Source organism: Beta vulgaris, chromosome 5 (genome assembly GCF_026745355.1).
Source record: "Beta vulgaris subsp. vulgaris cultivar EL10 chromosome 5, EL10.2, whole genome shotgun sequence".
Lineage (NCBI taxonomy): Eukaryota > Viridiplantae > Streptophyta > Magnoliopsida > Caryophyllales > Amaranthaceae > Beta > Beta vulgaris.
Window position 1 is genome coordinate 32,182,142 of NC_079206.1, and position 144,179 is coordinate 32,326,320.

The 144,179-nt window shown below is 37.0% G+C and overlaps 4 protein-coding genes, 2 long non-coding RNA genes and 1 other non-coding gene across 15 annotated transcripts; 5 read left to right on the forward strand and 2 right to left on the reverse strand.

Moving 5' to 3' along the window:
* The first annotated feature begins 3,454 nt into the window (after positions 1–3,454).
* Positions 3,455–3,558, forward strand: LOC125498054 (small nucleolar RNA R71). Its single transcript, XR_007274820.1, has one exon. It is a non-coding gene; the product is annotated as a small nucleolar RNA R71 (small nucleolar RNA).
* Positions 3,559–40,812: 37,254 nt separating this feature from the next.
* LOC104893754 (uncharacterized) lies at positions 40,813–70,266 on the reverse strand. Of its 3 annotated transcripts, none has more exons than XM_010679888.4 (8): positions 69,981–70,266; positions 66,896–67,027; positions 63,551–63,798; positions 58,341–58,505; positions 58,072–58,228; positions 44,918–45,057; positions 44,272–44,307; positions 40,813–41,972 (listed from the first exon to the last, which is right to left on the reverse strand). In XM_010679888.4, the coding sequence occupies exons 2-8, from the start codon at positions 66,972–66,974 to the stop codon at positions 41,076–41,078; spliced, it is 1,722 nt and encodes a 573-aa protein (XP_010678190.1). In that variant the 5' UTR covers positions 66,975–67,027; positions 69,981–70,266; the 3' UTR covers positions 40,813–41,075. The 3 variants fall into 3 exon arrangements, with proteins under 3 accessions (XP_010678190.1, XP_010678188.1, XP_010678191.1); XM_010679886.4 differs by having other exon boundaries at positions 70,005–70,265; XM_010679889.4 differs by lacking the exon at positions 44,272–44,307 and having other exon boundaries at positions 70,005–70,266.
* Positions 70,267–71,411: 1,145 nt separating this feature from the next.
* LOC125497509 (uncharacterized) lies at positions 71,412–74,375 on the forward strand. Of its 7 annotated transcripts, XM_048644614.2 has the most exons (4): positions 71,412–72,557; positions 73,174–73,238; positions 73,464–73,535; positions 73,876–74,375. In XM_048644614.2, exons 1-4 carry the CDS (start codon positions 72,521–72,523, stop codon positions 73,975–73,977), a joined length of 276 nt encoding a protein of 91 aa, XP_048500571.1. In that variant the 5' UTR covers positions 71,412–72,520; the 3' UTR covers positions 73,978–74,375. The 7 variants fall into 7 exon arrangements, 3 of the variants coding, with proteins under 3 accessions (XP_048500571.1, XP_048500570.1, XP_048500569.1); XR_008969434.1 differs by lacking the exon at positions 73,876–74,375 and having other exon boundaries at positions 71,412–71,878; positions 72,495–72,557; positions 73,174–73,835; XM_048644613.2 differs by lacking the exon at positions 73,876–74,375 and having other exon boundaries at positions 73,464–73,842.
* Positions 74,376–81,493: 7,118 nt separating this feature from the next.
* LOC104893789 (uncharacterized) lies at positions 81,494–82,321 on the reverse strand. Its single transcript, XM_010679926.1, has one exon. It carries the CDS (start codon positions 82,319–82,321, stop codon positions 81,494–81,496), a length of 828 nt encoding a protein of 275 aa, XP_010678228.1.
* A 5,481-nt stretch (positions 82,322–87,802) lies between these two features.
* Positions 87,803–88,891, forward strand: LOC125497783 (uncharacterized). The gene has a single exon (XM_048645468.1). The coding sequence runs from the start codon at positions 87,803–87,805 to the stop codon at positions 88,889–88,891; it is 1,089 nt and encodes a 362-aa protein (XP_048501425.1).
* A 3,647-nt stretch (positions 88,892–92,538) lies between these two features.
* On the forward strand, positions 92,539–95,069 carry LOC125497508 (uncharacterized). Its single transcript, XR_008969436.1, has 3 exons — positions 92,539–93,169; positions 94,023–94,089; positions 94,786–95,069. It is a non-coding gene; the product is annotated as an uncharacterized LOC125497508 (long non-coding RNA).
* A 4,893-nt stretch (positions 95,070–99,962) lies between these two features.
* On the forward strand, positions 99,963–102,600 carry LOC125497507 (uncharacterized). The gene is made up of 3 exons (XR_008969251.1): positions 99,963–100,730; positions 101,586–101,652; positions 102,350–102,600. It is a non-coding gene; the product is annotated as an uncharacterized LOC125497507 (long non-coding RNA).
* Positions 102,601–144,179: the final 41,579 nt, after the last annotated feature.

Consider the following 144,179-nt stretch of genomic DNA (forward strand, 5'->3'; position numbering starts at 1 on the left):
ATTGGATTGCACGCCTAAAGCTACTACTACACGATTTATGTAGTTAGTGGATTTAGTGGCTTAGTTAATTATCCTCCAAGTATTTAATTAAATTAAATGAGTTTAATTATTCTTCAAGTTTTGTAAAACCACGTAATGTGTTACTGCTTCTCTTATGAAGTGTACTAGTGGATTAGTGGATTATTTACTTGACATGGAATATTTAATTTATTTAATTAAATTAATTAACATCATGGAGATCATGGGATAATGGTCTAACTTAGTGGTGATAATGTCTTGTCTTAATGTCTATAAATAGGCGCCTAATTCATTTAAACAAAATGTGTGTGACTTAGCTAATTTGTCTTAAGTTATCTAAAAGAGTCAATGCCTTTTCCTTAAGAGAATTCATACTTACATTAATCGAGTTTATTACTCTTCCATTATTTTACAAAGTGTATTTTTGAGAAAAGGGTTTGAGTGAACTCTTATAAGTGTGAGAAGCTTTGAGTGAAGCAAGAGAAAGATAAAGAGAAAGGAACTTCGAGTGAAGTTTGAGAGGAACGTCAGTTGTGGGAACTGTCGTTGGGAACTTGAGTTGAGTGACTTAAGTTGAGAACGAGAGAAAAGTAATAGGTTGTAATCAGAGTTGTTTTGGCCTATTATAGTGGAAAGTTGTTTAAAATCCCTTGTGGTCGAGGTTGTTTCTTCCTACTAGGCCTAGGAAGTTTTTCCTCGCTAAATCTCTCGTTTCCCATTGTTTGTTCCCAAGTTTACTTTTAATTCCGCAAAAAGTATAGCTTATTCTCTCATTATAATTAACCCCCCCCTCTTATAGTGCTCATATTATACAACACACGCAAAGGGTCATGCCATCCATCATAAACCCAATCATGCTTATCTAAGTCTTGAGGATCGATCACCACTTCATGACTACATGCATCTAGGTGGTCCACTTAGTCATGAGTGGAGTCCTATTGGTTTTCTTGGATGCAAACTCCATTTTCTCTTTACAAGTGGGAGGAAGCTTAGTACTCTCCTTCTCCAACGGGACTTCGAATACCTTAAAATTTGCTTCTTTCAGATGATAGATGGAAACCTTGTTGACAACTTTCTTAAGGTTGCAAACTTCGCCTCCCCTTTCTTGTTTGTTCCTTGATAACACAATGTCAAAGGGGTCCCTTACTTCATTCAAAGCCTTAAGACTTGATAGATCTTTCTCAAGAGTGTCCATCTGATGCACTTCTTCCATGACGAGGGCTTCCATGCTTTTGTTGAATGTAGATTCCATTTTTTCATCTTCGACCCTCAAGGTCATGATATCTCTTTTCATATCTACAAACACCTCGGTCATTTTCAAAGATTGTCTTCCTAAGATGAGACACATTTGAGAGTTCTCTTTCATCTCCATCACAAGGGATAAAGACTATCACTACTTGCAAAAGTACACGTTCCAATTCTCCAACGAGGACCTTCACCAAACGATCCGCCAATTATATTACTCTTCTAGTAGGTTTAAGCTCAAAGTTGAGCTTTCTTGCAATTAAAAGCGGCATGAGGCTAAAACTCACCCCAGGTCGGCCAATGATCTTTTTGACTCTAAATCTCCAATTCTCACGGGTATAGAGAAAGAACCCGGATCTTCTAGTTTCTTCGGAAGCTTGTTTTGGAGAATCGCACTAACTTCGGCGGTGAGAGCAATAATAGAACTTTCCTCAAACTTAGAATTATTATTGGAGAGAAATTCTTTGAGAAATTTAGCATAGGTAGGAATTTGAGCCATAACTTGGAGAAATGGAATGTGCACTCGTAGACCCTCCATTAGTTCAAGGAATTTGACAAACTTGTCATTGAGTTGCCTCTTCATTAACCGTTGAGGATATGGAACCGGAGGAGCATAATTCTTTATTGGAAGAGACTCTTTGCTTGATTTTTTAGTTTCAACCACTACAGCAGTTCCATCCTCTTGAATATCTTCCATTATGACTTCTTCAACCTCTTTAACCACTCCACTATATCAACATTTTCACTCTCCATGGAAGGACTAACATCATCAAGTTCGGGAAGATTAGGACCCTCATAGTGAGCCCCGGATTTCAAAGTGATGGTTTTAACTTGGTCTCGAATGATTGGTTGGCTAGGAAGTTAGGTAGAAGAATTTGAGGAGTTGTTGTTTACTTGTTGCGCCACTTGGACAAGTTTTGTCTCAATTATCTTATTGTGAGCATTCAATTGTTGGAGGGAAGTGGATATCTCTCTAAACTTCCTATCATTATTGGCATTGATTTTTGTTTGTTGGGCTAGGAAGAATTGGAGAGTAGATTCTAGGGCAGATTGTTTTGGTTGATTTTGTTCAAAGGGAGATTTAGGGGATGGTTGTGTAAATGCTTATTGGGGGTTACGGAATCCGGGTGGCCTATTTGAGGCTTGGTAAGGTTAGGGTGGTTGAGGGTTCTTCCTAGAGGTGTTCATAGGTGACTAACCGTCCCGAAACAACATTGCGGTCGGTAACCGTAAGTTACGGTTCGCTCTTTTTTAGAACCGCAACCGTTTAGACCAGTTATCCATTAAGTGGTTAATTGTCATTTAATTTATACTATTATGTTTTACTTAATGTACTATATATTTTCAATTTTTTTGCGCATATATTTTAATATTATATATACTCTAATATAAAATATATTATAAAGTGGATAATAAGTACATTGAAAAATATACATATAATAATTTATTTATTTCCTAATTATAGTATTTATATTAGTACTAGAGTTTCCAATTAATTACATACTTTCTCTAATGTAATTGTTTGAAAATGTTTCACAAAATCAAATAAAGAAAATAATATTTGGGTATTTCGGTTAACCGTTCACTCAAAAATTGCAACTGTAACCGTACCGTTTAACCGTTAATTTTATCGGTTCGGTAACCGTACTGTTGAAACTTTTTTTATCGTTACAGTAACCACCCATTTAGACCGGTTTTTCGGTATTTCGGTACGATTTTTCAGTTTCGAACACCCTTAGTTCTTCCATCCACCACTTGCATTATTATTATTCCATCTTACATGGTTGTTGAAGTTAGGATTTCCCTCACCTCTAGAATTCACCCATGCAACATTGTCCATAGAGCCTCCACAATAAGAACTAGCATGGTCCGGTCCACCATAAATTTTACAAGAAAAATCTTTGGCTAGGAGATGTCAAGCTTACTTTTTCCAATTTCGTTGCAAGAGTATAAAGTTTTGCATTAATGTGGTCAATGACATCAAGATCATACTTTCCCTTGCTTGCATTTTTCTTGCTTGCAGTTCTAGTAGAATTCCCCCAAGAGTAGTGTCTTACTAGCTCTTCAATTGTAGGTTCAATATTGTCAACTAGAAGCTTTGTTAGTTGTCCTCTCGTACCTGAATCAAGGCTTGCACGAGTCATAGGAAGGAGACCATCATAGAAGTTTTGCATAAGCATCACTTTACTATAACCATGGTGAGGACAAGAACTTCGAAGGTCCTTAAACCTATCCCAAGATCCATAAAATGTCTCATCCTCCTCTTGAAAGAAATTAGCTATCTTCCTCCTAGCTTCGGAGGTTTTCTCTTGAGAATAGAATTCATCCACAAAAGTTCCGGTCACTTGTGTACCCAAGTTGTCAAACAGTCTTCCGGAATTGATTGCAACCAATTCTTAGCCTTGCTAACAAGGGAGAACTAAAGTAGGTTGAGTCTCACAAACACTTTACTCACATTGATTTGCTTCACTGTGGCACATTGATCCGAAAAATTAGTCAAATGCTCAAGAGGGAACTCATGAGTCATACCCCCCCCCCACATGGCTCTTGTTTTATCATGCGGATCAAATGTGGAGAAAATTCGAAGTTAGCGGTAGTAGTTGGGTGGCGAATACCACTTTTAAGTTAAAATGGCTCCTGATGCCCAAAATCATGTAATGCTATAGGAGCCTCATCCCCCATAGTGCTAGAAGTAGTGGATATAGACGACTCTTGTTTAGGACCCGATTGTTCAATGATTGATGGTTGAGGCGTGGGTTCCCTAAAGCTTCTCCTTAATTGCCTCAATGTATTTTCAAGGTTATGGTCAATGGGGATGGTTGGATCACCCCTCAATCGTCTTGACATGTAACCAACAAAGCTAAAGAGAATATTAGTAAAAACAACCAAGAGGTAAACACACCACGAGAAGGAAAAAGAAAAAGCCAATTTAGTCTCAAAACTAACAAATTAGCCAATGTTAACCGCTACTTCCCCAACAACGACACCAAAATTTGACGAGTCGCTGTATACTCGCCAAACATAACCTAAATTACCCAAGATAGTGTAAGTATAGCGTCGAATCTACAAGGAAGTAGGGTTAATCAAGGGTTAATTAGCCAATCACAACGAGCTAAATCGATTTTTGGGGGTTTTATGAAGGTTTAACAATGATTCTAATGTCCAAATAAACTAGGAAATCAACAAAGTAAGTAAAGGAGATAAAATAAGGGTAAAAAAACTATAGGATTAGGGGATTCACCAACATTATTCAATCCAAGAATCCAATTATGAAAACCAAGGGGAAACAAATGGGGGATCACAAGGGAAAAAATTACGCACATGGGAACTCTAATTACTCTCTCGAGCTAATTAGAGGAGCTTGATTAGTCACTCATGACCTATTCTCATGGCATGAGTAACCAATCTAGACGAATCAAGCACAAAATAATTGATCAAGCTTACCTAAACTAGAAAATGCCTATTTTCATGGAGATCATAGTCTAGTGACCAAACATAGTTTATTCCTAGCTTCATCTCTCAATCCTTCACTAGGAATTCCAAATATGCAAGTTAAGTGGTGATCAAGCACCCAACAAACCAAATCAAGCAAGTTTGATCAACAAGTTCAACCCCGAATGTAAACCCCCCAACTTAGATTTAAGATCCAAAGAGTAAATGAAGGTTACATCCCTTCCCCTAGTAATAAACTACTCATACGTTATCAATATAAAGCAAAATAAAGCTTGAAATAACTTCATCACCATAACCATGGAGTCAAGAGAGAAGGGGGAAATCAACAACTAATAAACAAGATTAAGGAAAGGAAAGGAGAAATAAATAAGAAATGACCAACTTTTAAGCTTGCATAAATGGTGAAATTGGAGTTCAATAGCTTCAAACCTCAACTTTCACTCTCCTAGGATTGTAAAGTTTTAATGCTAAAATAAGATTTAATCTCTCTCTAATCTCAAAATAAAATTGCTTAATCTAAAATAAGGAGTTTCTCTTATATAGTCCTAAAAATAAAACAGAGTTAATTACATAAAATCCCTCGTACAAAAGCATCAAAGTCGAAAACGCATTTTCTTAAAATAACCCGTTCCGGGCGCTCTGGTTGAGGTTGATCTGGGCGGGTCGGATCATCAGGACTAAAATTGCAGTTTTCCGCAGGCTGACCCGAGCTCTCGGGTCATTTTTTTCAATTTCGCCAGTTCATTTTCAAACGGCCATATCTCACTTGTTTTTCATCAAAATTGAGCTTATGACCACCTGTTGGAAAGATATTGAGCTAATATTTCATGTAAAACTTAAATAGATCAAAAAGATTTTGTGTGATTAAAGTTACGATCATTTGAAGTTGACCCTTGTGCACAAATCCTTCCAAAACAAACTTCTTGTATTTGGCCCATGAAATCGATTATGCTTCCTTGAGCTTTCTCTTCGATCTTAATATCTGGGGTTGTGCAAGTGTTTATAAATTATGCTCGTAAGTCCTGAGACGAAACAAAGCGTCCAAAAAAAGAGCACAAAGAAGGGAAAATGCACAAAAAGAAAGAAAAGAAATAAATTTAGCCTAAACTAGCCTAAAAGATATCATAAAAACTATTCAAATTAAATTAAAAGTCAAGTATATAAATTAATTACCAGGTACACCATGAAATCTTACTACCTCCTTGAAATCAATATCTTTTAATTGTTGCATTCACCATGTGTCCTTCATTGCCATAAATCTCGATGTGTTTATCAAACGATCTACTTTAACCCAAATGGCATTCTTTACTGACTTAGTGTTGGGCAATCCCATAACAGAGTCCATAGAGATCGATTCCCATTTTCATCCTGGAACCGTTGAAGGTTGTAGCTTTCCACCAGGTTGCATGTGCTGAATCTTCACATTTTGCCAAGTTAAGCATTTGGCTACAAATTCAGCCACTTCTCGCTTCATTCTAGGTCACCAAAATTGTTGTTTGAGATGTTTATAAAGTTTGTCTCCTCTTGGGTGAATGGAGTTATGGGAATTATCAGCCACTTTCAAGATCTTGTCCTTTAGGGTTTCATCATTAGGTACACGCCATCTCCACTTTTACTTTGATATTCCTTTAGCATCAACCTCAAATTCAGGTGCTTGACCATCCTTTTTCATTTTCCTTGAATTTCTTCGAAGAGATTAGGCTTAACAGTGATTGCATTTAATCTAGCTTCTACATAACCATGTTCAACAACTTCTAAGTTCAAAATTTGAAAGTCCTTGCATAAATCGTCGGCTAAGATCCATACACTCAATGTATGAAACCTCAACCTGCTTAAAGCATCCACGACTTTGTTTGCTTTGCCTTCATGGTATACAATGTTAAGATCATAGTCATTGATGACTTTAAGCCAACGCCTTTGTCTCTTATTCAACTCCTTTTGAGTGTATAGATATTTTAAACTCTGATGGTATGTGTACATTGTGCACTTGACTCCATACAAATAATGTCTTCATATTCTGAGTGCAAACATAATTGCTCCTAGCTCCAATCATGAGTAGGGTAATTTTTTTCATAAGGTTTCAGTTGCCTTGATGCATATGCTATGACTTTTCCATGTTGCATTAGCACACACCCTAACCCATGCTTTGAGGCGTCATTGTACACCTCGAAGCCTTATGTTCCAAAAGGTAAGGTTAACATCGGTGCTATTGTAAGTCGTTTCTTCAGTTCTTGGAATGTTGACTCACATTGGTCGTCCTAATGAAATTTAGTGGCCTTCTTCATCAGGTTAGTGAGAGGTTGAGCAATCTTAGAGAAATCTCGAGAAAGGGTCAACAACAACTTTGTCCGTTGAAATCACATGGCCCAAAAATGTGACTTTAACTAACCAAAATTCACACTTGGAGAATTTGGCATACATTTTCTCATGGCAAAGTCTCTCCTAAATTTTCCTCAAATGGGCCTCATGCTCCTCCTTATCTCTTGAGAATACCATAATGTCATCGATGAATATGACCACGCACGTATCCAAGTACTGCTTGAAGGTCCTATTCATGAGGTCTATGAATGCAGCAGGCACATTAGTGAGTCCAAATGGCATAACTGAAAACTCATAATGGCCATACCTTGTTCAGAAAGCTCTTTTTGGTATATCTTCATCCGCGATTCTCAACTGATGATATCTAGACCACAAGTTGATTTGAAGAATACTACAACACCCTTTAACTGATCGAATAAATCCTCGATTCTAGTAAGTGGGTATCTATTCTTGACAATGATGTTGTTCAACTCTCTATAGTCTATGCATAGTCTTAGAGACCCATCCTTCTTCCTAAAGAATAACACTGATGCTCCCCAGGGTGAGACACTTGGTATTATATATCCTTTCACCAGGGTTCCTCTAATTGCACTTTTAGTTCTCTTATTTCTTTTGGGCCATTAGATATGATGCTCCAGAAATAGGGCATGTGCCAGGAATTATATCGATCTTGAAATAAACTTTTCTCTCTGGTGACATTCCCGGAATCTCTTCTGGAAATACATCCAGGAATTCGCAAATAACAGGAATTTTGGGTATCTCTTCGTCCTCTTTACTTATATCTATCATGTGACATAGGTAGACTAGGTAGCCTTTCCTAATGTAGGTTTGAAGTTTCAAAGTTAAGATAATCTTGATTCCCGGTGTAAAGACAACCCCTTGGTAAGATATCCTATTCCCTTTTGGTCCTTTAAGACACACTTTTTGCTTACGACACTCAATCTTGGCCTTATATCTACCCAACCAGTCCATTCCTAAGATACCGTCAAAGTCTTTCAATGAAAATAAGATTAGGTTGGCGGGTAGATTAGTTCTGGCTATGTTAATAGGAATATCTTGAAAAAGGGTATTATATGGGAATGTAGTTCTGGTGGACATGACAATATTAGCTAGACACGATGATGAAGGTTCTAAGGAAATTTTTTCCACAAACGAATTACAAATAAAAGAATGAGATGCCACAGAGTCAAAGAGTAAGAAAGCAGAGTTAGAATTTACGAGAAAAGTACTTGTCACGACATTATTGTTAGTGTCTGCTTCAGTTCTGCTTATGACGTGAATTCTGACAAAAGTTAGATGTGCACCATTTCTATTGGTCTGGTTGTTAGTCGCGGTAGCATTTGGAGTGGCTTGGTTACCATTGTTGCTTGGACCTTGAGGATTGGCAGGGCGATTATTAATCTAGTATTGGTTTCGATTGCTATTTCCATTGTTGTTGTTTCCCCTATTTTGTCCACTTTGGTCATTTTGCCTATTGGACACTAATTGGTCGTGTGTCATGGTTCTCCACATTGAAAACACTTAATCTTTCACCCTGACATGTGAAACCTGGATGACTTTTATTGCACTTCTTACAAACAAACACCTTCTTATTATTGTCTCCATGTCTCCTTTAATTTGACCTTGATGGTTGTTATGATAACTATTGTTATTGGTATAACGATCTCCTTGATGGTTACCCCCGCCATTATTTCTTTCATAGCGAGCCTTTTTCTCATAACCTTGAGATAGGGAGTTCCCACTTTGGTCTTTCCGTTTGATTCTTTCTAATAATTCTTATTCTCGTTTCAAAATTCTCTCCGTATTGCAACCTTTACCGCAAGCCTCTATAAAATTGGTTGAGGTACTACCGCCTAGTCTCTTTTGGATTCTAAAGCTAAGTCCATCCTCAAATTTATGGGCTTTTGTGGCATCATCTGGAATCATAATGGGGCAAAAACCACTACTATAAAAATGGCCAAAGAGAATACTTATAGGAGACCGGTTGAGGTTACTAACCTATTTCTTAAATATAGGAAACCATTGATTATCTAAAACCAGTCTCTTAAGTTTAAATATTTGGCTAATTAAAAAAGTTGTTGTGAAATAAGTGATTGCTTCCAAGTAAAACTGGTTTCCTTGAAATATTTCAATTTTTTTCAACATAATACACTGTGATACATATATTTTCTTCTTCTTGTGATATAGGAGACTACTTCTAACTAGAACCGGTTTCCTTAATATATTTTAATTTTTAAATTTAATATATTTCAACCTAATACTAGTGTAGTTGTGTAGTATACGTTCTATATATAATTCTATTTACTTTTAAATTTATTTTTTCCTTTTTGAAGCACAAATAAAATAAAATAAAACCACAACTCCTAGTATTATGTATCTACTGCATCGTGGTTTAAAACAAGGGATATAAGTTTAGGATACACCTCTCTCAATCCCGCCATACCTGAAGCCAAACACCATCACTAAAACCACCCACTCCTATCACTAAAACCACCACTCCCCGTAATTCAAAGTCTCCCATCTTTCACCTAAATTCCCCTTAATTCTCGATTCAATTCGCAATTGAAAAACTCGAATTTGTCTTTCGCAATTAATTGCAGTTATTCACCACTCGCAAGTCGCAATTCCAGTAAATCCATCATCGGCGACGACATATCGTTCTTCCTCTTGCTTAGCCACTCGCGGCCTCCACACCTACTGCACAGCACTTGTCGCACCTCCCTCTCTTAGGTTTTGTTATCTTCTCTTCTTGAATAATACACTGTTCCATTGTAGTGTAAACTAAAAACTGAAGTTCGGTGTAATTTTAAGTTTTTTTTTTGGTGTGGATAATTGGTTTAGGTTTGGTTCATTTCGTGTAGTAGATTGTAACTAGAGTGAGAACCCAAGTGATGATTGACTCATTCTTTACTAGAATTAGTCTAAGGATGTCGTTTGATTACTCGGATTCGTGTTCCACAATGATATTCTATGATTAGAATAATATATTTCATTGTGAATTGTGACAAAGAGGGTTTCTAATTTTTTTTTATTATGAAGGGGGGAAGACAAGAATCAATAGTAGTGTCTCCTTAATTCAGTGAGAGCGGAGTTGGAAGAACACTCCTACAATTTGCTGGTTATGGAAGCAACTGGGATGCAAGAATCAATGGAGACAACCTCTATTTTCTCAGAGTCTGAGGTAAATTCCTCCATTTTCCTTATAAACCACTCTCTTTTAGTCTTTTCCAGTTTGCTTTGCAACTGGTTGCTGGAAGAAAGCTAATTTATATTTCTAAAGATTCTGATAATTTGAGTTGTGAAATGTAGCCTCTTATTATAGTATATGTTCTTTCTTGTTCTCTTGCGAGACATTTGATACAAAGATGAAAACTTTATATTGATTATGTGAAGATATTAGCATCTCGAGGAAATGTTATTTGTGGGTTCTTTTTTCCAAAAAAAAAATCTTAAAAATATATCAAGATTGGTGGATTGGTGATATGGGTAGAAAATACCATGTTTGATTGTCTATGAGAATGAAACACCATAACTGATTAAGGGTTTATCAAATTATAATGCTATATTTAGAGGGGGAGGGGTAATGCCTTTAAGAATGGGTGAAGAAGAGAATGTGTATGTCTACTTTCAGCACTTGGATACCACTTCTGTAAAAATGGGTATTTGCATGCAAGAGCTTATGCCATAAAATCATAGTACAGGAGCTATATATGAACCTTACCTTGCTGGATTGAATTTGAGCCGGCCTCGACTCTAATTATACATTTATCATTGTAAATCAGCTCATCATGTATATCATTATACGTACCATCCCTGACTCCCTATACTATGAGAAACTGAGAAAATGTGGAACTACCAAAAACTTAATTGCTTCTCATGATTTAGCACACAACTGTCAGAAACATAACAATCATGTTCTATTTATAAGCTAAAACTCACTTGGAAAATAAGAAACTTTCAAGTCATAATCTAAGTAATATTATTGGGAAATTCTATATCGTGGCCTCCAAGTTTCACTTTTTTTACATGGTGGCAAAGCAAAAAAATTATAATACAAAGTGAGTCCTAACTTGAGGAGATTCTGCATAGTGACCAATTTTTAGTAAATAATGGTTCAATAGCTAAACCCTATCCTTTCACACTTTGCCCAACACCTTATCACTACCAACCAACCACCAGCCATGACCACCACCGCCACCAATCTCTGCCGCCACCTTTTTCTTCCACAACCGCCACTACCACCACCTTTCTTTCTTCTCTCTCTTCGGATTCTCTCTGTTCGAATTCAGGTGGGTGGGTTTATGGGTTTTTGGCGAAACTAGATTTGTAGGCGGTGGGTTTTGAGAGGGTGGTGGGTTTCGTGGGTAAGGGGTTTCGGGGGTGGGTGTATAGGATTTGGTTTTTGAATTTGTGAGGGTGGGGTTTCAGGGGGGTGGTTTTGCGGGGTGGATTTCCGTATTGGTGAAGAAGCTGGATCTTTGGGTGATGGGCATCGGCAAGGTGGTAGGTTTCGTGGGTAGAGGGTTTGTGGGTGTGGGGTTTCATCGGCGCGGTTTGCTGGGGTGAATTTCGTGGGTGGTGGGGTTTCGTGGGGTTTGGTTGTGGCGGTGGCGTTTGGGTTATGGTGGTGGGGTTTGGGTCAAGGTGGTGGGGTTTGTGGGTGAAGCTTGGTCCTTGGGTTTCATGGGGGTTTTCGGGGAGCTGGGGTTTGGTTGTGCTGGTGGGGTTTGGGTGGGTAGGATAATGGTTGGGTGTTTGTGATGATGGTTTGGTTGTTTTGTGGTTGAGGTTAGGATAGGTTAGCCCACTAAAGTCACTGGGTATAATTTCTCAAAGTTGAGGGTTACTTGGTATAATATTTTTTTTTACTTGCCACCACATAGAAAACTTAAATATAGGAGGCTACCATATAGAATATCCCAATATTATTTTAGTAAGAATGGTATTGATGCATATGATAACTGCCACAATAAGAATGATATTATGAAATATGTCCTCACAACCACTTTGTATGAACAACATATTTTAGACTTGGAAGTATCTGGCAAGACAGGACATAAATATCTAATAGACTATAGAATTATTTAGCCTGCAACTGTATAGTATAGTCACTGTTATTGTGCTCCATCATCAGCTTGCCCTGTATCTTATTCCAATAATGTTGTTCAAGCCAAATTGCCAAATTTACTTTTGCAAATATCATATTAGCTTTGCTATTTCATTGGAGTCAAATAGTTTCTCATACGCTCCATTCTCAAACGATATCCCCGTAGGTTAACATTGTTGCCGTGTACCTCAGTTTAATTCACTGTTGTTGAGATTGCAAGGATATGGTGTCCTCTATTGCTTGACCTAAAGGAAGAACAAAAATGACATCATTGGGGTTCTGGTTGTAATGCATTGTTCATATATATTAGTTACTGATCACTATTCTTCTAGAAGTGTGTATAGTATTCTGTTTACAACATTTATGGTATCAGTTGCTCTATCACGTGGACTTAAATACTAAAATTTTACGCATATGCAAGTGTTAATTTGAGTGACCTAGACATCTGAATGGTTTGCATGTTTTTAGCCTCATTTGGGAAATTGGGAACAATTCCTTAATAACTGATCCAGAATTATGATTTTATGCTGAAACGAAGAGTCATACGACAATGCTTATGTTAATTAGGCGTATAAGGTATTAATCAGTTTGAGTTGTTAACACGCTTTATTCTAATTTTGAATATTTCATGTTTGTCTTAGTTTATGTATTCACTATGTGTTGCTACATTAAGGATTGAAATTAACTAACTAGAATCTTGAATCCATTTTACTCGATGTGTGTTGGGATTGATGAAATGTAGAGGGATTTGAATGTGTTATATATGGTTTTGTAGAAATAGATGGCTCATTTTTTTGTCTTACTTCTCTTTACGTTCACAGATATTGGAAATGAATCCAGAAGATGAAGCTGAAGAAGATGGTGCTAATATTGAATCTTGACTCTCAAAGAAAAGGGAAGGGTGTTGTGCTCAAAACATAAATCAGACAGGTGTGATATTGTAATTGATTTCCATTCTATTAGACTAGGTGGTTTGTTTGTCCCTTCAGATTGCTTTGTTCCTTAGGATTTTTGGACTTTTCATTGTCTATAAAAGAAGATACATTAGCAATGAAAACTATTATTTAGAAATTGCTCATACTTGTCTAGTTGATGTCATGTCGGACTGAACAAGTACTCCACTACTATATGCCCATATCTTTAACTTATGTTGATACTGAAGAAATGTTGGGCTTTGCTTTCCTTTTTTCTCTAATTCTCGAGCTTCTCAGCTTGTCTCACAAATTTTCATGAAGCCATTGCAATTGGAGGAGCCTCAATGTCCGACGCACATAATAATTTGCGTTGCACAACAACAATGTTCGACACCCATACCAACGTGCAACGGTAACAGCACATGCTATGTGATGTGCGTCGCAGCACCTAAGCACGCGACACAAATTTCTTAGAGCTAAGAGATATATGGGTGAATTATTTAAACAATCAAACACAAGACGATGGAGATTGAAGACGACGGTCAAGTTTGAATTGTACAATTATTTTGAATTTTAGAATTTTAGTTTTAGTAGCTAGCATTAGATTACAGAAACTTTATTTTAAGAAATTATTAGAAGAAATTGATGCTTTGAATAAAATTGGTTTAGTATATAAATTAAATGTAGCAAATATTTTTTTGACATGATGAATAAAGCAAGCAAAAATTTTTGTTTAATAACATTGTTGTGGCTATTTATAAATTGTTATACAAACCTGTCAAAAAAAATTAAAAAAATAAATTGTTTTATTAAAAAAACGTATATACAAGGAGCTGCAAATACAGGATAATGTATGTATATTGTAACATTTTACTAAAAAAAAACGTATAATAAACATAAGAAACCGGTAGTGGTCAATAAATGGTTTCAAAGGGTAACGTAAGGACACTAGTTTTAATGTTAAATGGTCTCCTAACCTCTTTACATATTATATATACACTTATCTAAGAGATTGGTTTTACCTGTCAATTGGTCTCCTAAATAAACAAAGAAATCAGGCATTATAACCGGTCTCTTAACCTAGGACACCTGTAAGATGGAGATGTGTTATAGTCCGGTTTCCTATGCCATTTTCAACCGGTTTCCTAGGCCTTTTTTGTAGTGGTGATTTAGCATATTCAAGAAAATTCTGAGAATACTCTTGTACACTTATAGTATAGATCCTTGATTCAACCTAGTAAATTCACTACATTTTTGCCTCCTAATGTGTTCGGGAAAGAATCGGGCCCTCACATTAGTCTTAAAACTAGACTAATCAAAATTAGGTTGCATACAAATGGTAGGGCCTTGAGTCTCCCACCAAAGATCAACATCTTCTCGAAGGTAAAAGATAGCATGTTCAACCTTATGGTTTTCACGTGTTCCACTAAAAGTGAATGTTTCTCTATATCATGCAACCAATTTTCCAACGTAAGAGGATCTTCTCGACCAACGAAGGTTGGTGGTTTCAAGTTGGCAATTTTCTTGTCCATTGTTGCTTGATATTCTTCACCGGTATGGTTGCTGAGTAGGTTTTGGAGATCAAGTATAAAACTTTGGGATAATTGTTGAAGAGTGCGCAAACGAGCAGCGATTTGTTCGGAAGTCTAGGCATGTTCTTGTTTCGGCGTGAATGTAAACGAGTATATACGTTAAATGGCATAAGCTACCAAGAAAAGATAAAAGAATGGAGTGAAAACCATTTATTATTCATGTAAAGTATAATGATGAGACATAGTTATTTAATTTGAGCTAAAAACACAATTTAAAAAATGTAAACAACTTTATTAAAATCATAATATCATAACATCATTGTTCAACATAGCAGCTACTGGTTCTAAACCTCATTACACATAATAAAATAAAAGAATAGATAAATTAAAAGTCATCATTCTCCATAGGCTCTTATTCCTCCATAATCTCTTCATCCTCCATATCAGATTGAGGGTTAGTAGGGGTAGGGCTTCTATCGGCCTCTCCTTCATCAGAACTATAACTATTTAAGTTGAGATTGTAATGATATTCTTCCATAGCATCAATGATAACCCTCCGTAAATACTCAATGGTCAGAAACCATGATCCTCTATGTGTGTACCTCTCAAAGTTAAGTGTCTCATTAACATAAACATCACTGTTTTTTTTTTTTAATTGCTCCTTGTGGTCCTCGCTCGGGTAGGGTTGTCAGCAAAACATAGGCTTTTTTTTCAGGTGTGCAAAAGTCAAAATCTCCATATAAATCATTGAAATGGTAGCTTTGAATAGCCAAGCCCAAACAATGGTCATAATCACAAACGTCTTCCCCGTATCTCTTGCGAATCAAGTAAGGTGATGCAGAGAGAGGGCCAGTGAGTTTCCTCTCGATCCTTTTTTTTTGCGGTTTGGTAGAGTCTTGCCATCTAAAACATAAAGGAACATTTATTAAGTACTTAAAAGTAGCAGTTTAAAACATTAATAAAATAAAATAATCTCTTTTCGAACCCACTCTCATAACTTTGTTTATTTAGTCCTAATTTTATTTATTTAATTTACTTACCTATTTTATTCTTTTAATTCAACTTTCCCTAGTTAATCTTAAACCTAAGCTCTTGGTACCACTTTGTAACACCCTCCAAATTTAAATAAATATATTATCAAATGAAAAAATATCTTTCAAAAATAATCATTTATTCAAACTTGTATGATATTACTGCCCATTTACTCCTTAAGAGTAAACGAAATGATAACAAAATTAAATTAACCCAAATATCTTAGCAAAGAGAAAATTGAAGTTAAGAAATACTATTACAACCAAATATTTCAACAATACTAAAATATATAAGTGATCTAGGTGAATTATCTAAGTTCCCTCACACGAGATCCCATCACTAAGTCCAACCTTCAAAGTAACTGAAAAGAAGACAACAAGACAGACAACTCCCAAAAATCAAAAAAACCAAGTAATTCGACTCCATCTCGTAAAATAATAATTTTTTAAATTAGGTTTTGAGTTTAGAAAGGATGGTGAACTAATAATAATAAAGTTTATGTTGGGTTCTAAAACGTTTGCATAAATAACTCCAGTCACAAGTTATATAATCAAATAACATTTAATCACACAATTAACAATAACAATATTTCATTAAGAGAGGGAATGTGAACAACAGTAGGCCGGGACTAATCCCTATTATCTGTATACGTCAACAAGAGGTCGTTGCCACAATATAACCATGGCTAATATCATAGGATCCCTAGTGTGCACACCCCTTCTACTTGGATCACAATAGATAGAAGGAAGACAATAGTTTTGTATTGTATATAATATTCAACCTATAGATAGATATATACTATCATATAGGGCAACCTTTTCAACACCCTTTCAGTATTCATTACCCTTTTTACTTTTATTTAAAAGGTCATAATATACACAAGTTCTCAAATTAATAACCATACAATTCCACAAGTCTTTTATTGTAGAACATATTTAGGTCATCAGTTCTTTAGTAATCTTTATAGTAGTACAACATTATAATACTTATTAGTAATCTTTGCTCCAATAATAACACTATAATACTTATTAGTAATCTTTGTTCCAAAATAAATACATGATATTAAAATGTTTATACTAGTATCAACATTATAGTAACGTAATCAACTTTATAGCACTACAAAATTATACTTTAATAATAATTATTATTAACTCATAATTTAGTAATCCTCATATACTAGTCCATAATTACTTATCACATAAATAATCACATAATCAAACAATCACATAGGTAAACCGTCTTACAATGGAAATTAGAGTACGATGGACATCGAAATTACCTCGAGTAGCGCAGATACGAATAATAAAATCAGCCCTACAAAGTTCCTTCTACAAAATTTCTGTCTAGAAAATAAGTAAATGAACTAAATTAGTCAACTATGTAATACCCGGAGTAATTAAAATTGTTGATTTGAAGGTGATATGTGGTTATAGGTTTTTTTAAGAAACAAAAGAAAAGATGAAATAAGTAACTAATTATAAGATGAAAAGAAAAATGAAAATAAAATAATTAAATAACTACACCTACTGATTCAAAAGAATTATTAACTTACGAGGTACTCCCTCTGTTTTTTTTTTATCATTCTCACTTTCCTGTGCACATCTCCCAATGCACTTCTCTGAACTTAAATATCTTTCATTATATATTAGCAAAAATTATAACGATTGAATATTAATAATGTACTAATTGAGACGAATCAAACAAGACCCCACATGACTATATTTTTTCTTATAAATTGAAAAAAATTGAGAAGATTCTCTCCAAGTATGAATAGTGTCAAGATTCCAAGTGAGAAAGATAAAAAAAACAGAGGGAGTACAAGATAGAAAAAGGTTTTAAGGAAAAAAAAAAGGAAAACAAAGAAAGGTAAAACAATGTTGTTAAAGCAATGTAAAAAGCGGCAAAGTGGTGATTAGGCCCCTTAGGTTTGATCAAAAGTGAGATTAAGCCCCTCGAGTTTCACTTGTGGTGATTAACCCCTATAACTTCACACAAATGTGAGATTACACACTTATTTGTATATTTAACCAATTTTCTTTTACTAAAGTATATTTTTAGGATAAATACATGGGATAAAATTCTGAAAATCATTTATGATAATTTAAAATATCTTAAATACATCATTATACATACTAAGTAAAAACATACATAAATAAAAAAAAATCAGTCTATTCTCTGTACGTGCGACATCTCTTCTCCAGTTCTCCCTCATAGCCTTTGCTGGATTCTGCTCTATTGCTCCTGGTTCTCATCCTCCATGGATTCTGACTCAACTCAAACAGGTATTCTAGTATTCTCTCTTCATATTCAAATTGTTATCAAACATCAAAGTTGTGATGTTGATGGCTCTTAGCAAACTTTTTCTTGATTCCCTTTTTTATATTTTATACAGCAAGAGTAATTTTACTAAATCCTCAATTGAATAGGATGTTGAACTCTTTGACAAAGGAGAAGATGACATATTCTCCACCTGGGCCAAAAATTAACATTAAAATACGACAAAGTGGTGACATATTTAACTTGTATTGAGTTCATCAATTATACATCCCAATTCCTAATCTGCAGTAATAGTTTTTGTGTGATACAACCTGTAAAAGGAAAGATTTAAGAAAAATATGTATTAAAAATTTTACACGATCTAACAAGTACCAATAATGAATTCATTAGGGTTTGATGACATATCTTAACATTTTAATGTTGTGACCAAAGGACTCAAAAGAGTATATCATGAAGACAAAATCCACTCGAGCACAAAGTATATGTAATTCATTGAAATTGAGCAATTGTAATTAAGTACAAAGTAACACCTAGAATCCATATAAGTATATGAATGATTTTTTATTGAAAAATTATCTTGCAGTTTTCCTGCATTTTTTGAGTGTGAATATGTTTGCATATTTATAATCATTGTTGATGTGTTTTTCCTTTTCTATCAAATTTTGTATCTCATATTGTCTATGTACTATAAGATGTTCTACCTGCGAATATCGTCACTTTCAAGTTTCATCATGGAGGTCAACTAAAGGTCAACAGTGATGAGTTAGAATATGTGGGTGGTTCCGCCTTAAAGGGTACAATAGATATATGTGCATTGATGCCGACAGAAATTTGCAACATCATGCAGAGGGTATCTAATCACCAACAACTGATTCCTAATTATCATGTTAAGGGAAAAGGTGTGCAAGTTTTGAATGATAAAACAGTGGAAGAGTTGATAATACAAGGAGTTACACACGGAAGCATCGAGCTCTACTTTGTTTGGGAGCCTATTCATCAAGTATATGTCAGTGAGGATTTCTCTGAAGAAGTTGTTGTAGAATCAAACTCAGAAGTCCCAGTTGAGATTGTTAGGTATGAGAGTGTGACTAGAGATCTACATGATGAACTTAATGAAGACATATATATTGGAGTGAGCCTGAAGAGGTTGTTGATAATCTGGAAGCAGGTAGTAGTGATGAAGAATTTATTGATGTGCAAGAGAAGAAAAGGGAGTGGCTGTTTAAGAGAAATAACTTAGGGAAAACACAAATCATAAAAGAAAAGGGTGGGAATGTACAAAATCAGAAGGCAAGAGGTGTAAGATATGATTATTGGGGTGAAGATGATAATGACTTTGAATCGTTCAACAAGAAGGCCAATTTTGTGAAAGGGACTCCGATGATGAGGGTCCTTCCAACCCTAGTGATGATGATGAGAACATCAAAGTTGATGAGAAATACAAGTGGCCATTTTATGATCCTGAAACACCATATGGATCGGTGCAGCTTGAACTGGGACAACTATTCGAGAAAGTTGAGGTGCTTAGAAAGGCACTAATCTACTAAAGTTGTCAAACAGAGAGAGCGTGGAATGAGCCAAAGAGGGTGCTTGTGAAGTGTAAACTCTATCCAAAATGTAGTTGGAAGCTCAGCGCAAGATATACAAAAGAATATGGATGTTTGCAGATTCGATTTTTCAAAGACATTCACAATTGCACACCTACTAAGGTTAATAAACGAGCAAATGCTAAGTTTCTTGCACAAGAGTACCAGGAAAAGCTCCTTAAACATCCAACATGGAAACTGAAGTTATTCATAAAGGATGTTCATGACACATATAATATAAATATTGATAGGTGGCAAGCTTCTACTGCAAAAAAAAACTCTCATTGTCTTCATGTGCAAAGGTAGTTGAGAAACAATATGAATCCTTAAAAGCTTATCAACATGAGCTAAAGAGATCCAATAAGGGGACAAGTGTGTTTCTAATTTTGAAGCCCCATATTTCTACTTCGATTCCTCAATTTCACATGATTTATATCAACTTTTCAGCTTTAAGGAAAGGGTTTTTGAACGGGTGTAGGAGGGTCCTTGGCTTAGATGGTGCATTCCTCAAAGGTGATTGTAAGGGTGAGTTACTTTGTGCAACTGCAAGAGATGCAAATAACGAAATGTTTCCAGTGGCATGGGTTGTTGTGGAGTCAGAATCTAAAGAAAGTTGGTCTTGGTTTCTTGAACATCTCATTGATGATTTAGAGATGCAAACTGGTAAGGGTTGGACGTTATTATCTGATCAACAAAAGGTATTACATTAAGTTTGTTTAAATATTATTTTGTCTTTTGTTTCTCTCTCGTATACATACATATACCACATAAACACAAGTCATGCTAACCATTTCCCCCAATTTCCAAATGAATTATGTTAGGGGTTGGTGCCTACAATACCCAAATTGCTTCCTGATGTTGAACATAGGCTATGTGCAAGGCATATATTCACAAATTGGATTAAAGTAATCAAGGGCGCTCCCTTACACAAGTTGTTTTGGAAGGCAGTAAAAGCATATACATTGAAAGGGTTCAACGATGCCATGACAGAGTTGAAAAACAAAGCCCAAAAGCTTACCAAGAAATGTGTGCAAGAGATGTGAAAAAGTTTTGTAGGTGCTTTTATAAGACTTGGGCAAATACAGGAGTCACTTGCAATAACATGGCCGAGACATTTAACTCATGGATCCTTGAAGCTAGAGAGAAACCAATTCTTACCATGTTAGAAGAAATTAGAAGGGAAGTTATGTCTAGGATGGTGGAGAAGAACGCACAAGCTGCTAAATGTATTGGCACTATTACACCTAGAGTTCGAACAACATTACATGACCACCGTCAAGCTACTAAGAACTGGAAGGCAATAGAAGCGAGCAAAAATGTATATGAAGTTCAGCATGTACATAACAACAAGTTGACATTTGTCGTGAGGTTAGATAAGAAGGTATGTACGTGTAGATACTGGGATGTGACTGGGATTCCATGTTGGCATGCAACAACAACCATATGCTCCAAAAATGAAGATGTAGAGGACTATGTGGTAGTGTGGTACCACAAGGAGACTTACGAGGCTTCATATTCATTCTCTTTAGAGCCTTTGAATGGACAAAGCATGTGGAAGCAAATAGATAGCAGCCCCATTATACCAAGTGATCCTAGGGTTAAGTACGGGAGGCCTCCAAATAAAAGAAAGAGGGCATATGGGGATGGTAAGTGTTAAACATATAAATGCAGAGTTCTAAAAATTGGGAAACAGATGTGCTCTAATTGCAAAGAGCCTGGTCACAAAGTTCGCACGTGCAAATATAGAGTACCTGTGGGTGAGCCACTTAACAGTCAAAATTCAGAAGTGTAGCAATTTTACAATCTTTTTATAGAGAAGACAATATTATGAGTGTTTAGATGGATTTTCTATTAGATGCTGATTTTTTAATTAAACTAAATTTAATTGTTTTGCTCCTCATAATTTCCACACAATTATGTGTGCTTATATGGTTTTTCATTGATTAGTATTTGGTTTATTTTTTCTTCCTTCCAAGTTACAACAATTGTGTCGCAAAAGTAGAAAAAAAGATTCAATTATTAGACTTTTTTTATACATGAAAGATACTTTCCACTAAACATTGTAAAAACAAGCTCTTTATACCTTTACATAATCATGGTCATTTAAAACGAACTCTACAGTTGAAGATGATTAAATATCTAGCGGATTATAATGCTTTCATGCTTAGCAATAGAATTTGTGTTTCACTTCAAGATGATAATTATATCCAGTAGATTCTGGTGCTTCATACTTCGCTTATGACAGGTTATATTCTTCTTTTTTCATTTTTTTTTTCTGTATGTGTGTTTTCATTATTGTGTCTAATGATCATACTTTAATATTACAATTTGCAAGTAAAATCTACAGTTTCCAACATTGCAATTAGAAATATAGCTTATGACTAGCATTGACCAAATTTAGAGTACCCATCTTGAAGCATTTAAAAATTAAACTGAATCACCTTCGTATTCTTCACCAAAGAACTTCATTACTCCAGTAAATTCCAATTGCAATTAACAAAAAAAAACTTGTATAATTACAATAATTCTTTCTCATCTTTAAATATAGCACAAATTTCAACGCAATTTCGAAAAATCTAGCAACCCCATCAAAATTAAAGATCGAATTTTACCTGCTTGTGGAACGTGGGATGATCCAATCTTCGCACCGGCATCAAAATGAAAGCCTGATATCCAAAATTATAGCTTCAGTAGATCTGAATTTCCAAGAAGAAAGACAAGGAGAGGGAGTGGTGGAACAAAAGCTTGAGCAGACATAGAAAGAGAAAAAGAAGATGAGCTTCACAAAAAAAAATGAGAGTTGGGGTCCTAAAAAGGCAAAGACAAGACAACAAATTCAGGAAGAACACGTTGTACAAGAATACTGTATAATATGATATATTAGTATTTTTTTAAAAAAAATACATACTTCCCTCTAAAAAAATATTTCCTCCGTTTCAAAATAAGTGCAACATTTGCATAGTGTTTACTATTCACACTTTAAACTTTAATTAGCTTTGGTGATTTACATTTTAGGATAAACATAGTCATGTGGGATCTTGTTAGATTCGTCTGAATGTGAATTTTTTTAATATCCACTTTTTATAATTTTTACTTATTGATAATTGAAGATATTAACGGTTAAAATAATGCATTGGCAAACGTGAAAACAAGAAGTGTTGCACTTATTTAGAAACAGAGGAAGTACTTACTAAAAAGAAAATAGCTAAATATACTAAAAAGCGTGTAATCTCACATTTGAGTAAAGTTATGGGGGATAATCACCACAAGTGAAACTTAAGGCGTCTAATTTCACTTTTAAATGAACTTAGGGGGGTTATTCACCACTTTCGCGATGTAAAAAGTGTTGAAGAAGAACTGAAAGTCCATTTTGTACGAAGTTAAAAAAGAACAAAAGGCTTTAGAAGACAGAGAAAGAGAATGAAGAAAAAAGAAGATCAGGAAAGAGAATGAAGAAGAAGATCGACGGTACAACGCAGATGACTCTTTTTTTTCTTTTTTCTTTTTTCAGATTTCGTTTAACAAGAATATTGTGATGCGAGATTGGTTTCTTACCTACTGAATTTTGAAGCGAAAATCGTGCTTGAAAGGGGTGTAGAAGTCTGGTATTTATACTCCTAGTAGAGGGAGAGATGAACAATTCAAGAAGAAAGGAGGAGGATCTTATTGAAACAAAAGAGATAAGTTAAAATTTGATTGAGAAGATTTTGGGGGTGATAATTGATTGTGCAATCAGTTTGACAGATTTTTGATTTAACTGACAAAATTGTTTCTGGAAACAAAATCTCTTCAGTTGATGTTTACTTAAAAATATATTATTTTTTTTCGAAATTCAGATTCCCAAAAATAATAATTAAGTAATAATATGAAATACCAAAAATAATAATTGTAAATTGGTACTTATAAAATCATGAATTTCATAAGTTGGAAAATAATTATTTAGGAATTATCAAAAATTTCGGGATATTACAGCTTGTAGTTAGAGCATAACGTGGAATACTCTTGTTCTTCCTGTTGGTGTGAAAAGCGCTCAAGTATATAGATAGGGCGCTACTTGAATTTCAAGGTTAAACTCTTTTAACTCATCAACGGTGGCTTGCCCCCATCTTCAAGAGTTTAAGGAGTCTTATTTGTTTCTATCTCCTCGTCACTTTTAAGAATCTTGTGTCCAGTAATATTATTTGAAGAAACAAATTCGACATCTTTCACTTTATTTTGACTAGACGAACTCTAATGGTTTGTTGACACTATATACGGCATGACTTTTGGTTTTCAAGGGTGCGTGTTCTATGATGTCTATCACCTGTGTACGCCTCATGCGAGATAGGGTAAGACTTTGAGGTGCGTCCTCGCCTTTAATTTCATTTTTCCCTCTTGTGATGCAACTTAGTACTTACCATCTTAATGTTTAAAGACAGATGCTTTCTTCTTAAAGGATCGAATTTCTCAAGGGTGTTTGTGTTTTTAACTTTGTACCCTTATTTAGTTCGTGCCACCAAGTCTGTCAAAAACCAATGTGTGGTTCCTTCTGGCAGGCGACTATAGTCGATTGAAGACAAATATTTTTGCTTGAGTCACATTATTTTCACTTTCTCCAAATTCATTCGCAGTAATATACTGTGAAGAAGAGGTTGTCCCTTTACGCCGTGTAGAAATTTTGATGTGTTTCGGGGTTTCAACTCATAAGCCTACTTTAGTCAGACGTACCTCAACTTCATATTCATGTAACTTATTTTGTTTGTCGTTTAGTCCATGCGGATCAAGTTCAATGACACTTTCTATTACCATTGGATTTTAAAAGTCATAATCAGATTTTGCCATGAGCTTATAAGTTTTGGATCAAACCTGCTATTGTTAAACCATTTTCTACTAGATTGATGTACAATTGCTGAGGTTGGCGGCTTAGAAATTTGACCGTGGTTGACGATAGATAAAGGAACGACCAGTTCCTGCTTTAAAAATTGAAGAGTAGTCTTATCTACCCCTATTTCTTTCTTTGGCTCGACTTACGCAACCTGACACCCTGCAAATGGTGATTCTTCTTCCTTACGACGTGATTGAGGAATGTGTTGCAAGACTGGAGCCATTATTGCCTTCTGCATTACTTTGATTGGCTGAGCAACAACTTCTTCTTTAACTTCTTCTATAAATTTTTGTTATTGAGTCTCATTGTTGGTTGACTTGCCAGAGCTTGAAGACGAGGGGTATCATCATTTTTATATGTACCACTTTTTTTATTGAAGGAATCTAGATGGCAACATTTAACTCAATGATTCCTCATCTTCAAATAACATGGGGTTGACAAAGTATATGTAACACCCCGATAATTCTCTTTTTTCAAAAATACTTTTCAAATATTAAACTAGAGATTCATCAAAGCATTATCGCCCGTGTGATAATGTGTCGGCTTATTCAGAATTTTGCAGCGGAAAACATATAACTAGCTTTAGAATTGAAATTTAATAACTAACAAAGTCAACTTTAAAACCAACCAACAACATTAACTTTAACTTCAAACCAAACTTAAATGTATATGTATAACTAAAGTACGATAAATTAATCAACATGCTACACAATATTTCCATTCTTGAGCCCCGTGATGCATCATCTTCACACCTGTAAATGAAAATGCAGTATAAATCCTGCTCACTAAGAATGTATCATCACAGGATCAATAAGGCAAAGCCATTATCAACACATACAAACAAAGCACAAAATCAGCAAAGCTGAGTACTACAAAATAAATAAATATTCCTAACATGATACTAATAAATAGTAAGCAGAGATAAATAACGACATAATAACTTGCCGATAACTTTTACTGAACTAAACTTTAATAATAGTTTTATTACTTTAAATAGAATAGTCACTGGACCGAGTTGTCTAACTAAAAACCAACCTTTCCTTTGGAAGACGAAATACGGGTGCAACCCTGTATTTCCAGGAACCTTTTAAATAAGGAAAAATTGACAATAAAGGTCTGAACTTTGGGTGATAATTTTTAAAAGGTCTGAACAATTGATTAACCTGTGTAGGTCCCAACTTTAGGGGGTCTTAACTTTTAGCGGGCCTTAGTGACTTAAAACTGGCTTAATAGGTCATCACTTGTAAAACTTGGGTCACATCAAAAGGGTTAATTGAGGAAGAGATGTAGGAACTAGGTGAGATTTTAAAAATAATCTTCAGTTTTAAGTCGTCGAGGCCCGCTAAAAGTTAAGACCCCCTAAAGTTGGGACCTACACAGATTAATCAATAGTTCAGACCTTTTAAAAATTATCACCCAAAGTTTAGACCTCTATTGTCAATTTTTCCTTTAAATAAAAATAGGAACGGTGATCAATCTGAACCCAGAAAAAGTCATGGCCCGCTCACCATGTACCCCAACTCCTGATTGTCCAACTTCATACGACGTGCAACAGTCTAAAATTTATTACTATCCAAGTTTCACTTTACATGATTTACCATTTATTACTTGTTATGACACACAAGCAACACAGATAACATACAATCAAACATTCACAACCTTATTTTTATCTTAGAATTAAATAAGTGTCACACAAATTACAACCCAACATTAATTCCTTCTTTAATCCAATCTTTCTTTTTGTTGAATTAATATATTAATTCCCCCATGTGAATTAAGAAAATAAAGTTCTCAACCAACATGCTTTCATCAATCTCCCATACAACCATGACATAAATTTCATAATTAACATGTTCACACACATGCATATATAAAACATGCAAAATCCAACATAATAGCAGTCATATATGAACTCACAAAGTTCCTATACATGATATTACATAAATTTTCTTCCTAAAATCATGATAATACATCAATCAACACATAGGTATATACGTACCTTGTGTAGACAAATTGTGTAAATAACTTGCCGGTTTTATGAGAGGGAGGAGAGAGAAAGTTTTGTGTGGGAAAAATTGGGTTGGATGTAAATTTATATGTGTGTTTTCCTTTTGGACTTAGGAAAAGGCAATTGGGCTTTAAATACAGTTTAATGATGAATAGGATTGATGATTAAAACTCCTAACCTTATTGGAAGTCTTTTTCCTAATCTAATTAGTATTTGGATTCCTCAAGCCCATTTAAACCCTTTTTTCAAATTCAAATAGTATTTGAAATGTTTTTCAAAGCATGCCTTAACAAAATATTTTAACTTCTTTAAATCCTTAAAATAATTCCTTTGACTTTCAAATAGTGAATCTTTTAAATAAATAAATTATTTTAACTAAATTATTTTTGAATAAATAAATATATATATATATATATATATATATATATATATATATATATATATATATATATATATATATATATATATATATATATATATATATATATATATATATAATTCATAAATTTACGGGGGATTACAGCCTATCCCTCTTAAAAGAATTTTCATCCTGAAACATGACACAAAAACTCCCATATTTCAAAAAAAAATTAAAACTCAAGTTTCATTTGAGAAATAATTGTGCTACTCATGTGCACACTTTAACTTTAAAACTCACTTGTGTTACTCCTGAACACATTTTCCATGCGGGGAATCTATTTATTTTGCACCAACATGTGCAAAGCGCCAATATAAGCATAAAAAGCATAAAAACATCATAAAAATAGGTAAAAATCGTGACATTCTATCGCACTTTACCCCCCTTAGAGAAAACAAGTTACACCCTCGTAACTCACCTCAAAGAACAATTCTGGATACTTCTTCTTTATTTCATCTTCGTCCTCCCACGTTGCCTCTTCAGACTCGTGCTTAGGCTAAAGTACTTTCACGATATGGACATCCTTATTGCGTGTACTACGCACCTTTTATCAAGAATCTTCACATGCCTTTCCTCATATGTGAGGCTACTATCAATCTGGATCCTCTCAGGCTCCAGAACATGACGCTCATTAGGTATATAACGCTTGAGTTGGGAAATATGAAACACATCGTACATCTTCTCAAACTTCGTTGGCAACACCAACCTATAAGCCACCTTCCCAATTCTTTCCAACATTTCATATGGTCCTACATATTTGGCACTTAGCTTGCCCTTTTTTCCCAAATCTCATGACGCCCTTAGTTAGTGCTACTTTCAAAAACACTTTATCACCTACTGCGAACTCATCTTCTCGTCGTTTTAGATCGACATAACTCTTTTGCCTATCTGAAGCAGCTTGAATTTTAGCCTGAATTAGTTTGACATTTTTTACGGTCTCAATAAATTCTGTCCTCGATACTACATTCTCACTAAAGATATTCCAACAAATGGGACTTCTACACTTCCGTCCATACAATGCCTCAAAAAGTGACATCTTAATACTCGCATGATAGCTATTGTTATATGAAAATTCAATGAGGTCTAATTGGTCTTCCCAACTACCTTGGAGATCAATAGCATACGCTCTCAACATATCCTCCATGGTTTGTTTAGTCCTCTCAGTTTGACCATCAGTTACAGGGTGAAAGGTTGTACTCATCTTTAATGTTGTCCTAAGATTCAATTGGAACTTTTTCCAAAATTTTGAGAGGAATCTCGAATCGCGATCAGAAATAAAATCTTTTGGAACCCAATGCAATCTCACTGCATGCCTAATATACGTCTTAGCAAATTGCTTCTTTTTTTATGTCTCCTTAATAGGTATGAACGCGGCGGACATCGTTAATCGGTCCACAATAACCCAAGTAGTATCATTGCCACTCCTCGTCCTAGGCAAAGCAGTCACAAAATCCATTAAAATGGAATCCCACTTCCATCCAGGAACCTCTAAGGATTGAACCTTCCCCATGGGTCTCGCTCTTATGATCTATCTTCACTTTATAACAGGTTAGGCACTTAAACACATATTCAGCTACCTCACGCTTCATGTTTGGCCACCAATAAATACCCTTAAGGTCTTTGTACAACTTGTCACCCCCAGGCTGCACAAAATATGGAGTGTTATGCCCCTCATCCATAAGACGTATCTTAAGCTCATCACATTTTTGTGGTACAGACCACCTTTCCTTAAACCTCAAACTTACATCATCATGGATCTTAAAGCCGGCTTCTTTACCTTGCTTCATATTCTCCTTAATATTATCTAGGTGTTCATCTCCAACTTAATCCTCTTTGATCTCATCAAAAACTGACAACCCCAATGATAAGGCCCTTAGTGTTGCCTCACTTTCCCTAGGATTTAAATTTCTAGGCTAAGCCTTTGCATATCTCGACATAACTCCTCAGGGACTACCAAGGAAACTCACACTATGGCTCGACTTCCTAATCAAGGCATCAGCAACTATATTTGCTTTCCCCTCATGATATTGGATGTCTAAGTCATAGACCTTAATCAACTCCAACCACCTTCTCTAACTCATATTAAGGTCTTTCTGGGTGAAAATGTACTTCAAACTCTTATGGTCGGTAAATATCTTACAGGTTGCCTATAAAGGTAATGTCTCCAAATTTTCATGCAAACACTATGGCGGCTAACTTTAGATTGTGGGTAGGGTAATTAGCCTCATAAGGTTTCAACTGAAGCGACGCATACGCGATTACCTTCTCATTTTGTTGTAACACACATCCCAAATAATTCTTTGAAGCATCATTATACACCTCAAATCACTCATTCCCATTAGGTAGGGTTAAAACAGGTGCAGAGGTTAAATGTTCCTTCAAAATTTGAAAGGCTTCTTCACATTTTTCACTCCACTCAAACTTTGACTCTTTCTTCATCAAATTGGTCATGAGCCTCACTATTTTCGAGAAATCTCTCACAAATCTCCTATAATACTAGACCTATGAAACTTCTAATATCTGACACATTCTTTGGAGTTGGCCACTTACTCACAGCTTGGATCTTAGCAGGATCCAAAGAGACTCCTTCCTTAGACACATAGTGACCCAAAATGATACTTTAACGAAACTCGCACTTAGAGAACTTGGTGTATAATTGATTCTTCCTAAGCGTCTCCAATATAATCCTCAAGTGCTCATCATGCTCTACTTCATTCCTCGAATATATCAGAATATCATGAATGAAAACCACCATGAAGTTGTCTAAAAACTCATGGAAAATCCTATTCATCAAATCTATAAATATGGGAGGAGCATTAGTTAACCCAAATGGCATTACATTGAACTCATAATGACCATAACGTGTTCTAAATGCAATCTTAGGTACATCCTTATCAGCTACCCTCAACTAGTGATACCCCAAACGCAAATCAATCTTCGAGAACACACTCACTCCATTTAATTAGTCAAATACGTCATCTATTCTAGGCAAAGGATACTTGTTCTTGATGGTTAAAGTGTTCAGTTCCCTATAGTAAATACGTAACCTCATACTCCCATCCTTTTTCTTAACAAATAATACATGAGCTTCTCAAGGTGATGCACTAGGCCTAATATAAACCTTATCCAGCAATTCTTGCAATTGCATCTTCAACTAACTCATCTCAGGTGGTGCCATGATATAAGATGCCTTAGATATAGGTGCAGTTCTAGGATCTAAGTCTATGCTGATTTCAACAGCTCTAGCAGGTGGCATGCCCAAAATCTCACTCGGAAATAAATCCATAAACACTTTCACAATTGGAACATACTTATTATTCACCCCCAACTTCCTTACTCACATCCTGCACACTACAGAAAGATAGCTCACACCCCTTCTTCATTACAGAAATAACCCCAAAGTTCTTAGGCTTCCCAAAATGTCTATAGGAGGTCAATTTTCCCAAAGGGTTTCACAGTCTATATTGGTCTTATATAAACTTAACCAGTTCATCTCAAGAATAACATCTAGGTCTCCCAAATTGAACTCTATTAAATCAGACGAAAATACCTAGTCTCCTATCTTTAGAGGCAAATTTTTAAGCAATTTGGTAGACCTTATTATCTCCCCAATAGGTATACTAATAGGCAAGTCAATTACTTCAAAATCTACTAACCCCAGAATCTTAAGGACATATGACGACACAAAAGAATAAGTCACCCCCGAATCAAACAACGTTTTAACAAGAATGGAGTTAAAAAATACCAGAAACTACGTCGCGAATCTCTCAGCTTTATTGCAACACATCACGTGCAGTTTACTTGGAGCCTTATTCTGGTTGAGGTTCTCACTAGCAGGCTTATTGAAGTTCCCCTGATTGTTTTACGAACCTACAAGCTTAGAACCTTGGTTTCCCAATTGGTTGAACCCTGATCTGACCAAGTTACCACTCATATTGTCATTCTGCTTCTTCTTTTGCTTGACAAAGCACTCATACTCCCCATGGCCCTTCTTCTGGCAGTAGTTACATGTTACTGGTTCTCCCTTATAGTCTGTACCAGGGTGGTTATTGCTGCACTTCTTAAAGTGATATATTCTCTCAGCTCAACCCTTATTCTTGTTGTCCTTATTATTCCTTCCTTGAAAATTTCCATTCCCATTTCGGTTTCTCTTGAAGTTCCCTTGATTTCCCCAGCATTGAAATCTTTCCACTTTTCACCTACTACAACATTCATTTTTCCAGCCTCGACTAAAGTCCATAAATGTGGGTGGCTCTCCCATACACAATGTCTAAGAATGTCAAGGTCTCACCTCCTAACCCCAGTTGTATCTCATCAGTCAAACCTTGCTCAAATCTCTGAGCCTTTCACTCCTCAGTAGCTACAACCTCAGGTGCAAACCTTGACAATACTATAAACTTGTTATAGTATTCAGAGATGGTCATACACACATCCTAAGGTTAATGAACTCCTGGGCCTTCTGTTTTCTCATAAATGTAGGGTAAAACTTCCCTTTAAGGCAGTAACAAAAGCATCCCAAGTAAAACCCTCCACAGTACTCAGTCTAGCTCCATTTTCTCTCCACCACAAGTCAGCCTCATCCTTAAGGTACAACCACTCTCATGCCCTCAGGATAGTTCACAGCCCCAAAGATCTTCTCGAACTCTCTAATCCAGTTCTCTAGAAAGGTAGGATCAGCTTGCCCCTTAAAGTATGGTGGCTTAACCTTAGCTAACCTCTCAAACATGTCCCCAGCAGAATCAGGACGCTCAACTCTCTTCTGAGTTAGTTTTTCCGCCAAGAGGAGAATAGCACAGCTAGGTCGTTATTGTTGTTAGCCATTCTGCTGAGCGACCTGAAATTAATGTAAGTCCAGGTTTCAATATATAACTTACTTGCCATTCTAGGAAGACAACATCTGATTTGATCAAACAAGATCGCATCAACAAACAATTTCTCAAACAATCACAAATACACCACAGAATATTCCTTAGCAACCACATAATCATTCATGAGAAAATATTCACATCAAAATACACACATGGAAAATAACAAATTATAGGAATTTAATCACACAATAAAAAAAAAAAAGATTCTTAATCACGTGCCCAGAATAAATTCTTGCTCACTCGAATAAATAAATATTTGACTTTATTTCTCCAAAAAGGATATTTATAATAACTGTTTTGACTATAACATTATATTTTCCTAAAAAAACAAAAGTACTATAAAATAAATTTAATCACTGTTGGCCAACTATCTAACATTATTTTTAAACATAAATATATAAATAAATGAGCTAAGGTGAAACATTATCAGTCTTGTCCTTAGATTCCTTGTACAGCTCTGGCGTGAATATCTCATCTTCAAACTCATCTATGTCCTCAGTGTTATAATAGACATAAATTTTAGGTCTCGTGGATCTTCTTTTAGGTTGAGGCTCATTCTCCTCTGACTCTGGATCACTCTCAAATCTGAAGGCAACATGTTATATGTCAGTTATGGTTTGGCCTCTAGCACGGTCAAATTCCAGGCTCATCATCACTATGCATTCTTGCTCTTAGCACATTTACGCATAATATACTCTAGGCTGGTGTAGTTATTATTGGCAGGTTCATTAATTCCATCCCCTTCATCATCACTTATTACAACGGGGTTGTGATAGCTTTCTACTTTATTACCTTGTCTGGCAGACATGGTTAGTGACCTACAACAAATAAACATACTTTCAATAAATATTTGATACTCTCTCTTGACGTAATTTCCAACAATAAACAATAAGTAAACACCATCAACAATATAGGCACAAGAATATAAACAGTTAGCAGGGAAGAGAAATATAATCATGCTAAACTAACTATTAAATGCAGACATATAATATTTCTATCCTATAAGCCCTTCCTATATTACTCTTTTCTCACACAACAATAAAGTAAATAAAAAAACTAGAATTATTAAAATAATAGATAATTATATTTAAAATTTTCAAATAAATGAATAAATAAAAAACACGTCGAACATATATATATGTATATATATATATATATGTATATATATATATATATATATATATATATATATATATATATATATATATGTATATGTATATATATATGTATATGTATATATATATATGTATATATATGTATATATATATGTATATATATATATGTATATGTATATATATGTATATATATACATATATATATATATGTATATATACATATATATATATATATATATATTCGGAGAATTTCGAACAATAATAATAATAAAAAATTTCGAGTCAATTTGCGAATAACAACGTGCTTCAAAAATTAAATTAAACACAACAAAAAAGTAGGAGCTCAATTCTAAGAAATTTATTTTAAATAACTAGCTAGTTAGGCGCCTAAAATTTTAAAAACCTAAATCTCCCAGATACCACTTTGTAACACCCGATAATTCTCTCTTTTCCAAAAATACTTTTCAAATATAAAACTAGAGAATCATCTAAGCATTATCGCCCATGTGATAACATATCGTCCTATTCAGAATTTTGCAGCGGAAAGCATATAACTAACTTTTAGAATTGAAATGTAATAACTAACAAAGTCAACTTTAAAACCAACCAACAACGTTAACATTAACTTTAAACCAAGCTTAAATATAAATGTATCAACTAAAGTACGATAGAGTAATCAACATGCTACACAAGCTTTCCATTTCGGAACCACATGATGCACCGTCTTCACACATGTAAATGACAATGCACTATAGAATCTGCTCACCAAGAATGGATCATCACAAGATCAATAAGGCAAAGTCATGATCAACATATACAAACAAAGCACGTAATCAACAAAGTTGAGTACTACATAATAAATAAATATTTCTAATATGATACTAATGAATAGTAAGCAGTGATAAATAACAACATAATAACTTGCAGATAACTTTTACTAAACTAAACTTTAACAATATTTTTATTACTTTAAAGGGAATAGTCACTGGACTGAGTTGTCTAACTAAAAACCGACCTTCCCTTTGGAATACGAAATACGGGCGCAACCTCGTATTCCCATGACCTAAGATATCGAGGAACCTTTTAAATAAAAATAGGAATTGTAGGTGATCAATCCGAACCCAGAAAAAGCCATGGCAACCTCATCATGTACCCTAACTCCTGATTGTCCTACTTCAGACGACGTGTACCAATCTAAAGTTTATTACTACCCAAGTTTCATTTTACATGATTTACCATTTATTACTTGTTATGACACACAAGCAACACAGATAATATATAATCAAACATTCACAACCTTATTTTTATCTTAGGATTAAATAAGTGATCACGCAACTTATAATACAAGATTAATTCCTTCTTTAATCCAATCTTTCTTTATGTTGAACCTAGCCAACAACCAACGTATCTTTCAAATGTATAAAAACATCAACTTACCAAATAAGACCCTCGATCCTCATAGAGTAGTGAAATAATAATAAAAGGGAACAACATGATTCAATCATGATCCATACCTATAAATATATTAATTCCCCCATGTTAATTAATAACATAAAGTTCCCGACCAACATGCTTGCATCAATCTTCCATACAACCATGACATAAATCTCATAATTAAATCTCATAATTAGATCTCATACTTAACATGTTCGCACACAAGCATAAAACATGCAAAATCCAACACCATAGCAATCAGATATGAACTCACAAAGTTTTCATACATGATACTACATAACATTCCTTCCTAAAATTATGATACCACATCAATCAACACATAGGTATGTACGTACCTTGTGTAGACAATATGATAGGTCACTTTTAACAACTTTAGAAGTCGCCTAGAGAGAACTCTCCGCCTAAAACAACCAATAAAAATTTATAATCAATACCCAAATAAATTTCATCAACTTTAAAATACTTTAAACCTCCTTTAAAATATCTAAAAGTTATTTCCATCATTAAAACTTTAATTACTAATACTTCCTAGCATAGTACTACTATACTAGTCATTAAAATCCATAAAACTTCATTAATAACATCCTTTTTAAAATTCCAGTAACACATATAATTTATTAAAACTCCCTTTAAACGTACTTTAACACACTTAAACTTATAAGTATAATCCATTTCATAGTTTATAACATACTACTATGATTTTCCAATCTTTTTGACACCCTAAAAATCCATGCTTTGATAATTAAAAGGAAAAATTGACAAAAATAAGCCAACCTTTGGCTCGTATTCCACATTTAAGCCAACGTTCTGAAAATCCAGATATAAGCCAACCTTTGTATCATTTTTACCAATTTTAGGTCACATTACCTCCAACCTATTTTACAGGTTAAAAAATATGTTCATTTTTTTCTGAATTTATTTTGTTATTGTTTACCTCATTTTTTCCATTCAATCCTCTCCCATCTATTCTCTCCCTCATCTCTCTTCTCCCTCATCTCTCTTCTCCACCGTCACACCGCCATCTTCGCACCGCCGCCATCGCAGCCTCCGGATCTCCTCTCTCCTCTTTTTTCATTTTTATTTTTTAACTTTCCCCTTTTATGGTGGGGTTGCGGATTTTGGTTCTGGGGGTCTCAATTTGGTAGGGGTGGTTCAGTTCATGGGGTTTGGGCTGGTCATGGCTGGGTTGTGGAGGTTTTGGGTTGTGGCTTGGTGGGGTTAATTCGGTGGTGGGTGGGTTTCGGGTGTTGGGGTTGTTGCGTTTGGTGGGGTGGTTTGGTTATGGGGTTGGGTTTGGCTTGAATGGTTGAGTTGTGGTGGTAGGGGTTCGATTTTGGTGGCGGTGGAGGTTCGATTGTGGGTTAATGATGGGAGTTCAGTTGTGGGTTAATGTTGGGGTCCGATTTGGCTTTGTAGTGGGGATTCGGGTGGTGGAGGATCGTTATGATGGTCGTGGGTTTGGTTTTGGTGGGGGGTCGGTTCGAATGGGAGTTTGATTGGAGGGGTCTGGTTGTGGTGAGGGGTCGATTCGAGTTGGGGTTCGATTGGTGGGGTCTGGTTGTACGTGGTTGTGGGTTTGGTTCGAGTGGGGGTTTGATTGGTGGATTGGGCATTGGGTGTTTTCCGCCTCGGGGTGGACATCGGGTGTTTTCACGTGAGGGGTGGGGGTTGTCGGGGTAGGAAGTGGGTGTTTTCAGGTGTGGGGTGGGGGTTGTTGGGGTGGGTAATGGGTGGCTAGTGTTTGGCAGTGGTGATAGTGGTGGGTGGTTGATGTTTGGTGGTGATAATAATAATAATAATGATTAATGATTAATAACAATAACAATTAATATTTAATAATAATAATAAAATAATAATTAGTGATAATAGCATTATTAACCTAAAGCAATAGGTTACCAACAGGTTAACCTGGCAATTAACCTAAAATTGGTAAAAATGATATAAAGGTTGGCTTATATCTGGATTTTCAAAACGTTGGCTTAAATGTGGAATACGGGCCAAAGGTTGGCTTATTTTTGTCAATTTTTCCTAATTAAAAATCCAATTTAAACAGAATAATCAAATCTGAGTTTTTATTTATTCAATACATAAATTATATAATCATAGATTCATAATTGAATCATCAATTTAAAGCTTCTAACATAGTTAAACTAAAAACAAATCTTAAAACATAATCTTAAAATAAAACTTGAGGGGGAAGAAAGGTAATCAAACCAACACAAAGGAAAGAATGACAAAGTGGCGCCGGCTGGGTGATGTGGCAGCAACAGGCGATGCTCACGGTGGTCGACGGTGACTAAGGGAGGAAGGTTACTTGTTGAGGAAGAAATCGTTTCTTGGAAGAGAAGGAAGGAAAAAAGAGAAAAAAACGTGCGAGAGAGAGATAGGAAGGAGGACTGTCGGTTTTGTGAGAGGGAGGAGAGAGAAAGTTTTGAGTGGGAAAATTTGGATTTGATGTATTTATATATGTGTTTTCCTTTTGGGTTTAGGAAAAGGCAATTGGGCTTTAAATAGAAATTAATGAGGAATAGGATTGATGATTAAAACTCCTAACATCACTAGAAGTCCTTTTCCTAATCTAATTAGTATTTGGATTCCTCAAACCCATTTAAACACCTTTTTCAAATCCAAATAGTATTTTAAATGTTTTTTCAAAGCATGTCTTACCAAAATATTTTAACTTCCTTAAATCCTTAAAATAATTCATTTGACTTTGAAATAGTCAACCTTTTACATAAATAAGCTATTCTAACTAAATTATTTTTAAAAATAAATATATATATATATACTAAAATATATTTATAAAATTCATAAATTTACGAGGGACTACAGTATGAACCTACCATGCTAAAGGGTTTGACATCCCCATTTATTTTATGCTTACGTCCTGATAGGATTTTAGACATTAATGGAGGGTTGATGTGACCACGTTCATGCAACCAAGGTCGTCCTAGCAACATTTTATACGACATCTTTGTATCAAGACGTATCATGTCTATGGCATGCTGACTATTGGTGGACTTTGGCATGATGTTGACATTTGAACCACCATCCACTAAGATATGATTCACTCTCTGACCAAAAATATAACCAAAGACGAACAAGGGTTGATTATGAGGTTTTGAACCCAACAATAAGTCCTCGTCAGTGAAGGTTAAGACAAACTTACAAGATGGGCAATTAGCCAAACTTTCTAATATAAGTCCATCCACTAAGATATGTTTCACTCTCTTGCCAAATATATAACCAAAGACGAATAAGGGTTGATTATGAGGTTTTTAACCCAACAATAAGTCCTTATCAGTGAAGGTTTGGGCAATATTACAAGATGCGCATTTAGCTGAACTTTTTAATGGTTCTCCAGAATCCTTCACTTTATCAAGTTATAGTTTTGGGTGCTAAAGTGAAAGAGCCACTTGTCAACACATTTCTCGAGGCAAATAAAAGATTTGACTCCATCCCATGTGTTAGGAAGAGCTTCCAAGATAGTCAGTATCTTTAGATCAAGCTCTCAACACTCACCTTAATATAGATTTCATTTCTTTAACAGGCCCTTGGTCTTGCTCCTCTTCTTTTTCTTCTTCATTCTCAATAAATGGGGTAGTATTAACAGTAACCGTAGTGAATTAATCTTCATATAAGAATTCTTCTAAAGTTACAGGACTAAGTGTTCCTTGCTCGAGTAGGTCAATTGGGAGTACTTGTTGCTTGGTATTCTTTTTAGATTTTTTTTCTTTGCTTTTGAGCGCTAATGGCTCTTTTCTTTCGATGCTTCTTTTCACGACAAACATATTTTGGTTGGGGCATTGGCTTTCATCTAGGCCTTCTTCTAGTGATCAACGTCCAACCTTCGTCATCGTCTTCACAGTGGTTGTTAGTTTGGACACTGTGCTCAACAAATGGTAAATCACCAGCATGGAGGATCGCTCGTAGCACATGTACGATTACTGGCTCCAAACTCCAAAACTATGGAGTTTGAGCCTCTAAATAAGAATATAACACTGCGAGGCGAGTTTAGCCTCAGCAACTTCATCAAAATCAAGTACAATCTATCATCCTTTGCAAGTTGCATGATTCTCTCCTTGAGTGTTATGCACTTTTCTAAGGGATGGCTTATCAACATGTGATACCAAGAGTAGTTAATGTCGGAATTCTTGTCGACCTCTGCAGGGCGCTAAACTTCTGGAAACTCAATGATTTTGTTTTCAAGCAAATCATCTAACATCCTTGATGAATCAAAATCTGGAAATTGTTATTTCTTTGCTTGCAGTTTTTTCAAGGTGAGCCTATTTTTCTCAACTTCCTTAGAAGATGAACCCTTTTATTATTATTTGCAATGCCAACCGTGTTAGAAATATTGATATGAGATGAGGTAGTTGTCATGGACATTGACTCCTTATTCGAACTTTTAGAAGTCTTATCAGGTTTGTTGAAATCTTTCTTCTCTTTCTTATATTCTGAAGAAGTGTTGCTTTTATCTCGGTTGTTCGAAATAGTAAGCTCCATGGCATGAGCTCGCGTAGATAACTCCTGGAACGTCCTAGGCTTTATAACTTGCAAGATATACTACAAGTCTCAATCCATTCCTTGAATGCACATCTCACCCGCAGAGACTTCAGTTAGGCAATGTTTGCACTCTAGACTCAATGCACGCCAGCGGTTGATGTAATCAATGACTGGCTCATCCTTCTAGTGGTGAGTCTTATTCAGCTCAGTCATACTGACAATGCGTCGAGTACTAGGATTTTTGGTGCCAGCATTTTGCATCTTTTCTCAAAGTGAGCAATGTGTTGCTTAGGATTTTCTTTCCCATCAAATTGCTAAAACTTGAGGGGATTTACATAGAGATGACTACTTTGAGAACTTTCACCAACTTGATTATGACAGCGTGAGCTATCAGGAATTCTAGTTGTCGAGCTGTAGGTAGGCGGCAAGGGTCATCACCACTCTCGCCCTCTCTCAACTTTCGTGTTGAGAGCAGTGATTTGCTCATTTTGAAGCCGGATCTGAGCATCTTTTTCCTCTCATCCTTCCTTAATCTTTGGACATTTCAACGAGTTGTTCCTCAACGCTCTAGTTAAGGTAACCATAACTGCAGCAATGTTTGACTGTGAAGACAACACCGGTTTCTCTAAGTTGACAGTCTTTAGGGGTGATGGGGCAACAAGATCACCACTTGTTTCATTGTCACTATCTATATAGAGTGACTCAAAGAGGGCACTGTTGAATGGTCAACTTGCCTAACTTATCAGAAGAGAGTTGCTTCCATATACGAGAAGCAATGGATGGTGGCTCGTGTTCAGCCAAGACAGTTGAGCTAAAGACAAGGATCTCGCGCTTCTTATGTGAACCAGTCATGATGAATGATTGCAGTAGCAGGCTTGGAGAGTTTTCTCTGCCTATTAGGAACTGTTGTAGTTGGGAGCTTAGCACAGCAGTAGCGATAGCCGCCTTATTCATACCTCTGGTGCGAAAACCAAGCGTCATGTCATCCATAAAGTCACCCAACGTTATAGATTTTCGTGGGGGTGTTAGTAGATTTTTCAACATATTTAGAGATGTTCTTCCTTGAGGTCATTTATCAGATTTATTGTTGATGACGAAATAGATATGAGAGGCAGATGGTCCCACCGAGCATGCCAAAATTTGTATACACAAATTTCAAGTCAAAATATATAAGAGGGAAAAAAAAGAAATTTTATTTCAATAATGTATTGTGTACAATATCTGTAGATTTATAATTAAATAAACTAAGTCCTCTGATTTGGTTCCGTAGCTGGAAAATAACACGCGTTGATGTCGACTTGGATTTGAACGTAGGGTGACGATTTGTCAATGTCATCCTGGTTTGAGTGTGTCATGACGTTTGATCAACGCCAACCTAAGTTTGACTATTTGAATGAGGGCTGAGAAAGGTGGAATCTCAATTGCATGTATTTGGGTGTATATGAACAGTTCGCACAAATTTGATGTGCTTGTTGACTATTTGTAGAAGAAATTTCAAGAGAATTTTATGAGCTCTTGAAAATAATGAATTTTCAATTCCCTCAATTGAAGGAGGTGAGATCTATCTGTAGGAAATGGAGATCCCTTCATGTATTTAGTAATTTATGGGTTTGTACCTATTTATGACTTGGAAGTCTTTTGACCTCTGGTATTTGACCATTTTATTTGGACTAGTGATAGGAACTTGCCTAAATATTTTAGAACCCACATTATATGTATTTAATTTAGAGATCTTATTTAAATGCGCTAAATTAATTAAATTGGACTACTTATATTATTTTAGCTTAATAATATTTAATCTATATTAATATAAAACACTAATAAATTTTTACTATCTACAACATCAATTTGATCTTGATGAAAAAACATCAATTTGATCTTAATGACTAACGAAGTTAACGGCCATTAATATTCTGATGATTTATTCTGAACCTCAAAGCAACCTTGTGCATTTTTTAAACAGAGAGGACACATAGTAGATTTTTGTAAAACTTAGGACTAACTGGTGAAAAAACAGTAGTAAGACTTTTCCTTCATTATATAAACGTGCACCATATATGGGTCAATTGGGTTCCCGTTTGTTAGGAGGTAACTCTTAAAAAGAATGATCCTCGCCCATAATATAGTAAAATTTAGCTGTTATTTTTACCTAGGACAATTACAGATACATGTCTAAACTACAAATGTAAGTTGTGTTGCAACCAAAATAACCCCTTGATGCTACACAGCATCCATCAAAGTTGATAGACAGTATGGTGCAAAAGGTGTGTAGCCTAGAAGTGAACAAGAACCTAATAATGTACAGATGGTTGCATGGGATACAAATAAATTCCCCTCCTTCAAAAGTTCCATCATAGATTACTGCCGCTGCACAGGTGGTGTCGAAGGCTGACTGGTTGACCCGTAAAGACCAATACCAGGGGGGCGGTAGAATCCTCCACTTGCATTCTGCTGTTGAGCCAGTTGCTGAGGAGGCTGAAGTGGCTGCGGGCTTTGCGGGGCAACTGGTCGTGCAAGGCCCATGGCAACATGAGATGGTAAAGGAGGGGGTGGTGGTAGGTTGTTACCACCAAATCCATACGGCATCATATTCAACATCATACCAGCGGACTGAGTAAACTGATTAGGATTGGAAGGCAGCAAAGAAGGTGGAGGAGGTGGTGGAGGGGGAGGTGGACCTAATGAAGCCTGAATGCTGGACACTGACAATTGATTGCTAGATATTGGTTGCTGGAGAGGGGTAAAATAGGGTGAGCTCCCTGCATCAAGGTTTGAAACATCCGCTCCAGATGATGGCGGTTCTAGTTTCTGCCGTTTTTCAGGGGGGAAAGTTGGTATGCTAGCAGAAAGCCCTGCCTTTCTCAAACTATCATTCATGGAAGCAGCCTCTTCTGCCACAAGGGAAGAAAGGACTGAGGTAAGCATCTGCGCTGAGGATGTGGAGGCAGCAAGCTTAGCAGCAACAGCAGCTGCTGCAGCCCTTTTACTCTCTTCATCAGTTGCTGTCAGTGCAGCAAAAGAGGTTGCATGTTGACTTGGAGTATGAGACACTTGATGAGCAGGAATCTGTTGATTGCCAATTGGTTGACTTAAAGGAATCTGAAGACTGTTTGTTGCCTGCAAAACAGGGTTATTCACCTCTCCCATCATTGGTGGTTCAGTCAATGCATGAGCTGCTGTTGCTGATACACCATGATCACATGATGATACCCTTAGCCTCAGAGTTCCCACTTCATTAATTCGACTCCGAGCAATCTGCAATCCAGCACACATAGTCAACTTAACCGCAATAACTTTTGAAAGAAAGGACAATAGGCTTATTGCCAAATTGCACAATAGAAATGTATACACAATTTAGGCAAAACCTCCAAGATGTACCTTGCCCATTTCCTGCCCAAAGCAGTTAAAAGCTTGGCATAGTACAGGAAGTAAAATGATTTTTTTTTTCTAATGGTATAATCTGTAACCAAAACTTAGACCTACAGTTTGTGCAACAAATCTTACAACATCATGCATAAAAAGAACAAGGCTCCCATGCAGTGTTACCTAATTAACCCCTACCCCCCATGAATCATGTTTTAGTCCTTCTGTTCCAAAATGCAATTCGGTTGCGTACCAAATTGGTGGTCTAAACGAGCTGTATTGGCGAAATTGGAGCTCCAAATACACTTTTGGGTTGTGAATGATAAGATAAATGCAAAGTATGGGGACATTAATTTAAGGAATTGCGATATTTAGGGTTTGAGAATTAAACCTTAATTCTGCTAATTGAAGGGGAAATATTAAATATAACAGATTTAAGGTTCCAAGGTTAGAGCTTTTGATAGGAATAAATTGAGTGGAATGCAGTGTGTAAATCGCCGCTTAGGAGTGGTAAATCATCTTCTCCGTTGTTAGTCTTTGTTTTTGGAATTCTGGTTATAACTTTCTTTCTCTTTTTTTCAAAAATGTTTTCTCTAATGCAGTAGGAACTGTTTGCAGATGGGATGGGGTAGAAATGTATCGAAGTTTGATTTTCTTGGGCTGCCATCTTTCCCCTTAATCCCGTTACCAGATATGTTTGATTTGGTATGTTATGTCAGTACGTTATCTATTCTATTGGTATCCTTTTATCAACTTTCGTTTTTCTATGTATATTTTCCCCACTTAATCAATTTATAGAATCGGAATCGTTATAAAGGTTAAAACCCCAAAAAAGAAATAATATTTAAACAGATAATATAATTTTTATCATTGATCCAAGCTATATATTACCACGTATTAAGTTCTCAAAATCCATACCAAAAAAAAAACCCCTCCCATAATCCAAATTCTCCCAGCTACCGAATAGCATTCTCGTACCTATTCCTCGATCCAAGGTGTCTCGTGAATTAGGTACGACTTCACCTATCACACCTAAAGGGTCAGATGTAAGCCAAAAATGGCTTAACACTTTTCTCTAATCTCCCTTTTGATGCAGATATGAATTTCCTACCCTTATGCTCACTCGACATATAAGTAGACGGAAGTTCTTTTGCTGTCTGCATAATCTATTACATTATACGAAAACCAAAAGTGATACATCACTGACTCCCTCATTAAAAACTTTCCCGCCTAAATCTTTTTTAAGATATTTTGGGAAATAAAATATTAAAAAGAAGCTATCTTCTTTTTAACAAGAAATCTTAGATAATATTTTTGAATTATATTCTATAAACTGATTTAGTTAGGATGATGAATTGATTATGAAGCTTTTGTATAGAAATATTTAAATTAATCCATAAAGAAACATATAGTATACATCGAGCTAAGGTGGGCCAATTACTAGTTAACAATACAGTTGGTAATATCCCAGCATTGACTTTATGTGGTACACTATTGTTCTCTTGACCTCTCTTTGAACTCATATTTCTTGGCCTTTATAGGTTTACTAATCTTGTTCTGCTACCCAATGCAATTGGCATACTCTTTCGATGTCCTAGTTTTTTTTTTTGCAGAACTCCTGATCTAGCTTGTAAACAGGTCTTTCTAAATTAATAAGATTCCAATCCCCTCACCCCTGAAAAAGATAAAAAGATGTCGGATTGTGGTGGTAAGATAAAATGTTGAAACACCAAATTTATGTAGTAGTCCTTTCATCTTTACTTGCATCCCTTTGCAGGGCCTCCCTATTGGTGTAATCTCCCCCAGCATCGTGTCACACGGTTCTTGTCCAAGTGTAGAAATCCACATTCATGTGATAACTTAACTTCTTTTTTTCCACACAGGCCCCGGCCAGGCCCGTCTATCTGAGGCTAGAGAGCCCTCCCCATCTTGATCGCCCTTCTCGCTCCCCATTAGAATAGGACCCAGCCACCATGGGTGGAAGATGGACTTACCACGCCTTTCTTCCAAATTCTCCTTCACCTTTTTTACTTATTAGCTTAGTACTTTAGACACTGGTGCAAAAATGACAACAATCCCATTATTCATGCAGACGTCATTCATAGAGTCCCTTATAGGACATCAATCACACCATCATTCATATACATGGCTAAAATAACATATGCGCTCTTGCAAGAGGATGGAAATTTACCTGCATTTGACATCGTAAAGTCTCCAGCTGTGCTTCCTGAAAAATAACACTTATTAACAATGGATTTACCTGCATTTGACATCGTAAAGTCCCCACCATAGCATGCACAAAGAGATAAATGCTGGACATTCTACAGTCCTTTCAAATCCCATTACTGCCAAGATTTTAGTAGCAGGCTTTCCTACAAAGTTCACTTGCAATTTCTTATATGCTCTGCAACTATTACCTAATCACAACCTACTTCTTGCTTCTATTGTATCTGAAAGTTAAGGTCCCTCTTTAGAGTGAGAATCCAGGACAATGTTGATGACAAGATTTAAAACCATAGCAAAGGTGTGAGAAACTCTCAAGCTTTTGGAGGTATTTCGATATTCCTGAGTAATGCTAACTGCCAGGTCTATTAAACCAACATACTGAATTCCCTGCCAGGCTTTCACACTTAATTTACCAATTCCCCTTTGCAGAAAGATTATACGAGGGCTTCTTTCGGGTGCCATGATATTGATAATGTTAAAATTAGGTGTGATTGGAGATAGTAGACATTTTAAATTAAGAAAACAGAAATGGTACATAATTGAAGAGGGAGGATAACTACTTGTTGGGGAGAGATAAAAAGTGGATAGCAGGCGATTAAGCAAGAACATACTTGATCCTGAACTGCTTCTTTTAGCAAAGAAACCAATGTTAAGTGGCTCGCTTCTGCTCCTTCAAGTTGTCGGACACATTGCTGAAGTACATCTTCCTGCTCCTGCATCTGATCTGCTATTCCAGTCCCTGGTAGAATTCCTGATCAAAATTGGAAGATTGTCAGTGGAAGTACTCTGATTTTTCTCTCACAATATCATGAAACTAAAAGGAAAGTTTATATAAATAAATAAATATTCAGAAGTTAGAGAAAAAGGGAACCACACAGCATCCATTGTTTGGGGTTTTTCTTTTTATTTTTAGAGGGGACTGGGAGAATAAGGCCCTGTTCTTTTCGGATGAGCTGAACCGAACTCAACTGAACTGAAATGAGCTCAGCTAAACTAGGCTAGAACTGTGAGAGGAAACTAGTCAAGTGAAGTGAGCTGAGCTGAGCTGAGCTAAGCTGAAACTATACCCAGAAAGAACAGGGCCTAAAAGGTATAGTTTGATGAGCTTGGAGGGAATCCAAGCTTTCTTAAATTTGTGATCAATTAACTCTAATAAATATGCTGAAGATTCTCTTGAAATATGTGGTATCAGTGGAAATTTTAGGGTTTCACATTGGGAAGATTTGGAAATATGCTATCGAAAGCTAAAAACTTGATTTTTGAGGTTTTTGATTCATGCTTTGGTGGATACAAATGAAGTACTCAAGGATATCAATCCAACTTGCCAATTTGATCCAATTGATATATAATTCCTCTGCTCACTTACTTGTAACACTTCCCTTTTAGAGAGACTGTCAAATTACTTGCAACACTACTACTTTTGGCATTGAGTTCTCTCTATCTCTCTTCATCAAATACGTCCATTTTTGTAGTAAAAACATTCCTAAGAGAACAATCCTTGCATGAAAAGTGGAATAGTAATCCATTTTAGTAAAGAGGTCCATTTTTAAAGATAAAACATGATAATCGTTTTTCCTCAAATAATCAGTAATCATCCTGGGCCCATAAGAAAAAAAATGTTTACAAATTAGCCAAGATGGATCACATTGGTTTAAAAGTGTTCTCACATTCTCATATAAGGATTGTTATCATGGGAACCAAGCCTATATGTATAACTACTTGCCAAGCATTAAGAAATATCACCAGAAACTTCCTCTCCTGTACTAAAGAATAGAGGAACCACAAGACTATCTTCTAAACATTAACACAGTAAAACAGTCTTTAAAGGAGTTTGAATCACAAAATCTCAAGTAGACACGAATAAAACGATCAATCTCAGAACAAGCAGGGTTATCATCAAAATTCAATATCCTCAATAGCTTACTAAAATTCTAACCCCACATTGCAATCCCAAGGCTTAGAGTAACAGGCAAAAATTGTACTACAATATGCAGAACACTCTTTTTGACGGGATAAATATGCAGCACATTGGACAAGTGGAATTTGAAAAAAATGAAATTAAAGGCAGGTATAACCGCATGCACATCTAGCACCATGGCTGTGATCTCATCATGGCCAAGTCATGGTAATTAATTAATACTACCTCCATTTCATAATACATGCACCATTTCTACATTGCACAAAAACCAAGGGTGAGCAGAGAGAGGGTTGTGATTGCATTTCGAACCCACGTGATTACGTCTAAAGGAGCAGATGTATTATGAGTTGAACTTCCATTCGCAAGTGGATCTCATCCAAAAGATGAGAAGAGAATGAATCACATAAGTTCAACATTAAATTCTATGCAAGAAAATTTATCCTCACTTATGGGGTCAAAACAACACATCAAAGTCCTAAAAATACATGACTTATCCTGCCGTCATGTTTTTCGTTAACTATCATATTTAAAAAAAGATTGCAATTAACCTAATTAACCGATATAACCCCTAATTATCCTCACACTTATGTGGTCAAAACAACATCAAAGTCCTAATAACACATGGTACTTGGTTCGCGGTATGGTGCTCAGACCGGCGACTCAGTTCGGACGTTCCCAATCGCAGGACGAACGCGTTCCAAATCGCCGAGGATCACAAACCAGTTCATGCATCCAAGCGAACCCTTTTGGCCAGAGTGATTGAAGGCTAAGTCGAAAATTTAGGGGAAATTTTCAAAACCTAGATCTGCAATTAACCATATATTAAGCAATTGTTGAGCATAAAAATACGGGGCTATTGTTTGTATGAGTGTTTCGAGTATTTACTCATGCTTAATTTGCATTTTCTTTCGGTTTGAATTCTTTGGATGTTATTTAAATGGAGGAGCAGTGGAACAAAGCAGGGGAGAGGGATGAAGATGGAAGACACGGAGTGACAACTGAAGGCAACTCAAATTAATTTCTGGTTCATGGGCCCACTTCACAAAAAAAAATGTAAAACTTGAGTTTTGGGCTTTTGCCAATAGCGCGGTAGATGTAAGCTTGGGATCCTATTCCTCATTATCTTTAATTTATGATATTCTCATTTTGCCACATTAATTTCATTTTAAAAAATTATGATAAAAAATTTATCCATCATACCCGATACACCACCCATCGTACCCAATACACCCATAGGTAGCGTACCCTATACCGTTCTCGCTCCCCGAATCGAACCGAATTTCGTACGGGTATCATTGCGTTAGTGGCACTTTGTTTTTATAAAACTGCCAGGGCACTTGATGCATATTTGTAAAACTCAGGGTACCTGGTAGAAAAATCCGTATTTTTTAACCCAAAAAAATAATTTTTTCAACATTGCTGGTAAAAGTGAAAAAAAAGGGCAGAGACAAAGTCTGACTATATGATAAACATGTTTATAGGAACACCTCCTTGGACCATATTAGATCAAAAGATTGAAATGAGGAAAACCAACAGAACTTCAAAGCACTTTCCAGCAAAAGAAATGTTCCTAGAGACCATAATCCATAAACCCCCCCCCCCTCTCCCTTGTCTAGATCTGCAAGCCAAATCCCAGCATAGGACAACATCGTTGCTATTCCCCTTATCTATAACATAGAAAGTCTCTCATATGTCTCTCAAACTTGCACCCCTCACCAGAAACGATATCAAAGGAGAGACAAAAGTGAAAAAAATATCATTTAAACGAATCCCAGACAAATAAGAAAGAAGCAGATTTAAATGACACAAAATAAACAACTTCCACCTGTTTAAAGTCTTATATCTCTAGAGCATATAACCTATAAACATAATCCTTCTACAGTTATCCTGAAGGAAACCCAAGACAGCAAAGTGAAAAACTCAAAGCACAAAAACTATCAAAGACCAGAATATCAAAAATAGAGAGAAGGGGGGGGGGGGGAGGGGCATCAATTCCCATAATGCTAGTTTAAATAAAAGTGAGCAAAATCAGATGCCTCTGGGAGTGGACATTTAACACATTATTAAACTTATGCAGACATCTGAAAGGATCATATTCTAACAATTGATCCTTTCACTTGTCCCACTTCACAATGAGTTAATAAAACCACACTAAATATTGGCGACAACTATAATTGCAACATCTTGATCATAGAGTGCAACATTTCCCCAATTTCCTGGAAATAGAAAAAATATGCGCTGAGGAGATAAAAAAAACTTGCACAGAGAAATAGGCAAATTCTAATAATGATCAAGTAAGCTGACAATCCTAAAAGCACAGGTGGCTGCCATCAACATTCAAGTAACACTACTCTTCCTAATTCGCCGGTATCGCAAAGTGTGAGATTCAAGAAGCCACAAATCCACACACTAACATCTCCCAAGGAGAGATATTGCCCACATTTTGATCTATTCAGTGTTATAAATATCCCAAAGACCTTATCACCAAAAGAAGAAAAAACATGAAAAAGAGAAAGGCCAGAGAACGCACTGGAAATGTTTGAGCATAACGTATAGATTTATACATTATTCTTCTCCATCATAAATAACAGGTTATCCATAATATTTTAACCAAAAGTTCAGTCAAGTGATAGAGAATACAACAATGTGAATTTGGGAGAGAAGTCACAAGAGTCCTTAAACTGAGCAGATTTTCAATCGAGCTCAATGCCCTAAAGGGATCCCTCAAAGGCCATCAAAACATAACTTAGATGTACCCACAAAGGGGTTGATGACATCACATAATTTCATATGAGGTCACCAGACATGCTTGGATCTGTAAAGTCTAATTCAACATTCCGCTCTAAGCAAATATAGCAACTATCCACATTTCCCATGCTTCTTCATTCCACAAAAGTTTACTCTTTGAATTTTGAGTTCCAAAGGAGAACAAACCACATGCCTGGCCTATTTCTTGCAGATGAGATACAATCACCTTGAATCAAAATGTCAACTGTGCTCGCTAAGCAAGCTCCGGCCATATTACAGTAGTTGTATTAAGAAAGCTCCTTTGTGGCATTGGTGTGAAAACAAGTCACGCCATATTTTAGTAATTAAAAAAGCAGGAACCATGGACTTTGTTTCGAATGAGGATGGGAGAACGAAATGCAAGTATAACGTGCAGAACTTTTATGTTCTGCATGCCATCTATTGATTTTCATATCCCTTTCTATTGCTTCTCCCTCGTCTTTTTCATTTCACCTGGCCACTGTAATAGAAAGAATCAGATTTACTTTCCCTCTTTCAATTTCCACCATACCCAACCTTAATCTTTCCCCCTCAAAAACCTTTTTCCACCCTGTTATAAACTTGGTTGAGAATAGCAGCAACTCAAACTTTTTCCACCCTGTTATAAACTAGGTTGAGAGCAGCAGCAACTTAACTCACAATAGTGATAAGGGGGGGGGGGGGGGGGGGGGGAGGAAGAGGAGGAAGAGGAGGAGAAGGAGAAGATAGGGTCTCCCTTATAATGATGTAGATTCTCTCAATTTTCTGACTGCCTGCCTTTGACAAATGCTCCACCATTTATTTACTCCTGTTTTCTCTCTCTACTGCAGATTTTCTAATGATTCTAGATTCTTCCTTGCCAGATGTCAGGGCAACTTTTACCCAACTTCACTATCAATGACCATCTTGACCTTTGGTTGTCTTTCTAGCATAAGTAAACTTGATGGGAGGATTGAGTTGGTGTGGGTGCATAACAACCCCCCCCAACCGTTTCCCTAAATACCCAAGCATGCAAGTATTTCATTCTAGCATCATACTCTTAATTTCTCTCCCTCCATTGCACCCCCCACACCTATTATGTCTTCCTTCACAGCTATCTGTCATCTCACTTCAAGTATGGTTGATCAAGGGTTTTATTTTAAAACCAATTGTTTATAAAATAAAATTTAATAATTATTCAGCTAATTTATATTTTATAATTGTCTATTTATAATATATTAATAAAATTAAGGTATTTGTTAAAAAGAACAACTTAGCCATAGGCTAAGAGGAAAAATAATATTTTAAGAAAAGAAAGTAGAACAGAAGAAGGAAAGGAGAGAAAGATAATAAAAAAGAAAAAACAAAAGAAAAGGACAAGTCACGTGGACTAGTGACAAAAAGAAAGAGAAAAAGAAAAGAAAAAGAAAAAGAAAAGATGAAGAGATAGAACAAGATCTAAGAGAGAGAAGAAGAGAAGCGAAGACTAAAGAGACAAAACACAGACCGGCGAGTTCGAAGTTTCGGCGGCGAGTTTGAAGTTCCGGTCGGTGAGTCAAGGTGAGTTATCGCCTTTTCCTCTTCTCCTCCGAGTGAACTTTGCCTGATCCGACACGTATTTCGCACTGGTGTCGGTGTTGGTGTCATGTGGTACCGACTACGGTATATGGCAAAATTTGCAAAGTCCGGGTAACAGAGCTTAAGAGTCATTCTAATAATAATTATCAATGAGAGTTCAATTCTATGTTGCACTAGCCTTATATGCACGCGATGTGTGTGAAAGTATATAACGTCCTACACAAGAATATACTACCTCCGTTTCTTTTTAATTTACTCACCACCTTGGGGGAAAACCGAGGACTAAATCCAAAAGTGAGACTGAAAACTGAAAAGATGGAGAAAGAAACTGTAAAGTGAAAGAGAAAAACTAAAATATTAAAAAAACAAGTTGGACACAATTGCTGTGAGATGTGAGCTTTAGCAAAAAAAAAAGTAGGCATATACGAATCAAATCATACTATCAAGTATTACCCAGGAGGCCAGGACACAAAACCTCAGCCGTTTCATTGTGGAACGGCCGCTTTGTAACGGATTTTACAGACCCGTTGAATACCGTTATAGAACGGTAAATTGGATTTCACACCAAACTCAGTGCGACGGCGATTATGTAACGGCGTAACAACGTTTGAAAACCGTTACAATTACGAAACGTCGGTTATTTGAAACGACCAGTTCTTTTCATCGAGGAAGAAGAAGAAGACGACGTAAGATCAACTAGATCTAGTTGAATTTTGGAAAAAAAAATGTTTTTGTTCAAATTAAATCTTACCTGCACAACTCGAATTCAAGTAAAATCCTTCATTTAATTTCATTAGGTTACTTCGAACTGAACCATAAATTGAAAACCCTAATTTCGAAGAAAAACTAATATATGATTGGCAGGTCATGGCCGAGAATGCCGGCGAGTCAGGCGTTATATCTGCCACCGCCCTGCAATGGTTCTCTCTTTTTCTCTTACCGGCTGCTGCTCTTCTTTCGTTTTCTCTCTCTTCTTTTCTTTTTCACTTTTTCTGTTTTTTACTTCATATGCTTTTCTTCTTTTGAGGAAAACAGGGAAGGGTGGCGGTCAGTCAACAACTCTTTTTTTGTTTTAAAATAACTCATATTTTTTATTGCACTTTTTGTAAGAAAAGTTGCTACTGTTACGATTTATTTTCCATTTTACAATATTTTAATATAGTTTAATATCAAAAGTATCTCAAATAGATTATTTATAACAGTTTTAGACATAATAGTGTAAAAAACTTTTAAAATGGAAAAACAAGCTTGAAAATTCAGCCGTGATTTTTCAAAAAAAAAAAATCACCCCGCAACGGCGTAAAACATTCTATTTCACCGTTACAAGCCGTTTCCGCAACAATGCAACCGTGTTCTTTTTTTCCATAGTATTACCTCTTTCACGTATTTAAGTATCAAAGGACCTCAATTTCTTTTATATTTATCTAGAAATTTGGTCATAAAGCTTCAATAAGCAATCACCAATAATTTCTAGTAAGCTGCAAGTGAAAAACGATTGTTCCCAGCATATGCTGTGAATCAAACTTAATAACAAGGGGACACAGCAAGATTAGCACCAAAAGAGGAAAGATATATGTTGTATTGCTAACTCATAGAAAGATTAACAATTACAACCCTCACTTTCGAGAGGTGAGGTCTCTCCAAAAGGGGTAAATTACTCTACTTATTTCCTCCCTTCTAATTACATCCTCTGTGCTATATATAGAGTAATAATAACAGAAATATTCCCCACTCCCATCCTGCTCACACCCATAACAGAAAATAGCTAGGTGGCAACAATGTGTGAATTTCCTCTCTTGCCCCTTCTTACGTAAGAAATGAGTGGTCTACTGGATTGATTCTCAGCATTACTCGCCCCTCAAAGAGCCACCTTGTCCTCAAGGTGGAAGGAAGGAAATCTAGCATTGAGCAGAGTTAGATCTTCCCAGGTAGCTTCATATGCAGGTAAGTCTTTCCATTTAATGAGCACTTCATTAAGTAGAGGTGAATGTGCAGGAGTGTATCTGACGTCCAACAAGGCTTCAGGTTCAGCCTCTAGGGTGTGTTGGCTGTGAGTTGGGGAGGAATAGTGGGGGAAGCAGGTGAGGGTCCAATGGATGGCTTAAGTTGAAATACATGAAACACGGGATGGATTTTGGCCTCTGGTGGGAGGGCTAACTTGTAAGCTACTCGGCCAATTTTTTGGAGGATAGGGAAAGGTCCATAGTAGCGTGGGGAGAGCTTTTCATTGAAGGTTTTGGCAAGGGATTTTTGGCGGTAGGGCTGAAGTCTCAAGTAAACATGGTCACCCACTTCCATGGACAGTTCACGCCTTTTGCCATCTTCAAAAAGGTTTATCTTGATTTGGGAGTGCAGAAGGTGAGCTTTCAGATCATCTAGAATGGCATCTCGCTCCAATAGTTGCTCCTCCAAAGAAGAGACAGCAGTTTGCCCAGGTTGAAATTTGATGAGTGTCGGGGGATCACGACCATACAAGGCCTTGAAGGGAGTGCAATAAGCAGACGTGTGATAGCTGGTGTTATACCAAATCTCTGCCCAATGTAACCATTTCGCCCAAGTTTGACCATCTGATTGCGGATGGTAAGCGGTACTGTGATGTAAAGCCGTGCCCTGGAGACGGAAAATTTCTTTCCAAAAGAGGCTGAGAAAAACTTTGTCCCGATCCGATACAATAGAGGAGGGGGAACCATGAAGCCGAATTATTTCTTTTGAGAAAAGGGCAGCCACCATAGGAGTAGTATAAGGATGTTTGAGACCAATGAAGTGAGCAAATTTAGTGAGTCTATCCACTACGACCAGAATGCAATCATACCCGTGAGACTTGGGAAATCCTTCAACAAAATCCAGACTAATGTCTTCCCATACCTGTGAGGGAATGGGGAGAGGTTGCAGGAGGCCAGCTGGGCTGAGAGAAGAAGTTTTACTTTAATGACAAATATGACAAGCTTGCACATACTTACTGATGCCTCGTCGCATACCGGGCCAGAACCACTGGCTTGACAAGCTTTGGTAAGTCTTAAGTTCACCCGAATGTCCACCCAGGGGGAATCATGGAAATCATAGAGTAACGATCTTACCAAAGGTGATGATTTAGGCAACACAATCCTTCCTTTATACAATAAGTGCCCCTGCTCCACAGTATATCCTTTAGGATGTGATTGCCCCTGTTGTATGGCGTGAGTGAGGTGAGAGATGAAGATTTAGGCAACACAATCCTTCCTTTATACAATAAGTGCCCCTGCTCCACAGTATATCCTTTAGGATGCGATTGCCCCTGTTGTATGGCGTGAGTGAGGTGAGAGATGAAGGGATCCGCCGCCATCTGAGCATGGATCTTAGGCCATGGAATGTGGCAGGTAGTGACCAAGGCCCCCATTTCAGCAGAGAGGGATTGGCGAGAGAGAGCGTCGGCCATTGTGTTGGTGTTACCATCCCTATAAATGATATCGAACGTAAACCCCATGAGTTTACTAACCCATCTTTGATACTCCGGCCCTATTTCACGTTGCTCCATCAAAAATTTCAAGCTTTGCTGGTCGGTTTTAATTAAGAATTTCCGGCCAAGTAAATAGTGTTTCCATTTGAGAACAGCGAGCACTATAGCCATGAGCTCCTTTTCATAGATGGACTTCAATTTAGCACGAGGGCTAAGAGTTTGGCTAAAGTAGGCAATCGGGTGACCCTCTTGAGTAAGCACCGCACCCAAGCCAAAGCTAGAAGCGTCGGTTTCAACTGTGAACATTTGAGAAAAATCCGGAAGTGTGAGAGTGGGCACCGTTGTCATGGCATTTTTCAAGGCGACAAAGGCCGTATCAGCTTCCTCGTTCCATGAGAAGCTATCCTTGGGTTAAAGAGGATGCAATCTTAGCATAACCGGCAACAAATTTACGGTAATATCCCGTAAGGCCCAAGAAACCTCGGAGGGACTTGAGGTTAGCAGGTACAGGCCATTGGGTCATGGCCTTGATTTTTTCCTGGTCAACAGAGACCCCTGCAGCAGTGATTATGTGACCCAAATAAGCAACCTCGTGTTTCCCGAAATCACACTTTTGAAGATTAGCAAAGAGTTGGTATTTGTGGAGTTGGTTTAAGGCAAGGGTGAGGTGTCTAATGTGGTTCTTGGGTGAGGGACTATAGATAAGGATATCATCAAATAATACAAGGACAAATTTTCGGAGAAAAGATTTGAAGGCATCGTTCATGAGGGATTGAAAGGTGGCCGGAGCATTGGTGAGGCCGAAAGGCATCACCAGAAATTCATAATGACCTTGGTGGGTATGGAAGGCAGTTTTATGTTCATCCCCTCCTTCATTCAAATTTGATGATATCCGGATTTCAAGTCCAATTTGGTGAAAATAGTGGCCCCTTTGAGTTCATCCAATAATTCATCAATGACCGGTATCGGGTATTTATCTAGAATAGTGGCTTTGTTAAAGGCACGATAATCAACACAGAAACGCCATGAGTCGTCCTTCTTTTTCACTAGGAGGACCGGGCTAGAGAAAGGACTAGAAGAGGGGCATATAATTCCAGCTTGTAGCATGTCCTCAATGAGACGCTCGATCTCATCTTTTTGAATCTGTGGATATCTATATGGACGAACACTAATGGGATCCGTACCACTTTTGAGCAGAATGGAGAGTTTGTGGCTACGCACCGGGGGCAGGCCACGGGGAAGGGTAAAAACAAATTTATTAGCTTGTATGATGGGTAAGAGGAAGGAAGGGGCATTGAGTAAAGGGTCTGGTTTCGGGTTTTAGGTAGTGTGTAGGAAAGATTGGTGCTCAATCAAATTAAGTTCCACAAGGAACCCACCATCTTCCTTAATCAATGTTCTCATCATGGATTTAAGAGAAACTAAGGTTCGACCCAAAGAAGGATCACCCCTGAGAGTGACAAATTTATCTCCAATTTGGAATTTAAGAACCCGAGTCTTCCAGTTCGCTGTCATTGTGCCCAATTCTTCCAACCATTGTATGCCCAGTATAATATCAGAATTTCCCAAATTGAGAGGAAGGTAATTTTCAAAAATATCCATACCTTGCAATTGAATAGGAACAAACCTGCATTCTCCCTGCACGGCCTCTCCCGTGCCCAACGTTACTCCGAAATTCTGGGTTAGACTTATGGGAAGTGACAACTTCTTTACCGTAGCAAGTGAGATGAAATTATGTGTTGCACCTGGGTCCACCATTACCACCACATCTTGCCCATTAATCTGCCCCTTTATTTTAAGAGTTTTAGGTGCATTAATTCCTAAAACCGAATTGAGAGAAATCTCACTTTGTATGCTCGGTGGAGCTCCTTCTTCCATCACAGAGAGCTCATGGGCTTCTTCTTCGTCCAAATCTTGAGTGAGGACACTTAATTCGTGTCTCTTACAATGGTGCCCGACATTCCATTTTTCATCACAGCGAAAACAGAGTCCTTTGGCTCGTTTCTCTTGGTATTCTTGTTCGCTCAGCCGGCGAAGTTCGCCCACTGGCTGAGCCACCGGAATTGGGCTATTTCGCGGTGTTAGGGAGGAGGAGGAGGAGGTGGAAGATCTGGTTGGGTATAATAGTGGGGTTGGAGTGATGCGTGTTTGTGGGTAGTTTGAGGCGTGGTATTTTTCTGGTGGTAGGTGGGTGATGGGATAAAAGAGGGAAGGCTTTTTGTGGGGTTTGGGTTGTAAGTGGATTGTGGTGAGTATTGGGTTCGGTTTGGGCCGATCCATCCCTTTTTAGGTTGAGCCCATTTGGATTTCTCCTCAGCCCTTAAGGCTATCTCCATAGCACTTTCCAAGGTTCTAGGGTTTTGTAATATGACCTCAGCCCTCAAGCTTGGGTCCAGCCCGTTAAGAAATTGGCCCTTGGTCACTTCTTCTGGAATATCCCTGAGAGGAGCTAAGCTGAATAAACTTACGTTGATATTCTCTCACGTCCGCCTCTTGGTGGTTGCTCAGCCATTGTTCGTGCAAACTACCATTTCCCGTTGGCCTAAAATGCTTCAATATCAACCCCTTTAATTCCTCCCACCGAAAAATCGGCCGCCGACCATCCTCCCACTGGAACCAAAGCAGAGCATCACCCTCCAATGCGACCACCGCCGCTTCCACCTTCTCATTATCCTCCAAACGATATAATTTAAAGTACCTCTCCGCCCTCAAGATCCAACCATCTGGATTTTATTTAATTTCCGCGTGGGTTCGCACCTGCGTTTTCTGGTTGACCACCCAGAAACGGCTCTTCTTCATGAGTTCGCCTGAACGTCATGCTCGAAGTTTCAAGTTTGCTGTGAATCAAACTTAATAACAAGGGGACACAGCAAGATTAGCACCAAAAGAGGAAAGATATATGTTGTATTGCTAACTCATAGAAAGATTAACAATTACAACCCTCACTTTCGAGAGGTGAGGTCTCTCCAAAAGGGGTAAATTACTCTACTTTTTTCCTCCCTTCTAATTACATCCTCTGTGCTATATATAGAGTAATAATAACAGAAATATTCCCACTCCCATCCTGCTGACACCCATAACAGAAAATAGCTAGGTGGCAACAATGTGTGAATTTCCTCTCTTGCCCCTTCTTACGTAAGTAATGAGTGGTCTACTGGATTGATTCTCAGCACACTATTTTCATTCTTCCACAACCACAGTCCACAGCAGACAGAAAAAACAAGCATTAACTCCAAAACATCACCGTGCTTTTTTGCTAGCAAAAAAAACAATCCACTGATAGATTCTGTCGAAATGAATCAACAAGATTTGGGATCTATATCACTGCTACAGAATTCAACTTCCCTTCAAACTCATTCTCAAACAAGTTAACTAGATCTCTATTTACATGTAATCCAGTTCTCTGCAGTCTAGAATCTAGATGTGTAGTTGAACAAAGTGAACAGCAGATCACATTCCTGCACCACTTCCAAATACAGGGACACTGCCCAATCTAGTAATGCATACCTATCTTCATAGAATGTGAACAAATTATAGACTGTGTGAGTCAATCGGTATTCATGCTTTCTAATTAGCAGGATCAGTATAAAGCCAGTTGAGCGATTCTGAAACTATGTGAGAAGTACTCAAGGACAAGGACTGGGAACATATGTGAATATTACTCCTGGAGAATGATTTGCTAAGAATTATTTAAGTACAGGTGCCAGGTGGGTAGGGAAAGACCAACAGATATAGTTAGGATTCATGGACATTGGCTGCAGACAAACAGAAGAATATGCTTTAAGACGGGGACTTGACATTTGTTCTCCGTCAGCGAACAAGCTTTTATGGAGAGAGCCCATTCAAAGCAGAGACATTCAGCATGTTAAGAAAAGATAAATCATGTCAAATAATCACCATCAAAACTAACAGCCACCCATAATGCCAGTATTGAAGAATACCCTTCCCATGTATCAAGATAGACATAAGATAGTTAAAGCTGAGCCATTCACTGAAGAGTGAAAGTATTGAGGTGTGTAGAACTAGCCCCAATGGAAAGACTTGTGATATTTCTCATCTATCATCTTGAGTAAAGGTGTAAACCATACCTCGACTAATTGTATTTTCTACTTCCTTCAGAATTCTTTCTACAGAAAGGACGGCTGCATTGCATTTGGTCAGCATAGATTCTTCATTTAAGCTTTCATCGTGCAGACCATGAAATGCTGACACAATTCTTTCAGGAAATCCTCCCACAGCTAATTTCTGAAATAATGATGAATAAGTAGAACTTTTGATGCATAAAATATGTTATTAAACCAAGTTGGAATTGAAAGATACATAGTCTGAACCAAACAAATGAAACACAGAAACTGACAATTCTCAAAGACTGAGCATCCTTCTTCACAATTTTGATAGGATTGGAGCTCTTTCCGTTGCTGACCACTTGTGGAGCAGGACCTTTTATCTGCTTGGCTACCAGTTCATCTTTAAGACCCTGGATGCGAGATCCAAAAACCTTTCTTTCTTCCCAAATGTCAACCTAAAACATAGAAAAACGCGCATTATAACCCAGTTAAGGTACAAATACTTCTACGTGAACAGGTAAAACATGGATAGCATACTCCACACACAACTTCATAAAGCAAAGGATTTGACATACAATTCCAATGGATCAATGTACTTAAAGGTAATTTTGACCTGGTCTTGAGGTTTTTGTGGCTTGAGATTTAGGGAGCCTTGACCGCAAATTGGAAAGATCACACCCTGAAATATTTCTAATACGAAGATGAACCGATTGCTTTGAGAGGATATCCTTCACTTGACTAACACTCATCTCACTCAAGGCCATGATCCCTAATATTATCAACTATGATGCTCAGACTCGGATACGAGTGTAAGACAAAGGTACGTCCATTTCTAAAAGTCAAGGACTTGGGAACACGTTTGCAAAGGATCCAAATTTTAAATTTGGACCTGGACACGGATTTAAAAAATTCAGAGAAACAAAGATACATTTTTAGATAGGAGTTACTAGTTCATTTGTTAATGTAGGAACTTTTTTTTTGGTGAAAAAGGGAGATGCACGAACTTTAGGTATTTAAAGAATCAACACGTCAAAAGATTGGAAGTAATAAAGGGTTTCTTATCAGCATTAGTATTAGTTGTGGACTCTAACTCCTAGGAGAGAAATTAAAAAAAATAAACAGATAGTGATTACAGCTGTATAGGTTCAGTAAAATAAGACGGAAACAATAACTCCACGTGACCAAACTCCCTTCCGAATTTCCCACTCCCTCTTCCTCAACTCTTTTTTTTTCTTTTTTCTTTTAACCATGGGTCATTTATTGGAGAAAGAAAATAAAAGGAAACTCATCAACCCTAAGTCCAAACAAGAAGCCATCGTCGGGGCAGATGGCCAGAAGAGCACTGACACCTGAAAATTGTATCATTCATGTGACAAAAGAAAAGCTCTAGTCTTAATTGATATTATTGTATATCTCAACTCCAAATTTAGATCTAGGGTTAGAAACTGCCGAGTCTGCTTTCTATCTCTAGTGTCCGACCACATATTCCGTGTCCGCACCGAATTCCGTCGTGCCGAAACTGGTACGGCGGGGTGAAGAACCGATCCCAGCATCACATATTATCAAGGAAGGAGTTGACGTGATGGAGCTCAATCAACGAAAGGAAAAGATACGGCCATATGGGGAATGAAGAGTAGAGTAGTTTCATTTTGTTGTGGGAGTAAAATGTCAGCTATGACAAGTTCTTTTCATTCTTATACAAGATGCTTTCTTTTTGGCGGGGGATTAAAATGTCAGCTATATAAAGTTTTCTTCATTCTTAAATGAGGCTAAGTATAAAAATAACTATGAGGTACAAGGATAGAGTAGCCATACCAAAGATCCCACTACCGAAAGCTTCTCACTATTAACATTTGCCAACAAAAAAAAATTTCACGCAGATACCAGCTGGATTCCTACAGACTACAACCACTGCCTATTCCCTGCCAAGTGCGGGAGAATGTGAGCATGGATTTGTGAAAGGGCTTCTGCTGGTGAACGGACTAAAATAATGTGCTCAATTGATACCCCTCAGACAAAAAAACTGTGAGTTGGTCAAGTTACAAACCCGATTCCATTGTCTCTGATAGAAGCAAGATCTTTCCGGGAACCTCATTGTGCAGGAGCACTGCTTATAACCCCCAGACAAGAGCATCGAAGACTCTATGTGCTACTTCATTAATGGGAGACCTCAGGAGAAAATGGATCTGCTAGTCCGAATATAGGTACAATACCCTGTACCACACTTAAACTCTTTTCACCTCCCCTTCAAATCCCCGTAAGGAAGAGATCCACCACAACTCATTAGGTTATTTGTGGGGAATAAAGCAGTCTATACGCTAGATGAGCAGTTCGCTGAGAGAAAGGCAACCCTAGATGATCTCAAAGGCTCAATTACTAGAAATCCCAGCAACATATGAGTTCGCAAGAAAATGGTTCAAAAACGGGTGTTCATATTCTAACCGGCAAATGGTTTCTGAAACTCCAGACTTTAGCCACGGGTTCACTGAGAAGCTCACCCCCAGGGATTATGTCCCATTTGAAGTTCTGCAACAAGTTCGTAAGGTTTTCTACAAAATCCTACTGCCACCTGATTCTAAAGTGGACCATCTACCACATCTCCTGATTCAAGAAAGCAATTGGGAAAGCACCTGCCTCACCTTCCTTATAAGGCAACTCACTGCAGATCTTGTTTCGGATGTGGAGCCTGTAGCTACTTTGGGAGTGAGACCTTCATCAAGTGATAGCACTTCCTGTGCAGCAGCAGAAGGCAGTACCTACCCTCATTTCAAGCCCACTTGCGAGGGCTGCTCAAGTGCTCAACCATCAACACCATGTTCCCTGCTTTCCACCCTAAGGATAAGGTGGCAGTTTAGGTGGCAAGAAACGGAAGGAAAAAAGTGAATTTCATGTTTTGTTCACTTATGCTCACAAAGGGGGAAAGGGAAAGATGGTGACAAACAGGGTATTTGGAGGGTTATAACAAGTAGTTAGTTGCATAGTGGAATATTTGTCAGAAAATGCCTTATAGAAAAAACCTTTTGCAAGAAATTGCCTTATAAGAAAATCTTGCGGCAAACTACGTTATACTCTCTTTTGTCAAAAAAATTGCAACCCTTAAGACTTTTGCACTATTCACATACCCTACTTTGACCATAATTTTTTACTAATAAATAAAATCAAATATTATTATACAATATGTTGCTCAATAATTTTCAATGTATATTTTTATAATTATAGCTTTGTTATAAATTTTACTAATAGATGGTTAAGAACAATAATAGTTGTATTATGTGTTGGAAAGCGTAAAAGTCAAATTGTTGCAAATGGTGGGAAACACACAAAGTATGACTTTTTTATTGCACAAAAGTACCACTTGATAAAATTTAGTGGATTGTCCTCATTTTCCCAAAATTTGTTCCTTTGTGATTGTTAGTCGAGATTTATTCAGATATTTTATGAGATGATTGATGAAAACTCTCGTAAACATATTGAAAAGCATAGACCTGGGGAAAAGGAGAGTTCATGTCAACATGAAAACAATATTATAAATCCAACAGATTCCATCAGAGGACATCATTCTGGAGAAAGAAGGTCACCTAACGTAGTTTGCCACAATATTTTTAAGCTGATGTAGTTTCTCGCAAATATGTATTTTGTAAGGTAGATTTTGAGAAAATTTTCTTACATAGTATATTAGGGAGGATGAAAGCACAATGTAAAAAATGGAGGCAGAGGAGAAGGTTATTACATAGTATATTAGGGAGGATGAAAGCACAATGTAAAAAATGGAGGCAGAGGAGAAGGTTATAATTACGTAAAACTTTGAAGTATTGGTTATTTTGGGGGAGTTTCAAAAGTGGCAAAGTGGGCAGATTGAATTAACAGATGGATACAATCATATTCTTGTCCTTCTCCTAGATCTCTTCTTCCTCCTTTTTTTCCCTTCTTACTTTTCTTAATTGCTTGATTGATTGCGGTTTAGCAATGGCCTCATTTCATATTAGGATGCTGGTTTTTATACACTTCCACAATCTATTTGTTAACTAAATATCCTTTAGGAAATATAGAATACTTACAGGAACAATCATTTAAGTTTCAGAAGATGTTAACAACAAATATGTTTTGTTCAAGAGTTTTTTCTAACAGCAATTGAAGACCAATTCCTTGTCTGTAAGGGCTAAAAAATTGGACATCCACATCATTAATTTGAAATAAGATATTTAAGGACAAATTGATAAAGGGGAACAACAAGTAAAGATTCTTTCATATCTAAGCATCAAAAGGACAATAACCAAATCTTACAAAATGCAAATTAACTTGCCAAACAGAAACAAATGCAATCAGCAAATAATAGTTTTTCCCTTTTTCCTTTTTCTTTGACACCAAGTCATTTCAAGTTGACCATACTCACCTTCACATAAGGTTATGAAATAGAGAAAAGGATTGAAGAACAAAAACAGGAATTTTGTTCTTTTTGTGAGCTTGTATTTCAATAAATGTCTACAAAGGAAGCAGATATCCACATAAGCATATGCGGACGTATAGCCAATTGTTATTTAAGTCAAGGGTATACAAAAGGCCAAATCACTCAAATCTTACACATTCACTCTAAATTGCAAAAAAAAAAAAAAAAAAAATCACCTCCTCATAAGTGTTATAAATAAACGTCATCTCATATATCATAACAAGACACCCCAATCTTACCACCCCGTCTTAGAAAAGAGCGACTCGAAACAAATTGAGTATATATGGCATATGCAACACTCTTAACACATCAATTTTCCCCATAAGATCAAAACAGTAGGCAGGTGAATTTTTTGGTTAGTTAGAGATAAGGAACATCCCAAAGAAGGGAGGAACATTCACCTTTTAAGAAGCTGCCAGAGGTTTTTCCTTAATTTGACACCTATCAAGGCTCCAGAAGTTTTCATCAATTCTGTATCATGGTTTAGTAGTGAAACTTAATAGATACAATCATTTATACTTCCAGTGCTTCACAATACTTGCAATCATTTGACTTTCACGCTTGTCAATGCACATCTTTGATCATTAAACTCTCTATTTACCAATTAGTACAAATTATAAAAAGTTGTTATTAGAAGAATATATAATGAGACTAATCCAACATCTTAACTAATAGATTTGTTGTTTTATATATTATAAGAAATTATTGTCAAAGTTAATAGATGAATAGCGCAAAAGTCAAACGGTTGCAAGTATTAAGAAACGGAGGAAATATTTCATAACATGACAATTTTAGAGTAACAGGATTTGGAGAGAAGTCAGATATAGCATAGAAAGCAAGTCCAAGTTGCTATGGCATGTTAATGCAGAAGTACACTTTGGTCCCAAGAGTAGTTCACATGACTAATAAATTAATAAAATAGAACATTATAATTATGTGTGTGTGAACAGTGAGCACAGTTAACAAAAGAATAAAGAAGCAATGTGTATGTGGGTTCGTGTTTGCCAAAATCACCAATGATATTTTCACAATGCTATTAAATCTAGCACTAACCAGTCTCGTTGCTGCTTTCTTTCCACTGTCACCACCACTATCATAGACATGCTTGAGCGCAGCTGGAAGGACTTTCCAGAACTCGTTCACATATTCACCACCCTTTCGTCGGCTATTTTGCAAGATATCATTTGCAAGATAAAGAAAAGAAACACATTGCTCTTTTTGAGATGAGTTGAACAATTGCTCCCATGTTTCAACTATCTGCCTTGCTTTCTTCCGGTGGGAGATACACCAACGGGACAATGCTGATCTCTTGTTAATAGAAACAGGATGCACATCACAGTACCAGCATCAAGAAGGGCAAAAGGTGAGGAAGACTATGAAAGCAGCACTTACATTTGCTCCATATGAAATTCCAGTGACTCCTAAATTCTACCAAGAGAGCCTAAAAAAATTTTATTTCATAATTAATATTCTGCTTCTACAGCACCGGGGACACTCAATCAAAGGGGCAAGTCTTAACCATATTTACAGCTCACCAGCTTTAACTTTGTGAGGCACTTTCGTCTACAAAAACTATGCCAACAGGAACAGCTCTAGCATAAATCAGAGGCAACAAATTGAAAGTAATATATGCTCAGAACTTTTAACATGAACACCCGTACCATTAACAACCGAGTGTGGCTCAATGGAGGTTTCAAATTATGACAAACAAGCAAAAATGTAAAAAATAAATGCATCTTTCTACTAACGGAAACTCCTAGACACAGAACTTGCCTTCAGAAGAGACTTTTAGCAATAGAAATTGGGGCAGTACACAAGGGACCAAGCTGAGCAAAAACCTGAGAAAATTGGAAGTCAACTCGACATATAGCTCTCAAACTTAAATTTGAACGTATTGTTCAGCAAGGGAAACAGAGACAAACTAAGAAGAGAACTTCCATGCACTCACATACCTAAAATTAATCTTAGCCACAAAATCCAACCCAACCTGCATTTTCAAGGAACTTATTTCTCCAAAACTAAGTCAAAAACACAATTCTAGCATAAACCGTGAGGGAAAATACACCAGCTAGCAATTTTTTTAGACACCTTTAACTATACAAAGCTATGATACAGTTGCAAACCTATTTTCGAACCAGTAAATGATTAATAGATCTCTCTTTACCCTATAACGAACAGTCCCTTGTAATTTGTTTTTGTCCATCTAGCCACTGTAGCAGGAGTTTTGAATGAAGAAAGAAAAGAGAATATGATGTAAGAAATGAAAGCTTACATCAAACATTTACTCACGTAATCCAAAATGGGACTCCTACAGGAACATCTAGATGACTGAAGGCAACAATACAAGAGAATACCTGGGTACATAAACCAATGTCATTATTAAATTGCACCAGTAGCAGTGTGCTTAAGGCTACACTAAGACATGTCAGGTATAAAGCCAAAAGCAGCGATGGCAACAAGGTTGTATCACATAATAACACACACAAAAAAAGTACCATCAACCAATAGAAAAGGTCAAAACATACAGGAATGCTCATACTTTTCATATTATCAACCAACTCTATTATGTATTGCCTATTGGGCACTACCTCACTCCAAGTCCACACCCTACTAGCAGCACTATAAGAATATCCAAATCCATTACCATGCCCAACCCTTTGTAATCATTCCTCTTGTAATCATCAAACTACTCCATCACAAAATGGCTGCTTCCCTTCACACTTCAACAAAAGCACTCTGACCTGAAAAGGTACGTATTTTATGTTCAGTGTTTGTGCTACTGTTTAACAATGCTTCTTTATCTTGTTTATTGAAGCTATCCTTTTATTCTACTTGATTCAAGTGAAAGCAAAAGTCTTCTTTTGCAATTGTTCATTTTTGCAATAAAATTTTGTGAAAAACTACCTAATAGTTATCACTTTTTTAAAACAACTACATATTATCAAGTTTTTGTTGAACTAGCACTACCAAATGCTGCAAAGTGTTAGCTAATTCCTCTTATGTTTTTCAAAATAAACTTACCCTCCCTCTATCTCCTTATGTTAGCCCCAGTCACTTCATTTCACTTTTTAAGAGTAATGTTGTATGACCTTTCAAAAAAAAAGAGTAATGTTGTATGCATAAATTTTTTGTCCTTCTGCGAATGTATTTAGGATGATCGAGTAGAGAGAGATTATGCCATATAATATTCAAAAGCACAGTCGAACAGCATAACCTACAAAGCATGTGACTAAGTAGATCTGACACAGGATCACCCAGAAAACTAGAATGAACATGCATAATCAAGATGTAGATCTAAAATAGAGAAATCCAGAAGAAATTCATGGATGAACACCAAACTCAGGCACTTTGATATATTGATAAATCCGAATATTTTCTTGAACTTTTTGTTGAAAAAAACAAATGCAGAGAGAGGGAAGGGGGGGGAGAGAGACATGATGAATGAAGAGAGAGAGAAGGTTCATTAAAAGATGGAGAAAGTGTTCAAATCTAGTGGGTCCATATTTGGGTAATAATTGTAATATTTAATAAAGCAATTTGGTGTAAATAATAGTGGGATAATGCGGGTTAAAGTGTGGGGATATTTTAACTTTTTGATAGGAATAGGGTAATTTTTAAGAGACATACAATTATGGAATTTGGGATAGACGAAAGGGGACGGAGTACATAGCTCACAAGGTGGTCTCTCATAGATCTATCTGATCACTCTGGCAAATCTATTATAACATCAAAACATAACACAAATGCATTGTGCTCACAAGACAATTATGCATCAATTAAGTGGCCCATCCTTCTCCAAGTCCAAACAAAGGGGACAACCACATTTCTCCAACCTCATGGAAAACCTCAATAACTAGACCCTAAAGGGCATTACTTAGAAGGATTATCTCCGGTGGTAAGTCATAAGATGACAAAATCCCAATAAGGAAGGCTCTCCAAGACAATAGGTTCGAATCAAATTATCAATCCAGGAGACATTAAAAGATTGTGAGTGATGGCTGTAGAAAAAATAATGGGGAAACTGAAATCCCAAAGAGGGGGAAAATGGGTGAACTGAGAGAAAGGGAATGGAAAAAGAGTGAACCGAACAACTGCAGAGGGGATGGAAAAAGAGTGAACCAAACAACTGCAGCGGGAATAGAGGTAAACAATTCCCTTTCCCTTTTGTGGATACCCTCAATCAAACAGCCCTTTAAGTCATTAACACTACCAGCATTTATTACCATCTAACTAATGGGTCACAGAATCACTAAACAAAATAAAAAGATGCTCAGGCTGACAGCATATAACTAAACAAAATAAAAGATGCTCAGGCTGACAGGCATATAAGTAGAAGAAGAATAACCCAGTCAAACTATGTCCATATATTCAACTAGAAAATAATTTTCAGAAGGATACACTCTATACTTTGTTGTGAGTTGTTTAGTTTAGACAGCTTCTCAGCTAACAAAGTTGCGTCAAAAACTTCATTGCTCATGTTGCCACCTTCAAATCCTTCTCTCGCAAATATCTTGGTTGCAAGCACTACAGCTGATTAAGAACAGGTAGCACAAACATTAGTAGTCTATAAGTACCAAGGTAGCTGCAAGTGGACAGCTGAAAAGATGCGCATGTACATATCAAAAAGCCGTTTTCTCCAAGAAATAATAACATTTTGCAAAATTAGCACCAAGAGACCTCTAAAAGAAAGCTAACTAAAATATATCATCTCACTTAAGGTGATATTGCAGCACACCAACCTGGTACTAGACACCTCATCACCTACAAAAGGAGAGGCAGGTAGAGACTCTTGGAGCTGGCGATGCCATTCAAGGTCAAGGTGAGTGTAAATATGTTCATTTAAAGTTGCAAAGAATAGAGATTATTGAAGATTACTTGCCTCCTGAGGTAGAAAATTCTGATTTAATTTTGGGAAGACAATGGTTGGAGAAGTTGGACCAACAACTGGAAAACCCAAACCTTAGAATTCAATGTTGGGACTGATGTGATAACTCTCAAAGGGGACTCATCTTTGGGTAGAACCCTCATACCCTTTAAAAACATGCTAAGAACCTTAGTGGAGGGAGGTGGAGGATATTTGGTAGAATTGAACCGGGTGGAGGGAGACAAAACGACCAGGCAACCTCACATTCCCCAATTCTTACAGCAAGTTATACGAACCCATAAGGAAGTTTTTTATTCACCTAGTGGGCTGCCACCTTACAGGGGACATGAGCATGCTATACTATTGAAGGAAGGATGTGATCCAGTAAGTGTTCGCCCCTATATATACCCTCAGATCCAAAAGAATGAAATTGAGAACCTTATTCAGGACATGCTTTAGGCTGGCCTTATTAGACCCTCAAACAGCCCCTTTTCAAGCCTTGTGCTCTTGGTGAAGAAGAAGGATGGAAGTTGGCGGTTTTGTGTGGACTATCGAGCATTGAACAAATCTAGTGTACCCCATTAATACCCCATCCCCATCATTGATGAACTCAGAGGAGCCACAGTGTTCACCAAGCTTGACTTGAAGTCGGGCTATCACCAAATAAGAATGAAACCAGGGGAGAACCTAAGACCGCTTTTAGAACCTACCAAGGTCACTATGAATTCCTGGTGATGCCTTTTGGCCTCACGATTGCCCTGGCCACTTTCCAATCTCTCATGAATAATGTGTTTAAAGTTTAAAACCTATCTCAATAAATTTGCATTGGTATTCTTTGATGACATTCTTGTCTATAGCCCTACCCATGAAACCCACCAACAACACCTTTCCACAGTCTCTACAAACTCTAGCTCATCACCACCTTTTTGCTAACCTCCAAAAGTGTGATTTTGGCAGATGTGAAATTTCTTACCTTGGTCATATCATCTCAGCTATTGGTGGCAGTAGACCAAGACAAAATCGAAGCCATGACCTCATGGCCCCTCCACAAAACCTCAAGGAACTAAGAGGCTTCCTAGGCCTCACGGGCTATTATAGAAAATTTGTGGCAGGATACGCCAAAATTGCTAACCACCTCATGCAACTCCTTAACAAAGATAACTTTAATTGGACCCAAGAAGCCACCCTTGCCTAGAAAACGTAAAACTAGCCATGACCACTGTTCCTATTTTGCCCTTCCGGATTTTTCCAAGACTTTCACGGTGGAAAATAATGCTTACAGTTATGGCCTAACGGTTGTCCTCTCTCAGGAGAATCATCCTATTGCTTACTGTAGTCAAACCTTGGAGCCTAGGGCCAAGCTCCAAGTTTATTTATGAAAAGGAGTTGATGGCCATTATGCTAGTTGTGCTCAAGTGGGGGCATTATCTGTTGGGTAGGAGGTTCATCATAAAAAGGACCAGCAGAGCCTCAAGTTTTTAATGGAGCAGAGGGAGATTGGGCCAGAATATCAGAGATGGTTGAGCAAATTATTGGGCTTTAAGTTTGACATTAGCTACAGGTTAGGCATCACCAATACTATAGCTGATGCCTTATCCAGACACATGAGCTCAGGACATGAGTGTAATACACTGGGTACAACTTGCAGATTTGCACGAGATCACTGGTTACCCCAGATTCAGCAAGATACCTTTGTGAAGCAAGTCACCCTGGAAGGCAAACCCACCCCAAAGGCGTACATGCTTAAGGAGTGAAATTGAAAATGAATTGTGAAAATGATGTGGAGGAGAGAGGAGGATGAAGTAATTTGTTGGGTCATTGCTAAGGATGCTCTTAAGACTCTAAGATTCATTGTTGTTAACAAATACTCATAAACTCGGTGAAAGCGTGGGTAAGAGCTTCATAAGCTTGTTTGATATATTCGTAGAATACCAGTAACCTCCTGTGATGTTTAACTAATGTAAGTTTGCAAATAGTTTAATCATGCAGCTTGCATGGTAATTTACATATAGTACTGTGCTTAACCTTAAAAATTGTACCCTCCATGTAACTCAGTCAACATTGTTATTTTCCTATTTGACTAAAAATTTCCATATCCTTCAGCACGACTATCAAATCATTCAAAATTCAAAACAAGATACTTGCATGACTTTAAGCTTAATTACAAATTCAGGCTCCATTTTTTTCCCATCTTCGGTTGTTTGGTTGGATAAGGGTCTCTAAAAGGAACACTAAGGTGGAAAAGAATTTTGTCATCCCTTTGTAAACATTTTCCTCCACTCCATCTTTCACGACATCTCTATTTTCCCCTTTTTAGCTTAATAGTTTTCGATCATACCAAACAAAGGAAAACTAATATTTATTTGCGTTTTCCATCAAACCAAACGGACACTCAGGTTTCACAATCAACAAATGATAGGAAGTTTTCATGTCCTAAAAGTTAGGAAACAAAAATACTATACACAAACTCCAATGCTTGCCTTAATTCATTTTACATCCCTAACTGACCAACTTCAATGCTCCTAACTTATACAGCTGCTTAATAACGCTAACCACAATCCGAACAGTGAATAATATTTATAAAAATTAAACTCAAATAATGAAGTGCTTAATACTTACAAAGTAAATTAGTACAAAACAAACCTTCAATCTTTTGGAATCGTCGAAAAAATCCTCAATTTCTTCAGTCCGAAAGTAACTTGAATTGATGCTGGAATTTCGAATTCAACTTTTGAGATAATGAACAAAATTGGAATTGGTGTATTTCAATGTAGACTGTAATATCTACTATGTATAGAGAGAGAGGGAATTTTCGTTGTAATCGATTCGAGGGTTAGCCAAATCCTCTACTTCTTTTGTATGTTTCTTTTTCTTTTTCTTTTTCTTTTTTCTCTATCCCTCCCCTCTAAGCTAAAATTTTGTGGGGGCTACGGGCTATTTTCTCGAGAGTCGCAAATTAGATGGTAGACGCGGATCTATCATGACTCATGAAAATGGTAGATACGGTCTATAATAAATATTTGTAATTGTGCAATGAATATTTGAGGGACCCACCTCAATTTATATTTCCTCAAACATACCAATATTTTGATTTACTTCAAAATTATGTTGTTTACGAATTTTCAGAATTCCAAATTGTTGCTGTTTTTCAAAACTCAAAATTCAAATATGTTTCAATCTACTATTGCATTTCTCACTTTAGTCAACCTGCTATTGATTCAAATTGTAAGTTTGTTCATCCAAGTTCTTCAAAATGTTGTTTCAAATCAATTATATGTTCATTGTGATGAATATTTATGTTGTCATTATTATTCTTTGCAATGTAAAAATATGTTTATGCAATAAACAATATACTATCTATAACGAATAACCCAACTGAGTAGTTATAAATAAATAATTACAAAAGATGTAGTAAAGATAGAAATATAACCAAAATATTATAGTATATCTCATATGAACACCAAGGTCTTACAAAAGAACATTTATTACTAACTAAACATTATTAAGTTCATCTAGAATATATTCTTGCTATTGAGCTTCTTCCCGTTCTTGATTGATTTGATTTGTGAGATTTTGAAACCGTAACGTATCATTAGTTGTCCGAACTAGACGAATTGAACTGATAAAAGAAAGAAAGAAGCAGTAATTAAAATAAAAAATTATCAAGTTTATAATACAATAAACATAATCTTTCAGACATACAATTAACACATTATAATAATATAATGAGCATGCTTCTAGACACACAATAAATATTTGATCAAATATAAAAAGCATGTGACTAAAATGATTTTAGTGAATGCATGTTTGTAATACAATGAACATTTGCTTAAAAATGTGCACATTGTACTTGTAAATATTACAATAAACATTATATAATCATACAAATAACATTTGAACAAATATCAAACATTTGTAGACAAATATATGATGATTAACCCATCATTAATTCATATCCTTTTATTGAATATATTACAAACCCATAATAAACATATGACTGAAATGCAATGAACATCTGACTAACATGTATTTCAGCGAACATATCACAACAAGAATCCGCGATTTTAGCGTCTGAATTTACCATCCGGTCCTATCAGACGCAAATTAGCGTCCGTTTTTGTAAATTTAGCATCTGTCTTTGAACGGACGCTAATTAGCGTCCGTTTTTGTAAAATTAGCGTCCGTCTATGAAATGGACGCTAATTAGCGTCCGTTAAACAAGTTTACCGTCTAACATAACGGACGGTATTCAATGGTCATAAAGAAAAACACGACCCACCTTATTTCCAACCCTATCTCTATCTATCCTTGTTCTCTCACCTCACATCACAATTCACAACCTCCTGTTTCTTCGTCTTCTTTCTCGCTCTTCTTTTCTTCAATGCTGCGCTATTTTATTCTCTGATTTGAAGGAGGTCCGTCGACGGTATTCAATGGTCCGCTACCACACTTTCTCTGATTTGAAGGAGGTTCGATCGATTTCTGAGCCAATCCTTGTCGCAGGTTTTCGTTTTAGGGTTAGTGATTTTTTTGGGTTTTTTTATGTTGGTTGTTTCAGATCTAGTTTTTTTGTTAATTTCTCAATTCTCCTTCAAAACCCCATATTTATCCTCTCTTGTTTTCGTTAATTTCGTATGTTTTTCGTTAATTTTTGTTAATTTCGTGTGTTTTTTTCGTTTTCTCGATTTTTATTTATCCTCTCTTTTTCGATTTTTTTTCAGATCTGGTTTTTTCTTGATTTTTTCGTTGGGTTTTTTTCCTAATTATTTCTAGGTTTTTTCTTCTTCTCATCAGATTTGGGGTTTTTTTGGGGATTATATATGATTTTGTGTTGAATTTTTAATCTGGTGGACTATCTGGTGTTTTGATCTGCTTACGGAAGTTGTTTCGGTGAGGTTTCGGGGATGGCGGTTTCGTCGGCGTTTCGGGGGTGTGGTGTTGGTTGGGGTTTCGGGGGGAGGGGGTTAGTCGGGGTTCAATGTTTGTTTTGGGGAAGAGGGTCGTTGTTCGTTTGACATTGTAAGGTTAACCTTTGAGCAAGACAGTTGTGTAACTTAAGAAACGGTATCGTTTTCCTCTTCTTCCGCCGTTCATTTTCTAGATTTTTCTGCAAATGTTCTCAACTTCCTGTAGAATACACTAAAGCCTTCTCAAGAAGGATGGAAATGGCGGCCCTTAAACCCCATCATCGCATTGGTCAGTTTTAGCACTAATTTTCTTCTTTTGTGTAGCAGCAAATTTTGGGATTTGTATAAAGTTTGGTACTTTATTTTATTGGAGATTTTAGTTATAGAATTGTTCGTTTAATTGCATGATTACACCATTCAGTGTAGGGAATTTTGTATAATTCTGTATTGTTTAATTATGTTTACATATGTGGTAATGTTAGAAAGATTGAAAGACTGAGTTATATTGTTAAGGTGTATTTTCTTTTAAATTTGAATTTGATTTAGAATTAGAATTAGCTTAGATGTGTTGTAAATGAGTGACTTAAGCTGAGTTTAGGTAAGTTCGGATAAGGCCTTGTTCTTTTGGACTTATTTTCAGTTGCGTTCATTTCATTTAACTCTCTTTATTACAGTTTCTCTCGGTTCAGTTCAGTTTTTGTGAGTCTAAAAGAATGGGGATTAAGTCTAGATATGTTCAGATAAGTCAAATTTAGTTGCATAGAACCCGTCCTTAGGAAACAAGAAATATAGGAAGCTTGGTAGTTTAAGTACTTGGAGATGTTAAGCTTGATGCTTGTGTTGATTCGGTTTTAGTGTAGAACTGAGTTGAGCTTAGGAGCATACATCTTTTCTCTTACAAGCAGTTAAACTATCGGGACAAGTTTCATCTTGCTATGCCATGATGAAATGCATCCACTACGGCCATGAGGTACTCTTTTATTTCTCTCTGCCTTCCCTCTGTTTCTTGCTTGCTTTATCAACAGTTGTGTATTTTCTCTTTCTTTTTTTTATTTTGGGTTAGGTAGATTCTAGAACGAAACCCCTCGCTTTCTTCATCAAAAATACCTGTCACAAATAATTAAGGAGTTATGATGATTAAATGCTTCACTTCAAATGATTGTATTGGGTTTAAGTTTATGTTCTTCTGATATAGATTGTGGCCTTGGCTAATTTGTTGCCTGTGGATGATTCAATCGACGAATTGGACAGCTATATGTATCAAACTGTAAGTTTTTTTACTTTACTTTACACAGATACCTCATCATACTTCATGTGCTCTTACCTTAGCTGCTATTTTTATGAGAGTCGTGAAACCTTTCTGTTGGACTCTAAGTGCAAAGAAACTTTGTCAACATTCAGATTGCCTTCCTTATCATGAGGCCATTACACCGTGGAGTTACTATTCAAATCGGTGGTAGTGTTTTCTCTTGATAAGAAACCTCTATCAAAATGTCATCTATGACTTCAAGTTTTATCTGCTTCTGCAACAAATCTGTGAGAAAAACCATTGATCTATTTTGTTTTCTTCTCATTATTTAGTGAAAACTTGCTCAATACTGCTACAGGTTACAAACATGTATGCTGTAAGCAGTCGATACGGCACTCTAGAAGACTTTAAGCGCTTGGTTGATGAAGCTCATGGTTGTTCTCCATTCACTGCAGTATAAGCAAATAAGCCTTATTCTTTCTTATGTGAATTTTCGAAGAACTTGATAAAATATATTGACTTTGATCTATATTCTTGAGGTCGATGAAATCTAAGCCTATTTTGATTGAGGACTCACCACTCAACCAGTGAGGCAGTGACCAATTTCTATAGACGTCAATCCCAATTATTTTTCATTCGCTTTTGGGGATAAAAATGGTCATTGGTGGTGCACAAGGTACCTCTATGAATATGTAATTATATGAGATTTGTATTAGATTTTTGTTCTGAAGTTTAAAGTGTATATGTAATTATATGAGATTTGTATTAGATTTTGTTTGAAGTATACTAGAATTTACTTCTAGAATTATATTTTCACTTGTAATGACATTTATTATCAATAATAATTGAATTGATTAATTTGTTTTAATAAAAGAAGTATGGTATTTGCATCATTCCATATCTTATTACATTTAATATTAATTAATTAAAAGCAAAAAGCTATTACATTTAATACTAGTTAACCAAAAGCAAAAAAAAAAAAAAAAAAAAAAAAAAAAAAAGGAAGTGCAAATGCGTACTAAAAGCAAGAAAGGAAGTGCAAATACGCTGAAAGGAAGTGCAAATACGCTGACAAAACGGTCGCTAATTAGCGACTACCAAGGACACGGTCGCTAATTAGCGACTGCCCAGGCGGTCGCTAATTAGCGTCTGTTGTAGACGGTCGCTAATTAGCGACCGCTTTGTCGGTCGCTAATTAGCGTCAGCAGCTGAAAACGGTCGCTAATTAGCGACTGCGTAGGAAACGGTCGCTAAATTCGAAATGTCGGTCGCTAATTATTTAGCGTCCGCTTCACGGACGCTATTTGGAGAATTAGCGACCAAGGGTTTTGCATCGGCCATTTAGCGTCCGTTGGCGGACGCTAATATATTTAGCGTACGATTCCGCGTTTTTAGCGTCTGATTTTTGCGGACGCTAAAGGCTGACATTCATGTTGTGTATACTAATAGGACAACGAACAAATGCCATAATTCATGATGTTAATGAATTAATATGTGTCAAACACACACTAAATATATGAATAAATGTACCTAACATCTGAACAAATATATAATAAGCATATGGCTAAATACGATAAACATATGACCAACACGAATTCAATGAGTACATTATAATAATACAACGAACCTATATTTACAGTACAATGAACATTACATGGTTTTTGCTGCCTTTTTTCCTGATGTCGAACTCGTTCACCCCCTACATTCACTGGGCTCTCTTATTCGTTCATTGGGACATCAATTGCAAGGAAGTTTTCATTTTTTCACAAACTACCATCAGATCTTTACCGGAAAAGAGGGAAAAAATAAGAAACAAAAGTGCAAAATGTAAAAAATGTTACTTTTTTCTTATCAAATGCATAGATCTAGTACCTTATATTGTCGTTTTTTCTTTGCAACTTGTGTGCAAGAAAATGAAGAATTTGAAGAGTTTGATGAGATAGGTTAGAGAGAACTTGAAGAGATGTTGGAGTATTTGGGAAGAAGAGAGAGAAAGTCTCTCAAAATTTGTGTGGGAAAATGAAAATAATGAATTTGAAAAATAGGTTTTATGTTTTTTAGTGTTCATTGGAGATTCAAAGATGTTCATTGTAGATCGATGTTCCTTAGAGAATAATTTTTGTACATTGAATTCACGGTCCAATTAACGAGCGTGCATTTTATGTATTTTGGGCTGCGTTTTGTCCCGTGTCTACCATCCTTGTAATACCCCGAATTTTCAAAAGTTATTTTATTATTTATTAAGGTTTAGTATTATTCCTACTTAAATTTATTTTATGATAATGAGATTTTATGTGATAATTACGTTTATTAAAAATAATGATTTCATTTAGTTTTGATTTATTTAATAAGTTTAAAATAAATCATTTACTTGTTTTATTATTCATTTCATTATTTCTAAATTAATTAAACTCTTTACTTTTGGTTGTGGTATTCTGTAGTCTTGTACATATTGTCCATTCAAGTTGTCCATCCATTCTTAGCAATCCAAAGCCCAAATGCCAAGTCCATACCCATATGTCTTTTGCCAAAAAGAAAAGTTAAAATAAAAAAATAAAAAAAAGGAAAATGAAAAGGGAGGAAAAACGTGATTCACTCATCATCTTCCTCCCCATTCTTCGTCTGATTTACAGCATAAATGAGTCAAGATTGTCAACAATTCACAGCCCTTGTCAGTAAAGATTTGAATTTCAATCCACAAACCAGATTTAGGGGTAAATATTCAAAGGCTAAACACCATGGCCCTCACACCTCACTTCCACCATTAATGGAGCTTGACCAAGCTCAAAATTTCTGACCAAATTCCTCTATAAATACTGAATTTCACTCACCATATTACTGAAGCAAATAATGTCAAAAGGTTTACTTCCATTCATTTCTTTCTTCCTTAATTTCTGAATTTTGTTTTGAAAGTTAAAAATTAAAATTTCAATCCATAAACAACCTCCCCTAATTCTTTGAACTGCCGGAAACCACCAAGCTCTGCTGTCGCCTTTAACCCGCGACTTTTCTTTGCGGCCTCTGTCGCGTCCAACCACCGCGAACCACCACCTAACCCTCAAACCCATCCTACTTTGCGGCACCTCTACAGCGCCCTGCTGCCAGCCTTGCGACCCGCGCCAAGCCTTTTTCGCGGCACCTGCTCTCCGGCCGGCGAACCGAACCAACACCACCTTCCTCATTCACCTCCCCTGCTTCGGCCTCCTCTGTCCTTCCTCCCTTATTTTTTTGAGGGGAAACACGAACACCAATATATTAAATCAAGTCCACGCCCCCAAAGTAATCAGACTTGGGGGAAAAGAGTCAAACCATATAATCTCGTCCCCAGAAGGACACACCCAACGAGCTAACAAATGGGCTATAGCATTGCCCGCCCGTTTAACATGAGTAATAGAAAAAGACTCCACACGATCAGCTAAAAAAGTGATATCAGAAAAAATGCGAAAAATAGGAGTGGCACCTAAACGTCTATTCTTAACAGCATTAACAACCAACAAAGAGTCCCCTTCGAGGACTACCCGCCCGTAGCCCAATCTAGCAGCCAACTCTATGCCGTAACGGGCTCCCATTGCCTTAACTACGCTTGCCTCCCAGCTAGCCTCCACGCACTTAACACCAAGAGCAAGAATATGACCATGGTGATCTCTACATACCACTCCAAGACCCACTTCACCCATTGCACTTATATGAGCATCAAAATTTATTTTAACCCATCTCTCCACTGGAGGACTCCATCCCAAAACCATCAAATTCGAAGAGGACGGAGGTTTAAACACCTTCTCTGCATACTCCCTGTAATCGGACACAAGCTTCACAAAGCTACATCCAACTCACACAGCATCCAGTTCTTCATGCTCAAACACAAACTTATTTCGACAGTACCACGCAACCCATGTCAAAGCACAAAAAAGTCGCATCTCCTCACCATCCCCACGCGACTTAAACCATTCAAATCGATCCGCAAATGATGTTGATGGAGCATCGGGCAGCAGGGAACCCCATTCACTCGCGCTCCATAGCTGTTGTGCAAAGGTACATTCAAAGAAGGCATGGATGATGGATTCTTTAGCATCGTTACAAACCGGGCATTGGCTAGACAAAGCAACATGACGCAAGGCTAGCCGTTCTTTTACCGCCAAACTTCCTTTGCACGCCCTCCAAAGAAAGTGGTTTAATTTCGGTGGACCCTCCACCCTCCACACCCCTCTCCACAAATCAGTCCCCCTTGCGCCAAACTGAAGATCCCAGGTACGAACGTGCCCATGCGGGCCAGCCAATAACAAGAGCGCATCGTGAAAATCCCATCGCGGGCTGGCCACTAAAATTGTGAGTCCCGCGGCCAAAATCTCGACAGTGGAATATTGAGAACACGCCCCCATTCTTCTTCGACGAAAACTTGTTTAACCAAGTTGACATTCTACCCCCCACCATGAAAGTCAATGAGATCACTTATACGAAGATCCGGATCACTCTCGGGTCTTATAGTGGGAACAAAATGGTTGCCTTCACCCCACATTCGTGCGCTTTCCCAAACTCGAAAACTCGTGTCGTCCCCTACACACCATTTAAGCCCTTCAAGCAACAAAGATTTTGGTCCCCATATACTTCTCCAAGTGAAACTAGGATTATGGCCACGCAGGGTCTCCAAAACCTCCGAATTCTTATAGTAACGAGTCTTCAACAAAGAGTGAAGCAAAGAAGACTCACCGTGGTATGCTTGTTTAGCTAGGAGGGCCTGATTGAAACAATGTAAGTCACGGAAGCCGAGCCCCCCCCCCCCCCCCCATTGACTTAAGTAGACAAAGAGATGATCAACCGTGCCAGTGAAGTTTCCGTTCACCACCCTTAGCACCCCACCAAAAACGGGCAAGCAAAGAATTAATTTCATCGACAAGTCCAGTAGGGAAGCAAAATACACTAATCATGTAAGTAGGGATAGCTTGAACCACAACTTTTATCAAAATTTCCTTCCCGGCACGGGACAATAATTTCTCCTTCCACCCTTAAATAATCTTCCATATTCTCTCCTTTATGCAGGCAAATGTAGCTTTTTTCGATCTACCGATAACAGTAGGCAACCCCAAATACTTGTCATGTCTCTCCACTTCCTTCACCCCAAGGATCTGTGTAATTTCATTGCGTCGACCCCGATCCACACTCTTACTAAAGACAACTTCTGTTTTGCTTAGATTAACTTTCTGACCAGATGCTTTCTCATATTTACTGATAATATCAGCCACCATAGAGCATTCTTGCACATAAGCTTTCGAGAACAAGATACTATCATCTGCAAAGAAAAGATGTGAAACCATCGGGGCCCCCTACAGATCTTAGCACCATGAATAGTGTTCTCTTCAACAGCCTTAGAGATAAGAGTAGAAAAAGCATCAGCACACAATAAAAATAAATAGGGAGAGACCGGATCCCCCTGACGTAGTCCCCTAGATGGAGAGAGAGAGCCCTGCACACCCCCATTTATTTTGAAAGTGAAAGACACAGATGAAACACATGCCATAATCTTCCCAATCCACTCGTCACAGAACCCCATTTTTCGCATCACCCGCTCCAGAAAACACCATTCGACTCTGTCACATGCTTTGCTCATATCAAGTTTTAACGCACATAAACCCTCTCTATTAGAAAAGGTACTCTTCATAGCATGAAAAATCTCAAAAGCCACTAACGCTTTATCTGTGATCAAACGTTGTGGAACAAAAGCACTCTGGTTAGAGGAGATAATGGATGGTAAAATCACTTTTATTTTATTTGCCACAGTTTTTGAGAGGATTTTGTAGAGCACGTTACAGAGGCTAATAGGCCGAAAGTTTGTCATAGATTTCGGGGAAGCACATTTAGGGATAAGTACTACACAAGTCTGATTAAGCACACCAAGGTCAACACGGCCTCTCCACCAATCTTGCACAAAATCAATAACATTCTTACCCAAAACATGCCAAAATTTCTGATAAAAAAGAGCATGAAACCCATCAATACCTGGTGCTTTGTTCGAATGCATGGAGAAAAGAGCATTACGTACCTCCTCACACGTCGGACACATGCACAGCGCCTCATTCATCTCCCTCGATACACACCTGCGCAGCCCAGCAAGAGCCTCATCAAATCTATCCGGATCAGAAGTGGCAAACAATCCTGCGAAATATTCTTCGACAATTGTCCCAATATCCTCCCTGTCCTCCTTCCACTCTCCCGATGCATCAAAGAGGCCCCCTATAAAATTTCGTTTCTTTCGTTGGCTCGCTTTATGGTGGAAATTAGCCGTATTTTTATCACCGTCCCTCAAATCATTCGTTCTCGCTCGTGCATGCCAGTAGGACTCTTCAAGTTTGTGGATCTCATCCAACTCACTCGACACCGCCTCGCATTGCGCCATAGTATTAGCATACATAGATCTTTGTTGGAGGCTATTAAGCTTACTAAGAGCGTCTTTCTTGCGCTTCTTCAACTGGCCGAAAGTTTTAAGGGCCCAAGCTGTCAGTTTCCCAGATACATTCTCCAACCGCCGCCAAATACCATCTCCACCCCCTTCCCTCCATGCCTCCTCCACAACATTACCACATTCCTCCTTTGAGAGCCATAGTGCTTCAAACTTAAAGAGCTTGTTACCCCTTCTAAACAAGTCATTTATCCCGGTTTTCAACAAGAGAGGTGCATGGTCGGATCGATACCTTGGTAAGTGAAGCACTTCCCATGATGGAAATAAGTTGCACCATTCCTCAACAACAAGCATTCGGTCCAAGCGTTCCTGAACAAGAGTAGAGGGCGAATTCCCCCGCTGCCATGTATACCAACACCCCTTAAAGCCTAAGTCACGAACCCCACAATCATCAATAGCTTCTGAAATCCATCCATCATCTGTTCACTCCGAATTGCACCATCCAGTTTCTCCTCATGGCTAGTTATTTCATTGAAGTCCCCGAAAAAAAGAAAAGGTGAGTCACATTGTTGTTTAAGTTGGCGGACCAGCTGCCAAGTCAAATATTTGTTACCCGCTTCAGGCCACCCATATATTCCGATAGCATTCCAGATAGAAACATTGTTATCATCAAAGACCTCCCCATGAATATGACGAAGAGAGAAAGATTTTACTTGGAAATCCACATTGCGCCACCACATCCCCATACCACCAGAGTTTCCAACACTACTCAGACAAACACCATTAGTAAAGCTACGCCTATTGCGAATCTTCTCAAGCACCTTGTCATCAATCATTGTCTCCATAAGGAAGACAATATCATGCCTATCTCTCCAACACACCGAGTGAAGAGCATTAAATGTCCAAGGGTTGCCCAGTCCCTGACAGTTCCAACTTAATATTTTCATTGCTCTTCGCGGGGTTGGTTAAGACCAACCTCTGCTACTTGAACCATCTCATGATCCTGTAAAGTCACCTTGTGTTTTTTTGTCTCCACCCTACTCCCATCTACACTGTCCGACCCCTCATCCAGTATAGCCTTTCTCTTCCCAGATAACTCGACTCCACCCACCCCCACTAAATTCAGCAGGCAGATGATGTAAAATAGCAGCACTAGAAACAATGCCTTCCATCGGGCTAAACCCAGAAGATATAGGAGATGAAAAGTGGGCATGCATACCTTTTTTCCTACCTTTTTTTTTTTCTTTAATGGGGCTGGGGCCAACCCCACATTAAATAAAGGAACAGTGTCCACATGGTGGGCCATGTACTCCACGTGCAGAACAGAGTCATTATCAGGAACATTAATGTGGGTGGGATTCCCACCACTCACTTGCAAAGCAGTAATAAATGGCGTGGAAATAGGAGACAAGTCCCCCATGGCATCTCCACCCACCTTGTTTGGTTTGTCCCCTATGACATCATCCGGTTATATTCTCTCAGCTCCACTCCCATGCAACTCATCATTTGTGTGTGTGGACTTAAGGGGGACATTCCCTGCCTCGGTCCCAGCACCCAAAAAGGGAGAAATTTTGGAATTTTCTTATTGTAGACCATCATCACCTCTAGCCTCTTTAATCACAAAAAGGGCTTTTCTTCTAGTGGTGATTGCCACCACTTCTTCCTTATTTCGTAGCCTCCCCTTGAGAGGGGACGCCTTCAACCAAGTCCCCCACCCTAGCTCCTGATCATCCTCATCATATGTGGCATCATGACAATCCTTATCACTATGGCCCATGACACCACATCGAAAACAAAAGTTGGGTAGCCTTTCATACTTATATTCAATCGAAGATACCTTGCCATCCTTCCTCCTAATCTTCTGTTTCCTCCGCAATGGTTTGTAGACATTTAACAACACTTTCACCCGGCAAAACTTCTCCAGACCAAGATCATCAAGATCAATATTAAGCACGAGTCCCAGGGAACCCGCTATGGCAGAAACTTCTGTCTTAGAGCGATAGTTAAAAGGCAAATTATAGATCCATACCCAGAAAGGAGAAGAAACGATTACAACTTGTGATGGTTGTTCATTGCCTCGTACTTCCTCCAGTAACAACAACTTTTCATCGAAACACCACGGGCGACCAGCAAGGATTTTCTCCTTGTCTTTCCAATGAAAGAATTGAAAGACAAACAGATTGACACCAATCGAACGGACTATCATACTCCTATTTAGAGCCCAGATCTGGTTCATGGTACGTCTTAAGGCCTCAAGATTCACGGTCCTTTCCGAAACAATTTTTCCTACGAGCATAAGAGAAGTTTTTGCGTCCAGGATTCGATTATCATCACTACCAAGATCAATAACAGTATTCTCGTCTTCTTCTATGTTTAATTTTGAAGATTTTGCGGCTAGATCGTCAGCCATGGTGGCCGGCGAGACCGTCGAAACGGTGAGGCTAGCCAGAGGTACTGGGGGCAAAACCCTATCTCAGAGGAGAAGAGTACTTTTATCATATAATTACTTTAAACTTGCGTTTGATTCATTCCTTCCTCCCTTATTTCGTTCTCTATCTCTCTTGTTTCTCAGTTTTGGAGAAACTCAATCTTTTAATTAAAACTCATTTCTTATTTTCTTTTTAGTTTATTTATGTTTTAAAGTAGTATTATTTTATTTACTTTTATTTTAAAACTAAAACCCATAATTTCCTAGACTAGCCTCCTTAGTTGTATTCTTAGTTAACTTAGTCGTTGATAAACTTGATAAATGTTTCTTAATTTTCTAAAATGAAATAAAGAGTATAATAAAGTTAGTAATTTTACTAGAAATGATTTCATAAATGATTTACTTTGATTTATAACTCTCTTAAAATCATTAAGAATTTCTTTAAGTTATTTGAATTATTGAAATCGTTTATCTTATATACGTAAATAAAAAGAGGTTTTTTAGGAACTAACTTAGATCTCGTTAACATCTATTGTAGACTACGATTTCATAGACGAGGAATATCAAGAGTGCTAATCCGTTCGTGAACTTAACTTTTGTGCACGCGTCATGAGGTAATCTCCGATGTTCATCTAAACATAAATCCCGTTAATGTAAAACGAATTGATTACGTGATTATTATGTGCTTATAAAGATTTATAAGTCTGGTCTATAATAATGGATTATTGACTTAATGCGGATTATGATTACGAATGAAAAAATGGACAACGATTATGGATTTCGATTATGAATCATGCCTATGGACAATGTACGATATGACAAAGATGTTTATTATAACATTATTAAAATCAGCTAATGTCACTTAATAATGTTATGATTATTCTTATTATTATTATTATTATTATTATTATTATGATTATTATTGTTATTATTATTACTATATATCATTGTGATTATCATGAATATTATTATTGTTATTAATATTGAGATTTTATGAAAGTTGCAATTAGTATAAGAACTTGTGATAATGAAATGATTATAAATCTGAAGTGGTAAATGAACTCAAGTGATGGTTGTGAATATGAAATGAGTTATTGAAATCTCTATTAATGGATTGAGATTATGATGGATTGAATATGTTCACAATGGATTGAACAAGATGACGTAAATTGAACAAGATGATGTAAATGTGTACGTGATTTATGTGATGACTTGATTAAAAGAGATCAATCACGTAAAATGAAATATCGGAGGGAAATGATGAACAGGTTGCCCTGTATGAGTGGTTCAGCGGCCCCTACAGGTTCTCTGGTTACTATGCTGATTATTCTGTTATTGTCTTTCTTATATCTTGTTGTGATCCAAGTAGAAGAGGTGTGCACACTAGGGACTCTGTTATTATGGCCATTATGATATCCGTAGGTGGTTACAAGGGTTCACCCCGGCCTACAAGTAGGTGGTTATAGGGGTTCGCCCTAGCCTACAATGTTGAAGTAAGTGGTTATAGGGGATTGACCCCGACTTACTGGCGTTCTCTTTCCTCTCCTTGAATAACTAGATTAATTGAATTAATGATATGATTATTTAGTGTATGTATATGTGTATATGTGGTATGACTTCCAAAACTACTAATCTACTATTTTACAAAGTATTTTCAACTAAGTATTTTACGGGATGGAGTTGGAATTACTCAGATTTTCAAATTTTTGGGAGCTTGTCTCTCTTGTCTCTTTTCAATGTATTTGTGCAAGTGGGTGATCGATTGGGAGAACAAAAGGGAGATCATTTAGAGTTGTCATCCACTTAGCATATTATTAGCTTCCGTTGGAACTCTGGAACACTTAATTAATTAGTAATGTTTAATGAATGATTCACTTGGTTGTAAGGAATAATGAATTTGAGTTTAGTTTGTTTTTAACTTAGCCTTGCATTTATTTCCAAGGAGATAATAAGTGCGGCGGTAGCGCCACCCGTCGAGTCGAACCCTCGTAGATTTATTTTCCTCCCCCAAAACCCGAGTTTTATCGAATAAAGAAGGGTTCGGGTCGGCTGGGGTGTTACAGAATGGTATTAGAGCGAAGTTAGATTAACTAGGGAAAGTTTAAAATTGTTAAAATGTAGCAATTAAGGAAAGTGAATCAAATAGGGTTAAACTTAAAATTTGTTTAGGAAGTCAAGTTAATAAAATATTTAGGAGAAATGAAATTAGGATTAAAATATGACTTAAGGGTTTAGTATAGATACGAATGGGTTATGTGTGCATGTATGAAAGTACTCGTTAAAGGTACTTATTAATTGTTTATGTTTTATTAGATGGCCAGGACACGTTTGGCCGCTAGGAAATGCACCAGAACCCCCTGTCAAGGACCTTACCTTCTAAGGATGAGGGTAGGAGAGTCGATTTCAGCTTACATCTATAGGTTATGATTAACCATGAAGTGTTATCACCTCAATGAAGGACACGGGTATTCGGATTACCTTACGCCACCTACATAAGCCGATGTTTTAATTCACACTCTTCCCAACGATGGCCCTTATGTCAGACTCAAGAATGAATACTCGGATATTTTGAAAAATGGAAGGCCAAACTATGAGTGATACACATGGAAAGGGAAGTGGTATCTCACGTTGAGTTACATGGAGAAAAGAATGCTCGATGCTAGATCCAAGTGGCTTAATGACTACGCAACCTCTGATGACAATGAACCCGACTACAGTGACAATGAAGAAATAAAAAGAAGTCCTACCCCACCCGTTGAAAATGTAACACCCCGTATTTTATACCCGATTAATAATTATTTTTGCTGAAAATAATTTCAGATTTCTTTTTTTTATAATATTTTTTTTACTAACTTTGACTTTACCTTTGAAGTGGTTAAAAAAAGAAAAAAAAACCTGATTCCTAGATTTACTAGGTTACTATCTAATACTTATCACTATATTAGGAGAGAGAAAGTAAAAAAAAAAAAAGAAGAAGAAAATAACACAAAGCAGAAGAAGTTCTGCATATCTTCTCCTCTAACCTTCGTGCAGCATCCTAATTCTAAAAAAAAAAAAAATATTCAATACTCCATCAAAGCTACTACTTTTCTCTATCAATCATCATCAAACTTCAACTCTTGTTCGTCGGCTTCAATATCTTTTGGTTTTGGTGGGTGAATCGAAGAAGAAAATTTTTGGGTTATTGGACTTGCGGTTTTCGGATCAAGAGGTCGAGATTGTTGGGTCCCTTATAGTGTAATTTCACTCTTATTACTTCCCTTAATCAAGTAAGTTATAATCTTAAGTTTTATTTTCGTATTTGGTGATTTAATTTCAGAATTTGGGGTTTTATAAATTAGGGTTCATAACAAAATCGAATTGGGGGAAATTCCTACTATGCGAAATTGGTATAATTGGTTTGTGTTTCAAGTTTAATTCGACTTAATTAATGTATCTTTGAGTTGGGTTTATGAAATTATTGTTTCTAAAGCATATTCTAAAATTCTGGTTGTGTTGTACTTATGGGTAGTTATGGCTAGCGTTTGTTTTAAGCAAATGAATCATGTTAGTTTGTTGGAGTTGCACGGTAAAAGCAATGTTTAAGGTTATAATGTTTGCTTCCTTCTGTGATAGAAATCAAAGATGTTTTCTTTTGTTACAATAATCAAATGACCTTATTTAGTTTGATTTGCCGTAGGGTGGAATGTTTTGTTTATCTGAACTTTAAACTATAATGGTGTGGTTGTACAGCTCATATTATCTCGAAAATCAGCTTACTAAATTCAAGATACATAACTTGATGAATCCACGATATAAGTCAGTCAACAGTTTAGTGTTAGCTACTTTACAAACAGGAAAAAAAAAAAAACTGTGAACTACTACTTGTACTGAAATTATTAGTTATGGACTTTTAGTATGAGAGTCAATCTCATCCTTATTAGTTGATTATTCAAGTTTTAATCAGTTTGTTCATGTTACTTCGTTTGAACTTTAATCTATGAACTTCAAATTGTGACTTATTGGATTGAGACAAGTTGAGTTGTTTCTAAGTTAATGAAAGTTTATCAACTAGGTTGTGCTATCGTTAGAGGAATTGTGTGAAGTATAGTCGAGTCACTTATACTATATTATTATATTGTAGATTGCGGGTTCGTAGAGGAACCTTTTTGACTTGAGATTGAGATTTGCTAACTTTGATTGCTGATAAGGTAAGATTTCTTACTGTGCTTGTACAGATGAGTTGAGAAACTGTTTTATAATGTTTGGAAATTTATTTTTACGATGAGATTGTTTTATGAAATTTATACGTTGAGATTTAAATGGTTTTCGATATTTATATTGAAAGAGTTTATGAGATTATTCATGAGATTTATATTAAAATGAGGAAGTTTCTCAAAGTTACCAAGTTGAGATTTTGAAAGGAGGAAGTTCCTCACCCTTACGAGGGTTTATAGAGTTTTATTGTGGGGTTGCCGGTAAGCGGTATTCTCCGAGTTTGGAAGTATGTTGAGTTAACAGTGTCTCAATAATATATTTTAGTAGTTGGGTGTATGTGGATCAATACACTTGCCATTAGTCTTCCTTCTTGGTTCGTTATCAAGTTAGGGGTATGCATACTAGGGACTTTGGTGTTTACCTTGTCTAGTGAGCCTAGCTAGCTCATTGGATTTTTATATACTTCCTACTCACAGATTTCGAAATTATATTTGAAAGTTTTACAGAGTAGTTCAGAAAGAAAGAAAGATGGTTATTAGAAAGTTAATTTTATATATATAATCTGTACACCTTTTAAATGAATTTGTAAGATATTCCTATATATCTTACCTGCACATTGAATAGTTTTGTTTTATTTCAGTATTAAATCTTGCTCAGCCTTTGGCTGATATTACAGTGTTTAATGTGCAGGGACTGAAGATAGTTAGCTCCAGTTGGGTTAAAGAGTGCGTTGGATTCCTTTTTGATTTAATAGGACTTTTAAAAAGACTTCCGCTGTTATTTATTTATAAGATTTATGTTCTGGTTTGTAATAATTAATTTTACATTCTATTTAGTTGGTCTGTAATAATTAGTTAAAACTCTTGGTTATTGTTTTAGTTAGAACCATTAGCCTTGCGATTATTATTAATAATTATCGCGGCGTAGCACCTTTGGATTTCCGAGTTTATTTATATTAAGTTGATTTTAGAAGTATTGGAAATTCAGGGTTGTTACAGTTGGTATCAGAGCTTTAGGTTACTAAGATGTCCTTAAGACGACCTTAAACAAGAATAGGTAAATAAACTTATTAAAATTGAAAAGCCGTTGTGAGGAAGTGATATGGGAAGGCAAGGAATTATACTATTATGAGCTGATGATATATACTTCTCTTTTCATGTTCTTGCTTGATTCATTTAATTAATTTTCTTTTCCTTCTTTTGTTAAGAATTATTTAGTAAGGGTGAATCATTTTTGGTTTATCTTTGTTTCGATTGTGTTTCTAAGATGATGCGTAGACACGCGCGTGCCAGAAACTCGAGTTCGAATCGTATGATGCGTGGGATAGCTCAATCCACTGGAGCCTTAACTGCTGCTATGGAGAAACTTGCTGAGGCTCAAGCTGCTACTCTTAATACTCTTGTTACTCCTAATGTTGGTAATGGTAGTTCAAAAACTGCTGTGATTTCTAAAGCAATTGACCAGAAGAAACCTTCTTCTTTTGATGGTAAGGGTGACCCTACCAAGATGGAGAACTGGATTAGAGAATTTGACAAAATTTTTACCACTCTCCAAGTCCCTAATGAGATGAGGGTTGATGCTGCTGCCTATTATCTGGTTGAGGATGCTGATATTTGGTGGACTCACAACAAGTTTGATCTGACTACTAAGGTGACTGTGGATGAGGAAGGAGAAGAGCTCATGGAAGAGAGAGAGTTTGGTTGGACTGAGTTCAAGAAGGCGATTCGTGATGAGTTCTTTCCAGCCCATATGAGGAAGAGGAAGAGAACGGAGTTTAATGATCTCGTGCAGGGAGATATGACCGTTCATGAGTTCTATGTGAAATTCCAGGAGTTGGCTCGTTTCGCTAAGGGGTTAGTTCCTGATGAGCAGGAGAGAGCTGTGAAATTCGAGGAGAAGTTAGACCCTGAACTTCATTCTACGATGGGAGCTGGTGAGTATGCCACAGTGAAGGAGGTGTACACTCGTGCTTGTAATGCTGAGAGGATCGAGGAAAAGAGAGTAGCTGCAAAGAAGTTGAAATCCACTCCAGCAGGGTCTACTCAGGCGACAGAAAAGGTTGACACATCTGGTTCCACTGGTTACAACAAAGGCAGAGGGGGTTTCAATAAAAATCGAAACTTTGGGAACCGTGATTCTGGTGGTAGCTATAACAAGGGAGGTTCTAGTCAACAGTATTCAAAGGACAATCAGAACTCCACTTCTTCCCGTAGCCAGCCCCAAGGTCAGATTCAGAGGACTGATCGGATTTTCTATTGCAAACGTTGTAGTGAGAACCACCCTGTGGGAGGAAAGGGCATCGTGCTTATGAATGTTTTAGTAATCCTAGATCGAGGAACTTCAAGCTTGAGATGAGTTCGAGGAATGGGGCACAAGCAGATAAAAGACCCCAGAATGGTAACAACAATCATCCTGCTCTTTCTACACCAGGGAATGCTGCACCTAATCGCAATGGAGGGACTGCAAATGCTACTCAGGGGCATAGAGGTGATGTGAGGAGGAACACTAGGTAGGTTCATGTGATGAACCAGACTGAGGCAAACACCAAGGGCAACGTGGTCACTGGTACTTTTTCTATTCATTCGATGTCCGTTTATGTGCTATTTGATTCTGGTGCTTCTCATTGTTTGTGTCTGAACTTCTTGTGAAAAAGTTAGGGTTAGAGAACTCTAGGACTTGTGATGTAGACATCTCTATTCCTTCTGGTGTGATCATAACTTGTAATAATTTGTATCCAGATGTCCCTATTATGTGTGGTAGTACCACCCTAGTAGCTGATTTGATAGCTTTTCCTTTGCATGATTTTGATGTAATTCTAGGGATGGATTGGCTTAGTAGGCATAAAGCCAAGATAGATTGTGAGAAACAAAAGGTGTCTGTAGTTGGTCCTAGTGGAGTCCATGATTTTATAGAGGGTCTTCTTTAAAAATCATTTCTGCTTTGACTCTAAAATCCTATTTGAGGAAGGGTTGTCCTATGTACTTGTGCCATGTTCACGACACTAGCAAGGAAGAGCCACGTGTTGAGATGTTCATATTGCTAATGAGTTTGTAGATGTTTTTCCTGATGATATCCCTGGCATGCCTCCGAGACGTGATGTTGAGTTTAGTGTTGACTTGATGCCTGGAACTGGACCTATTTCTAAGCCTCCTTATAGAATGGCTCCTGCTGAAATGAAAAGCTTAAGGCTCAATTAGAAGAGTTGCTTGATAAGGGCTACATTCGGCCTAGTGTATCCCCATGGGGTGCACCTGTTTTATTTGTGAAGAAGAAAGATGGGAGTCTTCGTTTGTGTATTGATTATAGAGAGCTCAACAATGTTACGGTGAAAAACAAGTACCCCTTGCCAAGAATAGATGATTTGTTTGATCAGTTGGTGGGAGCTGGAGTTTTCTCGAAGATTGATCTGAGATCTGGATACCATCAACTTCGTATTGCAGAGAATAATATTCCTAAGACAGCTTTCAGAACTCGCTATGGGCACTATGAGTTTACTGTTATGCCCTTTGGGTTGACTAATGCTCCAGCAGTGTTCATGGACTTGATGAATCGAGTCTTCAGGCCGTACCTGGATAAGTTTGTGGTGGTGTTCATAGATGATATACTGATTTATCAAAGGATGCTAGTGAGCATGAAGAGCATCTTCGCACTGTTTGCAGGTCTTGAGGGAGAATAAGTTGTATGCTAAGTTCTCCAAGTGCGAATTCTGGCTGGAGAAAGTTGCTTTTCTTGGTCATATCATTTCTAGGGAGGGTGTCTCAGTTGATCCATCAAAGATCCAAGCTGTTTCAGAATGGCCTACTCCAAAGAGTGTGACTGAGATTCGCAGTTTCCTTGGCTTGGCAGGTTATTATAGGAGGTTTGTGAAGGACTTCTCGAAAATAGCTCGGCCGTTGACTGCATTGATGAGGAAGGATACTAGGTATCGTTGGGATGATGATTGTGAGAAGGCATTCCAGATTTTGAAGGAGCGTCTCACCACAGCTCCTGTGTTGACCTTACCTGATGGAACCTTGAGTACGAAGTGTTCACAGATGCTTCGAAGAATGGTCTTGGTTGTGTGCTTATGCAGGATAAAAAGGTTGTTGCTTACGCTTCTAGGCAACTGAAGAACCATGAGTTGAATTATCCGACGCATGATCTAGAATTAGCAGCTGTTGTTTTTGCACTTAAGATATGGCGTCATTATCTGCTTGGCACATCATTCAAGATATTTTCAGACCACAAGAGTCTGAAATACATTATCACTCAGAGAGAGCTGAACATGAGGCAGAGGAGATGGTTAGAGCTAATCAAGGATTATAATATGGAGATTTAGTACCATGAGGGTAAGGCTAATGTTGTGCAGATGCACTTAGTAGGAAATCTCTCACTGTTTGCAGACCATGCGTTCGAGGAATCGTCTTCGAGGAGTTTCAGATCTTGATGTGGAGATAGTGCAATTGGAGCTCAGCTTAACTCTCTTATGATTCAGTCCACTTTGTATGATGAGATCAAGAAAGCTCAAGCACATGATCAATTTTTAAAGGACAAGCAAGCTAATGAGCCTGTCAATTTCACAGTGGCTGAGGATGGTAGCGTGAGATTCAAGGGGAGATGGTGTGTTCCTAATGTTCCTGAGTTGAAGGAAAAGATCTTAGAAGAAGCTCATTCAGCACATATTCAGTTCATCCTGGAGGGGATAAGATGTACAAGGATCTTAAGCAGACTTTTTGGTGGCCTCATATGAAGACGGATGTTGCTAAGTATGTCTCGAGATGCTTGACTTGTCAGAAGGTCAAGAGTGAGCACAAGAGGCCTCAGGGATGATTCACCTTTAGAGGTTCCTACATGGAAATGGGACTCGATCTCAATGGATTTCGTTTGTGGACTTCCGAGGACACCAAAGGGGAATAATATGATTTGGGTTATTGTGGATCGTCTTACCAAGTCTGCTCATTTCGTTCCCATGAAGGATACTTGGAAGCATGAACGATTGGCTACTGCTTACAGAGAGCACGTGATTAGACTTCATGGTGTTCCGAGTGATATTGTTTCGGACAGAGATCGCAGATTCTTGTCTAACATTTGGAAAAAGCTTCAGGAAGCTTTGGGGACTAAGTTGAAGATGAGTACAGCTTTTCATCCTGCTACAGATGGTCAGACAGTGCGCACTATTCAAATATTGGAAGATATGTTGAGGGTTGTGCCTTAGAGTTTCAGGGATCTTGGGAGGATAAGCTTGATTTGATTGAGTTCTCATAATAACAGCTATCATTCTACCATTCAGATGGCACCATTTGAAGCTTTGTATGGTAGGCGTTGTCGTACTCCTTTGTATTGGAGTGATATTGGTGAGTCGGTTGTGATTGGTCCAGAGATGATTCAGGAGACTGTTGAGCAGGTCAAGCTCATCCAGCAGAAAATGAAGGCGGCGCAAGATAGACAGAAGAGCTATGGTGATAAGCATCGTCGCCATGAGGAGTTTCAGGTGGGAGAGAAGGTGTTGCTTAGGGTCTCTCCTATGAAAGGAGTTATGAGATTTGGGAAGAAGGGCAAGTTGAGCCCTAAGTTCATTGGTCCGTATGAGATTCTGGAGAGAATAGGAGAGGTGGCTTATAGATTGGCATTGCCGCCAGGCGTTGATCGTGCGCATAACGTGTTCCATATTTCTCAGTTGCGGCGATACATTAGTGACCCTTCGCATGTGCTACAGCCAGAGACTCTCCAGTTAGATGATAACATGACTTATGAGGAGTTTCCAGTTCATATTCTAGATCACAAAATTCGTAAGACTCGCAAAGGTGAGACAAAGATCGTGAAGGTGCTGTGGTCAAACCACAACTCGGAGGAGTCTACTTGGGAAGCTGAGGATGATGCGTCTTAAGTATCCCCATCTCTTCACCCAGGTAAATTTTTAGTTACGAGGACGTAACTCCTTTTTAAGGGGGTAGAATTCATATTGGTTTAGTGCATGTGTGATTGAATGAAAGTTTTCTGATAAACTTCGATTTGTTTCATCCCTACTTGTTATATTACAATGATTCCTATGATAAAGTTTGTGAGTTGTCTTTAGAAATAAGAGTATAAGTTTGATCATTTGAGTAATACTTTAAGTTTCGGGACGAAACTTATTTTAAGGGGGTAGATTGTAACACCCCGTATTTTATACCCGATTAATAATTATTTTTGCTGAAAATAATTTCAGATTTCTTTTTTTATAATATTTTTTTTACTAACTTTGACTTTACCTTTGAAGTGGTTAAAAAAAGAAAAAAAAACTGATTCCTAGATTTACTAGGTTACTATCTAATACTTATCACTATATTAGGAGAGAGAAAGTAAAAAAAAAAAAGAAGAAGAAAAGAACACAAAGCAGAAGAAGTTCTGCATATCTTCTCCTCTAACCTTCGTGCAGCATCCTAATTCTAAAAAAAAAAAAAAAATTCAATACTCCATCAAAGCTACTACTTTTCTCTATCAATCATCATCAAACTTCAACTCTTGTTCGTCGGCTTCAATATCTTTTGGTTTTGGTGGGTGTTTCGAAGAAGAAAATTTTTGGGTTATTGGACTTGCGGTTTTCGGATCAAGAGGTCGAGATTGTTGGGTCCCTTATAGTGTAATTTCACTCTTATTACTTCCCTTAATCAAGTAAGTTATAATCTTAAGTTTTATTTTCGTATTTGGTGATTTAATTTCAGAATTTGGGGTTTTATAAATTAGGGTTCATAACAAAATCGAATTGGGGGAAATTCCTACTATGCGAAATTGGTATAATTGGTTTGTGTTTCAAGTTTAATTCGACTTAATTAATGTATCTTTGAGTTGGGTTTATGAAATTATTGTTTCTAAAGCATATTCTAAAATTCTGGTGTGTTGTACTTATGGGTAGTTATGGCTAGCGTTTGTTTTAAGCAAATGAATCATGTTAGTTTGTTGGAGTTGCACGGTAAAAGCAATGTTTAAGGTTATAATGTTTGCTTCCTTCTGTGATAGAAATCAAAGATGTTTTCTTTTGTTACAATAATCAAATGACCTTATTTAGTTTGATTTGCCGTAGGGTGGAATGTTTTGTTTATCTGAACTTTAAACTATAATGGTGTGGTTGTACAGCTCATATTATCTCGAAAATCAGCTTACTAAATTCAAGATACATAACTTGATGAATCCACGATATAAGTCAGTCAACAGTTTAGTGTTAGCTACTTTACAAACAGGAAAAAAAAAAAAACTGTGAACTACTACTTGTACTGAAATTATTAGTTATGGACTTTTAGTATGAGAGTCAATCTCATCCTTATTAGTTGATTATTCAAGTTTTAATCAGTTTGTTCATGTTACTTCGTTTGAACTTTAATCTATGAACTTCAAATTGTGACTTATTGGATTGAGACAAGTTGAGTTGTTTCTAAGTTAATGAAAGTTTATCAACTAGGTTGTGCTATCGTTAGAGGAATTGTGTGAAGTATAGTCGAGTCACTTATACTATATTATTATATTGTAGATTGCGGGTTCGTAGAGGAACCTTTTTGACTTGAGATTGAGATTTGCTAACTTTGATTGCTGATAAGGTAAGATTTCTTACTGTGCTTGTACAGATGAGTTGAGAAACTGTTTTATAATGTTTGGAAATTTATTTTTACGATGAGATTGTTTTATGAAATTTATACGTTGAGATTTAAATGGTTTTCGATATTTATATTGAAAGAGTTTATGAGATTATTCATGAGATTTATATTAAAATGAGGAAGTTTCTCAAAGTTACCAAGTTGAGATTTTGAAAGGAGGAAGTTCCTCACCCTTACGAGGGTTTATAGAGTTTTATTGTGGGGTTGCCGGTAAGCGGTATTCTCCGAGTTTGGAAGTATGTTGAGTTAACAGTGTCTCAATAATATATTTTAGTAGTTGGGTGTATGTGGATCAATACACTTGCCATTAGTCTTCTTCTTGGTTCGTTATCAAGTTAGGGGTATGCATACTAGGGACTTTGGTGTTTACCTTGTCTAGTGAGCCTAGCTAGCTCATTGGATTTTTATATACTTCCTACTCACAGATTTCGAAATTATATTTGAAAGTTTTACAGAGTAGTTCAGAAAGAAAGAAAGATGGTTATTAGAAAGTTAATTTTATATATATAATCTGTACACCTTTTAAATGAATTTGTAAGATATTCCTATATATCTTACCTGCACATTGAATAGTTTTGTTTTATTTCAGTATTAAATCTTGCTCAGCCTTTGGCTGATATTACAGTGTTTAATGTGCAGGGACTTGAAGATAGTTAGCTCCAGTTGGGTTAAAGAGTGCGTTGGATCCTTTTTGATTTAATAGGACTTTTAAAAAGACTTCCGCTGTTATTTATTTATAAGATTTATGTTCTGGTTTGTAATAATTAATTTTACATTCTATTTAGTTGGTCTGTAATAATTAGTTAAAACTTTGGTTATTGTTTTAGTTAGAACCATTAGCCTTGCGGTTATTATTAATAATTATCGCGGCGTAGCACCTTTGGATTTCCGAGTTTATTTATATTAAGTTGATTTTAGAAGTATTGGAAATTCAGGGTTGTTACAGTTGGTATCAGAGCTTTAGGTTACTAAGATTCTCTTAAGACGACCTTAAACAAGAATAGGTAAATAAACTTATTAAAATTGAAAAGCCGTTGTGAGGAAGTGATATGGGAAGGCAAGGAATTATACTATTATGAGCTGATGATATATACTTCTCTTTTCATGTTCTTGCTTGATTCATTTAATTAATTTTCTTTTCCTTCTTTTGTTAAGAATTATTTAGTAAGGGTGAATCATTTTTGGTTTATCTTTGTTTCGATTGTGTTTTTAAGATGATGCGTAGACACGCGCGTGCCAGAAACTCGAGTTCGAATCGTATGATGCGTGGGATAGCTCAATCCACTGGAGCCTTAACTGCTGCTATGGAGAAACTTGCTGAGGCTCAAGCTGCTACTCTTAATACTCTTGTTACTCCTAATGTTGGTAATGGTAGTTCAAAAACTGCTGTGATTTCTAAAGCAATTGACCAGAAGAAACCTTCTTCTTTTGATGGTAAGGGTGACCCTACCAAGATGGAGAACTGGATTAGAGAATTTGACAAAAAAATTTACCACTCTCCAAGTCCTTAATGAGATGAGGGTTGATGTTGCTGCCTATTATCTGGTTGAGGATTGCTGATATTTGGTGGACTCACAACAAGTTTGATCTGACTACTAAGGTGACTGTGGATGAGGAAGGAGAAGAGCTCATGGAAGAGAGAGAGTTTGGTTGGACTGAGTTCAAGAAGGCGATTCGTGATGAGTTCTTTCCAGCCCATATGAGGAAGAGAAGAGAACGGAGTTTAATGATCTCGTGCAGGGAGATATGACCGTTCATGAGTTCTATGTGAAATTCCAGGAGTTGGCTCGTTTCGCTAAGGGGTTAGTTCCTGATGAGCAGGAGAGAGCTGTGAAATTCGAGGAGAAGTTAGACCCTGAACTTCATTCTACGATGGGAGCTGGTGAGTATGCCACAGTGAAGGAGGTGTACACTCGTGCTTGTAATGCTGAGAGGATCGAGGAAAAGAGAGTAGCTGCAAAGAAGTTGAAATCCACTCCAGCAGGGTCTACTCAGGCGACAGAAAAGGTTGACACATCTGGTTCCACTGGTTACAACAAAGGCAGAGGGGGTTTCAATAAAAATCGAAACTTTGGGAACCGTGATTCTGGTGGTAGCTATAACAAGGGAGGTTCTAGTCAACAGTATTCAAAGGACAATCAGAACTCCACTTCTTCCCGTAGCCAGCCCCAAGGTCAGATTCAGAGGACTGATCGGATTTTCTATTGCAAACGTTGTAGTGAGAACCACCCTGTGGGAGGAAAGGGCATCGTGCTTATGAATGTTTTAGTAATCCTAGATCGAGGAACTTCAAGCTTGAGATGAGTTCGAGGAATGGGGCACAAGCAGATAAAAGACCCCAGAATGGTAACAACAATCATCCTGCTCTTTCTACACCAGGGAATGCTGCACCTAATCGCAATGGAGGGACTGCAAATGCTACTCAGGGCATAGAGGTGATGTGAGGAGGAACACTGGGCAGGTTCATGTGATGAACCAGACTGAGGCAAACACCAAGGGCAACGTGGTCACTGGTACTTTTTCTATTCATTCGATGTCCGTTTATGTGCTATTTGATTCTGGTGCTTCTCATTCTTTGTGTCTGAACTTCTTGTGAAAAAGTTAGGGTTAGAGAACTCTAGGACTTGTGATGTAGACATCTCTATTCCTTCTGGTGTGATCATACTTGTAATAATTTGTATCCAGATGTCCCTATTATGTGTGGTAGTACCACCCTAGTAGCTGATTTGATAGCTTTTCCTTTGCATGATTTTGATGTAATTCTAGGGATGGATGGCTTAGTAGGCATAAAGCCAAGATAGATTGTGAGAAACAAAAGGTGTCTGTAGTTGGTCCTAGTGGAGTCCATGAGTTTTATAAGGGTCTTCTTTGAAAATCATTTCTGTTGACTCTAAAATCCTATTTGAGGAAGGGTTGTCCTATGTACTTGTGCCATGTTCACGACACTAGTAAGGAAGAGCCACGTGTTGAGGATGTTCGTATTGCTAATGAGTTTGTAGATGTTTTTCCTGATGATATTCCTGGCATGCCTCCGAGACGTGATGTTGAGTTTAGTGTTGACTTGATGCCTAGAACTGGACCTATTTCTAAGCCTCCTTATAGAATGGCTCCTGCTGAAATGAAAGAGCTTAAGGCTCAATTAGAAGAGTTGCTTGATAAGGGCTACATTCGGCCTAGTGTATCCCCATGGGGTGCACCTGTTTTATTTGTGAAGAAGAAAGATGGGAGTCTTCGTTTGTGTATGATTATAGAGAGCTCAACAATGTTACGTGAAAAACAAGTACCCCTTGCCAAGAATAGATGATTTGTTTGATCAGTTGGTGGGAGCTGGAGTTTTCTCGAAGATTGATCTGAGATCTGGATACCATCAACTTCGTATTGCAGAGAATGATATTCCTAAGACAGCTTTCAGAACTCGCTATGGGCACTATGAGTTTACTGTTATGCCCTTTGGGTTGACTAATGCTCCAGCAGTGTTCATGGACTTGATGAATCGAGTCTTCAGGCCGTACCTGGATAAGTTTGTGGTGGTGTTCATAGATGATATACTGATTTACTCAAAGGATGCTAGTGAGCATGAAGAGCATCTTCGCACTGTTTTGCAGGTCTTGAGGGAGAATAAGTTGTATGCTAAGTTCTCCAAGTGCGAATTCTGGCTGGAGAAAGTTGCTTTTCTTGGTCATATCATTTCTAGGGAGGGTGTCTCAGTTGATCCATCAAAGATCCAAGCTGTTTCAGAATGGCCTACTCCAAAGAGTGTGACTGAGATTCGCAGTTTCCTTGGCTTGGCAGGTTATTATAGGAGGTTTGTGAAGGACTTCTCGAAAATAGCTCGGCCGTTGACTGCATTGATGAGGAAGGATACTAGGTATCGTTGGGATGATGATTGTGAGAAGGCATTCCAGATTTTGAAGGAGCGTCTCACCACAGCTCCTGTGTTGACCTTACCTGATGGTACCTTGAGTACGAAAGTGTTCACAGATGCTTCGAAGAATGGTCTTGGTTGTGTGCTTATGCAGGATAAAAAGGTTGTTGCTTACGCTTCTAGGCAACTGAAGAACCATGAGTTGAATTATCCGACGCATGATCTAGAATTAGCAGCTGTTGTTTTTGCACTTAAGATATGGCGTCATTATCTGCTTGGCACATCATTCAAGATATTTTCAGACCACAAGAGTCTGAAATACATTTTCACTCAGAGAGAGCTGAACATGAGGCAGAGGAGATGGTTAGAGCTGATCAAGGATTATGATATGGAGATTCAATACCATGAGGGTAAGGCTAATGTTGGCAGATGCACTTAGTAGGAAATCTTCTCACTGTTTGCAGACCTGCGTTCGAGGAATCGTCTTCGGAGGAGTTTCAAATCTTGATGTGGAGATAGTGCAATTGGAGCTCAGCTTAACTCTCTTATGATTCAGTCCACTTTGTATGATGAGATAAGAAAGCTCAAGCACATGATCAATTTTAAAGGACAAGCAAGCTAATGAGCCTGTCAATTTCACAGTGGCTGAGGATGGAGCGTGAGATTCAAGGGGAGATGGTGTGTTCCTAATGTTCCTGAGTTGAAGGAAAAGATCTTAGAAGAAGCTCATTCAGCACATATTCAGTTCATCCTGGAGGGGATAAGATGTACAAGGATCTTAAGCAGACTTTTTGGTGGCCCATATGAAGACGGATGTTGCTAAGTATGTCTCGAGATGCTTGACTTGTCAGAAGGTCAAGAGTGAGCACAAGAGGCCTCAGGGGATGATTCAACCTTTAGAGGTTCCTACATGGAAATGGGACTCGATCTCAATGGATTTCGTTTGTGGACTTCCGAGGCACCAAAGGGAATAATATGATTTGGGTTATTGTGGATCGTCTTACCAAGTCTGCTCATTTCGTTCCCATGAAGGATACTTGGAAGCATGAACGATTGGCTACTGCTTACAGAGAGCACGTGATTAGACTTCATGGTGTTCCGAGTGATATTGTTTCGGACAGAGATCGCAGATTCTTGTCTAACTTTTGGCAAAAACTTCAAGAAGCTTTGGGGACTAAGTTGAAGATGAGTACAGCTTTTCATCCTGCTACAGATGGTCAGACGGAGCGCACTATTCAAACATTGGAAGATATGTTGAGGGCTTGTGCCTTAGAGTTTCAGGGATCTTGGGAGGATAAGCTTGATTTGATTGAGTTCTCATATAATAACAGCTATCATTCTACCATTCAGATGGCACCATTTGAAGCTTTGTATGGTAGGCGTTGTCGTACTCCTTTGTTTGGAGTGATATTGGTGAGTCGGTTGTGATTGGTCCAGAGATGATTCAGGAGACTGTTGAGCAGGTCAAGCTCATCCAGCAGAAAATGAAGCGGCGCAAGATAGACAGAAGAGCTATGGTGATAAGCATCGTCGCCATGAGGAGTTTCAGGTGGGAGAGAAGGTGTTGCTTAGGGTCTCTCCTATGAAAGGAGTTATGAGATTTGGGAAGAAGGGTAAGTTGAGCCCTAAGTTCATTGGTCCGTATGAGATTCTGGAGAGAATAGGAGAGGTGGCTTATAGATTGGCATTGCCGCCAGGCGTTGATCGTGCGCATAACGTGTTCCATATTTCTCAGTTGCGGCGATACATTAGTGACCCTTCGCATGTGCTACAGCCAGAGACTCTCCAGTTAGATGATAACATGACTTATGAGGAGTTTCCAGTTCATATTCTAGATCACAAAATTCGTAAGACTCGCAAAGGTGAGACTAAGATCGTGAAGGTGCTGTGGTCAAACCACAACTCGGAGGAGTCTACTTGGGAAGCTGAGGATGTGATGCGTCTTAAGTATCCCCATCTCTTCACCCAGGTAAATTTTTAGTTACGAGGACGTAACTCCTTTTTTAAGGGGGGTAGAATTCATATTGGTTTAGTGCATGTGTGATTGAATGAAAGTTTTCTGATAAACTTCGATTTGTTTCAGTCCCTACTTGTTATATTACAATGATTCCTATGATAAAGTTTGTGAGTTGTCTTTAGAAATAAGAGTATAAGTTTGATCATTTGAGTAATACTTTAAGTTTCGGGACGAAACTTATTTTAAGGGGGGTAGATTGTAACACCCCGTATTTTATACCCGATTAATAATTATTTTTGCTGAAAATAATTTCAGATTTCTTTTTTTTATAATATTTTTTTTTACTAACTTTGACTTTACCTTTGAAGTGGTTAAAAAAAGAAAAAAAAAAACTGATTCCTAGATTTACTAGGTTACTATCTAATACTTATCACTATATTAGGAGAGAGAAAGTAAAAAAAAAAAAAAGAAGAAAAGAACACAAAGCAGAAGAAGTTCTGCAATCTTCTCCTCTAACCTTCGTGCAGCATCCTAATTCTAAAAAAAAAAAAAAATTCAATACTCCATCAAAGCTACTACTTTTCTCTATCAATCATCATCAAACTTCAACTCTTGTTCGTCGGCTTCAATATCTTTTGGTTTTGGTGGGTGTTTCGAAGAAGAAAATTTTTGGGTTATTGGACTTGCGGTTTTCGGATCAAGAGGTCGAGATTGTTGGGTCCCTTATAGTGTAATTTCACTCTTATTACTTCCCTTAATCAAGTAAGTTATAATCTTAAGTTTTATTTTCGTATTTGGTGATTTAATTTCAGAATTTGGGGTTTTATAAATTAGGGTTCATAACAAAATCGAATTGGGGGAAATTCCTACTATGCGAAATTGGTATAATTGGTTTGTGTTTCAAGTTTAATTCGACTTAATTAATGTATCTTTGAGTTGGGTTTATGAAATTATTGTTTCTAAAGCATATTCTAAAATTCTGGTTGTTGTGTTACTTATGGGTAGTTATGGCTAGCGTTTGTTTTAAGCAAATGAATCATGTTAGTTTGTTGGAGTTGCACGGTAAAAGCAATGTTTAAGGTTATAATGTTTGCTTCCTTCTGTGATAGAAATCAAAGATGTTTTCTTTTGTTACAATAATCAAATGACCTTATTTAGTTTGATTTGCCGTAGGGTGGAATGTTTTGTTTATCTGAACTTTAAACTATAATGGTGTGGTTGTACAGCTCATATTATCTCGAAAATCAGCTTACTAAATTCAAGATACATAACTTGATGAATCCACGATATAAGTCAGTCAACAGTTTAGTGTTAGCTACTTTACAAACAGGAAAAAAAAAAAAACTGTGAACTACTACTTGTACTGAAATTATTAGTTATGGACTTTTAGTATGAGAGTCAATCTCATCCTTATTAGTTGATTATTCAAGTTTTAATCAGTTTGTTCATGTTACTTCGTTTGAACTTTAATCTATGAACTTCAAATTGTGACTTATTGGATTGAGACAAGTTGAGTTGTTTCTAAGTTAATGAAAGTTTATCAACTAGGTTGTGCTATCGTTAGAGGAATTGTGTGAAGTATAGTCGAGTCACTTATACTATATTATTATATTGTAGATTGCGGGTTCGTAGAGGAACCTTTTTGACTTGAGATTGAGATTTGCTAACTTTGATTGCTGATAAGGTAAGATTTCTTACTGTGCTTGTACAGATGAGTTGAGAAACTGTTTTATAATGTTTGGAAATTTATTTTTACGATGAGATTGTTTTATGAAATTTATACGTTGAGATTTAAATGGTTTTCGATATTTATATTGAAAGAGTTTATGAGATTATTCATGAGATTTATATTAAAATGAGGAAGTTTCTCAAAGTTACCAAGTTGAGATTTTGAAAGGAGGAAGTTCCTCACCCTTACGAGGGTTTATAGAGTTTTATTGTGGGGTTGCCGGTAAGCGGTATTCTCCGAGTTTGGAAGTATGTTGAGTTAACAGTGTCTCAATAATATATTTTAGTAGTTGGGTGTATGTGGATCAATACACTTGCCATTAGTCTTCCTTCTTGGTTCGTTATCAAGTTAGGGGTATGCATACTAGGGACTTTGGTGTTTACCTTGTCTAGTGAGCCTAGCTAGCTCATTGGATTTTTATATACTTCCTACTCACAGATTTCGAAATTATATTTGAAAGTTTTACAGAGTAGTTCAGAAAGAAAGAAAGATGGTTATTAGAAAGTTAATTTTATATATATAATCTGTACACCTTTTAAATGAATTTGTAAGATATTCCTATATATCTTACCTGCACATTGAATAGTTTTGTTTTATTTCAGTATTAAATCTTGCTCAGCCTTTGGCTGATATTACAGTGTTTAATGTGCAGGGACTTGAAGATAGTTAGCTCCAGTTGGGTTAAAGAGTGCGTTGGATCCTTTTTGATTTAATAGGACTTTTAAAAAGACTTCCGCTGTTATTTATTTATAAGATTTATGTTCTGGTTTGTAATAATTAATTTTACATTCTATTTAGTTGGTCTGTAATAATTAGTTAAAACTTTTGGTTATTGTTTTAGTTAGAACCATTAGCCTTGCGATTATTATTAATAATTATCGCGGCGTAGCACCTTTGGATTTCCGAGTTTATTTATATTAAGTTGATTTTAGAAGTATTGGAAATTCAGGGTTGTTACAGAAAACCCTGGTGAAAATGAAAACAAAGATGAGGAAGAAGACTCGTCCGAGTATGAAGAGTGAAACATTTAACCCTAGCTAGCCTTAAGGAATCTAAGTAAACTCGTAGTAGATTTATCAACGTTAGTGTTAGCTTATTTGCTTTGTGATGCTAGTATTTCTTAGTTATGGAAACTAAGATAACTCTTATGCGATGAAATGTGCATGAGTAATGAAATGACAAAATTTTGGTATATGACGTGAATATGCTGTGTGGAAAAGTGAATCAATCGAATGAGCTTTGAATATGTATTTATGTGAATTAGCCCTTGTTTAAAGATCAATATGAATGGTGGGAACACCAATGTGAATAACGTAGGTAGCTTATGCAATACGTTTATACGCGATCTAGAGTAAGGCGACAAGAAGACCAAATGACCGAAACTCCTGAACAAGTGGCAATAAGACTTAGGACTCTCGAGCAACTAGCTCAAACCTTTGGCTTAGTTCTTCAAAACCAGCTCAACAACAACCATCATGGAGATGATCCGCAAGCTGCCATGGCGAAAAAGATTTACTCTTTGAAACCACCAACCTTTGTTGGTAGAGAAGACCCATTACTTCTCGAAAATTGGATAAGAGACTTCGAAAAGATTTTCACGGCCACGAGTACGCCTGAGGCCAAGAAAGTAAACCTAACGACCTTTTACTTACACGAAGACGCTGATACTTGGTGGGAAAGTGTAGGACCCATTGTTAAAGCTCAAAAGAACTTTAACTGGGAAGCGTTTAAGATAGCGATTAAAGCTCGATTCTTCCCCCAGCACATTCGTAGGCAGATATACAATGAGTTTAGTAGGTTATTCAATCAGAGCTATAACATGAGTGTGCAAGAGTACGCTCAGAAATTTAATGAGTATGCCCGCTTTTGCCCAACTGTAGTTCCAAATGAGGGAACTAAGGCTCAGAAGTTTGAAGACGGACTAAAGTCTGATCTTCAGACTCGAATGGGAGGTAGTACCTCAACTACTTTTGCAGAGGCGTATGCTAAGGCCTCAAACTTAGAGAGAATTCTGCAGCGTGAAAGAGAGGTGCTAAGTAGACATAAAAGAAAGGAACCTGCCAGCGTCAACAACAGTCAAGGGTACGACAAAAGGCCCAACAACAATAATAGTGGAAATAACAACAACAATGGTGGACGCTACAACAACCGCAACAATCAGAATTCTGGACAACAGGCCCAACAAGGAAATAGGATACAAAAGAACTTTGTTTGCAAGAAGTGTGCCAAGAGCCATCCAGGATTCACTTATCAAGGTGAAAGGATCAAATGTTTCGAGTGTGGAGAAGTAGGTCACAAATCGTTCAACTGTCCCAAGAAGCAAGGTCAAAATGGACCAAATGCGAACAATGGTAACAATAATGGAGGTGGAAACATAATTCAAAACTTCAATAATAACCGCCCCAATGGAGGAAATGCTACACAGAACGGAAACTAGAACAACCGCTCTTTTGGAAGTGGAAATGGAAACTATGGAAAGAATGGCAATGGAGGCTACACCAATGGAAGAATCAATGTCATGAGCCGAATGGAGCTGACACCGATGCAACGTTGTGACTGGTACTTTTCTCGTGAACTCAAATCCTGCTTATGTACTCTTTGATTCAGGAGCGTCTCATTCTTTTATTTCTAGTACTTTTGTTAAAGTATCCCCTCAGTCTACCCAGTCTTGTCGAGCCAATATAGCCATGCCCACAGGTGAAACTGTTTCTTGTAAATCTCTTTTCCAAAATATCCCTATAGTCATAGCTGGTACTGAATTACCGGCCGATCTTATCCTTTTTGACCTAAAAGACTTTGACGTTATCTTGGGAATGGATTGGTTAGCTAAGTATAAGCCAAAATCGAGTGTCATAACCAGAAAATATCTCTTAGAGGACCAAAGGAAATAGGATATCTTATAAAGGCATAATCTTCTAGCCTAACGTCAAAATAATCTTTGCCCTGAACCTTCAAACCTACCTTAGAAAAAGGCTACCCAGTCTACCTATGCCAAGTAAGGGATGTAAGCGTGGAAAACGTGGAGTTGACTCAAATTCCGGTATTAAAGGAATTTCCGGATGTATTTCTCGAAGAGTTACCTGGAATGCTGCCAGTCAGAGAAGTGAACTTCAAAATCGACTTAGCCCTGGGAACAAGACCTATCTCTAAGGCTTCGTATCGAATGGGACCTGCAGAAATGTAGGAATTGAAAGTTCAATTGGAGGAATTATTGGAAAAAGGGTACATTCGACCTAGTGTTTCGCTTTGGGGAGCCCCGGTATTGTTTGTACGGAAGAAAGACGGATCTTTGAGATTATGCATCGATTATAGGGAGTTGAATAATGCCACGGTGAAGAATAAATATCCGCTTCTGAGAATCGAGGATTTATTCGATCAACTTCATGGTGCAACAGTGTTTTCGAGGACCGATTTGAGATCGGGATATCACCAATTACGAATTGCTGAAGAGGACATTTCGAAAACAGCCTTTCGTACGAGATATGGCCATTATGAGTTCGCAGTTATGCCTTTTGGACTCACTAATGCGCCAACAACTTTCATGGACCTCACGAACAGAACTTTCCAGCCATACCTGGACAAGTTCGTGATAGTATTCATTGAAGATATATTGGTGTACTCGAAGGATAAAGAAGATCATGAGGCTTAGTTAAGGAAGGTATTGAAGATTCTTCGAGAAAAGTAATTGTACGCCAAATTCTCAAAGTGTGAATTTTGGTTGGAAAAAGTATAATTTTTGGGTCATGTGATATCCAAAGAAGGCGTTTTCGTAGATCCATCGAAGTGACTGATTGGCCTCAACCTAAGAACGTCACCGAAGTAAGGAGTTTCTTGGGTTTAGCCGGATATTACAGAAGATTCGTGAAAGATTTTTCGAGAACGGCCCAACCTCTCACCAACCTGATGAAAAAAAACAACAAAATTTCTTTGGGATGATAAGTGTGAGGAAGCATTTCAAGAGTTGAAGAAAAGACTTACAACAACCCCGGTATTGACATTACCCTTGGAGTAGAAGGATTTGAAGTTTATAGTGATGCCTCGAAGAAAGGTTTTGGGTGTGTTTTGATGCAACATGGCAAAGTAGCGGCCTATGCGTCAAGACAACTCAAACTGCATAAGCAAAATCACCCTACACATGACTTGGAGTTAGGAGCAATCGTGTTTGCGCTAAAAATTTGGAGACATTACTTGTATGGAGTGCAGTGTAAAGTCCATACAGATCACAAGAGTTTGAAGTATCTGTATACGCAAAAGGAGTTGAACATGAGATAGAGACGCTAGCTCGAGCTTATAAATGACTATGATTTGAAGATAGTGTATCAAGAGGGAAAAGCAAATAAAGTAGCTGATACGTTGAGTAGAAAGAGTGCTCATTCGCTGAACATTTTGATTTTGGCAAATGAATTGTGTGAGGAGATCAAGAGATTGAGTTTAGAAATAGTTGAACCCGGTTATGTGAAAGCTCAATTGAATGATCTTACTGTTGGACCAGACATATTTGAGGAGATCCGAGAGAAACATGCTGCCGATAAGTGGCTAAGCAAGTTGAGAGAGATGAAAGCAAGTGGTCAAGCACCAGAGTTCGAGATCGACGACAATGGCGTTGCAAAGTTTAAACGGAGATTGTGTGTGCCACAAGACGAGGAACTCAAGACGAGAATTCTAAGGGAAGCCCATATTTCGTCGTATTCTATACATCTAGGAGGAGATAAGCTTTATAAGGATTTGAAGAAGCATTTTTTGTGGCCTAGGATGAAGCAAGAAGTAGCCGACTTTGTGGCAAAATGTTTAACCTGCCAGAAGGTGAAAATACAGCATATGAACCCTAGAAGAAAATTGCAACTGCTGGAAGTGCCAGGATGGAAGTGGGAATCTATCTCTATGGATTTCATCATGGGATTACCAAATACGAGGTCGGGAAAGAATGCAATATGGGTAATAGTGGACCATTTGACTAAGACGGCAAGTTTCGTGGCAATGAAAGATACTTGGTTGTTGAAACAGTTAGCCGATGCTTACTTTAATGAGGTAGTTAGGCTACATGGTGTTCCGAAGGACATCGTTTCGGATAGAGACTTGAGATTCTTATCTAAGTTCTGGAAACAACTTCAAACAGCCGTGGGTACGCTATTGAAATTCAGCAAAACCTTCCACCCAGCAACAGATGGTCAGACGGAAAGAACCATTCAGACCCTGGAGGATATGTTGAGAGCATGCGTGATGGATTTCGGAGGATATTGGGATGATCATTTGATGTACATTGAGTTCTCCTACAATAATAGTTATCACTCGAGCATAGGAATGACACCTTATGAGGCGTTGTATGGACGAAAATAATGCAGGAGTCCTATATGTTGGAGTGATGTGAACGAGTCGTTGAATTTTGGGACCAGAAATGATAGAAGAGACTACCAACAAGGTGAAGTTGATTCAAGAGCGCATGAAAGCAGCTCAGGATAAAAAAATCGTATGCCAATCAAAGGAGACGAGATTTGGAGTTTGTAGTTGGAGAGAAAGTGTTGCTGAAAGTTTCACCGACCAAAGGAGTAATGAGGTGGTAGGAAAGGAAAACTAAGTCTTTGTTATATTGGACCTTATGAGGTATTGGAAAGATTTAGACAAGTGGCTTATAGGTTAGCCTTACCTACAGAATTAGCCAAGGTTCATAATGTTTTTGTTATTTCCCTAGGAACACTACAAGAGGGGGGGTGAATTGTAGGTGTAGAAATAAACGTAACTTTTTGCGGAAATTTAAACTTAAACGAATAAACAAGCTAGAGGAACACAAGGGATTTTACGAGGAAAAACTTCTTGGGCCCAACAAGAAGAAACAACCTCGACCACTAGGGATTTTAAACTCAACTCTTTCACTAATTAGGCCAAACAACTTTGTTACAACCTAATTCTAACTCGAGCCACACCTTGAGTTCCTAAACTCAAGTTCCTGAGCCACTGTTCCCTTAACAGTAGTTCCTCTCAACTTCACTCGAAGTTTTCTCACTCTACAAGCTTACTCAAAGCTTCTCCTTACAGAACTTCACTCAAAGTTCCCTTACCCCAAAAACCAAAATACAATTGATCGAAATAAGCTTAGTGGAATTAGAGTAAGAAAGCGAAGAACAAATGGCTATTATGAGAGAATGGAGGCACTGACACTTAATTAGTTAAACTCACTTAATTACTTAGTCAGACACACTTTGAAACTTATTTAGACTTCAATATTTATAGTGACAATCACACAGAACGTGGGATTAAAATCGAGTTCATGTTAAGTCCATTAACCCATGATGTTCCTTCCCCTAAGGAACACGTTTCTTATCATGTCCCATGATCCCATGATCTCATTTGAACGTGGATATATTTTAGCCACAACTCCTAAAGATTAGGAGTTTCTTGAGCTTTATCCGAAAATCAGATTAAACATAAAAACTGATTTATTATTAAAACTGAATTTTTAATCTTTAAGAAAATATATCTTTTAAACAAACTCTTTATAAAACCGGATAATTATTTTCTTATTTTTCCGAAAAACAAAATCTTTTCCTTAAAAGATTTTCTATTAAAACTGATTTTCATTTAAGATAAAAAATATTTCCTATATTTAGGCATGACTTACTCAATTCATAATTGTACCGTTTACTTGCACGCCTAAGTCTAGTTCCTTTTATAACAAGTTCCTTTAACAGATTCGTTTAGTGCCACTTAGTTTGTTCCTTAGAAAGGAACAAACTCTCATTCTCAAAAATAACTGCCAGTTCCTTACCATCCTTACTTTGTTCCTTTACATGGAACTAGAAAATAAAACGCCTAGCTTTTATTCTTCTTGATCCAATGCTTGCTCCAGTATCAACTTATAGAAACTTCTTTACTTAGCCTTTGAAATCCTCTCTTGACTTCTTCCTTGACTTCGTATTCTCCAGTTCCTTTCATTGATACCTTAAAATCATACACTTAAATAACTCATTAGTTCACTACTTAGTTTGCATCTTTGTTTCTTTGTCATCATCAAAACTAGGGTTCAACAATTTCCCCCTTTTTGATGATGACAACAAAGGTACAAACTAAGGAAATAACAAATAATATAAGTGAATGAAGATGAAAACATAAAGAAGAAAATGAAAAAAAAAAACAATTAAGTAAGTTACTTAATGTTTGAATTTTGATTTTCATTTACCTTAACCTATTTTTGATTTTTCATTTACCTTATCCTAAGTTTTTTAATTTTTTTTTTAATTTTTCAGATTATGTAGATTATGTACAGTTTGTTCCTTAAATCCTTTCCCCCTTTGTCATCCTCAAAAAGAATAGACTCTGCTGTATTGATGAATTGTTTAACACCTTAAGACCATATGCAAGCACCATTGTGGTTAAGTTAGAATTTCAAAGAGTAAACTTGCTCAAACATCAATCACATAATACTAGCCATTCCAAGGAAGAAATTATGCATAAATTCAACAAAACAGACATAATAGCAAAAGTCATTGTTTATATATAGCACTTGTTCCAAAAAAAAACAAAGAAAGAAAGAAAAGGATAAACAAAAGTCGTGTTCCTTGAAAAGGAAACAGGAACTAAAAACTAAGAAAGGGAAGGGGAATGGTGTTCCTCTACAATTCTTCTTCAACCACATCCTCAGCTTCTATTACCTCCCCATGATTGTGTCCAATGTTCCTTCAACTCCTCCAAAGCTAGGGCCATAAGTTCCATCTTCTTTTGTTGCGCAATCACCGTATCACTTAAATCTTCATAAGACTTACATTTGTCAGTTTTAGCATCCAAAGTCCAGTGAAGGTGATTATAAATTTTATCATATGTTGTGCAGGAAGACAAACATCATTAACCCAGCTACAGTCATCCGGAGACTTGTTCCTTACCCTTGGAACCTAGAGGCAGAAGGAGGTTTTTGAGGAACTGGAGGGGTTGAATGGAAGGCTCATCAGTTCCGGGAGTGGAAACGAGGAGAAGGGTTGTAAATGGGAGGAAGAAATGGTGGTGTTGGTGGAAGAGTTGTGGAGGTGGAAGCAAAAGGGTTAGGTCCTTTATTTCATCCTTAATCTGCTCAAAACTGGAAGGAACAGAGAAGGATGAGGGAGAAATGGAGGTAGTTTTGTGAAAGGAACAGAGAGTTTGTGAGTATGGTGGAGTGGTTCCTTGAGAGTGAGGGTTCCTGTTCCTCGCATCCGAAAGGACTAAAGGGAGTCCTTGTTGGAAGGAACAGAAACAGATGAGCAATTTTCAAACGATTGCTCTTCCTCACTCTCTAGGAACAGGAGGGTTAGGCTTTTGGCAATGTGTTTGCGCCTCTTTGGTTTGGTTCCTCCGGCTTAGGAACTGTTCCTCCAAGATACATCATCATCTTGTTCCTCAATTTCAACCTTAGAATTTCCTCTTTGCTTGAGGAACTAGGAGCTATTCTCCCTTGAATGAGTACTCCTTCTTGGACAGAAAGATCCAAGTCCATTAAGAGTCTTCTCATTCAAGATGTTCCCTTGTTTGACTCCTAAGTAGGCCACCGTGAGTCTACTTCAAAGTGATGAAGGAAGAGTTATCAAGGCTCCATACCCAATACACAATGATTCTCAATACAGTGGGTAAGATGTTGATAAAGAGAGAAGGGAAGTTGATTTGAATGTGGTGGTCTAAACAAAACATGTAACACATTCTAAGAGACCCACTTCATTCCTCTTTTCAGTGCGAGGAATGAGTGCTCTCCATACTAAGTTGAAAAATTTGTGAAGGGAGAGAGTAGGTTATGGTTTATTTGTTTTGACCAGCAGTTCCTCCAAAAATTCCAATTTTGTCCTGAGGAAAATTCGGAAAAGAAACAGTTCCTTTCCGTTTAAAATAAAATCGTTCCTTTGCAAGGAACTTCCCAAACTTTCCCAATGTGGCTTGATTAAACTTAATTTTCTTTCCCTAACCTCAGTTGTGCAAAGTCCATCAAATTTGTAAAATTCCACAAAATTCATCCATGCTAAAGGAACAAGTGCATTGTTAAAGGCGAATTCAAACAAGAATTCCATGCCGTTCCTTTAGAATGGTTGTTAATTCATGAAATTCTACTTTATTTGCCCATTCTAGATCTACACAAAAACCCAATACATACCTAGATTCGCTTCTTTCAACCCGTTTCTTGGAAGAAGAAGAAAGTTCCTTTGGAAGGAACAGGCGTAACATTCTTCTTCCCCCTGAGTTTGTTCCGGGGTTTCTTCTTCATCATCTTCCCCAATTAATTTCTTCTCGCATAGCTCCTTCTTGGAGATTCTAATTGTTGTTCTATTATGGGGTTTCTTGATTGGGTCGATTTCAAGGGTTTTGGTAGGAGAAGGAGAATTTTCCATTTTTGAGGAGTTGGATTTTTGATGTTGGAAAAGGAGAGTTGCGTGAGGTTTTGCCATGATTTGAGGAAGATTGAGGTTTTTATGGAGTTGAAGAGGTGTAGAAGATTTTCGGCATGGTGAAGATGAAAGGTTGGAGGAACACGGTTTTTATTAATGTTGAATTAAGGAGGGAGTTTGCATGTAATAGTGTCTTTGACACGCGGGAAAAATAAAACAAAAAAAATAAAAAGAAAACGAAAAGATGATAAATGAGAATCAAGATTTAATTAAATCTGATTCCTTTTATTTTGGGATTTTTCGGATTTTTCGGATTTTATGAGTTTTAATTTTTGGAAAGAAAATAAATGCTAAGGAACTTGTGCTATAGGAACAACTAATGCTACATATCAATGTCCTTCATATCATGCATGTTTCTTTACCTTAGGAACAGTAAGGGGAGTATTATGTGACATTTGTGAGTTGTTTAATTCATGTTTATGTCACTCAAATTGATTAGGCAATTAAACACAATTATTTTTAGCACACAAAGTCACTCAAATTGATTCAACATGGGGGAATGAATAGGAACAATCACTTAATTTTTATTAACCCTAACTCAAGCCTTAATTTTTCATATCTATCTCTTTGCAAAGGCTTAGTTAGTATATCAGCAATCTGATTCTCAGTTTGACAAAACTCAAGTTTAATCAAACCTTTTTCAACATTTTCTCTTAAAAAGTGATGTCTGATATGTATATGTTTAACTCTAGAATGATGCACTGGATCTTTAGAAAATTATAGCACTTGTATTATCACAATAAATAGGAACACAATCAAAGTTTATTCCATAGTCACTAAGTTGTTGTTTTATCCAAAGCATTTGAGAGCAACATGCAGCAGCAGCTACATATTCTGCTTCAGCAGTGGATAAAGCAACTGTGTTTTGTTTCTTGGTACTCCAAGAAACTAAACTATGACTAAGGAATTGTGCCATACCTGAGGTGCTTTTCCTATTTACAAGATCTCCAGCATAATCTGCATCTGCATATCCTTTTAGCTCGAATGTATCACTTCTTGGATAGTAGAGTCCAAGATCATCTGTTCCTTTAAGATATCTAAGAATTCTCTTCACAGTAAGGTGAGACTCTTTGGATTTGCTTGAAATCTAGCACACAAACCAACACTGAAAGCTATGTCTGGACGACTAGCAGTTAGATACAAAAGTGAACCAATCATTCCTCTATATTTTGTTTGATCAACACTTGTTCCTATGGAGTCTTCATCTAATCTAGTTGAAGTTCCCATAGGAGTGTGATTTATCTTTGAGTTTTCGAGGCCATATTTCTTTAATAGTTCCTTTATGTATTTTTGTTGGTGAACAATTATTCCCTTTTCAGTTTGTTTGATTTGTAGTCCAAGAAAGAAATTTAACTCACCCATCATACTCATTTCAAATTCATTACTCATGAGACTTGAGAATTCTTTGCACAATGTTTCATTAGTACTCCGAATATGATGTCATCAACATATATTTGAACAAGCAAAATGTCAGTTCCTTTAGATTTTAGGAACAAGGTTTTATCAACCTTTCCTCTTTTAAAATTGTTTTCTAAAAGGAACTTTGATAATCTCTCATACCATGATCTAGGTGCTTGTTTTAACCCATAAAGAGCTTTATCAAGCTTGTAGACATGATTTGGGAGATTATTATTTTCAAAGCCTGGGGGTTGTTCAACATATACATCTTCATTTAGATAGCCATTTAAAATGCACACTTAACATCCATTTGATATAGTTTAAATCCCATGTAAGCAGCAAATGCAATTAAAATTCTAATGGCTTCTAATCTAGCTACAGGAGCAAAGGTTTCTTCATAATCTATTCCTTCTTGTTGATTATAACCTTTTACTACAAGTCTAATGGTTCCATATTCATCTAGTTTGTTTCTAAACACCCACTTTAAGCCAATTACTTTTTGTTGTTTAGATGAGGGAACTAGATGCCATACCTTGTTTCTTTCAAACTCATTTAATTCAGCTTGCATAGCAGTAATCCAATCAGAGTCAGTTAAGGCTTCTTCATGATTTCTTGGTTCCATCATTGATAGGAACGCATGAAATGCACAAAAGTTCCTTAACTGAGATCTAGTTTGCGTACCTTTGGATATGTCGCTGATTATGAGTTCCATTGGATGTGACTTTTGTTATCTCCAAGGTTTTGGTTGAAACTCTCTTATAGGAACATGTTGTTCCTCATGAGTTCCTTGAGTAGATGAGGAACTCTGGTCAGTTGTTCCTCTGTTAGCCTCGTGGACTCAGTTCCTTCATTTTGAGGAACAGAGAACATCTTCTCCTCCTTGAGGAACAGGAACTCATTGATGTTATTTTTTCAAATTCCTCGTTCCTTTCCTCTTTCACTTCTTCTTCTTCTTGTGAATCTGCATTTTTCTACTTGGTTGTACCAACCCATCTCATAGTCATCAACCTGTATGCTTGGATTGTATTTGTCAGATTCATCAAAGATTACGTGAATGCTTTCTTCAACACACATAGTTCTCTTGTTATATACTCTATAAGCTTTACTATGTGAGAGTATCCTAAAAATATTGCTTCATCACTCCTTGCATCAAATTTTCCAAGATTATCTTTTCCATTATTATGCACATAACATTTGCAGCCAAATGTTCTAAAATAGGTGATATTTGGTTTCTTTCCAAAATAAAGTTCATAAGGAGTTTTTATTAATGATAGGTCTCATCATGGCACGATTAATTATGTGACAAGCAGTATTAACAGCTTCAGCCCAAAAGTTCCTTGGAAGTTCACTAGCAATTAACATGGTTCTAGACATTTCCTCCAAAGTTCTATTTTTCCTTTCTACAACACCATTTTGTTGTGGTGTTCTAGGGGAAGAAAAATTATGATCTAGGCCATTATCTCTGCTTAAGTCATCAAATTTATAATTCTCGAATTCTTTGCCATGATTTGATCTAATGTGCATTATTTTATGACCACTTAAGTGTTGAACTCTTTTAGCAAAGACAAGGAACTCATCATAAGTTTCATCTTTACTAGAGAGAAAAATAACCCAAGTATACCTAGAGTAGTCATCTACAATAACAAGTACATACCTCTTTCCACTTCTGCTTTGAATTCTCATGGGTCCACATAAGTCCATATGAATTAATTCTAATGGTTTAGTGGTACTTACAATCGTTTTAGATTTGAAAGAGGATCTTACTTGCTTACCTCGTGCACATGCATCACAAACTTGATCAATATGAAATTTTATGGATGGTAATCCTAAAACAAGATCTTTTGATCTAAGTTTCTCAAGTAATGAAAAGCTAGCATGTCCTAGACGCTTGTGCCAAAGAAGTGAGTCATCTTCAATGTTGAACCCTAGTTTTGATGATGACAAAGAAACAAAGATGCAAACTAAGTAGTGAACTAATGAGTTATTTAAGTGTATGATGTTTAAGGTATCAATGCAAGGAACTTGGGAGAATACGAAGTCAAGGAAGAAGTCAAGAGAGGATTTCAAAGGCTAAGTAAAGAAGTTTCTATAAGTTGATACTGGAGCAAGCATTGGATCAAGAAGAATAAAAGCTAGGCGTTTTATTTTCTAGTTCCAGTGTAAAGGAACAAAGTAAGGATGGTAGGGAATAGTGGCAGTTTTATTTGAGAATGAGAGTTTGTTCCTTTCTAAAGAACAAACTAAGTGGCACTAAACGAATCTGTTAAAGGAACTTGGTTTATAAAAGGAACTAGACTTAGGCGTGCAAAAGTATAACGGTACAAGTATGCAATTGAGTAAGTCATGCCTAAATTATAGGAAATTAGTTTTATCTAATTTCAAATCAGTTTATATGATAAAATCAGTTTTAAAAAGAAAATCTGTTTAAAGAAAAGATTTTGTTTTTCGGAAAATATATAGAAAATAATTATCCGATTTTATAAAGAATTAGTTTAAAAGATATTATTTTCTTAAAAATTAAAAATTCAGTTTTAATGATAAGAGCTGTTTTTATAACTAACTGATTTTCGGATAAAGCTCAAGGAACTCCTATTACTTAGGACTTGTGGCTAAAAATATATCCACGTTCATATTGAGATCATGGGATCATGGGACATGATGAGAAACATGTTCCTTAGGGGAAGAAACATCATGGGTTAATGGACTTAACATGTAATCAAGTTTTACTCCCACGTTCTTTGTGATTATCACTATAAATATTGAAGTCTAAATGAGTTCCAAAATGTGTCTGACTAATTAATTAAGTGAGTTTAACTAATTAAGTGTCAGTGCCTTCATTCTCTCATAATAGCCATTTGTTCTTTGCTTTCTTACTCTAATTCCACTAAGCTTATTTCGATCAATTGTATTTTGGTTTTTGGGGTAAGGGAACTTTGAGTGAAGTTCTGTAAGAGAGAGGCTTTGAGTGAAGCTTGTATGAGTGAGAAAACTTCGAGTGAAGTTGAGAGGAACTACTGTTAAGGGAACAGTGGCTCAGGAACTTGAGTTTAGGAACTCAAGGTGTGGCTGGAGTTAGAATTAGGTTGTAACAAAGTTGTTTGACCTAATTAGTGAAAGAGTTGAGTTTAAAATCCCTAGTGGTCGAGGTTGTTTCTTCTTGTTGGGCCCAAGAAGTTTTTCCTCGTAAAAATCCCTTGTGTTCCTCTAGCTTGTTTATTCGTTTAAGTTTTAATTTCCGCAAAAAGTTACGTTTATTTCTACACCTACAATTCACCCCCCCTCTTGTAGTGTTCCTAGGGAAATAACATTCAATAACACTAAGACAAGTTAAATTGATTTGAGGAACAAGGTCAAGATCCACAATGTATGTGTTCCCTTTCCTTGTTCCTTCCAAGATAATCTTCTTTTTTTTAATATTGATGATCAAGCATTTTTCTTTATCAAATTTTACAGTATTTCCCTTGTCACAGAATTGAGAAATACTTAATAGATTATGTTTGAGACCTTCAACTAAAAATACATTTTCAATGGAGTGTAGTGGTGACTTACCAACCTTACCCATGGCAACTATGTTACCTTTCTTATTGTCACCAAATGTTACACTTCCACCTTCATAGGTTGAGAGTGAGAGAAACTTAGTTTTGTCTCCTGTCATGTGCTTGGAACAACCACTATCGAGATACCATGTGTTGTTCCCCTCACTCCAACCTGCAAAAATCAACTAGTTGTTAGTTGTAGGAACCCCATCTTTCGTGGGTTCCTGTTCTTGACTAGGACTTGTTTTGACAACCCATTTTTTCTTACTTATTTTCACATTTTTGCCAATCATCTCAGATTTTAGTTGACATTGATTTATGTAATGACCTACCTTTCCACAATACATACAAAATTTATCACTAGGTAGATCAACATATTTCTTTGTCTTGTTCCTTTTCTTGTAGTTTTCAAAACCAAGACCTTCTTTTCTCTTGGTCTGTGGTTTCTCAATCCACTTAGGAACTGCCATAATTTTGCCTCTGTTCCTTGCGACAACCAGTTCCTTTTTAAGACTACAGATCTGTTCCTTTAAAACATTTTTCTCTTTATTCAAATTTTCAATCTCAGATCTGTATCCTTTCAAAGGAGTTGATCTTATATCAAAGGAACTCAGAACAGGGACAAACTCCTTCAAGTGTGAAATCTCTAAATTAATTAGATAATTTTCATTTTCCAAAATTTCATAATATTCTTTGATTTTTAAGTTTTTATCAAATAAATCAAAGAATCTTATTTCAACATCTGTTCTCATTTTCTTAAGCCATTCTATGTGTTCCTTGCAGACCTTTAGGGCTTGTTCCGTTTGTTTACGTTTCACGTTCATCTCTACATTCAAGAATTACATCACAAAGAAGATCATATATTTCAGGCCTAGTTTTACAATCTAAGTCTGACTCAAGACCATGTTGACTTACCTCAACTTTTTCTTCATCTTCTTTTTCATCAGTGTTTGCCATGAGGCAAAGGTTTGCTGTTTCTTCAGTTTATTGTTCCTCTTCTTCTTTCGTCTCTGAATCTCCCGAAGCAGCTATCATAGCTTTGCGCACATTTGCCTTAGAGAAAGGTGCCTTTGATTCTTTGTTCCTTTCAGCAAAGCGTTGTTCCTTTCTTTGGTTTTGTCATTATTTTCCCAAAGAGGACATTCCTTGATGAAGTGATCTGTACTACCACATTTATGACAAGCAGCTTTGTTAGAAAATTTCTTAGTTTTACCTTTGAAGTTCCCATTCTTCATGTTCCTATACATCTTTCGAAATTTTCGAACCATGAGGGCTGCTTCTTCTTCTTCTGAATCCGAATCATCTTCATCATCTGCTTTGAGAGCAATTGATTTTGATTTGGAGATTTCACCATACTCAGTATCAAGGTGAAGCTCATGAGTCATAAGTGACCCTGCCAGCTGTTCTAAGTTTAACTTAGTGAAGTCTTTTGTTTCATGTATAGCAGTGACCTTGGCCATCCATCTGTCCTTAGGAAGACTCCTATGAACCTTTCGAACATGTTCCTCAGATGAAATAAACTTTCCAAGAGAAGCCAACTCATTAATAATGTTAGTAAAACGAGTAAACATGTCTCGAATGCTTTCCTTAGATTTCATGCAGAACAGTTCATATTGATTCATAAGTAAATCAATTTTGGATCTTTTGACTTCATTAGTTCCTTCATGGGTTACTTCTAGTAAATCCCATATATGCTTTGCGGATTTGCATCCCATGATCCTATTATGTTCATGGGGTCCAAGTCCACAGTGCAACAGTTTAATAGCCATGGCATTTACTTCCATCTTTTCAAAATCAGATTTGTCATAATCAGAGAGGGGTTTTAGAGTTACCTCATTTTTGTCATTTGTAGTTGTGACTTCGAAATCACCAACTTGAGTTCTCATACAATAATAGTTATCACTCGAGCATAGGAATGACACCTTATGAGGCGTTGTATGGACGAAAATAATGCAGGAGTCCTATATGTTGGAGTGATGTGAACGAGTCGTTGAATTTAGGACCAGAAATGATAGAAGAGACTACCAACAAGGTGAAGTTGATTCAAGAGCGCATGAAAGCAGCTCAGGATAAAAAATCGTATGCCAATCAAAGGAGACGAGATTTGGAGTTTGTAGTTGGAGAGAAAGTGTTGCTGAAAGTTTCACCGACCAAAGGAGTAATGAGGTTCGATAGGAAAGGAAAACTAAGTCTTTGTTATATTGGACCTTATGAGGTATTGGAAAGATTTATACAAGTGGCTTATAGGTTAGCCTTACCTACAGAATTAGCCAAGGTTCATAATGTTTTTGTTATTTCCCTAGGAACACTACAAGAGGGGGGGGGGGGGGGGCGAATTGTAGGTGTAGAAATAAACGTAACTTTTTGCGAAAATTTAAACTTAAACGAATAAACAAGCTAGAGGAACACAAGGGAATTTTACGAGGAAAAACTTCTTGGGTCCAACAAGAAGAAACAACCTCGACCACTAGGGATTTTAAACTCAACTTTTTCACTAATTAGGCCAAACAACTTTGTTACAACCTAATTCTAACTCGAGCCACACCTTGAGTTACTAAACTCAAGTTGCTGAGCCACTGTTCCCTTAACAGTATTTCCTCTCAACTTCACTGGAAGTTTTCTCACTCTTACAAGCCTTACTCAAAGCTTCTCACTTACAGAACTTCACTCAAAGTTCCCTTACCCCAAAAACCAAAATACAATTGATTGAAATAAGGTTAGTGGAATTAGAGTAAGAAAGCGAAGAACAAATGGCTATTATGAGAGAATGAAGGCACTGACACTTAATTAGTTAAACTCACTTAATTACTTAGTCAGAAACACTTTGGAACTTATTTAGACTTCAATATTTATAGTGACAATCACACAGAACGTGGGAGTCAAAATCGAGTTCATGTTAAGTCCATTAACCCATGATGTTCCTTCCCCTAAGGAACACGTTTCTCATCATGTCCCATGATCCCATGATCTCATTTTGAACGTGGATATATTTTAGCCACAACTCCTAAAGATTAGGAGTTTCTTGAGTTTTATCCGAAAATCAGTTAAACATAAAAACAGATTTATTATTAAAACTGAATTTTTAATCTTTAAGAAAATATTATCTTTTAAACAAACTCTTTATAAAACCGGATAATTATTTTCTTATTTTTTCCGAAAAACAAAATCTTTTCCTTAAAAAGATTTTCTATTAAAACTGATTTTCATTTAGATAAAAACTGATTTCCTATTATTTAGGCATGACTTACTCAATTTCATAATTGTACCGTTATACTTCTGCACGCCTAAGTCTAGTTCCTTTTATAAACCAAGTTCCTTTAACAAATTCGTTTAGTGCCACTTAGTTTGTTCCTTAGAAAGGAACAAACTCTCATTATCAAATAAAACTGCCAATGTTTCTCACCATCCTTACTTTGTTCCTTTACAATAGAACTAGAAAATAAAACACATTGCTTTTATTCTTCTTGATCCAATGCTTGCTCCAGTATCAACTTATAGAAACTTCTTTATTTAGCCTTTGAAATCCTCTCTTGACTTCTTCCTTGACTTCGTATTCTCCTAGTTCCTTTCATTGATACCTTAAAAATCATACACTTAAATAACTCATTAGTTTACTATTTAGTTTGCATCTTTGTTTCTTTGTCATCATCAAAACTAGGGTTCAACAATTTTTCATGTCTCTCAACTTCGTAAATACATATCTGACCCCTCCCATGTTATCCAACTAGAAACCATTGAACTAGACGAGACCCTCACTTTTGAAGAACGTCCTGCTAGAATCCTTGATTCCAAAATAAGAAGCACCCGAAACAAGGCAATAAAGTTTGTTAAAGTTTTACGGTCTAATCATCAAACCGAGGAAGCAACTTGGGAAACAGAAGACGACATGAGAAAGCGTTATCCTGAACTCTTTTCTGAGGTACGATTATCGAGTTTCGGGGACGAAACTCCATAAGGGGGACCAAATGTAACACTAACAAAGCGCAAAGCCAATGTTTTGTTAATATTAAACATCTAACTTTAAAGTTCGAGGACGAACTTTGTTTTTAAGGAGGAATGTAATACCCTGAATTTTCAAAAGTTATTTTATTATTTATTAAGATTTAACATTATTCCTACTTAAATTTATTTTATGATAATGAGATTTTATGTGATAATTACGTTTATTAAAAATAATGATTTCATTTAGTTTTGATTTATTTAACAAGTTTAAAATAAATCATTTACTTGATTTATTATTCATTTTATTATTTCTAAATTAATTAAACTCTTTACTTTTGGTTGTGGGTATCCTTGTAGTCTTGTACATATTGTCCATTCATGTTGTCCATCCATTCTTAGCAATCCAAAGCCCAAATGCCAAGTCCATACCCATATGTCTTTTGCCAACAAGAAAAGTTAAAAAAAAAGGGAAAAAGAAAAGGGAGGAAAAACGTGATTCACTCATCATCTTCCTCCCCATTCTTCGTCTGATTTAGCACAAATGAGTCAAGATTGTCAACAATTCACAGCCCTTGTCAGTAAAGATTTGAATTTCAATACAGAAAAACTAGATTTAGGGGTAAATATTTAGAGGCTAAACACCATAGCCCTCACACCTCACTTCAACCATTAATGGAGCTTGACCAAGCTCAAAATTTCTGACCAAATTCCTCTATAAATACTGAATTTCACTCACCATATTACTGAAGCAAACAATGTCAAAAGGTTTACTTCAATTCATTTCTTTCTTCCTTAATTTCTGCATCTTGTTTTGAAATTTAAAAATGAAAATTTCAATCCATAAACAACCTCCCCTGATTCTTTGAACCGCCGGAAACAACCACCAAGGTCCGCTGTTGCCTTTAACCCGCGACTTTTCTTTGCGGCCTCTGTCGCGTCCAGCCACCGCGAACCACCACCTAACCCTCGAACCCAGCCTGCTTCGCGGCGCCTCTGCAGCGCCCTACTACCAACCTTGCGACCCGCGCCCAGCCTTTTTCGCGGCACCTGCTCTCCGGCCGCCGAACCACCGCACCAACACCACCTTCCTCCTTCGCCTCCCCTGCTTCGGTCTCCTCTGTCCTTCCTCCCTTATTTCGTTCTCTCTCTGTCTTGTTTCTCAGTTTTGGAGAAACTCAATCTTTTAAAACTCATTTCTTTTTTTCTTTTTAGTTTATTTGTGTTTTAAAGTAGTTTTATTTTTTAATTTTTTTTTCAAGGAGAAATTTCATTAATTGAAGGCCAAACGACATCTACAATAGATACTAAAGAAAAACAAGATACAATCAAATTCGTCTTCGAAAAAACTACAATGAACCAAATCGAGCAATACAACGCAGCCCCCTTGTATTTGCTGAATCAAACAACTATTGATGAGGAAGTCTATCATTTTGACATAGTTTGGGAAGAACAATCTTGATCGAGCCATGTTTACCGCATCCGAGATTCCAATACCTTCATGTTGAGTCTCGAACTTCAATCAATGAGAACAATTTCTCATACCTAAAAACAAAGAAATCATATTCACAACTCCCATGACTATGGACGATGTACGATATGACGAAGATGTTTATTATAATAATGGATTATCGACTTAATGTGGATTATGATTATGAATGATAAAATGGACAACGATTATGGATTTCTATTATGAATCATGACTATGGACGATGTACGATATGACAAAGATGTTTATTATAACATTATTAAAATCGGTTAATGTCATTTAATAATGTTATGATTATTCTTATTATATTATTATGATTATTATTATTATTATTATTATTATTATTATTATTATTATTATTATTATTATTATTTTTGTGATTATTTTTGTTATTATCATTACTATATATCATTATGATTATCATGAATATTATTATTGTTATTAATATTGAGATGTTATGAAAGTTGGAATTAGTATAAGAACTTGTGATAATGAAATGATTATGAATCTGAAGTGGTAAATGAACTCAAGTGATGGTTGTGAATATGAAATAAGTTATTGAAATCTATATGAATGGATTGAGATTATGATGGATTGAATATGTTCACACTGGATTGAACAAGATGATGTAAATGTGTACGTGATTTATGTGATGACTTGATTAAAAGATGTTAATCACGTAAAGTGAAATATCGGAGGGAAATGATGAACAGGTTGCCCTATATGAGTGGTTCAGCGGCCCCTACAGGTTCTCTGGTTACTATGCTGATTATTCTGTTATTGTCTTCCTTCTATCTTGTTGTGATCCAAGTAGAAGGGGTGTGCACACTAGGGACTCTGTTATTATGGCCATTATGATATCCGTAGGTGGTTACAAGGGTTCGCCCCGGCCTACAAGTAGGTGATTATAGGGGTTCGCCACGGCCTACAATGTTGAAGTAAGTGGTTACAAGGGATTGACCCCGGCTTACTGGCTTTCTCTTTCGTCTCCTTGAATAACTAGATTAATTGAATTAATGATATGATTGTTCAGTGTATGTATATGTGTATATGTGCTATGACTTCCAAAACTACTAATCTACTATTTTACAAAGTATTTTCAACTTAAGTATTTTACGGGATGGAGTTAGAATTACTCAGATTTTCTGATTTTTGGGAGCTTGTCTCTCTTGTCTCTTTTCAATGTATTTGTGAAGGTGGGTGATCGATTGGGGGAACAAAAGGGAGATCATTTAGAGTTATCATCCACTTAGCATATAATTAGCTTCCGTTGGAACTCTGAAACACTTAATTAATTAGTAATGTTTAATGAACGATTCACTTGATTGTAAGGATTAATAAATTTGAGTTTAGTTTGTTTTTAACTTAGCCTTGCATTAATTTTCAAGGAGATAAGTGCGGCGGTAGTGCCACCCATCGAGTCGAACCCTCATAAATTTATTTTCCTCCCCCAAAACCCGAGTATTATCGAATAAAGAAGGGTTTGGGTCGGCGGGGGTGTTACAATCCTAATGGTAGACACGAGTCCAGCTTCTACTAATTGCTCGAGAGTGGACTATAAGGAAGAAAGTTTTATACGTAGGTGAATTAAACTTTGTATTTAACATTTACTCCCTCCATCTCCTATTAGTTTATTAAGACTTTTTGGTAAGAATTTTAAGACTTATTTGGCAAAAGAAACAGTTGTATTTTAGGAGTAATGGTTAGTTATTCGAGTAGCTGTTAGCTGTAATCTAGTAGTTTTGAGATATGAAAGTAGATTGAAATATAGGTGTTTCGTAAAAGTAGTTGTTAAGATTATATAAAGTAAACATGACATATTGTTTAGTTATAATATAATATTCAATTTTATGATTAATTACTTTATAATTAAAATTAAATGTTTATATTATGAACACAGAAGCATTATTAATTCTTAATGGTGACCTCGATTTTTTCGAGTTTTTCATTGGTGACTCTAAGTTTTTTTTGTTCCCACTGATAACCCTCAATTATTGTTTTATTTTCAAATGTGATCCTATAGAGTAAAACAATTTAGTTTTGTTAACTTATCATTAGAATAAAATGTATGTCTCAGTTCGCATGCTTGAAAATTGTCTATGTTTGCATGCCGTAAATATTGCTCATTACAGTTTTGGGGCTCATTTTAGCTCTTAAGGTTCAAATTTAATGTCTAAATTGATTTTCATGCATAACAATTGACCGGCTAAGGAATTGAGTATCATTTAGCCCCTTAAAGGTAAAGCTTCAAAATTTTAAAAAATTGATCGGAAGCACCTTGATTTTTGTGTCGAGACATTAGCTCTAACATAAAGTTAATGCAATTAATGATTTTTTGCTTTAATTATAAGGTTAAATTTAAAACTAAAATAATAATTGAGGGGTACCAACTGGAATAAAAAAACTGAGGGTAACCAATAGAAAACTCGCAAAGTTTGAGGTTACTATTGCGAATTCTCCTTGTTTTCATTGAGGCTTGGTTTTGTTTTTGTTAGATTAGGCATATCAATTAGAGGGTGAGTATGTAGCTGTTAGTATTTTGCATGGGAATTAATATCGAGTGGGATTAGTTAGGAGATTAGGCGAGGAGTATGAGATGAAATTAAGCGGTGGATTTTTATAGGATGAAGAGTGATGTGTATTAAGGGATGTATGGTGCTCAATTGTAGGTGTAGGTACGTAGCAGGGTGAGATTTGGAGTGATGACGAACTGATGATTCCAGATGATGATGTGATGATCTTGGTGAGTTGGCTTATAATGTGGGTGCCATTGAGGACGTAGTCACTCATCATAAGATGGCGTTGCCGCCATATAATAGAAGACACATGCATGGCCCAAAGAACATAGTAATGCCACAGTGCCATAAACCATCTTTCACTTTCATTTATCATGTTCGTATCTTTTAAATACTTTTCATAAATCATATAAACGACATATCATATACTCCCTCCGTTTCTTTCTAATTTACTCACTTCACTTTGGGGGAGAACCAAGGAGGAAGTATAAAAGTATGAGGTAGAAACCGAAAAGGTGGAGAGAGAAACTGAAAAGTGAGAGAGAGAAATAAAAGAGTGGGTTAAAATATTAAAAAGTGAATGACATGGGTGAAAAAAGAAGAGAAAGTAGATGTGATATGTTACCAAAAATAAATAAAAAACAACAATGTGTACATTAAAAAAACGGACTAAAAGGAAAGTGTGTAAATTAAAAAGAAACGGAGGGAGTAATTCATACATCACTCATAGTTGTCATCGTATCAAATTCATCATCAAATCATTTATAAACATCATTTATAACATTACTTCATATCATCATATTCATCGCAAAATATTTCATATGCCGCAATACATACTTTGAATGGGAATGTAGGTGTAACCTAGAATCCTACTTAGCAACTTTAATAGCCGGGGGAGCCTTTTGATTTATTTATCATTTATCTTTTTTAATCTCTTCTCTCAATTGAGAAGCGTTGAACGAACGATAGGGGAGACGAGAGGAAAGGAGTGGCGCTCCTACGAGACTGGGCAGACAGGTGGTGGTGAAAACAACAACGCTTGGTGAGGCGATTCCGGCGTGACAGCAAGTGGAGTGAAGCATAGGGAAAGGAGACAGAGACACGACGAGAGAGAAAGAGCGGGGGAAATGTGTGTATACACAAAATTTCGAGGCAAAATATACTAGACAAGAAACAAAGTAACAAAGAAATTATATTTCAATAAATGTATTGAGTACAATCTCTGTAAAATAGTTTATAATGAAAATAAACTAAGTCCTCTAATTCTATTTCGTAGCTTGAGAGTGACACGTGTTGGTGTCGACGTGAAGTTGAATGTAGACTGACATGTTGTCAACGTCAACCTGAGTTTGAGTGTGGGATGACGTTTTGTCAACGTTAACCTGAGTTTGAGTTTTGTTTGGTATATTCGAATGAGGGCTGACAAAGCTTGAATCTCAGTCGAATATGTTTGAGTGTATCTGAACAGTCGGCACAGGTTTGATGTTCTTGTTGACTAATTACAGAGAGAATTCTGAGAGAATTTTATGAGCTCTTGAGAATAATGATTTTTCCGTCCCCTCAACTGTGAGATGTGAGGTCTATTTATAGGGAATGAAGATACCTTCATGGACTTGGTAGTTTATAGGTTTGGGCCCGTTTATGACTTGGAAGTCTTTTTACCTTTGCCACTTGACCACCTTATTTGGACTAGTAATATGGGCTAGCCCAAATATTTAACAACCCAAATTATATTTGTTTAATTTAATTTGGATATGATATTTAAGTGGGCTAAATTAATTAAATTGGGCTAATCATATTTATTTTAGCTTAATAATAATCAATTTATTTTAATGTAAACACTAATAATTTTCTAGTGTCTACAAATTGCCCCCTCGAAACTATGTCACGTATAGGACTTGAAGTATTTAAGGGTGACAGGGTCTCGATCAATTTGAGTTTGACTTGATAATGGTTTGACAACAACCGTATTGTTTGACGATTTTCTTTTTAAAGGTAGAGTCATGAATTTTCCCAACTCTATCAAGTCTTTCAAGAGTTCCAATCTTAATCCGGTTAGGATTTTCTGTTATCGACTAAAACAAATCTTATCCTACTAGGTTTTGGCTTTTGATGCACCAGTGTACAAATACACGCACCTTCTGCAAATCAAAGCACGCCATCATCTTCCTGTTATTTACTTATTTTTTTTCCTTGGACTCTCGAACACCCACCAATCATGGGTGGATCCAGCGTGGTTTTAGTGGGTTCAACTGAACCCACAAAAATCTGGAAAAGAATGAAAGGAAATTCGGTGAAAAGCTGAACCCACAAAAATCTGGAAAAGAATGAAAGGAAATTCGGCGAAAAGCTGAAAAAAAAGAAACATATTGTAATATTAATGTTTTTTTTTGACGGGTATTATAATATTAATGTTGCAATATAATTCAATTAGATGTCCTTGGTTCAGTGGCAAGCGTGTTTTGCAATCCCTTGTTTTTCACAAATACGACGCGGGATCAAATCCCCGCATTTCTGTTTCTTTTTAGTCATTTTCATTATTTTAGCTTCCCTAGCATTCTCTTCTCTACGGCTGTACACCATTTCATTTTTTTTTCTTTTGTTTTATTTTGTTAGAAGTATATTATCTCATTATAATTTCCTTGGAAGTATTCAAGGCAAAAGAATGAAAAAAACACTTTTTTTTCCACTTATATTATTCAAAGTCTCCTCTATGTTTTATTTCTAAATATTTTTGTTTTCTAATTTTAAAGTTCGTAAAGAGTTAATGTCTTCTTAAAGCTAATGAATATCTTTATAATTTATTACTTCTCTACTTTATACAATACCATTTGTTCTTCCATTAAGGAATGTGAGGTAAAAGTAAAATATATTTTGCACTATATATCTTACTTTTTTTTTGAGAATTTCTCTCATACTTTTGGAACTTTTTTTACTTTCCACTATTTTTTTTTTTTTACTTTTTGGTACTTTTTTCATACTTTTTGCTGTCTAAATAAGATAATATATTCTCTATTAGAACTTGGTAAAACTTTAAGGAACATTCCAGTGAGGAAAACATTAAGAACAAATACGAATAGAAGGAATTCTATTGTTGTTGCATTTTTTGAATGCTTCTAAATATTTTTGTTTTATAATTTTAAAGTTCGTAAAGAGTTAATGTCTTCTTAAAGCTAATGAATATCTTAATAATTTATTACTTCTATACTTTATACAATACCATTTGTTCTTCCATTAAGGAATGTGAGGAAAAAGTAAAATATATTTTGCACTATATATCTTACTTTTTTTTTTCAGAATTTCTCTCGGAACTTTTTTTACTTTCCACTATTTTTTTATTACTTTTTGGTACTTTTTTCATACTTTTTGCTGTCTAAATAAGGTAATATATTCTCTATTAGAACTTGGTAAAACTTTAAGGAACATTCGAATAAGGAAAACATTAAGAACAAATATGAATAGAAGGAATTCTATTGTTGTTGCATTTTTTGAATGCTTAAAGAAAATCTTAGAACACAATTGTTCATTATATAGATAAAATCAAAACTGTTTATTAAATAATACTATTAAGTATAATATTTCTGTAAACAAATATGTGTCACCTTGTCGGTCAATTTTCGTAGTTTTCAGTGGTAGTTTGCAATTTTTGATCAAATTTTATCTTGATATATCTTTCGAACGATTTCGAACCCACGTGAGACAAATCTTGGATCCGCCACTGCCACCAATACTAACTCCTTTTTCCTATCTTGCATTAATACTTTGATAGCGCTAAGTGTCATCACCAAATACAAAAATTCTAAAGAAGTCAGAGGCTTCTCCATTTGCATCCAACAAGATACTAGTGTATATACTCTACACTTTTCTTTTTCTTAAAAGTTTTGTGAATGTTTATTTAATGTCAAGGCACATGTATAATCCATCATGATCTCCTGTGTTGGAATTCTTCATCAACATCATCCGAATGTTTTTTTTTTAAGAAAAACTCTTGGCTTTGCATACCAATTTGTTTATTGTTCCTTTTTCCTTTTTCTTTTTTTACTTAGCAACAAATTTCATGTGTTAGCAGAACACACGTTCAAACTTCAAACCTTGACATTGCGTTCTATGCCATGATGATGCTTGAATCTTGATATCCTATTAGCCTGTAGGCTATAAATCAATAAATCCCCATGAACCCCATATCAATGATCACTGATTTCATGCACTTCCTCTACTTCTTTCAGAATATATAGCAGTATTGCGTCACCGTCGAAAATTAAGACTCGAGCCTTCTCACAACTCTACGTCCAGTAAGTTTCAATCTTCGCACCCTTTTTTTTTCATAATATCCATGCTTAACAAACCAAAAACTTGCTGCAACCTTTTTTCTTCTACCGGTGATTATTATATACAAGTTACTCAGTTTGTGCCTTGCTCTTTTTTTTTTTTTGTTTGTATGGCAGAAGGTTTGTATGTTTGGAGGAGAGAAAACTGAGACTTTGTGATTTGAATTTTTTTTTTTTGGACTGTATGATGTACTGCATTTTATTTGCTATTGACTCGCATAGCCGGTGATACATATTGATTAAGATAACAAGAGCATTCAAAGTATTAATCAAGAACAAAGAAAGAGAACATAAGAACTTGTTAACAAACCGGTTCAATTAGATTGAACAACCACCACTTTCACTACCCAAATACCACCAATCAAAGACCAAGTTATAACAATAAGCTTCTAACTTGCATCTACTTTGAGTTTCATTCACTAAATCAACGTTTAAGTGAAAGAATTAAGCAAAGATTTAACAAAGGCCAAAACTGACCGGAACAAGCAATAAGCACACAGCTTAATGTTTTGAGTATAACTCTCTCAATTTTGATTCAAATCACTTAATTCCAAAAAGAGTACAAAGCTAACATATTTGTTTACCTTTTGTCCAAAAATCAGCTGATTTGGACACAGCAGCTACGCCAACTAAGCTAATAAAATACAAGAAAAAATATTACAAACTTTCAGCACACTTCCTACAAACTAGCTTAGATTTCTATTGGAAGTTACAAAACAGAAAACTACCAATGAATACTAAAGTAAACATATTAAACTATAACTCCTCAAAAGCTTGTGCCATTTGCAGTAGAATGATTGTTGCCCAAAAGCTTCAAAGAGAAGCTAGGACGACGCTGGAGCTGGGCAACAGCATACCTTCTTGAAGTCTTCTTCTTTCATTGGTATAGCTTCCCTTGCCATGTGAACTTCATGTGGCTTCATCACTTCCCAAGGCTTCAATTCAGTAGGAGGTGGCAACCAAAAGCAGCAAAAACATCTCTAAACTAGCTTAACAACCGGATTAGAGAAACTAACTCTTAAAGCATGATTAACATAACTTAAGTGTACTTAGGCTACTAATCACTTACTAAACTTGATTACAATACATAATGATGTTTAAGGTGTCATTAAGTATTACTAATCTTGCTTAAGTAGAGATTAACATAGGATTAGCCTAATCAAGTTGCTTAAGTAAGGTTTTAGAATAAACCGAGCTAGTTAGGCTTAGAAATTGAACCTCCTTTACCATGTTTCTCCTTTGATCATGTAGAAGAAGACCTTGGTTGCTTAACTAGATGCTCCTGCATCATTCTCCTCAGGTTCGAAAAGGTCTTCTTGTAACTCGAATCATCTGCAAGATATGGAGCTAAATCACCAACATTGAATGTAGCTGAGATGTTTCCCATTTCATCTGGCAATTCTATCTTGTATGCATTGTTGTTGATCTTTCTAGCACTTTGAAAGGACCATCACTTCGTGGCATTAGCTTGTTCTTCCTCCTTGTAGGAAATCTTCTTCCTTAGATGTAACCACACTAGATCACCTGGCTTGTAAAGAACTTCTTCCTGTGCTTGTTTGCTCGAACCTTGTATGCTTCATTCACCTTCTCTATTCTGGTTCGAATTTGCTGATGAAGTTGCTTCATCTCCTTTGCTTTCACTTCAGCTTCTTTGCTACTATGTGCTTCAATAGGAAATGGAAGTAAATCAATAGGACTTAAAGGATTAATCCCATAATTTACCTCAAATGGTGAGTGTTTAGTAGCATAAGTTGGTGATCTATTGTAAGCAAACTCAGCATGAGCTAGCTTTAGATCCCAATCCTTTGAGACTTGTTCACAAGTGTCCTTAGCAGCATAGTTAATGTCCTGTTGGTCACCTCAGTCTGGCCATCAGTTTGAGGATGAGCAGTAGTACTAAACAGCAACTTAGTACCTAAAAGCTTCCACAAGTTCTTCCAGAAATAGCTAAGAAACTTTACATCTTTATCAGAAACAATAGACTTAGGAACTCCATGAAGTCTAATTATTTCTTTAAAGAACAAATCAGCAACATGAATAGCATCATCAGTTTTATTACAAGGAATGAAATGAGCCATTTTAGAGAATCTATCTACCACCACCATGATTGCATCTTTCTGCCTTTGAGTTCTAGGTAGAGCAACAATGAAATCCATGCTCACATCTTCCCATGGTTGAACTGGAACAGGTAGAGGCGTGTAAAGTCCTTGATGAAAGGACTTTTAGCCTTCTGACATATAGAACATCGAGCTAGAATAGCATGAACATCTCCTGCAAGTTTCGGCCAGTAGAAGTGTTCCTGCAATACATCAACAGTTTTGTTAATGCCAAAGTGTCCTGCTAGTCCTCCTCCATGAACCTCCTTGATTAGCAAATCCCTTAATGAGCATTTAGGGATACAAAGCTTGTTGTTTCGAAAAAGAAAGCCATCTTGCAATGAATAAGCTCCATGAGATCCTTCTTTGCATGCTTCTAACAATAAAGAGAAATCTGGATCATCATAATACAAGTCTTTAAGATGGCTAAAGCCAAGTACACGAGCCTCCATAAGAGAAAGCATAGAATGCCTCCTTGATAAAGCATCTGCAACAATGTTAGAAACTCCAGTTTTATATTTTGAAACAAAATCAAAGGACTGAAGGAATTCCACCCATTTTGCATGTCTTGGACTGAGTTATGTTGTCCATTTATGTACTTCAAAGCTGATGGTCTGAATGTAACACAAATGAGCTGGTCTGAGATAATGAGTCCAATGAGTCAAGGCACGAACAATAGCATAGAACTCCTTATCATAAGTGCTGTAGTTGAGTCTGATTGATTAGCTTCTCACTGAAATAGGCTATGGGCGCCCTCCTTGTTGAAAACAGCTCCAATCCCAGCCACTTGCATCACACTCCACTTCAAACACTTTCTTGAAATCAGGTAAGGCTAGAACAGGAGCCTTACTAAGCATGTTCTTCAATTGATCAAATGCTTCTTGTGCTGCAGGAGTCCAAATAAAGGACCCTTTCTTGATACACTCAGTCAATGGCGCCAATATGGTGCTAAAGTTCTTGATAAATCTCCTGTAAAAAGAAGCTAAACCATGGAAACTTCGAACCTCAGTGATAGATTTAGGAACTGGCCATGACTTGATTGCTTCCACCTTAGATTCATCCATAGAAATGCCATTAGATGACACTATGAATCCAAGAAATGTCACACTTGAAGTAAAGAACTCACACTTCTCCATCTTTGCATACAGCTTCTTTTCCCTTAGTTTAAGGAAAACCTTCTTGAGATGCATTAGATGTTCCTGTTCACTTTGACTATACACAGAATATCATCAAAATAAACAACAACAAAGATACCAATGAAGGGCTGAGTACCTCTGCATAAGTCTCATGAAAGTACTAGGAGCATTTGTCAAACCAAATGGCATCACACGCCACTCATACAAACCACTCTTAGTTTTAAAAGCTGTTTTCCATTCATCACCCTCTTTGATTCTAATCTGATGATAACCACTTCTTAAATCAATCTTCGAAAATATAGTGGAACCATGTAACTCATCAAGCAAATCATCAAGTCTAGGTATTGGATACCTATACTTCACTGTTATATTGTTAATAGCACGACAATCCACACACATCCTCATAGAACCATCCTTCTTAGGAACCAAAATGACAGGCACAGCACATGGACTAAGACTTTCTTGCACAAATCCTTTAGCTAACAACTCACTAACTTGTTTTTGTAACTCCTTAGCTTCTTCAGGATTACATCTATAAGCTGGTTTATTAGGTAAAGGGGCGCCAGGGTTAAGTCAATTTGGTGTTCAATTCCTCTACTAGGGGGTAATCCACATGGAAGATCAATAGGAAAAACATCACCAAATCCTTCACTAAAGGTTCACCATTTCGTGCACTTCATTAAGTTTACATCATTTTCATCCAATAACAACAACAAATACATAACCTTCCCCTTTTCTACAGCTTTATCAAGTTGAGGTTTAGAAAGGATTAAGGTTTTTTGTTTTGTGTTTTAGGTGGTTGTTTTGGTTTAATGATTCGGCCGAGGCTAGGACTAAGCACAATTTTCTTCTTTTATGCATGAAAGTGTAAGTATTAGTCCTACCATTATGCAAGTTTCTTTATCAGATTGCCAAGGTCTACCTAAGAGTACATGACATGCATCCATAGGTAATACATCACATAAAACTTCATCTTTATAAGAATCACCAAAAGAAAAGCTAATTAAAGCTTGTTTTGTTACCTCCACACAATTGCCATCATTAAGCCAATGAAGCTTATATGGTTTTGGATGTGAGAAAGTAGCATGATTGAGCTTGTCCACCATAGAAGATGAGCGACATTGGTGCAGCTCCTCCATCAATGATCATCGAACATATCTTCCCTCCAATCAAGCATTTGGTTTGAAAGATTTGATCCCTTTGAGAAGGAACCAATTCAGCTTCTTTGGCATGAAGAACTCTTCTTAAAACAAGGCTTAAATGATCACCTTGAGTCACCTCTCCAACCTCCAAAGCTCTTCACATTTCGGCCTCCTCTTCACTCCTCTTCTTTTCCTTCTGTTCAAGTGATTCTTCAATGTTTTTAATGTCAATTAAAGTCATTACTCTTTATTAGGACATTGAGCTTGATAATGACCATAACCATGACACTTAAAGCACTTTACATCAGATTTTTTTGAGGTTTCATCCACTATTTCTTCCCTTTATCAACCATCTTCAACCGTCACTTTAGGGGTGTAAGGAGATGTTATGGTGTTTTAACATTAGAAACTCCCTTAGAATAGGTAGTTCCCTTCACAAAAGGTTTCTTCTTCTTCTCCTTAATGTGTTTTTCAACTTTAAGAGCTAACTTAAAGAGTTCATCTAAGGTAGAATAAGATGTAACTCCACCTTCCTCCTAATGTCTTTTTCTAAGCCTCCTAGAAATCTAGACATTGTTTGTCCTCTCTCTCTTGTACATCAATTTCATTAACAACTTTTCAAACTCATGGATGTAATGTTCTACCCCTTTATGGTCTTGAGATATTCGGCCAATTGTTATACAAATCAAGGGTGTAAGTAGATGGTAAAAACTTCTCCCTCATTTTCTTTTTTAGCTTACTCCAACTCTTGATTTAGGCTTTTGTTTTCTATTCCTAGCTAAAACACATTCTCCACCAAAGGGATGCATACCCCTTTAGCTTAGCTACAGCAACTTGAAAGCTTTACATCATCATACTCCTTAAGTTCAAAGATTCATCACACCTTGAAACCCACTCCAAAAACATCGGATTAAGGTTTCCATCAAACTCAGGAACTTCTAATTCTAATGTCTCTAAAATCATCTTTCTTTTGTGGTTTTCTCCTAGTTCTTGAAGATTCAGAAAGAACCTCCTCACTACTATCATAAGCTACACCTTCATCCTCCACATTTTCTCTCCTTAAAGGCCCACCCTTCTCTTACAACAGTCATCAAATTAGCCATTTGCTCACTTAAAGTGGCTATTTGATTCTCCACTCCTACCAACCTTGCTTCACTCAAGTTCATCCCTTCTAAACTGATTTTCTTCACCTCCACTCATGATTGATTCAACCTCAATGAAAGTTAGGCTAGAAGAAAGAAAAGAAGTGTGTTTGGCTTAGAATTAGGTTCGGTTTTGGGGGGGATTGTGTTTGGGTTTAATGTGTGTGTTTAATGTGTTTAAGGGATGAATTAGAATGCTCTTAACCAACCTACAGCTCTGATACCAAATGATACATATTGATTAAGATAACAAGAGCATTCAAAGTAAGAAACAAGAACAAAGACAGAGAACATAAGAACTTGTTACAAACCGGTTCAATTAGATTGAACAACCACCACTTTCACTAACCCAATTACCACCAATCTAAGATCAAGTTATAACAATAAGCTTCTAACTTGCATCTACTTTGAGTTTCATCACTAAATCAACGTTAAGTAAGAATTAAGCAAAGATTTAAAAGTGCCAAACTGACCGGAACAAGCAATAAGCACACAGCTTAATGTTTTGAGTATAACTCTCTCAATTTTGATTCAAATCACTTAATTCCAAAAAGAGTACAAAGCTAACATATTTGTTTACCTTGTGTCCAAAAATCAGCTGATTTGGACCACAGGAGCTACGCCAACTAAGCCAATAAAATACAAGAAAGAAATATTACAAACTTTCCAGCACACTTCCTACAAACTAGCTTAGATTTCTATTGGAAGTTACAAAACAGGAAAACTACCAATAGAATACTAAAGTAAACATATTAAACTATAACTCCTCAAAAGCTTGTGCCATTTGCAGTAGGAATGATTGTTGCCCAAAAGCTTCAAAGAGAAGCTAGGACAGACGCTGGGGAGCTGGGCAGCAGCATACCTTCTCATGAAGTCTTCTTCTTTCATTGGTTATAGCTTCCCTTGCCATGTGAACTTCATGTGGCTTCATACACTTCCCAAGGGCTTCAATTCAGTAGGAGGTGGCAACCAAAAGCAACAAAAACATCTCCTAAAACTAGCTTATACAACCGGATTAGAGGAAACTAACTAGCTTAGCTCTTAAAGCATGATTAACATAACTTAAGTATGTAATTAGGCTATTAATCACTTACTAAACTTGATTACCAATACATAATGATGATTAAAGTGTCATTAGTATTAGTTAATCTTGTTTAAGTAGAGATTAACAAAGGATTAGCCTAATCAAGTTGCTTAAGTAAGGTTTTAGAATAAACCGAGCTAGTTAGGCTAAGAAATTGAACCTCTTTCACCATGTTCTCCTTTTGATCATGTAGAAGAAGACCTTGATTGTTGAAGCTAGATGCTCCTGCATCAGCCGGTGTGCACTTGGTTTGACTTGTTGTATAATGCAACACCAAGCAAATGACCTGGCTCTACACGCCAACATCTGCAAGGCTCCTTTCTTTCTTTTCTTTTTAATCAATTTTTGTTGTGGTGTTTCATGAGTTCGTGTGATTTATGTAACCAGTAGGAATCCACTTAGTATTGTATGCAGCCTTATTCGTACTAGGCAACACCGATTCAAAGTTTTTTAGAAGAACAACTATACAATCCGCATCTTGCAAGTTATAGATATATATTTTGTTTCATTAATGGACTTATGAATTTCACCTTTTCAGTTTGAATTTCGGTGATTTATCTTGTTGCCCCTATTTAGTCTCTTTGTTTCACACCCTTTTTTTTTGCTACATGAGTGTGCGTTTTTTTTGACACAAGTAGGTCTTGACCTACTTTGTTTGACTTGCAGTATTTTGTGAGATACTGAACTTCTAAACTAACTTTGAAGTCTTGCAGAAGCTCAAGACTAGTGACGTTATGACTTTTTTTTTAACACCCTTTTAGTCTAAAATATTTTGTTTGCATAGTATCACTTTTTTGTGCATGTGTACCCGTACATTTTTTTGTGTGTGAATGACAGGTTCACTTGAAGACGGGGACTTCGTCGTGATGGGCCACATGTCTTTAGCATCGTGAGCCTGTCAGGGGTGTTAATCATATGTCTTTAGCACTGTGACACTGACACCTCCAGACAGTCCCTTGAAGACGAAGACGAAGACGGGGATTTCGTCGTGATGGGCCACATGTCTTTAGCACTGTGAGCCTGTCAGGGGTGTTATTCATATGTCTTTAGCACTGCGACATTGACACCTCCAGACAGTCCCTTGAAGGCGAAGATGAAGACGGGGATTTCGTCGTGATGGGCCACATGTCTTTAGCACTGTGAGCCTGTCAGGGGTGTTATGCATATGTCTTTAGCTCTGCGACAATGACACCTCCAGACACTCCCTTGAAGACAGCCAGCCTCACCCTCGAGGTATTTTGTCTAACCCACGATTTCTTCTTTTGTTAAATGATTGTTCATTAACCCGATAATTGCTTTTGTTTTGATTTTGTCTTTCACTGTTTGTATTCTTGTAGGCTAGGAGTTAGAACTTTTTTGGTGTGTACTTTAGACTCTTGCTGGGGAATAAGAATTTTTCTTTTGGTGTGCAGTTTAGACTGTTGCTTGAGAGTTAGAATTTTTTTTTTGTTTCGTCGTTCACAGTTTATACTCTTGCGGGATAGGAGTATTAAAATTCTTTTTTTTTTTGTTTTTGTTTCGCCGTTCACAATTTATACTCTTGCGGGCCAGGAGTATTACAATTTTATTTTTTGTTTTGCCGTTCACAGTTTATACTCTTGCGGGCCAGGAGTACTACAATTTTTTTTTTGTCGTTCACAGTTTATATTCTTGCGAGCCATGAGTATAACAATGCTAGAATATTTATTTTTTGTTTCGTCGTTCACAGTTTGTACTCTTGCGGGCCAGGAGTATTACAATTTTTTTTTTGTTTCGCCGTTCACAGTTTATACTCTTGATGGCCAGGAGTATTACAATTTTTTTTGTTTCGCCGTTCACAGTTTATACTCTTGCGGGCCAGGAGTATTACAATTTTTTTTTGTTTCGCCGTTCACAGTTTATACTCTTGCGGGCCAGGAGTATTACAATTTTTTTTTTTGCGCGGTGTGGCTGCACTCGAGTAACTTTTATATTACCCTAGCTGCCTACGTACTTGTAAAATATCAACAAATTGCTTTTACAAGATCAAGCCAACGTAGTTCAAAGGCACGTATGTTTCTTTCAACATATGCAGTTTATCCTCTTGCTTAGGAGTTGACGATGTTCTTACTTTTTATGAGTAGTAGCGCTTCAGAAACTTGCCGTTGATAGGCCCCACCCGTAATCCGTCAGCGTCAACAATTTTATAGGCTCCATTAGTGTATACCTCTTTGACAACGTATGGACCATCCCATTTAGAACTGAATTTACTCCCCGTCTTGCGAGAAATAATGATGGGTCTCTTAATTGCTAGGACCATGTCTCCAACTTGAAAGGAGCGAGGTCGAACTTTCTTATTGAAAGCGCGTGACAGACGAGCTTGGTAGCACTCAGATTTTTGTTGTGCTTGGAGTCTTTTTTCATCAAGCGCCTCCAACTCAGCAAGTCGGAGTTTATCATTTTCATCAGAAGTCAAGCCTTCTTGTATGGCAATTCGCAATGATGGAATTTGAAGTTCCAAGGGGAGAACGGCCTCAACGCCATACACCAACGAGTATGGGGTTGATTGTGTGGCTGATTTATATGTTGTTCTGTATGCCCATAAAGCTTCCCCTATTCTTTCATGCAAATCACGTTTGGACTTCGCAACCACTTTGCTCAATAAACTACAAAGTGTCTTGTTGAACGCTTCAGCTAAACCATTCGCAGGTGCATTGTACATTGATGATTTATGTTGTGTGAATTTAAACTTCTCACATAAGTTTTTCATCAACTTACTGTAAAATGGTGTTCCATTGTCCGTGACAATTCGTTGGGGTACACCATACTACAAGAAAAAGCTGCAATTACGACCAAAAATTACGACCACACGCGTTTCTGGTCGTAAATAATGAGCATTTACGACCAGATATGCTAATTGGTCGTTAATATAAGAAATTATCTACGACGAGATGATTTCTGGTCGTAAATGCTTATTATTTACAACCAGATCCATTTCTCGTCGTACATAATGAGCATTAACGACCAGATCATGTAAACTGGTCGTAAATATAAAAGATTATCTGCGACGAGGTTGAAATCTGGTCGTAAAAAATCAGAATTTTAAAATTTTCCAAAAAAATCAGCGGGATTAAATCTCGCGGACCAGATTCACGCGTCCTCAATTTCTTATCCTCCCTTCTCTCTCCTCTCTCCTCTCTCATTTTCTTATCCTCCCTTCTCTCTCTTCAGTCTTCACTCTCTCCGTTTCTCTCTTCACTCCATCTTCTCTGTCTACTTTCCCTCTCCTCTCTCTTCTTTTCACCCAAATTCACCCCTAAAATTCCCGAAAATTCACCCCAAACATCACTAAATATTCACCCAAGTTCACCCCCAAAATCCCAAAGCATAACCCTAAATTTTCAGATCTGGGGTTTTTAGGGGTTTTTTTCGAGGTTCAAATTGGTTATGGGGGGCTAAATTATTTCGGGTTTTTTTTTTGTTTTCCTTGTAACTCGAATTTGGGTGTGTTTTTGGGACGAAATATGGTTCATTTTTTCGGGGATTATATTTGGGGGGTTCGAATTTTCTGGGTAGATTTGGGGGTTAGGGTTTGATTTCTGGGGTTATGGTTTGATTTATGGGGGTTATGGTTTTTTTTGGGGGTTAGGGTTCGTTTATGGGTTTAATTTTTGGGGGTAGGGTTCGAATTTTCAGAGTAGATTTGGTGGTTTGAGTTGATTTGGGAGTTTTGGGTCAATTTTGGGTTTTCGGGTTTCTTTTTGTAATTTCTTAGATGTTTTCCATTTTTTGGGGTTAGTGTTAAAATATAATCATGTTTTGTTGCTTTTCCAGATTTTGTTCTAATGTTTTTTTAAAAAACTTTTTGCAGATGAAGATGAAGATGAAGATCCTGAAGTTTGTTGATGAACAATTAATTTAGTTAATTTAAGTTTTTTTGTATACATTTAAGTTTATATATTTTATTTTTTCTTTTGATTTCTTGTACCAAAGTTCATCAAAATTATTAATAAAAATATAGTTTATTAATTTAATGTTTAATATTTATTTTATGACAATGTTGTTTATTAACATTAAATTGTAAAAAAAAGAAATTAGCAACTATATTTAGTTGCTAATTTCTTTTTTTTTAAATTTTTTTAATCACATTTGCGACCAGATTTCTGGTCGTAGATGACAACCAATTGCGACCAGATCTAAATCTGGTCGCAAAAGGCTTTTACGACGAGTTTTTTTTGATATTATTTGCGACAAAGCCTTTTACGACGACTCGCGACCACACGCGTTTCTGGTCGTAAAAGGCTTTTTACGACCAGATTTGAGCTTTTTGCGACGAGAAATTTGGTCGTAAATGGCAGTTTTTCTTGTAGTGATATGTATAGATGATGTGAGTACGAATGAAGTTGACAACATTTTCTTTTTTCACTTCACGTAGGGGGATGGTTTCTGCCCACTTAGAAAAATAATAAGTCGCTGCCAAAATATACGCTTGTCCAGCAGACGACTTTGGTGTAATTGGTCCGACTACATCGAGTCCCCATGCTTCAAATGGTCAGGATGCGACTGTGGGGTGCAATGGCTCTGGAGGTTGATGAATGAAGTTAGCGTGAAATTGGCAAGCTTCACATTTCTTTACATAGTCCATGCTATCTTGTACCATGGCTAACCAATAATAACCCAATCTTTTAATACGGTCATGTAGTTTTGGACCTGACTGATGAGCGCCACAGACTCCAGACTGGGCTTCCTCCATGGTTTGTTTTGCTTCTTCATCTCCAAGACATCTTAACCAAAGACCAGGAAAGGATCGTCGGTAGAGAGTCCCCTTATAGTATATAAACCGTGAAGCTCGACGACGAATCTCTGTCCTATGTTTTGGATCACTTAGCAATTTTTCATGTTCCAAATAATCAATAATTGGTTGACGCCAATCTTCCTTTTCGATTTCATAGACAGAGATTATGTCAACTTCTTCAGCATATTCGTCAACAGCATCGTCATCAGGAGTAACAACCCATTGTTTGCAAACAGGTACATACATTCTTTCTTCTGCCCCAGTGCCAAAGTGGCTGTAAGCCCAGCGAGCGCGTCAGCCATCTTGTTGGCACTCCTTGGAACATGTTCTAATTTGATGGTATCGAGTTTGTCAAGCAATTGTGATGCTTGCCTTTGATAAGGGATTAGATCTTTCTTTTTGACTTCATATTCATTTGACAGTTGTTTTAGGACCAATTGGGAGTCCCCGTGAATGTCTAAATCTCCAAGTCCCATTTCGATTGCCATTTGGAGGCCTATTATGAGTGCTTGATACTCAGCCATATTATTGGAGCACAGTTGAGTTAGCATAAAAGAGTATGGCAGTATACACTTTTCTGGAGAAATGAAGACAACTCCAGCTCCCGCACCGTCATGACGAGCGGCGCCGTCAAAGTACATTTTCCAAGGTGGGAGTATTTCAATAAAAACACGTCTTCACCTGGCAAATCGTCTGATATCTCCCATTCTGCAGGGACTAGGTGGTCCGCGAAAAAAATCTGCTATCGCTTGCCCTTTGACAGCCTTTTGCGGAACATACACAATGCCATATTGTTTCAAAAGCATAGCCCACTTTGCAAGTCTGCCAGACAACAAGGGCCTTGAGAGAATGTATTGTATTGGGTTAGACCTTGAGATGACATGAACTGTATGTGCTTGCATGTAATGTCTTAGTTTCTGGATTGCAAAAATCAAAGCAAGGCAAATTTTTTCACTGGGGGAGTAATTCAATTCAGCACCTACCAAAGTTCGGCTTAAATAATAAAGAGCTGTCTCCTTACGATCTTCTTGCTCTTGAGCACACATTGCCCCCAGGGATCGCACCTGCGCTGCGATATAAAGGATGAGAGGTTTCCCCTTTATTGGTGCCCCCAAGACGGGGGGAGAAGACAAATACTTCTTGATACTTGCGAAGGCCTTTTTACATGAGTCATCCCATTTAAATGGGGCATCCTTTTTCATGAGATGACTAAAAGGATGACATCTGCCTGCCAAATTGGAAATAAATCTTCGAATGTAAGCGAGACGCCCTTGGAGGCCACACAACTCCTTGAGGTTCTTAGGTTCAGGCATCTCTTGGATGGCCTTAATCTTTGCTTGGTAAATTTCAATGCCCCTGTGCCTGACAATGAAGCCTAGAAACTTTCCTGAGGTGACGCCGAATGTGCACTTGAGAGGGTTCATCTTTAATTTCTATTTTCGCAATATTTCAAAGACTTTACCACCAAGTCGTCTATGTAGCATTCCACAATTTGATGCATCATATCTTCAAAAATTTTCTGCATTGCACGCTGATACGTAGCTCCGGCATTTTTCAAGCCGAAAGGCATAACTTTGTAACAGAATATCCGTTTAGGGGTACGAAATGCAGTTGCTTCTTGATCTTCAGGAGCCATGTGGATTTGATTGTATCCAGCAGTACAATCCATAAATGACAAAGCCTCATGACCAGTGGTGGCATCAATTATGATTTCCGTTACGTAGAGTGGGAAATCATCCTTTGGACACGCCTCATTCAAATCGCGAAAGTCCACACAAACTCTTAACTGTCCATTTTTATTTTGTACTGGCACAATGTTTGCTATCCAAGTAGGGTACTTGACTTCACGAATTAATCCTGCATCAATGAGCTTGTTTACTTCTGCCTCAATTTCAGGAATTAATTCTGGCCTAAAACGTCTTTCGGATTGCTTTTTTGGACCTAACACCCTTTTTGATGGCTAAACATGGACAACGACTTTCGGGTCGAGTCCTAACATCTCCTTATAGCTCCATGCAAATACGTCTTTATAGTCAGAGAGTAACTTGAAATATTTTTGTTCTTCCTGTTGGGTAAGAGAAGCGCTGACATAGATAGGGCGCGGCCCTTCTTGAGTTCCAAGGTTTAACTCTTTTAACTCATCAACGGTGGCTTGCCCCCCCATCTTCAAGAGTTTTAGGAGCCTCATATGTTTTCATCTCCCCGTCACTTTCAGGAGCCTCAGGCCCTGTGATATGGTTTGAAGAAACAAATTCAACATCCTTTCTTTTTTTTCTTGACTAAGCGAACTTCTTTGATTTGTTAACACTATGACACGACCTTTGGCTTTCAAAGGTGTATGTTCAATGATGTCTACCACCTGTGTACGCCTCGTGCAAGATGGAATAACACTTTGAGGTGCGTCCTCGCCTTTGACTTCATCTTTGCTTCTTGTGATGCGACTTAGTACCGACCGTCTTGGTTCTTTATCAATTGAGGTCGATGCGCCAAGACGTTTAAAGACAGATGCTTTATTCTTAGAGAATCGAGAATTTCGCAAGGGTGTTCGTGTTTTTGGTTTCACACCTTCATTTAGCTCGTTTCCACCAAGTCTGTCAAAAACCGATGTATGGTTCTTTACGACAGGCGACTGTATTCGATCAAAGACCGATATTTTTGTCTGGGTCGCATCTTCTTCACCCTCATTTTCTTCGACTTCCTCCGCAGTAATATATTGCGAAGAAGAGGTTGTCCCTCTACGCCGTGCGAAAATTTTGATGGGTGTTAGAGCTTCAAATCCCAAACCAACTTTAGTCGGACGTACCTCAACGCCATATTCTTGTAATTTCTTTTGTGTGTCATTAATTCCATCAGGCTCAACCTCAATAACATTTCCCATGGACGTTGGATTTTCGAAGTCATAACCAGAGTTCGCCAAGAGCTTATAAGGGTTTGGGTCAAACTTACCCTTGTTAAGCCATTTTCTCCTAGATTGATCAACATATTTCGATGTTGGAGGCTTAGCAATTTGATCATGGTTGGCTCTAGGCAAAGGAATAACCACTTCTTGCTTTAAACATTGAAGAGTAGTCTCATCTACTCCTTTTTCTTCCTTTGGCCACTAGTAGAATAAATGCTATTTGCTGCGGTGATATTGCTGCAGTTTTACCTATACGCAGCAATATAACACGCCAAAAGAAATAAAAAAAATAAAAATTGACAATATTGTTGCGGTTCCCGCCTAAAACCGCAGCAATATTGTTCAACAGATACATTTTAAAAAAATGTGGGGCCCAGAACAACTAATATTGCTGCGGTTTCCACGTAGGACCGCAACAATATATTAAAAAAATATTTTTTTAATATATTGCTGCGGTCCTACATGGAAACCGCAGCAATATTAGTTGGCAAAAAAGCTCCTCATTTAGGGTTTAATATATATGGCTCACTTCTTCTCTTCCTTCCTCTCTCTCCTCCTCTCATCAGTTTCACGCTCCTCCTCTCATCAATTTCACGCTCACTTCCCCTCTCTCTCTCTCCTCTCATCAATTTCACGCACCTTTCACTCTTTCTCTCCTTCTCTCTTCCTCTAACCCTCTCATCCTCTCGCGTAACTTCTTTGCCGGTCTCTGGTCGCCGCCACATTCGACCTTCGTTCGTCGCAACGTCAGAATCGTTCGTCGCAACGTCAGAATCGTTCGTCTCAACATCAGATTCGTTTGCCGCCTTCATCGCCTTCAACAACCCGCAAGAAGAGAAGTAGATCGAAGGAAAGAGAGAGAAAAGGGTCGCACAAAGGTTCTTTGGCGCCGCGAAGGTTCGTCGGTGAACGTCGACGGTGAATGTCGACGGTGGCTGGTGATTTCGTTGGTTTTGATTCGTTTTTTTAACAATCCTTCATCGGTCGGTCGTTCGAAATGGTGGTTGTGATTGTCGATGGTGAATGTCGACGTTGGTTTCCTCAGATCTGTTCTGTTTTTTTTCGTTTCTTTTTTTTTCTTTTTTTTTTTCGTTTTTTAATGTCGACATGTTTTTTTTTCGTTTCATCAGAGTTGTTCTGCTTTTTTCGTTTCATTAGATCTGGTGATTGTTGTAGGATTTTTTTATGATTTTTCTTTTTAGATTTGGTTTTAGGATTTTTTTTAGGTCAGTTTCTTAAATTTTTGTTTTATTATTTTTTTGTAATTAGTAGGTGAGTTGTAATAATTATTTTTTTAGTTTTTTAAATTTTATTTTTATATCATTTATATAATTAGTTTTTTTTATTTTATATATTAATGATATTCATATGTCATTTCATTTGTAGTTTTTTTGTATATATAAATTTTTATATTATATTTTTTATGTAGTTAAATTTTGTATAATAATTTTTTGTCATCACTATTAATCAATAGTGTTTTATTTTCTTTTAAATTTTTTGTCTTTCAAATTTGATGGCAAAATGATTTTTTTTTTTTTTTTTTACCTGTACAGTACCTATTGCTGCGGTATGTTCATTTTTTATTATTAAATATAGCATATTGCTGCGGTTTTTACTAGAAACCGC

What these genes read in the sequence shown, in the direction of transcription:
- LOC104893789 (XM_010679926.1), bottom strand. Translation starts at nt 82,321, where the DNA reads ATGGCTGACGATCTAGCCGCAAAATCTTCAAAATTAAACATAGAAGAA.
- LOC125497509 (XM_048644612.2), top strand. Translation starts at nt 71,795, where the DNA reads ATGGTCCGCTACCACACTTTCTCTGATTTGAAGGAGGTTCGATCGATT. An exon ending in TCGCAGGTTTTCGTTTTAGG is followed by an intron (nt 71,879 to 72,494) that starts GTTAGTGATTTT and finishes AACTTCCTGTAG; the next exon opens with AATACACTAAAGCCTTCTCA. An exon ending in TAAACCCCATCATCGCATTG is followed by an intron (nt 72,558 to 73,463) that starts GTCAGTTTTAGC and finishes CTTCTGATATAG; the next exon opens with ATTGTGGCCTTGGCTAATTT.
- LOC125497783 (XM_048645468.1), top strand. Translation starts at nt 87,803, where the DNA reads ATGATGCGTAGACACGCGCGTGCCAGAAACTCGAGTTCGAATCGTATG.
- LOC104893754 (XM_010679888.4), bottom strand. Translation starts at nt 66,974, where the DNA reads ATGAGCAATGAAGTTTTTGACGCAACTTTGTTAGCTGAGAAGCTGTCT. An exon ending in AAGAAGCAGTTCAGGATCAA is followed by an intron (nt 44,308 to 44,917) that starts GTATGTTCTTGC and finishes GTTATTTTTCAG; the next exon opens with GAAGCACAGCTGGAGACTTT. An exon ending in CTTTACGATGTCAAATGCAG is followed by an intron (nt 41,973 to 44,271) that starts GTAAATTTCCAT and finishes GCTGGATTGCAG; the next exon opens with ATTGCTCGGAGTCGAATTAA.